We start from the raw sequence: 104,339 nt of genomic DNA on the forward strand, positions 1-104,339 counted from the left end.
GGGAATACGAAATACTGTTGATGACAGTTCTATTGATGACAGGAAAATGCTCGGTGGAAGATTGCCACTCATCAAAGTGATAAGGATGGTATATTTTTCGTGTGAACAATGGCAAAAAGTTGCAGGAGGTATGATTCCGAACAATTCCTCAGAGCACTCCTTGTGATATAACCGATAGAGGATGCACAATGAAGCTACATCTCGGCGTAATTCCAAGGGGTCCAGCCTGTTTGAAACACTATGGCAAATGGCAATCAACAATTCGAGCGGCCCTTCGTTGGATGCGATTCAGAAGGAGATAGTTGATATTTTACCCCCCCCCCCCCCCCCCCCAAAGATGAGAACTGTATTCCATATGAGGCTGAACCTGCGCCTTGTAGAGTTGTAAGCGTTGGTCCCGTCTGAAATGCTGTCTCGCATTTTGGTGTTCTTAACAGATTAAGAACACCAAGCTTTTTCTAGGCTAACTTGGTCTTACCCTCTAGATGAGATCAGAAATGGAATTCGTTCGATATGTTTACGTCAAGTATTTCAATGCTGGGGGAGATTGTTAAAGAGGTGCTCTCAAAACGAGTCTTGGCGGGGTTGAATTGGACTAAGTTACGTCTACCCCATTCAGGGACTTTCTCCAATGAATTCTCTATTTTAAACACAAGTTCGTTTTGACTCTCAATGACATTTACCCGAGAAATATGGGGGGAGCCAGCGTGATAGGGCATCACCTGTACTATCTTCTGCATAGCAATGAATGCCGTTGATCTGTAACATGTCATTGGTATGCAGTATGAATAGGGTAGGCGATAGCACACAGCCCTGAGGGACACCAGCATCAACAGACTGAGTTCCAGAGCAGTCTGTCTGTTTATGCTTCTGTCTGCTAAGAAACTGGTTAGTTGTGAACTTGTGACCCATTTGCATAAATTCACGGTCTCAATTCAAACCCGATCAAACAGCATTAACTAATTGAAATTCAAATTCAAATACTTTATTTGTAAACCAAGTATACAAACAAATTTAATATAAGTACAAACTTGTGCCTTGTGCAGGCGCTTGCTTAAAGAAAATTTTAAATAGTTATATTTATATAATATTGTATAACTTATACATTTTGTAATATATTATATCTTATTTATATATATAACTATATTATTTATAATATACTATATTAATAAAGAAATCGCAGTCAGGAACCTTAGGCTTGGCACGACTTTGTCTAAATTTCATTACTGTTTAGAGATAAACAAGCAGCTCCATCGATACTTGGTTAGGTTTTTTGCAGAATGTTTTTGGTGGGATATTTTCATTGCAAAAGTTGAGCCGCTCGTGGCGCGCCTTGCTTTGCTGTAATAAGAAGATCTCCAGAATCCAGATGCAAACTGGAGTTCTTTTCACGTTGGTCATTAAAGCGCGGCGGCCGGCCAACGCGGGCGCGCGCGTAGTGGGGCTCCGCTTCGACGGGGCGCGCTCGGCGCCCTTAGGACCGCGGCGCCCGTGTGCAACGCACACCCTGCACATAAGGGAAAGACGCCCCTGGGCCAGGCCGCGTCGGCCATCGAAAGTATGGTGTGGCCGCTGGTCGCGTTGCGGCCAGGTGCGCGTCGTCTATAATGGCGGTTTCATACTAAAGTATAGACTATCTCGATGGCCGCCGCGGCCGCTGCTAGTGCGCGCCCGGGCATACTTCTATTTCCTTTGAACAAGGTGCAAAATGCAAGTGCATTATTTTGGGGCTCTTACGTTTCATAGATTCGGGTGTTTTCGTGATTACGACAATTAGCGAAGATTTGCATGCGCATAACATTATTAATTTGGGAGTACTGTAATCAGAATAGAGATTAAGAGGTGATTGCAGATCATCGTCGCTACGGAGCTTGTTGCAGTTCTCAGTGCGGACTGCGTAGTGCCACCTAATTAGGTTTTAACAATATCAGCGCCCTGGGCGAGATTTCTTCGGTAGGGCTAAAAAAAGTCCCTCTTCGGCGCCCCTTTTTATTCGGCGCCCTAGGCGGTCGCCTAGCGTCGCACCCCTTTTTTTTTTATAAATAGGTCGCAACTCGCACCCCTGCCCGCTGCCACTGGCAGTTGCCATGGCAACGATAAACAAAATAAGTTTGATCAATGGAGACAAAATGGAGACTGATGACGAGAAATCTAAACTTGCAAAACTTTTACAAGACCTCGAAGTCCCAGAATTGAAATTACCAGAAAAATGTAACGATGTAATTAGATATATCCGTCAAAAGTTTGAAACAGAAAACGACGAGGAACCATTCGCCATGGAGGAATATGACAACCCTTATGTTGTGGACAAAAATCTGCTTCTAGAAAACGAAAGAAAACTAAAAGAACTAATAGCAGAAAGCAGACGGTAGGCAACTAATCATATAAATATAAACTTAATAATAATTTATATAAGCCGCACGCTAATTTAATAGATCGTAATTTAGATACTGTTCAGACTTCAGCTCTATGATAATATTATACTTATACTTAAAGTATAAAAATTAAACCGACTTCCAAGTTAAAAACAATAAGTATTCTTAAAACTATGATCTAAAAAGTATAAAATACTAGATGTCCCGCGCGGCTTCGCCCGCGTAAATTAGGAATTTTACAGAAACCGTACATTTTCCCATAAAAAATAGCTTATGTCCCTACTCCCTTCACTTGGTCTACTCTATATCTGTGCTTAATATTGCCATAAAAATTGCTCCAGTAGTTCGTAATTTCTAATACTTCCCCCGTTTTTTCCACATTTTCCTGAGTTTCTTCGGTCGTATAAGTCTTAGCGTGATAATATATAGCCTACAGTCTTACGGCCCAATATTTGATTTATCTCTGGTTTTGCCCTACTAGAGATAGGAATAGCTCACAATTGACATAAAATATATGTCTCTAATGTCTAATGTGAGCTATTCCTATCTCTCGTAGGGCAAAACCAGAGATAGATCAAATATTGGGAACGGCCGTTACTCGATAAATGAGCTATCTAGCACCGAAATAAGTTTTTAAATCGGACCTGTAGTTCCTGAGATTAACGCGTTCAAGCAAACATACTCTTCAGGTTTATAATATTAGGTAGGTCTATAGATTTTTTTTTATTATCGCTTGACAAACTCGAGTCTCGATCTAAAAGACTATGAAAAGTAGATACTACATATATCTACTTTATATGATATAACAGGGTCATTATAGGCTCATAAGTTATAACCATGGGACGATGCATGGTATAATATGGTAGTGATAATGATGATGATGATGAATGTAATTTGCATAGTAGCATATGCTTTTCGTTCTTAAAACAACGCCGAAACCCCAAACTTGTATCTATAAAGAATCAGGTATACCAGGTATACCTCGGTGCAAAATCTTACTTGTTGGTAGCATATGCTTAGAATACTTCTCACGAATCCGAAGTCACCACATGTTTCCTTATAAATTTTGAGGAGTTCCCTCGATTACTTATGGATCCTTCATCAGATCACCACTTTTGTGAATATAATACCAAATTGGGATGCTACCTTCTTCCAGATGACGTTAAAAACTCTAACGCTCAAGACTGTAGTTTTTCCCGTTCCACTTGCATGTGAGCGTCAGTGATACAAACCCAAGTGGAACGGTTTAAGCAGAGGTTTAGCCCGGCCGCACATTGTCCGAATTCTGATCAGAAACCGTTGAATTTCTTCTCTACAAATATATACTAGTAATCTGTGCCGCACACTATCCGAAATATCCTTCCGGCGAGTTCGAGCTCGGCTCAGTACAAAATGTAAGAGACAGCGCGGACGTTCAACTGTTTCTGATCAGAAATTTCGGACAATGTGCGGCCGGGCTTAAGGCTAGGTTATTCCAAATTCACGTTTCTAGAATGAGTAATTATTAAAGAAAGGTCATTAAAAAAAACTGAAAAATATATACATGTATAGATACATCTTTTAACTAGTGACTTTTATGGTTAGAAACACAATACAGATAATTTTACTAGATAAAAAAAATTCCGAAACAACCTCGATTTAAAAAACATTTTGAGTTTTATAGGACTTACAGGGAATCAATCAAAAAATGATTTGGATAGTTCGATTACTATTAAAATTTTACAGGGAAATGTATGGATACATGTTTAGTTATACTATTTTTTATCTAAGTAAAAAGGTTTTTTCTCCTATTTCGCCCTATCATGGACGCGGCGAGCGTCGTAACCGCCACTGTACAAGGCGCGCTGATATGAATGTTATTTTAATGTCATTTACGTCGACATTCGCACTGACAGACATCGACCTACTAATTTAGGAATAACCTCCCCTTAAGGATCGTTCTGAGCGTTTTGAGAAAATTTTAAAAAAAGAACTAAGTATATTTTTTTTATACATAGGTACTTACATTGAACCGAACTTGATATTACGATCCTTTTCTTCAAGTCGTAAATAAAATTAATTGTTTATATAGTTTGTGCGTTCTAAGATGATATGGGTGACAGTTTTTATGTTCCTTGCTACAGGTTTTTTTACAAGAAAACAAAAAAAAACAAAATGTAATAAATTATATTCCATCTACAAAAACAAATGTTTCCTATAATTGTAAATGAATAAAAATGAAAAGATGCTAAATGCTAACTTATTAATAAAAATTATAAATATTAACTGTGAAATAGGAGTATAAAATTATTGTTACGAAAACATTTGAAAAAGGTCTCTTGCATGAAACGGAACTTATGTCAATAGAGATTGACTCGGTTGAATCGAAATCAAATCGATAAAAAGGGGCGGCCATCTTAAATCGCCGGCACCACTGAAATGTCAGTACGAAATCGATAATTTCGATTGCAATTCCTTTACGAAGTGATTAGATATTTTTAATCTATCGATTAATTTTTGTTAGGTAACTTCCCTACTATTGTCAATTATAATGTTTCACGCATATCAACATAAAACGCACAAACTATAGTTACATTTATTTTACAAATAAAATACACAATATTACCTACCTATGTTTGTTTCGTTTTTAGTAAGTACTTATTACATTTTTTACTTAAGTAATCATTTTTTAATATAGTTAAACTTTTATTATATTTGAGTTTTCACATTGAATCATATTTTAATAACAAAACCACATACTTACTTTGAATATTGACTATTGTCACATAATATAATAAACGTTATGTAACAATACCGTGTAATGCTAGTCAAGTACGGGTCAGTATAGGAGAGATGAAAATTAACTGTATTAGGTATATTTTATAAGAAATCATTTGACCTTTAATTTAAAACAATTTATTTTCCAAACAAAATATTTAAATGTTATTTAATTTAATAAGTATACTTACATATTTCAATTAAAATATTATTTGTAATGAAATAATATAAAGTTTTTTGTCTCTACTCTCTCCTGAAAACTTTCCAAACATGGCTTTCGCGATATAGTAATAGGTTAAAATTTAAAAAAAAACTAGAACGCCCACTTTGACCCATCTTCGTCAAGGGTCGTTTTGAGCGAAAATAATGACGTCATGAGTGACGTCATAGCCGCGATCAAAACGACCCCGGTCGCCAAAGAGAACGGCAGAAGGGGACGTTTTGAGCGTTTTGGTCAAAATTAACATCATCTGTAACGCAGCCATAATGTTTAAGTTAAGTAGAAACAACTTCTTAACCGTCATTTGATTTTTAATAAATTTCAAGGATTTACCTCGACTACTCATAGATCCCATCATCAGATCACCATTTTCGTAATTGTTATACAAAATTTAGATTAAGTATATCCTATAGGTACAACAAAACAAGAATTTTAAAAATCGGTCCACAAACAGCGAAATAAGTAATCATCAAAAACATCAGCTTCGATGCAAAGTATCACAAAAAGTAGTAATAATTGCGTCATAATGTGATGACCCATGGTATAATGATAGTTGTGGTGATGATGATTAATCAAATTGATATATTATTCGCTAAATCCCCGAACCTGTATCTATAAGGTATCAAAAGTTCTGTTGGGTACCTCGGATCCAGGGCTTAACCTGATGCGAAATCTTACTTTTTGGTATCATTTACCTCAAATGCTTCAGAAAAAATCGAAATCACTATATAATATGTTTCCATACAAATTACAAGGAGTTCCCTCGATTCCTCATGGATCCCATCATCAGATCACCACTTTTGTCAACATGGTACCAAACTCGAGCTAAACTTTATACAACACAAAAAGAATTTGGAAATCGGATTATAAACGGCTTACTATCGTTGAACATACGAAAAAAAAGATTCAGAATATTTATTTTTCTATTAATTTCAGGGAGAAAAGAGATTTAAATATCAGTTTGTCAGAATCAGATATTAAAAGACCATGGAGAATAAATTCACACAAAGAAAAACTCGCTAGAATAGACAGCAAACTAAAAAGACATTCAGAAAAATCCAAAGAAGCTATTAATCCAGTGGAAGAGAATCAAATGAGATTCTTAATTCAGGAATGTGAAAAGGAAGGTCAGGTTTCATGTCCAGTGTCGGCAAACCGCTTACAGGAAATTGTTTTAGAAGCAAAGAAAGATCTTCCCAATTTTCAATATCAAGTTCAAAATACTACAGCTACTAATATACTGCCAGAAGCTCATACCGTTGTTAATAAAAAAAATTAAAAAAGTTTAGCGTCGTGAAAAACAATATTTTCTATTTTTTTTCGAATCTCCCAACTTCCCAAGCAACAACTTTATCTCTCTTATCTCATCTTAAAGCTGGTTTCAGACTACGCTATAATATAATAGCATAATATTATAGTATACAGCTCATACCACAAGAATATTGTGCAGTCTCATGTGCACCATACATGGTTGGGGTTACCAGGCGTCCGGATAAAGCCGGACACAGTCAGTCTTTTTGGTTGCCTGTCCGGCCAAAATTAATTTTTTTTAGAGCTTTGAATCTATAATTTTATATGAGAATCCTACTAATTTTAGACGGTTTTACACCTAACAGATGTTAAATTGTTTAAATAAAACAGAAAATTTGTGCAGGAATTTGAATAATTAGATTGAATAAAAGTTTCCGGCTTTTTTATACGAATGTCCGGCCAAGCTGCCTGTTTTGTCCGGCTTTTCGGTTTAGCGACCTGGCAACCCTATACATGGTTATGGTTATGGACACGTTCACACTAACTACTATAATATATTATTGGCCTGCTATACCTTATGTACCTATGGTGCTCGATATATACTATGAGCTAATAGCTATGTACTTTAACTATGCTATTATATTTTAGCGTAGTCTGAAACCAGCGTAACAAATATTTAGAAAAAGTTCTATGATCAATATTTCATAGGTGCAGACTGCAGGCGCTATATATAATATTTTGAATGCTGCTTGTAAAAAAGCTCGCAAAACTTTCCTTGTCGCCGAGCCTGTGACCAACTTATACAGGGTGTAACAAAAAAAAGTGCCTGACAGACGTACGAACTTAAAGTACCTACGCGGGTTTTGAGTTCGCGAACTTACTCAGCTCGCGTCGCTGATAGACGTACGAATTATAATAGTATTGGATCCGACCGTAAAATCCTGCAGGAATCGTTTTTTTTCGATAACGATATTTTAAAATAATCTTTAGAACGTATAGAGTGGATTAATGTTGGGTTACCTTGTCAAAAGTACCTCTAATTATTAAGTTGCATGTTCATGAGATAAATGCATAATTTGTATGTATATATTTTTTCAGTACCTAAATTTTACATCATTTGAAAGAAAATGACGTGAGAAAATATATTTTTTTTTTATTTATTGGGAGCTGGAAACGAGTCCTTTGCTCCAACGTGAGAAAATAAGTTATAAATGGTTGCCAGCTCTAAGTCGGCCGCAACCTAGGGTTGCCAGCCCGTAAACAGACATAGTTCTTCATCACAATTGAAGCATCGATTTTTTTTAATAATTTTGATACCAAATTAAAGTTTTATGCATCTTGTACATGAATATTCATGGTTGCCAGTTGCACGATAGCCGCAAACTGGGGTTGCCATCACTTTTGTATATGACAAATGTTCAGGTCTACAATTATTATGCCTGGCATTATTTGAGGATGTCGAGAACTCGCAAGATTGCTATTTTTATTTAACAGGTGTTTTTATTTTTATGTGTATTGTCCTGTCATTCCTCAATGTCATTCCTTATTAATTCTATTACTTTTCCATTGAATACACGCAAGTTTGTATTACGGGCTTTCATTTTGCTCAATTAGAGGTACTTGCGGCTACTTTTAACAAGGCAACCCAACATTCATCCATTCTATACGTTCTAAAGATTATTTTAAAATATATTTGATCGAAAAAAACGATTCATGTAGAATTTTACGGTCGGATCTTAGGATACGCGGGTTTTAAGACCGTGAACTTACTCGGCTCATGTCGGTGACACACTAGTACACTGGGTTACCATGTCGTCGACGGAAGGAGCTTTGTGCTATTTAGGAATAAAAAAAAACTAAATCGAAAAGTTTATGTGTATACGTACGTACATATTTTTCACACAGATGAAAACTAATTTCGGTTTCGTTTGACAGCTCGAAATTGTTGCTCTATTCCGCTAGGTAGGTATGTTCATGGGCGTACCCAGGTTCTGGGCAGACGTGTAACTCCCATACAAACGTTATTCCAACATTATACCAACCCACGCCCTAGTTTTACGTCGGTATAACTTGGGTTGACAGTCGTTCACACTCTACATTTTGTAACATAACCTACAATTTACTTCAAAAATAAAACTTTTTAATTTTTATTCATTTGTGGTTCAATAATTTAATAAAATAAGCATTAAATATGCCCTTCAGATCAATACAGGAAGTGCAAATTGTCCCGTGTATGGCCACTTGACACACAGGCGAGTAAGGTCGTCGAGTCCTTATAATATAGAGTTCATTGTGAAAGTAGCAGCGCTGAAAGAGCAAGCAGCTTTTTGTGATTTGTATGGGTAAGTGCCCCAGCGTCATATTTCCATACAAAAGTTTAAAAAAATGCTCTTTCAGTGCTGTTACGGTCACTCAATACAAGGAACATAATATACTGGGTGCAATTAAACCTTTCTGCAAAAATTTTTCCAGGGCGTATCATTAGGATAGTCCATTTAACAAAAAAAAAATTGGGTATTATATTTTTAAAGACATATTTTATCCCATTTAAAATCGTTGCAGTCTGCAGAACTGTCACTCGCGGCGGTGGGTATGAGCGGGGGTGACGCGGGGAGGCGCACGCGCGGGGGACGCGTAGTGTCCATTAATTGTAGGATAACTTTCGGAAGCTATTTCTCAACATTTTAGTACTGAGTGATTAGAAAAGAAAAAATACGTGTATTATAATTAATCTTTACATTATTTTGCCGGTGGGCGTGAATTGAAAAAATGGTTTTTCAGTATGCGGGCCACAGATTAAGTGGCGACGGGATAGCGGTCCTAAAGTATTATCAGTTTTGTTACACCCTGTAAAGGGGCAAGGGCCGTCAGCCGTGTAGATACATTTTATTTAATAAAACTTTCAGAATAGGTATGTTATGACATGTGACACGTTTTGCAGGTAGGTAACTCAAATTCAAAAAATGCCTTATAAGTAAGCTCATTTTGGGTAACTTTGAATTGCGATTTAACTTTGAACAATAGTTAAATCGCAATTCAAAGTTACCCAAAATGACTGTAAATAAAATAAATTATCAGAAAGTCCAAACCACGCAGCCTTTTATTAGCTCCGCGGTCCAAACTCACCACAAGTGGCGATTAGCGTCTGGATTTTGGCGACAAAATAATATTTTGTTGTCACTGTACGTAGCGACTAGCAACATAATTTATTATCTCTTCGTTATTGTATTATCTGTGACACAGACGTCAATAGCAGTGTTCGTTTCATTTGTTCGCAGTTTGGCAGCTGACTGTCAACTTCATAATTAAGTGTCATGTTCAATAACATCCTAACAATTCTGACAGAAATTGTTAATTTTATTGAATATGATACTCAATTATGAAGTTGACAGTCAGCTGCCAAACTGCGAAAAAATGAAACGAACACGGTTAAGAGCCGTGGCATAATAAACTGGGCAGTACATAATATATAAAGTATTATAGTAACCTAGGGGCTAGGTCATATGTTAATATACAGTCTGTCAAAAAAGTCATGAAATTAAAAAGTGGCAACATCGTAGTGTCATCCCTTTCAGAAAAAAGGGATGACACTACGATGTTGCCACTTTTTAATTTCATGACTTTTTTGACAGAGTGTAGGTACCTAGCGGAATAGAGAAACAAAGGCCTGAGCAAGAGAGATGTCACTATCAGTAACACTGCGTGGTAAAAAGAGTCGTGTGATACATGATAGCAGCGTACCCAGGTTTTGGGCCAGGGGGGGGCAAATCAAATTTTTCATGAGCTAGGTGTTTATAAAGAATAAAAAATTAATTATTTTTAGTTGTAAAAATATTGTATTGCAGACAGATCCAGGGGGGGGGGGGGGGGGAGCTGCCTCCTCCTCGGTACGCCCATGTGGCCATGTCAATGCTTATATCGGTGTATAACGGAAGCTTTGAACAACGTTTTTTGGGCTTTTCAATCGGTATTTTTATAAGCTAGAAAGATAATTTATAAGTTTAATAATCCCTTATTCGTGCTATATAAGGCAATAGTGCTAAAAATGTCACATCAATTAATAATTTCAAATTTGGCTACAAGAGTTGCATAGCTTTTTACGAGTGTTTACGGATTCTAATTACTTGAACTATAGTTTATCGATATCATAAACTAAATGACTTTCTTTTCTGTATTATAAATGTGCTTCGAAATGATCGACAAATAGAAATATACAAGAAAATAAACGCACACTACTTGATAAGCACAAAATGGCCACGCGATGACGGGCTAAGATTACATCTATACTATAATACCTTAATCTATGGGGCTAGGTATAGTGCGTTTCATTTCATCAAATAGTTCCTTTGCCGTCATGTTGGCACTAATGCAAATTAGTGTTGCCTCGTTACTTACTGTGCTACCTTAAATTATGGGAATATTTTATTAGGGGAATAAAATAATTCCCTAAAGAAAATTATATTTAAGCATTTACTAGCTACTAGCCGAGCTTTGTGAAGGCTCGCGTCGTCACACCTTGACTGACTGATGATAACATATTTACATGTAAATAAAAATTACTATGTAAGCACAAATCAATAGGCGTGATAGTTTATCCGTAAAGTGTACAAAAATGTACAGGTTGTGGATATACTAGGGCTCGCTTCGCTCGCCCTGATAGTATCCAAAAGGATGCATTGGCAGTTGGCACTGAATTCTAGAGAAAAAGTAATTTTCATTTAATGAAAAGATCATAATATAAAAATTACTTAATAAAATAATAATCCTTTTAATCCATTACAAATAAATACTTTACAATGAATATTGGAGTGGACTCGAGGGACTAGAATCTAGTCCCTCAAGTCTAGTCACTCGATTTTGCTTTTGCATGGTGGACTGTGAAAGTGTAAATACCGAGCAAAAAATGTTTATCAAATCACGTTTGTTGTATACCCCTCTTAAATATTTATTTCGTTTTTAGTATTTGTTGTTATAGCGGCAACAGAAATACATAAGTACTTAATCTGTAAAAATTTCAATTCTCTAGCTATTACCGTTCTTGAGTTACAGCCGAGACAGACAGACATCGAAGTCCCGAAATTATTCCTGGTTTTGTTTAAAGAGCAAAATGATACTCCTGCTCAAAATACCGGTTAGAACCGTTGGCGATTATTCGCCCCGCCCACTCACACTCCACGGTCCACGACCCTCACCCATATGTCCACACATAAACAAGTTATGGCCTATTGGCTATTAGATGGTGCACTAGAAAGGGATAGATATTACTGCACTAGTTACTTTCCGCGAAGAATTAACCAGGTTAATTTCAGAAGCAATACCTCTCGCATCTCGGTTTCGCTCCGAGCGAATACTTATTCAACATACCTGCAGGGCCCCCGTAAGGGCTACTGGCGCCTGTGTGCAGAAAAAGATTTTAGCGCCCCTTTAGGCAAATTTTTAGGGTCCTTGGTTGGTTTTGGCGTCCCTAAAGATGGTGATTTGGCGCCCCTAGAGGATGGCGCCCGTGTGCATTGCACACATTGCACATATGGTAGCGAGGGCCCTGCATACCTGATTAGAGCGTTTTAACCTGGTTAAAAAAATACCGGTTCCGAGCCCTGCACAGAATTGGTAAAAATAAAAGAAATATTTTCATATAAAGTTTATTTACATAACATACATAATAAGTGACAAGATTATCTATCGAAAAACAAAAAAGTAACTCAGTAGCGCAGTTCTCGCGTGGTTGGGCGTCTCGCGCCCCGCGTTTGAGACAGGGTTACAGCTAACTGATACATTACAATAAAATATATTCATAAAACTATAAAAAATAATTAAAAAGATAATGATCTACTACTAGATATGTGCGATATCGAGTCGCTGCATTAATAACAACTGATAATAATAATTAAACAAATTAAATGGAATTCATAATCAAAAGCCGATTCGATATTCTCAGGTTAGCAAACCGATATTGGCGCGATATTGACGGGAAGCGCTGAGTGATATCATGATGGAGACGTGACATTTTGGACGTACATTCTTCAGAAGCTTTCACGAATTAATAAAGTATTTAAATGATACCGTACTTGAATTTTTTTTATTAAGCTAAAATATATATTTTTATTTCGATCACTTAAAATCTCCACAGAGAACGTAGTTTTAACGTTGTATATATTTTTTTTTACATTTTAAGTCCCTTTATTCAGTACAAAAAAAATAGCTGTCTATATCTATAAAAATTAATACAATGTAATATATTATAGTATAGGCGTTATAACAACATCTCTCGTATGGATGCGTACAACAATCGAACGCCTAGCCGCGAATCACTAAGACGGTGTGTACATGCTAAAATATAGTATATTATTTTTGTATACATATTTAAAAAAAATCCCTTCACTCCCCATAGACTTCTACATGTTATGTAAATTACTGAATACATTTCCTAGGGTTCCGATTGTCATAAACTATATAACAAAACCTAATCTAACGCTTTAAACAGCGCCAGTGTGTCGATTAGGCCCGTATTTTCACCGATATATTGCTTTCAACAAAATCGTTCGTTACCTATTGCTATGGATGGGTCGATACAAAAGTATCTTTTCCGAATAATCGCTGTATTAAGAATAAATATGTGAGTTTTGTTTTGAACATCAATGGTGAGGCGCGCGTGGGCGGCGAGGGTGGAACCCGGCGCGTGCTATTTATAACAATTCGATATCTCATCATGAATCCTGTCCAGCATGGCTATATTGTTAAAATATGGCTCGACCATAGAAAAAAACTTTCGTATTTTATTATTTCCACAATAAATTTATCTATATATCAAAATAAATTACAACTTAAATATTTATTACTTCTTAAATATTAGATACCGCCGTACGACGTAAAACCAATGAGCATAAATATACAGCTTCCCACCGGGACGACCCCGCCGTGTAAATATAGCTTATCTACAGTCGCAAGCGTTGACATACGTCACTCATTCTATACAATCCCCTCGACGGCGCTCGAACGGTGAATATCCAATATCTCGATGCAGTAATATAACGATACTGTGAAGCCGAGGCGAGGTTAAGACACTTACGTAACGCCCCTTTACTCTTTTATAAAATATAAAACATTCGCTTCGTAAACGGGACGCTGTCAACTATTGTATATAATGTATATAACAACCAACGTATCTGCGCTGAATCAAGATATTGCAAACGATGTGCCGATCGGTATATCGTTGTAAAAAATGCTATAAAAAACATCAGTTACGTCTACGCTTTACTCTGCATTTTCGAAGCGATCAAAACAATTTTGGGACCTCGTCGAACAGCTATCGGTATAACAAATAATATACAAGTTTTTTTCTAGCTTCCGTTGGTTAAGCGTTGAGATATATAATCTATGGGTTTCGTGTAGGGTGTATCTAATATATAAAAATATAGAAGACGTTGATGTCTGGTGCGGACGCCGGGGGTCAGTCCTCGCCGCACGAGTCCTCGTTGTCGGCCTCCTTGATACTCGTAAAGAACGACGTCAGCGCCTTCAGCATTACCGCTGGAGACAAAAACGTACGTGTAAGAAATACACCCTTAGAGTCTAAACACACTAAGCTGAAAATACGCCGATGTTCGGCATGATTACGCCAGCAATGCGCTACACATACAACACAACCCCCCGGTTTCTGAATGGTCTGTCAAATCACTAATCAACACATCCATGCTAAATTAACAGCAGTGTTAGACTGCTGTTAATTTAGCATGGATGTCAAATCAGTTTGAGTTTCTGATACATTAATCAGCCGAAAATTAACTAATCATTTTTAATTTGACTAGCGATTTGTTTGTTTTCGTTCATTGCTTCACTATTACCTATCAAAAATGCAAATTAAATGTCAAAAGAAGGAATTGCAGACTGTCGTTGCCGTCAAAAACGTTCTGGGAATTTCAAATCTTTACTTTCTGAAACATTGATCAAACGAAAATTAACTAACCTGTGATCAGCTTAATTTGACATGCGATTTGTTTATTTTCGTTCATTTGTCAGAATTCCGAATTTCACTTTTTCAGACGATATCAAATCCTACTCTTCTTCATTATAGAAATGAAATTGATTAAAATATACATTTTTTGCAAATAAAACAGTTTATTTGCATAATCGACGTATTTCTTACGATTTTTTATTAAAACTTCATAATAAATGTGTTTACGAACCTCATAGTAACGTACTTTCAAAGAGAAAATGTAGATTCACATAAAAATCACTTGAATTCATAAGTTAATTCACCCACAAGTACCGATTAGTTGACACAGCTTTTGACAAACTTTAAGCCCCAATTTCACCAACGTCTGTTAGTGTTAACAGCTTGTTAAAATGTCATGTCTTCTCTTTCATTCATAAGAAAAACGAAAGAGGTAACGTGATACTAATTCGAGCGTTAACTTTAACAGTCGTTGGTGAAATTGGGGCTTAAGAGGATACACCAGGGGCGAGAGAAATTGAAAATAGGTATTTGAAAATGTATTGCTGCCTCACCAATCTCAAGTCTCCCACCGCAGAGCGATAAAGACAACACGACAAAAGTTCTAATAAAAGAACAGAAAATCTTCGATTCGTTGTCCGCTGATTCCTTCTCCAAAACTTAACCGATTTAAGTACTTTTTTCATTAAGAATTAAAGCAAGGCTTGAGCTGTGTTCCTATGTTTTATTTTTTTTGTATATGCTAGCCACTTTTGTTTTCTGGGTGTTTGAACACAGAGGAAAATCTGGCAATTTTTTTGGGTTTTTGGACGTTCTTATCTTTTTTGATAATAAAATTATGAAAAAAAAGAAAACATAGGGACATGCTAATAGTGGCCATAGATATTCAGGAAAAAAATCATAACTCTACCGGCATTATCCAGGGAGGAAACAGGGGACAGCGTTTGTAAGGAAAAATGGCGGTGTGGAATCCTCTTAATCTATGATCACGGCTTGACAAGCGTTTCGGAAACCCAAAATGGCGGTTGACGTATCATTCTCGAGTCAAATTGAACAGCTACCGTCAACTGACGTGCTGATCAAATTAAACTAACTAACCGTGCTTCTAGCAACCCATTTGTTACTTGACTAGAGATTTAACAGGCGATTAGTTAATTTTAGTGTTGATCAGCCTTTCAGAAACCGGGTGAACGCGACGTAATTTCGGCATGGTGTGTCGCCAGTCTCACCAGCAATTTAAAATACATTGCAGGCGTAAACGTGCCGAACTTCGGCCGCGTTTTCTCGGCCTAGTGTGTTTAGACACTTACATGAAAAAATATAGGCAATAGAAAAATAGCGTTGCGGATCCGTAAAATTGCTAAATGGGAACCAATTTGGTATTATTTAACTCAAATTTTCCTTGTCTGAAGTGAACTGAAGAGACAGAAAAATTTATTTTAGAAGATATAACCTAAAACAACAATAGTACACACCTTTGCCCTCTGGTTCTTTTTCTGATTCTTCCCACGCAATAAAACCTTCTACCGATATTATATATTGTTCATGTAAAAATTGGAATATTTCTAATGTTAATCCTGAAAAGAAATAAAAATTATTGTAAATTGTAATATTTACCAGAATTAAACAAAGCATCGACGCAATTTACTCAGTATCCTGATTCTAGTATTTTAATGCAACAATAACGCAGCTTTGTTTCTCATTCGATCCAGCCTGTTTCTGATCAAAATAAGATGGTGTTCTCGTGAAACATCAAGCCAACATGACAATATATAGATAGGAAACGGATTGGATCAAAAATAGAACGGAGCTGCATTAAATACAAGAATTAGGCTGCGTTACCACCAAAGCAGAGCTAAGCTGCGTTGCGAGGAATGTGTTTTTAAGAACCAATAGAAACGCTTCATTTGCCTGACCACGTTCAACCCAATGATTCTATTGGTTCTTGTAAATCTTTGCAACACTGCTTAGCCTAGCTGCGGTGGGAACGCAGCCTTAGGGCGAAGCCAAACGAGCGTAATTTGTGAGTTGTGAGTCGCAGAATTTCGGTTCGGCAGAATTCTGCTGCAATCAGTTTCATACCAAAAGTCCTGTTTGATTCACACAAGCGTAATTTTGTGAGTTATGATTTGTATGAAAAGATATTTACGCGGCAGAAATTCTGCGACTCACAACTCACAAATTACGCTCGTTTGGCTTCACCCTTAGGGTACAGTTCGCCACAGTTTTACATCTTACCTTGAGGATGTTCCAACCTATGTATTAATTGTTGAATTCCAAAGAGACAACTAGTTTCGCGCTCAACTTTGGATTCGCTAAGCTCGTTTATAATCAGTGGAGAATATTTGTTCATTCTCTCGAGACTAAAGTGCGGCACGTCTCTATTGTCTGAGCCGTAGAGTGCATATTCGCATATCGTTTGACTCAGGGCTCTTAGGAACCAGTCCTCACTAGATGCTGCACCTAGATTATCCTGTCAACATAAATTAATTCTTTAATAATATCTTGGAGTTCCGATAAACTTCATTGAGATTAGTTTAATAATTTTAAGATCGGTTACATATAAGATATTTTAAGTAGAACAAAAAATATACATTTTTCCTCATGGAGACAAGAATACGACAATACGAATACGACGTTCAGGAGTGTACAATGATGCTCACCACCGGTTCGGGAACTAACCCAGGGAGACGAATCGGCGCAAGTAGCTCGCAAACACTTATTCTATTGGGTATATATAAATCTAGAGCTTTACCTTAATCCACCCTTGTATTGTTTCACAGGACTCTTCGGAATTCATAAGCTGTAACAGCTTAGTTTGTGTCATTGTGGGGGAGAGGATCTTTGACGTGTCATCAGTGGTAGCACCACCTTCCAAAAACTCGAACTTATTTTCTTCAATCCATTTTGGCACCTACGAGAACATTTTTAGTTTTATAATACTAAACTGACAAAGTTTTTACTGACAGAGGAAAAAACTTAATCAATAATGTGTTTTCCGATTGCATAGCATAATACGAGTCAGTGGCGCGCAATGCCGAATATGGTAATATCTAATAAAAAAGTGAATAAGTTTGTTTGAGAGTCCTTGCTTGTGCAAAGCGTTGCTGTAGTTGAAAGATTGCTGACTAAAAATGTTCAGCATTGTACCGCATAGTGTGCTGTAGACTGTAGTGCTGCAATTGAAAAACAGAGAATGTAATTTATATAGACACAATGTATTTTATATACACACCTGTTCATCACTCATCCATTGACTTAGTTTGAGACCAGACTCACTCCATTTTGTTTTAACGAAGGTTGGTCCCATGCTATCTTTTAGTTCTCTTATTATAACCCTCAGTATTAGATGGCCGTGCTCGGCTTGAATTACTTTTTCACAAATGCTAAGCGCCTGCTCGAACGTTATATGCTGAAATAATTTATGTGTTAGCATCATTTTTACAACATAAAACATAATATATATTGGAAACATTAGAATCAGGAATTACCTTCTTCTCTATTTGCGGCGCAATTAATTTTCCTAAATATTCGTACAACATTGGAATATCTATGTAGAGGTCGGGCGCAACGGATACTATTTCTTTCACACCCGTTAGGAAGTTCTCTATTGATATAACGTTTTTGGATACTATGTCTGTGAGTAATTTTATAATTATTTCCGCCTCCTTCGATGACCTGAAAAATGTATACGAAATATATAAATATATCGCATCAAATAAATTGCAAATAAACACGTGTCATTGCCGTAACTCACTTCTCGATGGCCACATTCAATATTTCAGTGACAATACTAGCGTGGTACTGTGGTGGCAGCTCCTGTATGTCCTGTATCGCTTCATCGTTTTGACTGGGATTGTCGAGGTGTTCCATGACAGTCATGTTGATGGATTTGATCTTGTTCTCGGGCAGAGGTTCCTGAGGGACGTTGGTGGGTGGTGCCTCCGCGGCCGGTGGGGTGGCAGCGCTCAGGCTCCTGCTGCCCGAGTTGGATCTCGTAGCGGCGGTCGAGCTCGGCCGACTTCCACTGCCGTTATCTACAATTGATATTTACTTTTATCCAAGTGTTCGAAGATCAACACACTAGAGTGATGTAAAACATGAGTAATGTGTGCTTTATGTATAAATACTGCGTGAAAATTTAATGGTTGTGTTCCCGCAGGAAAATGATTTTATCTTAGTAGTACAATAGATTTGTGAGGTTTTTTTTATTCAAATCGCAAATAAAATTCGGCCGGGTCATAGCAGTTTTTTATTAAAAAAAAAATAACATGCATGATTCGATAGTACTCTGAAGGTAAATCGTTCTGCTGCGGGATAACAACCACTAAGATGTCACATTGTATAATGAAAATATCAAATTTACATGATTTTTAAAAATAATTAGTTTAAATAAGCCCCAACAACTGTTTTTATGCAATTAAACTACTTTAACTTTGATATATAATGAGATTTACATCAGTTCATCTCTATTCTCTTATTTACATGATAAATCAGCACTTGTTAAAATATATTTTACCTCTAAAATTTTGAAAAATGCAATGTGCAAGTTACAGCCAAATAATACTCACTAAAATCACCCCTCGAGTTAAAGGTTGATCTTTCTATCGATTTTGAATGATGATAACTTGGTGGCAAATCCTTGGTCGCTAAAAAGTAATTTTATATTTACAATGTGGTTATGATATCTTAGACACAATCCTTTCGCTACAAAAAAAAAATGTACATTCACACAGAATATTCAAGTATAAAGATGTGTAGTTGTGTATGGGCAAAGTGTACTCCTAAACTGTGTGTATCCTATAGTAGAACCTATGTTTGAACAAAACCTTGTTACATAGACACAATGAGATGAAAACAAGATTTACTAACGCAAGTTACGAAACCTTGTTTTTAAATGAACGGTGAGCAAGACCATGGTCCTATTTCAGCCGCTACCTGTAAATGCCATGCATTGCATGCATGCAATCGCGCGACAGAACATATAACATGTATTCATAGTTTGGTATTTCCGACAATTAAACCTCCTAAAGTCCTAAGGTACCCGAGAGTTCTGTTGAGTTGATGTGTAATATGTATGATTACATACACATCGAACTAGGAAAGGCCAAATAGGATAGTCGTGCAGAGACCTAGAAATCTTTTGAAAGCGGACACATAAAAATTACTGGAGGGATTACCACGTCACTGATGTTGATGGGGCAGGAACTTGTATCCTATGTACAAGTGTACAAAAAACACAATGTTAGATATATGCCGCATAACCGAGCCCATCGATCCTTACCACGGAGCTAATACTAAGAGGAGGTGTCGTAATCAAGTTTCCTTATGAAACTTACTTAATGTGAGGGGGTGTCAAGCTCCGCCCACTTCTCAATATTAAAGTAATGTTACTACTTAGTTCAACTATCTTACACTAGATGTCATTTTGTCTTGAATATTATGGGACGTACTCAGAACTTTAAAAAATGAAAGTACATTAATTATAATAATGTCAATCAATAAAATTAGGGTTAGCATTTTGACTGATTTTTTAATGTAAAATAAGGAGACAGACGAGTAAACGGGTCACATGGTGGAAAGCAACTTTCGTCGCCCATGGACACTCGCAAGTCGCAACATCAGAAGAGCTGCAGGTGCGTTGCCGGCCTTTTATGAGGTAATAGGGTAGGGGAGGGCAGGGAACGGAATAGAGCCGCTATCCCCAACCCGCGCCCCGCCGGGACTTTATTTGTGGCCTGCGTTATGTTAAACCATTTTGAAATTCACGTCCACCGGCAAAATAATGTAAAGTCGTCGTGATAGTCGTGAAATTTTTTCTACTTTTAAATAGTTAATTTTGAAGAATGTTATTTTTTAGCCCTAAATAACGATTTTAGCTATTAAATGTGTTTCTAAGTGTACAACGGTATGCAGTATTTAAGTATGATTATAGCAATAAACTTACGCAAAATTATACGCATTTACGTCTGTATTATCTTTCAAAGGTTTGGCCATCTAGTGTCAAGTAGCATAATTAACGCTGAAAGCTGAAATGTTCTAGAACTTTTATATTTAAATTACATTGAAAATTATTTACGGATGAAATATGATGTTATTCATTTTATCAGAACGTCTGTCTGAGTAACTTTGACATTGTAAAACACAATACTTCATCCTTTCCTTGTTAAAAACGCGGAAATCACCAATTCATTGGGAGTATCGTTATGTGTGCACCTGACAAACGCTGAAAGTGTACTGACTTAAGCCCAGCCCACAATGATGACGTCAGGACCTAGTTGAGTGCAGTTGCTTAGGCCAGCTCCTCTTTGTATTAGCTCCGTGATCCTTACACTTAACGGTTAAACATTACTTCATTGCATCCCCAAAAATCGAAAATGGTAGAATTAGAAATGGTAGGTCATTATTAAAAGTTGTTGCCAGTAGGTGACGTTAGCATTTGAGTCGGTGGTAGTCTAACGGTCATACTAAGATTTTTTCTATTCATATCAACCAAAACATTTATCTAACAGAAAACACTATCCAAGTAAAGAAATAACGGAGCAAAGTTAGATAATTTACACATGTAATTGCACATAGTATATGCACATGGCATGTGTACCTAAATTATACTGTTGCACTTTATAATATACACAATTGTAACTTTAGATTATTAATTGATCAATAACAAAGTCACAATCAAGTTTTCAAACATGGATAGTTATTTAAAGAAAGAACAACGAACCTTATTGGCATACCTAAACTTACAAGTATTGCAGTCCATTGAAACGTTACAATTTAAGGTTCGCGCTCACTTTGTCGGCGCGTGCCGGGGCTTGCCGGGGCGGATTGGGGCTCAGCGCAGTGCAAAATGCGCTATAGCACACTTTGCCGGGCCGGGCCGCATCGCATGGACGGATTTTGAGTACTTTGGATAGCTCCAGTGTGACCACCCTTAAATCACTCGTGACTCGATATATCAAAAACATTGCTATATTCTACTAAAATCTACTAGAACATGTTTTAGATTCTACCGAAAATCTACCTTTATTAATCAATGTATTCTACGTGGTTGAAAATAAAATAAAACTAAAATGTTTATATGGACTGTCTTCATTATGCATTTTAATTTTTTATATTATTTGTTACTTGACACCCTGTATAATATCGATCTTCTATTAAAATTTACAAAAATGGAAATCTATGTGAAGTGTGGTCACACTGTTGCCGGGGCGCAGCGCGTTTGTCGGGCCTTGCCGGGCCTTATCGCATTGACGGAAATCCGCTGCGCCCCGACACAGTGTGCGATACGCGCATCCGCTTCCATACAAATTGTATGGAGGCGGATTTTTGCGATGAGCCCCGGCACGCTGAGCCCCGGCACGGCCTATCTCAATGGGCTCACTCCTTTAAGGACCGAATATTGCATTGCCTACATGTCCCACGTGCAGAAAAGCAGGCCTGAAATGCTCTAGTCTACAGTCCGCCTCCATTGTTCTGGCGAAACATACAGTAACATAAAAAGTTTCTCATTTTTTTGCTTATAACTTTTTTATTTTTAATTTAGGGTAAAAACTAAAAAGTTAAATAAACACATTTAGTGGCAAAATAATTCGCAACAAATTATGATTTTACAAATTTTTTGTAAGACGTACAGTTTCCGAGGTATCGCGAAAATAGTGTTGTCACCACTTTTTCCAAGATGGAGGCCGGGGGACAAGTGTGGCGACCCCACAAACTTGAGGTTAAGCTTCTATTTACCCCCCTACATGTCCCAAAAATAAAATTGCGTCCTCTAATAAATGCAAAGCTAATGTTACAATATTTCAATGGACTACATAATGTATAATAAATAAAATGTATTTAGATGTACACCTATGAATCATACGTCAATCGATAGAGAAGATGTTTACAAACTTGAGTACTAACTGAAATATTTTTAGTAATCTGTGCTTAAATATAATGTAAGAGTGTACAGGTGTACATATTGTATGTACATACCTACATGTGCAATGTGCATGTGTACAAGTGGAAATACAATTAATAATAATATGTCTGTGTAACCTTGTTTCTTAAAAAATAAAAGTAATTGTTAACTTAAAATGTTATGTAATGTAAGAGTAGTCACAAAATAATATTAAATACAAAAGTAGTTTAAGAATAGTATGTAAACAGAACGTCTCTCCCAAACCGTTAAACTTTTTAGGTTTTTGTATGCGAAACTATGTCATGTTTTTCTTGTAAATTGTAATGCATTGAATAAAAAAAATAACAATAAATATTCTTACACGAAAATAACTTTAGGTATGCCACACTCTATACAAAAAGGTTCGAACTCTTATTTAAAATTATGTTGAGTGCAATTACTTGGGTATTGTTGATTTTGGGTTGGGATGATTGGGAGTTACTTCAAAATTAAATTTGATGTTAATAGTGCAGATAACGTAAAACATGTACAAGATATAATTTTATTATTTGTTAAGATGATCTAGTTTTGTTGAATTAATTATAAAATGAAATTAAATAAAGCAAAATTTAAAAAATTGAATATTTGATAACTGCAATTTTAGCCAATAATATTTACATTATAGCCAAAAATTATAAAATGTAGCAAGATTCCAAGATTTGCCAAAGATTATGGTAACGGGCAAAAATAATATTAGTAATGATCCAGCCGAAATAACTAAGACATTTCATAATAAGAATTCTGTTTCATACAGATGTTGAACTGGATGAAATGTTTGCCCACATTACTTATATTAGTACAGACTTCGTAAACTAATAAATGCACCTCACCATTAGTAAATTTAAATTTCTAATTAACATTATCTGATGATGTTTAATACGGGCTACCAAAATGTACTTACTTCGTAGCGTCGACGGGTCAGTCTGAGAGTGTTCCAACATACTGTACATGTTGTTCTTAGTAAGACTAATCATGGACGCGCTGCTGGCCTGCGGGGTGTTCTTTGTGCCAGATCCCTGGATCCAGGAGTTGTGAGGTGCCAGTTTGATGGTGTTCATATTACTCTGAAAGTGCACAACCACTCAGTACATGCGTCATACAACCTTAATAAAATTTGTAAGTATGGAGCAAGTAAGCAACCTTCAAGGATTTTGTGGCACTTGGATGACATATTGTCATTAAAGTTACGCGTCCACTGAATCCGAATCGGAGTGTACGGAGCGTCGCGTTACATACTTTGCACTTTAGCACCTTGTTTATTTGTGTGTAAAACAACGCAACGCTGACGCGACACGCCGTGTCGACTGGCTCTTAGGCTTCAGCCTCGAAATCAGCGGGCGGCGCTTTCGGCGCTTTTCGACGGCTTTCCGCGCCACCGCCAAAGCTCCTGCTCCGCTGCCCGCTGATTTCGAAGCCTTAGGCTTGTTAAACAGCTGTGTTTTAAGTGCCTCTACAAAATGACGGTTTAAATCCTGATTTTGGGTATGCGCCAAAAGAGCATTGCAGGATTACTACAGAAACATACACCGCCACAGGCGTCGACACTAGATTAAAAACATTGTAAAAACTTTAAAAAGTCAATAATATAAACAACTACAAATATATCTCGTTTTCGTTGTTTTTGTCAACTTCTTTTTTTTTCTCAACAACCATAGCTGGAGTAGTTGAGATACTTTGCGATCTTGCAACACCTACACACTATAACTATAGGTGTAGACTGTTACTACACCGTATATACCATACCTTCTGGGTGACAGCCTTCAGCTTATTGGTGTCGACGGTGTAGCTGGTGCGAGTTGGCTTCCACGCGTCGTTGAACGGCTGCCTGCGCCCCTCACCCCTCTTGTTGCGACCGCCCTCTTCGCGACGGAATCCCATTGGTGACGAGTTCATCAGCTACACAAAACCAACCAATACTTCAATAATGACATAAAATTGTATGATTATAGTCTTATTTTAAACTAAATCTAAACAAAATAGCAAATTAGCAATACCAAAGCCAAATATTGTTGGTACAATAAATCTTGTACCAACAAGATTTAGCAAGAAGCCAATTTTATATTGCGTCAGCTTCATCTCTCTTTAGAAAATAAGAGCTATATATCATTGCCCAAGCCTAGTTACCTCAATGGTTCGCTGCTGCTGCTCGGCTTCCTTTTGGATCTGGTCCATCATCTTGGGCTGCGAGTCCACCACATTCTTGGTAACCCACTTCCTTCTCTTCAGCTCGATGACGTCTTGGAGCATGAAGCGCACTCTGCTGCTGATCCTGTCCGACTTTCGTTCGACGATCTCCTGCATCTTTTTGAACACGGCTTCCAGTGGCTCCTTCACCTCGCTTTCCACTTGTTGACCGATGGTTGTCAGCAGCTTGCAGAGACACTCCAGTTTCTCCTCCTCAAGCTTGTCGATCAGATGATTCATACAGAACACCATGATCTTAGCGGTCAACATCTTCAGCTTGTAAAGTTCACCTAAAACAATGCATGGCCATTATCCGTTTGCCGATATTTCACTGCATGAAGTACCAATATAAAATTACATTTATACAATGAATAAATATGACTGTATTCAAATACGCGAGCAGCCTTGCTTCGATGGTAATAATCATAGGAATAACATGTTTTTTATTTGAATTACAAATCTCAAAAACGTTTCAACATATCATACATTTACAGATAGTTTTATAGCATAAGCTGTATTTTATCAATCGCAAAGTAAAAAGAAACATATTTTTCAAAGAAATCCAATTCAAAGAAAACAGAAAATGCTTAGCATTAAAATTATATATAATTATTAAGACTGAATTAAATTATTAACAATTTTATTGGTACTGATAGTAGTTTATAAACTAATATTATAATTCTATAAACAAAACTTGCAATGCAAAATGAAAATAAGCTAACAGATTCAATGCTACACTCGCTCAGCTACGATTTTTTGTAAAATAAAGTCATTTTTGTTACTCCAAGCATCAGGTAGACACAAGAGAAAGGTATAAGGACTATGATCACAAAGATAATGATTACTAAAAAGGTATCAACCTTTTTAGTAATCATCATCATCACAGCTATCAAAACTCATCAGAGTTTTGATAGCTGTGACGATGATGATTGGGACTTGGTTAAGTACACTACGCTAGCAAGATAAAATCGGTTGCAAAACCAAAATTACAACCAATTTTAAATAAAAATTTGCTTGTATTACAAATAAAAATTGTTTTGAAAGTTTCAAAATATTAGATCAATTTCTCACGCTCCAAATTACGTCTTTTACACGCAACAGCTGTCAATGGAGTTATCGTTCCTTGCGCAGTCTAATTTAATAATTTTATACAACGAATTCGTACACGCATATGCATTGCGTTGAACGCTCGAAACGAATAAATCATGAAAGTTGCTTCATAAAAAGCAGCTTTATGTTTAAAAGCAAACAACTTATATAACAAGGTCTTGCGACATTTAATCGTAACGAGGTCAAATTGACACAAATTATATTCAATTCTATGTGTATCGACGTTAGACTACATATATCAGTTATGTTTCGCTCAAATATTTGATACAAGCATGTCGTATTAGATTATAGAACACAAGGAAAAAGCTTTGTTAATACACTGTGCCAATTTTACATTATTTTTTTTGCTTTAGCCAATTGCAAATGCTAAATCCAATTAGAAAATGTTCGCTAAAGCGCATTCCGAGAATTAAATGAAGAAAAGGAATAATAAATTCTATTAAAATGTATTTTTTTAATATACTGGGAATATAAAAATAGTATACTAACCAATAAATCGCACGTTTCCGACGGACCTCATTCTGATGCGCCTGTTTTCTTCATCGAGTTGCAATTGCAATTCCTTCTTCTTTGCCTGGAAGAAGAGTTAATCATTTATTGCACATATTAACTTTTTTCTGTTATTCCTAGAGCATAACAACCTGCATAAATTAATTTAACCTCTGCTTTTCTTAAAAAATGGTGCCAAGTTAGCTTATGTCAAAAATTTTTTGCATCATAGAAAATTTAAACATAAATAAAATTCAAAATCCACAACTATGCGAGGCCTCTTAAAATTTTTTGATTTCTGAACTCATTTTGCCGTTTGTTTCAGCCCTTATGAGCTCATGTCAATCAAACACAGAGACCAAACATGACATTGTAACATGAAAACTTGGATATTTCCATACAATCCACATTATGGACAGTCTAAATATAGACTTACTGGGTCAGTGCACTCTGCAACTTCCTTCTCGAGTCTCTGTACATTCTCGTCTACTTTTACGTTTTGGAATTGGTTTTGGCACCTATTGATGATGAGTATACGGAAGTTCACAAACTGATCAGGTGAAGTGCTGTTATTTGCCGGCACCTGAAAGAGAATGTTCAAAGTTTATCATATTTAACCAGTGAGTTTTGGTTATAACGACGGCGGAGGGACCACTTTTGTGTTGTCGCTATATCCGAATGTCCTTGTATCCGAAATAATAATAAATCATGTATATTATACGTTGTAAGGTGTTTGCCATTTTCATAATTTCTTCTACATCAAAATTATTTCGGCCTTTACCAAATAAACAGTAGTTCCAGAAACACTGTTTACTCATTGGAATTTTGCTTTCTAACTAATTAAAAAATGTGACCTCGTACACGTGCTAAGCAGTCCTGCAAACAAGCTAGGCATTTATTGACCATCTGTGAATGTAAACAATTCATAAGAAAGAGTATAAATGAGTTGAGTGAGACTCAGTCGCATTACCCGCAAGGGAATTTTAGGAACCTGTCAATGATGGTTCATAAAAACAAGTTGCTATACCCGAAATTGAAGCCGCTATTACCTAAAGAATTTCATACGAAATATGCTTTAAATTCAAGGGACATATATTTGACGTCGCTTTTACGAAAAAGTCGTTACAACCGAGGTCGTTATTAACAAATCCACGCTGTTTTAACTGGTCATTACGACTTCCGACGCGCTACTAGAAATTCCGCCCGAACCATACATATCCCACAACAAAGTGCCATATACCTGTCTCCATGGTCTACTCAATCTATCTATGTACCGAGTTTTTTGAAAACCAGTCATTTACTTTTGATGTCATTTAAGATGTAATAAATGTGTATGGTGACAATTTGATGAAGAAATACTAGATGACTAATGTTAAAGAAGGTATAATTCTTGACAATTCTTACCTTTATTGTAGACAATTTGTTGCACATAGCAGCATAGGCCTCAGAGAAGTTGGGCTCATCGATGGCCTTCTCAAATATCAAATCAATAACACCCTCGAGACGACTCTTGGTGTTGATCTCCAAAGCCTTAACCTTCTCCAGTAGGGTGTCGAATTTCTGGGGAGTGAGCTTGTTCAGAATACCTCTGAACTTCTTGTAGACCTCCTAGAAGAGAATTAGTTTGTTACTGCATGTATATTTTGTACAATGACAAAATTTCATAATATTAAATTTCCTCAAAAACCGTTAAGTAATAAATATATATACACAGAAAACTAAATTGAGGACACTATTGAGGCCAGTATTCCAAAAACAGGAAAACTTGAGATATTTGTAATGACGTCATCAAAAAACTATGCAGTGTGCACAAGTGCACGTAAAAAAACTCATATCTATTTACAATAACAATTGTTGTATAAATCATTAGTAAAGTAGATACTGTACCTGGGTCTTGGCCTCTTCCTCTGTCAGACTCTCTTTCTTAAACCGAGCAGGCCGCCAGGCATCTTTGGTCTGGTTGAGCTTAACCTCTTCCCTTAGTGATAACGACACATGGATCACTGGCTTATGACCGCCACCACCTGAGGGAGTAAGCTTAGCACTGCCCTTACCTTTTAAAAATTATAAAAATTAATAAACAAACAAAAAAAAAAAAAACAAAAACAACACAAAATAAAACAAATCATAAGCAAATTGGAGCAACAACTTAAAAAGCAAAGGTTATTTTGATACCATTTCTTGTAACGGTTTAACAAAAATAATAAGATTTGTAGACATTGGAGATTTTAGTATTAAATAAAAAATAGAGTTGCATTTAGGATTTAAATGATTAAGAAAGTGCACATAACAATTCTATAAAAATTAAGCAACACATGAATTTGACAATGAAATATCATACATACCACCTTGAGCCATACTCCTTCCATCCTTCTTGGGCTCTTTCATGACATTATTCCTTGGTGCTAAACCAGAAACCTTCAAGAAGTTAGGGTAGAAGGCATCATTCAAAGGCCTAGTAATAGGACTAAATATCATATTATTTTCTTGTATGGGTGTTGTCTGGAAGAGGAGTAAGAAGTGTAAAGATGGGGAATCGCTACAGCATATTTTATAACTTTAATATAATATCTACTTACTCTCATAACATTACATGCTTCGAGCAATGGTACATTCGGTTTATTTTTACATAGTGGATCATCCTTAATTTGCATTAGTAAATTAATATCATAGTGTTTCTTTCCAGCCTTATTGAGTGGGGACCATTGGTCTGAAAGAAATGGTATTATTTAGCGAGAAAAATCAAAATTTAATAAACTAAACCATAAAATGCAGCCTGTATTACACTTGACATTATTAAGAAACTACTAATTTTTTTTATAATTTAATCGGATCAATAGTTCAGACGCTGAAACATGTAATACTGCCACTTTAAAAAAAGTAAATAAAAGCATTCCAAATTACCCTCTGAATAATTGTATTTAGGTACAAAAGCAGCAGGCTTTTCGCTTGCTGCTGGTTTCTCAGTAGGTTCCTCAGAGGATTCTTCCTTCGGGGGAACATTCTCTTGTTCTGGTTTACTTATTTTATCAGTCTCATCTTTTCCATTTTCATATGATTCGGCTTTAGCTTCCTTTACTTCATTGTTAGCCATTTTGTTAGACTTCTTATTGTGATTCTTGGCGTTTTTCACAGCTTTCTCATTTTTGTTAGCTTCTTCCTTCACAGTCTCAACAGTTGTGTTTCCATTTGCTGTATCAGAATCTACATAACATAAGAATATGTTATTCGGTTGAAATAATAATAGTCTAGTCATTTTGAAAGACTTACAATGTGACATGTCTTTGTTGTTATTGGCTAGAACTGTGGTTCTTAACTTGTGGCCTACATTGTTACACACTTAAGTGGAATTTTTGTTAAAGTGGAGGTTAAGGACCAATGGGATAGAAAAGTACACCTACCTGCAGGCTTATTGTTTAGATTAATATCTTTCATCTTAGGCTCTGAATGGTTACGAGTCACGTTGGCTATGCTGTGAGCAAGTTTAGCTTGAGCTTGTATCGCAGTGGACTCCTCCTTCTTAACATTAATTTCTGGCGGGGCGGGTTGCTCCTTCGCAACCTTTTCGATACTAGCTGACAACAGTTCAGTGGCAGTGGGCAGTTGCTTAGTGGGGAATGTGGGCTCTTTAATCACAACCTCAGGCTTTTTATCAAGATTAGGCTTCTCAGTCTCGGTTACTTGTGGTTTCACCACTTTAGTACTTTCTAATGTTTGATTGACTGGACTAGTTGGCGTATTGATAGTCTCCGTTATACTATCAACTGAACTAATCTCTGAAAAATGTAAAATTATTTTAGTTTTTTGTTCAGTAAACAAACTCTAACATTAAACTGTGTTACAAATAGACAATGAAAGCATATTCATAAAATATACACATCTAACATTGAGTAACATAAAGTTTGGCATAAGTCAGCTGAGATATAACTATTTTTATAATAAAATATGCTTTAAAAATATTTAAGGATTGAAAGGATTCAAAACTATTTGTATCCTGTATGTAGTTTAATATGCTGAGTGATGACAAATACAGGTCATAAAAGATGGAATAGATTCAGTTTTTTATGTTTTATATATTATACACTCATGGACTTATTACTGAAATATACTTATTCTATATGGTGTACTGTGTACTATTTTATTTAGGCCCGTATTTTTGGTCAGTACTTAGGATGCGACCCGGTCTCAAGACGCAGTTCGGCTATGTGATTGGTCCAAATTTTGACAGCCAACTAATCACAGAGCCTGAACCGTGTCTTGAGACCGAGATGCATCTTGAGTACTGACAAAAAATATGGGCCAATAACCTCAAATTATTGACTGATAATAACTTTATAGTTTTTATATTCTCTCTGCCCTTAATTATTACAGGAGACAAAAATAAAGATCTTGAAACCAAAACTATAAACTGACACATCTATCCATCCCTTAAATACCACAAGGTATTTCAACATGCAACACAATAGATACACTTCAACTAATATTAATTAGATAATAATGATTAAACAAATTAACATTAAATTTGTTACTGATGTGAATGTATAATAAAGATATGCTAGATAATGATTGGAATGTCAAAAACATTAGGTAATTATAACATTTAAATAAACCTTGAAACTGATGTGGCAAACATTTGCCATTCTTTTCTAACATTATGTTTTTATTATTTTTCTTTTTTTAGTTTTATTCATAAAGTTAATATATAACTTTATGGTTTTATTGAATGCGGAAATCGCAACGACTGAAATAAGGCGGTAGGTAAAAGTAGTAATTATATACCTACAGTAATTTCACACCAAGGATTTTGCCTATCTCTATGAGGATTTGCATTGACCGAAATTACAAGTTACATCGATTTGTAAGATAAGTCGGCAGATAATAAGACGTAATACAGAGATATAGCGAGATTCGATTACAGCAAAATGGCAGAGAACAAACTTGAAATGTCGAATGCGAGATCGAGACAATGATGTCCGACTTTTACAATTAACTAGTCCTTCTGACTCATTTCTAACACACATTCAGCATTTTAGCTTCGTTTTAGATCACGCCTATCACTTTTTGAGAACCAAGTTCGTAATCTATAAATAGAAACGTGAGGTATTTCCACGTGGGAGTTCTATATCGCACTATACCTGAATGTCTAACTAAAAATTATATGCACCACACATATATAAATTGTAACACACTTTTGAGACCGATTTAATTTGAAAAAACTTCAACACGTCTGGATATATTCCAATAACGTTGCAATATGGTAAAAGAAAGTCCATTCAAAAGGTCACTCAAGGATCTAGCGATTTTTGCACACGTATCACTTTTAACACTTTACTGATTTTGGAACTTACTTTAATTTTTTATAGCGAATGTTTTATATCATTCGTTATAGTGATAAAGCTTCAAAATAATAAAATTTAAACTATTTCAAAAGCAGCCATGTAAGTGACTGTGAAGTAAAAGCCGCCATGTTGAATCGTTCCATGCGGACAGGCGACCAAAGAGACTAGTGTTGTGCGCAAGTTCGGAATCGATCGACCCGTCCGTGCAATACGTAACCGATTATTTTTAGCGTAAAGGATCGAATAAAATAAGTTGTCAAATATGGGTCACCTATATTATTTTTAATTACGTAATGCACTTAAAAATAATAATATTTATAATAAACCTACAATAATATTAATTTATGTTGTTTTTTTTGTATTTTAGATAATAAAATAAATTATAATCTATAATGGATTATTTTTATATCGCGTCGGACTTAATTAACTGTTAGCCTAGTAAACGAATAATTCTTCTTGGAAAAGTCGAAAGCAGAAATTTTGACTTTGGTACCTTGTTTAGACTAGTTAGGAGATAAACATACTAAAAGTCCTGACCCCTCCGAGGTGAGCCCGATGGAGGGGGGGGGGGGGGGGGGAAAAAAGGTCCCGTTTTTTGGTTTTTTGCTTACTCATCATAAACGATGCTTCGTACGAAATTCTCTTGTACTACATAATAAAAGCTAATTAGCTTCTCCACAACTTTGTGCTTTACACTTTATATCTATCTCCAATCATTGCCTCGCTATGAGCTTCTAAAATTGGCCGAGTGTGTTTTTTAGGGTTTCGTACACAAAGGGTAAAAACGGGACCCTATACTGAGATTTTAATGTCTGTCCGTCTTCCTGACCGTCTGTCTGTCCATCTGTCTGTCCGTCTGTTTGTCCGTCTGTCTGTCCGTCTGTCTGTCCTTCTGTCTGTCCGTCTGTCTGTCTCCGGCTATAACTCAAGAAAAATAATAGCTAGAAAGTTGAAATTTTCAGAGATTATGTATTTCTGTTGCCGCTATAGCAATAAATACTAAACACAAAAGAAATTAAATATTTTAGGGGGGCTGCCATACAAAAAACACAATTTTAAAAGCTTTTATTTATCTTGCTTTGTATGTATTGTTTATTGTATGTATTTGTATGTATGTATGTTCGGGTGAAATCTTGCAACTCAATTTTTAAGTAGATATATTTAACCGATTGAGCTGAAACTTTGCATACACGTTTAGTTTGGATGACATTGCACGATAACTTATCGTGCAATGTCATTGCGATGCGAGCGATGCACAGTGTACGGAGGAGACAAAAAAACGGAAATTTTCTATTTTCTTCAATTTTGAATAGGCATTAATATTATGAATGCAGGAGTAGAACATCCGGGTGTCAATTCGCAATAGTTTTGATGCTACGAGCTACCAAAATTTAGCATTTTTTTGCGGCCCGGAAGGGAAAAATCCATATTTCTCCAAAACTTTTACGTAATAAATAAAATTTTGTATACCACCTGAAAGCCTAATAAAAAAGGCATATTTCAAGCTTTTTTCTTGATTCGCCGTATCAATATTTTACAAACAATAAAATAATTTTCATTTTTAGCTTTTTATTTTTTTTATCCAAAACTAAACAAAAGATGCAATCGAAAATATCGACAAATTAAAGGTATACAAGCATTCTATACGCACAAAAAAAATCACTCTCGCATTCATAATACTAATGCCCATTGAAAAAGAAAATTACCGATTTTTCGTCTCCTCCGTACACTGTACGATGTCACATACCCGTCGATAAGGTATGTGACATCGCTCTAAATCCAATATGGCCGACCATCCAAGATGGTGAAATAGTTATTTTCTATGCAGTCCTACAATATGGATATTAAATTAAAGGGATTTTTGACAGTAACTCGAAAGCAAATGTAAGGTCTATGTAAGGTACTACATCCAATATGGCGGCTCATCTAAGATAGGGGAATGTTTATTTTTAATGTACTTCTGCAATATGGGTATCAAATGAAAGGGCTCATTGAGAGTAACTCGAAAACAATATAATGTCATTCTACATCCAATATCGCGGCTCATCCAAGATACGGGAATAGTTATTTTTAATGCACTTCTGCAATATGGTTATCAGATGAAAGAGCTCATTGAGAGTAACTCGGAAACGAATGTAATGTCATTCTACATCCAATATGGTGGCTCATCCAAGATAAGGGAATAGTTATTTTTAAAGCACTTCTGCAATATGGGTATCAAATTATGGGTATCAAATGAGAGTCAAATGAAAATTAATACTCAAGTCGTGTCGTGTCGTGTCACTTTTATTAAATTTGACTTTTTACTCACGCAGTAATAAACGGGAACCACGACAAACATACTAAGAAATTTAGGCAGAGATAACTATAAAACTAAAAATAAATTATAATCAAAAAACTTTTTGAAAAAAGCTTTTATTTATATAAGTAAGTACTTACTCTGAAAAGGAAAAAAAAATCTTCTTAAAATTTTTAAATATTAAGTTATAACCTAAATATAGGTAATATTATACAATTTGCATGATCATAAAAGCTTGTCGCGAGACTTAACAATCTGTCGGTATTTAATAAATTTATTAAAAGTACCTGGATGACCGAGCTTTGCTCGGTATAACAAACATTCATTGATTCGTGTTACTTAATAACGCCATCTGCTGGTCGTTAAAACAATTAGTTGCTCACAAAATAGTATAATTATTCGCCAATAGATGTCAGGAAGAGTAATATTTTTTTATTATTATTTATATACATACAAGAATTGCTCGTTTAAAGATATAACATAAAAGATATAATATTAATTTACTCGGTAGTTGGTACTAGTTTATTTACAAATCGCGCGACAAGCTTTTACTATCGTGCAAATTGAGGTTATAAATTAATAGTTTGAATTTTGAAGGAGAAATTATTTTTTTTCTTTTCAGAGTATAATTAAAAATAAAAGCTTTTTTCAAAAAGTTTTTTTTGGCCTAATTTTGCTCTATAATGGTACGGAACACTACGTGCGCGAGTCCGACTCGCACTTTGCCAATAATTGTCTCTTTGTATTTCCACAGAGATATAGCTTATATACACTTTAATTAATATTATCACCTTATACATATTTTTACATTCATATAATATGGTTTTCATATTTTTATCTGATTTCAAAATTGTGTACAACGTCTACTCTTTTTTAGGGTTCCGTACCCAAAGGGTAAAAACGGGACTATTACTGAGACTTTGATGTCTGTCCGTCTATCTCCAGGCTGTAACTCACGTAACACTGTAACAGCTGTGAACGGTAATAGCTAGAGAGTTGAAATGTTTACAGATTATGTATTTCTGTTGCCGCTATAACAATAAATACTAAAAACAAAATAAATTAAATATTTAAGGAGGGCTCCGATACCACAAACGCGATTTTTCAAACATTTTTTGCTCGGTATCAATGATGACAACAGGTAGGCACTTGAAATGTAAACAAAATACTCAGCTGTATTTATACTTTAATAATAAATAATAAAAAAATAAAAAAAATAATTAACGGGGGCTCTCATACAAAAAAAACTCAATTTTTTACTATTTTTGCTCTATAATGATACGGAACCCTTCGTGCACGAGTCCAACTCGCACTTAGCCGATTTTTTTTGACAAGCTATAGACTGTTACTTTAATACATTAATACACTGTCGTTCATATCATATCATAAACAAATGCCTGTTATCTTTGGCGTTAACTATTATGTTATATTGAAACAGAATAGAAAGTCAAAGTATCTTGTTAAAATACAGATTTAATAATGTAACATTTCAAAGAATTTTCTTAAAATAAAAGTTACCACGTGGAATCTAAAGAATGTTCGGACTCCTCAACTTTTTCATTCAATGAATTTACTTAACGAATGTAATCAAACAAAAGTTTTATGAAAACTTTTAACAAAACAATTAGACGTGAAAGCCCACATCCGATTGTTTGGTTAGGTCAGTTCTACCTGCATTATAACAATGTAAAGTTTCTAAGAATCTATATTTTAAAGTTTCTTTGGTCCAAAATAAAGTCATAAAGGTTAAAATAAATGTATCTAGTTTATTCTGAATACGTTGCTTAAAATAATTCCTGGCCATTCGATTTTTTTAATCGACTTCAAAAAAGGAGGTTATGAATTCGACCTGTATGTATAAGAAATATTTCCAGAACTGCCTAGTTTTCGTATACGTCTATATCAATTAATACGTGGGAGAGCCATGCTTCGGCACGAATGGGCCGGCTCGACCGGATAAATACCACGTTCTCACAGAAAACCGGCTTGAAACAGCGCTTGCGCTGTGTTTCGCCGAGTGAGTGAGTTTACCGGAAGCCCAATCCCCTAACCCCTATCCTATTCCCTTCCCAACCCTCAACTATTCCCTTCCCTTCCCTTCCCTACCCTCCCCTATTACCCTATTCCCTCTTAAAAGGCCGGCAACGCTGATGCTGCGAGTGTCCATGGGCGACGGAAGTTGCTTTCCATCAGGTGACCCGTTTGCTCGTTTGCCCCCTTATTTCATAAAAAAAAATGTCTTAACAAATATGTCAAATTTAAAAAATATATGTAGTACCTGTATCTTTCTATGATTGTGTTCGCATATCTCCTGAATGTCCGGTTTGAGTAATTATATTTTTTGTTGTACAAGGTATTGTTCAACTTAGGGAATACTGCGAGTTTAATAAAAATTGGGCAATAGGGAATTTTGATTATCAATTACGTATAATTTCGAAGTCGGTTTCATCTTTTTAAAAAATACATACTATTATTTTAGTTGAAATACTGTAGCGGCAACTAAATCTATATATTAATACGTGAGAGAAAAACTTTTTAACCCTTTTTACGAAAAATGGGGAAACGTAGACGTGCATGAAATTTCGCACAGTTATAGTTTATATGATGAAGGAATGCATCGAGCTAATATTATTTTAAAATTATGCTTTTATCATATACATTTTTACCAAATAAAACGTTACACACACTACGACATAGTGACGTAACGACGAAAAATGACAGATTATTGAGTGACAAGTCTATACATACGAATTATACTCTTTTATTTATGGTTAAAGTCTGTTGACAACAAGTTGACAAATTGAAAATGGATTATTGTTTTTTTTTATTTAATTTTAGATACTGTTAGACACATAAACTTATAATAATTATAAGTTTATGATTAGACAATGCTTAAACGGCCAGTCTGAGATCAGCTGAGTCCCAGAGACAAGAATTGAAAAAACCTATGATGAAATCAATATTTTTTACAAAATATAGGTAGTAATCCTAATGTCGTTGCAAATAAGGTCGAATTTCGACCATTGGGCGATCTCTAGTAATTATTATTATATCTATGAAAATATCATAAACATTATTTGACAGATAAATAATGTTTCCTTTCCGATTTTTTAGATTCTGTATCCTGACAGTTTGTGAGATTTTAGCTTAACGTACGAATACGAGGTCTACTACTAGCAAGGTTTATAATTACTTATATACTTTGACTTTGTTTCTGACTATGTCTAGACTGAATAATGTTATGTCTTCATGTTCATGACGTGACATTAAGGGCCTGTTTCACCGCTTCCTGATAAGGCTATCCACCACTTAATTTGACAGATGAAGTATGGAAAATCTGTCAAATAAGTAATAACCCTATCGGGCACCTTATCAGGAAGCGGCGAAACAGGCCATTAGTCTTCGATTGTACTATCAAAGAAGTTGATTCCTAGTCAAACCCATTCGACAGATTACAATTAACATTGAATTGACATTACCCGACCAAATGACGTCTGTCAACTACCTAGGAATCGATTTTCTCGATGGTACATAAGACATTATGTCTATCTTGGTAAATCCAATGATGGTATGTACGTTGATATTTATCTGTCCATATACCATATTATCTCATTCTAATATCTCGAAAATTGCAATATATTATGACGTACAAAAATTTGGTACTTCAAATAAGAAATTATTACACGTTAGAGAATTACATTCCTAGAGAAGATAATATTTAAAGATCATTTTTCTGGAACAAAACTGGAACACTTGCTCTAAGTGGCTGATTTTATAAAGGGCATTGGGTAACTTTGTATGGACCTGTGGCGTCATTTTTTTTCCAGCGGCCAGGGATAAAACCATTAACTATTTTGTAGCACTACATTAGAGAAACATATATTAGTAATAAAAATTATTCTAAGTAATATCGGAGCTGAGCTACGATTATTTTGCTGCTTTTGAGAAATTTTTCGCTGACATTCCAGTTTCAATTACAAGTAACCTAAAGGACTCTCCTGATGATGCTATATTGTTACTTAAAGAAAATGTAAATGAATGTGATATCGACTTTAGATTTAAAGAAGTAGGTCCTGAAGACATTTTAAAAACTTTCAATTTACTAAATATTAAGAACACTACTGATTTGTGGGGCCTATCAATGAAAGTTATTAAATCTATAATCGATGTTATCGCGCCCTACTTAGCGACTATATTTAATGATTGTATAAAAAGTGGCGTATTTCCTGATTTAATGAAACACAGTAAAGTTTTACCTCTTTTTAAATCTGGTAGTAAGTTGGACCCGTCTAATTTCCGACCTATATCTATTTTACCGACATTGAGTAAAATTTATGAAAAGATAATACTGAATCAATTACTAACGCACTTTAATATAAATAATATTTTACATAATAAACAATTTGGATTTACAAAGGGACGATCTACTACAGACGCAGGCGTTGAATTGATCAGTAGTATTTTTAATGCCTGGGAGACGTCGCAGGATGCTCTAGGAGTTTTTTGCGATCTCTCAAAGGCCTTTGATTGCGTGCAACACAAAACATTGGTCAGGAAACTCTGTCACTATGGCATAAAAGGCACAGCACTCGCCCTCCTAAAATCGTACTTGTCAAATAGAACTCAGAGGGTTCAGATAAATGGTAAAAAATCTGCTGGTGCAAAAATTGAAATGGGGGTCCCACAGGGGTCTATATTAGGACCCTTCCTGTTTCTTATTTATATAAATGACCTGCCATTCTTAATTAAAGATAAACATGGGATAGTATTATTTGCTGATGATACATCTCTTACATTCAATATCAAACGGCTTAATGCGTGTTATGACGAAGTAAATAATGCTCTCTCAAAGATTGTACATTGGTTTAGTGTTAATAATCTTTTACTTAATAGTAAAAAAACAAAATGTATTAAATTCAAATTGCCCAATGTAAGGCAAACGGAAACCAATGTGCTTTTAAATGGTGATGTTATGGAGCTAGTGGATACAGCTGTATTTTTAGGTATTACACTAGACTCCAAGCTTCAGTGGGGCCCTCATATTGCTGGGTTGGCCGACAGACTCAGTTCAGCAGCATATGCAGTAAGTAAGATTAGACAATTTTCAGATGAAACAACAGCACGTCTAGTGTATTTTAGTTACTTTCATAGTATTATGTCCTACGGCATTTTGCTGTGGGGCAATGCTGCAGATATAAATACAATTTTTGTGCTGCAGAAGCGAGCTGTGCGGGCAATCTACAAGTTGGCCCGTAATACTTCACTTAGAGAAAAATTTAAGGAAACTGGAATCTTAACTGTTGCTTCTCAATATGTCCTATCAAATGTATTATATGTTAAAAAGAATATATATCAATTCACGAAAAAATGTGATACCCATGGGAGAAATACTCGTAATAAACATAAGCTTGAAATTCCGGTGACTAGACTTACTAAAGTCAAAAATTCTTTTAAAGGTCAATGTATACGCCTTTATAATAAGATCCCAGAAAGCGTTCAAAATCTCTCAATTAATAGATTTAAAAAAGTTGTTAAAGAACGTTTGTGTACCAAAGCGTACTATAAAGTTACTGATTTCATGAATGATAGTACACCATGGGAATAAGGTCGCCCCCTGCAGAGCTGTTTCATTATAATATGTATAATAATTGTACATTCGTTGTATTTTATTTAGTCATAATGACACTGTTATTTTATAATAATATATTTTTTGTAATTTTCCATCTTTTTAGAAAAAGATGGCCCCGTGCGAGTTTCTTACGCCGGTTCTTCTCGCCGGGTTAGTTCCCGAACCGGTGGTAGGCATCTGTGTAGCCCCGACGTTCAGAGAATATTTGAAAAAATTTATTCTGAATAAAAATTTTTGAGTTTGAGTTTGAGTTTTTAGTATATTTATTTTTGCACCTTATGTTCACAAAATCAACAGTAATTAACGTTACTCTGTGGATTTATCCTTAACAAACAGGTGTAGAAAGGGTATATTAATATGTTGGATATATATTTCTCACTAGCTATTGCCCACGACTTCGTCCGCGTCAAATAGGTATGAATAATTTTTCATACATATTTTCACATTGGGTTTAACTCTTATCCGACTAAAATATAGCCAGAATTGAGACTTCTTTCTCATGTCTTTCATTAGACAGTGGTTTTCAAAGGGCCGGATGCAATATTAGGCAATTGTAATTATTGTTCTTGTGTATTAATGTGTTGTGGGTAAAATGACTCTATGGTGTTGTTCCCATAATATAATGTCGATTATTTCCACTATTTAGCGAATTTTGGCCATAGTTTGGTAGTATAATATAATATATTCTATGCCATAGTGCACTACGAGTCATACCTGCCGAAAGGTGGCCACCTTTCGGCAGAATTTTCAGTCTAGCTCTTAATCTACTTTCAGGCTCATTATAGAAGTACGGTTGCTGCAGGAATGTTGTATAGAATATTAACTATTTACTTACACAAAATATATATTTAAAAAAAAAACGGCCCTCTTCAAGAAATTCGCGAAAAATAAATAGATAAAACTCATTAAATGACGGCGCGTAGTTGTACAGTTCGACAAGGCTTTCAAATATGAATATGACAATGATGTCAATGGGCGCTGCTGGTAAAGGAGAACTGTCAAAAATGACTTTTTTGTATGATAGAAGCGTTAGTTCCATTTCTCGCCACGTTCATATACAGCCTTGTCGAACTGTATGTTGAATGGTTAAGTCATTTTTCTAAAATGTACGAATAACTAAAATTAAAAATAAATAATGTAATGAAAAATTATTATGCTTGTATCTATATCTACAGGTTATAACAAAAGTGATAATTCTTTATTTGATATAAATAAGGGGGCAAACGAGCAAACGGGTCACCTGATGGAAAGCAACTACCGTCGCCCATGGACACTCGCAACATTAGAAGAGCTGCAGGTGCGTTGCCGGCCTTTTAAGAGGAATACGCTCTCTTCTTGAAGTTTTGCAGGTCGTATAGGTCCGGAAATACTGCTGGTGACAGTTCGTTCCAGAGTTATATAGTGCGCGACAGAAAGTTACGCGAAAAACGCACGGTGGAAGACTGCCACTTATCAAGGTGATGAGGATGGAATATTATCGCGTGGGACGATGGCGAAAAGTTGCAGGTGGTATGATTCCGAACAATTCCTCAGAGCACTCCCCGTGATACAACCGATAGAGGATGCAGAGTGAAGCTACATCTCGGCATAATTCCAAGGGATCCAAGCTGTTTAAAACACTATGGCAGTCAACAATTCGAGCGGCCCTTCGTTGGATACGATCCAGAGGGAGCAGTTGGTATTTTGGCGCCCCTGCCCAGAGATGAAAACAATATTCCATATGTTGCCGAACCTGCTTCTTTTTTTTAAACGGGCTTTGGCCCCATAATAAAGTTTACTCCCCTTGATATGTTCTTTCATAATATGCCGGTTTGGTGAGTGGCCGCGAGATTTGAAAATGACGCCAATATTACCCAAACCCCTTCCTCGATCGCATAATTTTTATAAACAAATCGCGATAGTTATTAAATTAAAGATTATATTATTGACATACATATCTGATTTTTTTAAATATTTTTTTAAGGTAAATTATTTATTTTGGCAAACTAAAAACATCGATTTTTAATCAGACGTACGTATCAAGGGTACATCTCTAGTATTAAAAAAAATGAAAAGGGCCGGTGAAAAAAAGTCACAAGAGTCTATACTCTATGGCAGCTATCCTCTACCAGGCCTGTCTCACTCACGCGTGTAGGTATCGAACTGTAAGTACCAAGAGGGGCAAATCACTAGGGAGTAGGGACTCACAAGTGAGCGGTGACGCACGCGCAAGTTTTTTTTTTCGCATACATCTACGTAGGTACCGATTTAGGGCGAAGCCAAACGAGCGTAAATTTGTGAGTCGTGAGCCGCAAAATTTCTACCGGGCAGAATTTTTTTCATACAAATGACAACTCATTTTGAATCGCCGAATCAAACGTGACTTTTGTATGAAACTGAATGCAGCAAAATTCTGCCCGGCAGAAATTCGGCGACTCACAACTTACGCTCGTTTGGCTTCGCAATTAGCCGCTGTGAATTGTGACAGAATCGTTATTAATCTGATAAATATGAACAATTAAAAAAAGGTCAAAGAAATATTTCAATAAGGTAATTTAAGACTTTAAAAATACAAAAAAAGATAAAAAATACACAAACATTGCAAATAAACCAATTTCACACAAACAAACACACACACTACACAGAAATAAACACAAGTTACTATGTTTAAGTTGTAAAAATTCCTGACCAGCTCCTGCACTATAATCGGATATAAAACTACTATAAAATATAGGTAGGGTTACTAAAATTTGATATTGCTATAAAAAGGTTTGCTACTCGTACCAATTAATTAAAAAATATTATTTTATTTTCTAAAAGGTGACAACCTTGATTTTGTCAGAAAAGGTACGAGTTACGACTTACGAGATAGAAAGAGAGCACACTTGTAGGTGATCGGAATTTGATCTTTAAAGTATCGTCGCATGAGTCGTTATTTCTTTAAACGGGTTTTTGGAGTGTTTGGTATATTAATAATTAATATTAGTTACGGTATATGTACTGTATTACAATATATTATTTTATTAAAGTCAAATAAAAACAAAATACTAATGAGGTACCAATTTGGTGAATTAAAAATGTTTTGGTTCAATTAGTAGCAGAAATAAGAATTAACGCCGCCATATTGTAAAATTTCACCCTACAGACAGCTGTTGTCTGTTTCTCCCTCAACTGTCAATGTCATCCAAGTTTTATTGTGCATGTCATTTGCATCAAGATTTGATTTGTAATATTATTGGTACCGTAAAAGCACTAGTCATTGGACCGCTAAGGTTTTTTACAGAAATAGCTTTAAAAAATTAAATACTTCGCATGTAATAGATATTATATTTATGTTCATAAATTATCTAACTTAAGATATGCAAACATAAAAATGCGATGGCTTTTCAGTTTATATAGATTTTTTGGTAAGAACTGAATGGTAGGTAAATCACTGTGTTTTACCTACCAGTCAGTTGGTGACATGGGACAGAATTTCAGTAGTTGGACACCCAAAACATCATATTGGACAAGCAAAGTTTGATTGAAATTTGGTTAAAATAGGTATTGTAAATAGGAAACCTTATAAATCATTGTTTTTTTCACATAATATATACTTTTATTATATAAGGTAACAAGTGATATTTTAGTCCATATTAATTATTGTTGTCACAGTGTGTCAGGGGACCGCCAACAGCGACTTTTACATTTTGTATCGCCACGTCACTGATTGTCTCGATTCGGTTCGTTGTGACTGACCCTTAAACTATAATGTTATGTGAAATCAAACATCTACATTAGCGGTCCCCCGACACACCTTGACAACAATAATTATTATGGACTAAAATATCACCTTACACGTAGGAATTATTTAAAGTTAAAGTCAGTAAATTATTATTTTATTACTTTAGTTGTTTGGCGGGGGTTTTTAGAGTTCCGTAGCCAAATGGAAAAAAACGGAACCCTTATAGATTCGTCATGTCTGTCTGTCTGTCTGTCCGTCCGTATGTCACAGCCAGTTTTCTCCGAAACTATAAGAGCTGTACTATTGAAACTTGGTAAGTAGATGTAGTCTGTGAACCGCATTAAGATTTTGATACAAAAATGGAAATTTTAGGGGTTCCCATAACCTAACCTATGCGTGTGGGGTATCTATGGATAGGTCTTCAAAAATCATATTGGGGTTTCTAATATAATTTTTTTCTAACCTGAATAGTTTGCGAAAGAGACTCTTCCAAAGTGGTAAAATGTGTGCCCCCCCCCCCCCTCTAACTACTAAAGTAGGGGCATGATATTTCTAAAAAAATATATGATGTAAGTACAGGCGATAATTATAAAAGTTTATTGTGACGGAACCGTACATTTTCCGGGACAAAATTAGTATTCCTTGTCCTTTCCCGAGACTCAAAGTATCTCCATACCAAATTCCATCAAAATAGATTGAATAGTTTACGCGCAAATCATAAAAGTATATTGTGCAGTAACCGTACATTTTTCCGGGACAAAATGTATCGTATGTTTATTTCGGGACTCAAAGTATCTTTATACCAAAATTGAGCAAAATGGGTCCAGCCGTTGTTGTCGTGACCACGCGCAGCTTTGCCCGCGTAAATTAAATATTTCACAGACAAATTAGTCCACAAAAAAGTAGCCTATGATCCTTCACGTGGTCTACTTCTTATTTATAAGCAAAACAAGTGGTAACTGTACGACGCGGGCGCCCGGTTACGGTGTGCCGTGTGACGTCATATCACAATTGCACCGCGCGGGCCCCATACAATAAACGTGATTTTTTTGCTTTCTTTGATCTTTATCAATAACGGCAACAGGCAGGCACTTGGAATTTTCACCAAGGCCTTAATTATATGTGTACTTTAATAATTAATGATAATATTAAAATACCATACAAAAATCACGGCCTATTTTTGCTATGTAGCGATGCGGAACTCTTCGTGCGCGAGTCCGACTCGCACTTGGCCGATTATTTATTTGTATTTTTTTAACCGACTTCCATAAAGGAGAAGTTATATTATGTTCGTCTGTTTATGTATTTTTTTTTGTATGTTCAACGATCACTTCGCCGATTGTGGACCGATTTTCAGGATTTTTTCGCTATTGTACCGGGTTTAATACCATGTTAATAAAAAAGGTGACTTCATGATGGCATCCATAAGTAATTGAGGGAATTCCTCGCTATTTATACTAAAACCGCATGTTTATCTAGATGATATTGTGATTTCGATTCATAATCAAATGGAAACTTATAGTGATTTTGGATAAATAATGAAGTATTCCAAGTAAATCTTACCAAAAAGTAAGATTTTGCACCACGATATCATACCATGGTTCGAAGGCGGTGAACAGAAATTTTAAAATACGCGACATGGTTCTAAGAGCTTTATGTCCCGAGAAAAAATCTTTGCTTTCGAACCGAATTTTTTCGAATTCTTTCCCTTACTGCTTTAACCACTTTCTGCGTACGAACACTGCGTGGACGGCCAGAACTTTTTCTGTCACAAGTAGAAGGGGTCTCATTGTACCTATGAATGGCCCGGTACACAAACATTTTACTAATACCAAGCGTATGGAGAGTTTTAAAATTGGCATTGGGCTCTTTACCTACTTTGTGTGATGCGATCACAGCGATTCGGTTATTTTGATCACCCCACTCCATTTCAATATCGAAAAATAAGTAAAAGTGCCGCTAGCTTTGTGTCGCTGGCTGCGGAGAATATTTCATAGAAATACATAGAAACCAAAATTTCATAGAAATACAAAGCGGCAACAGACGACGTGTCGCGACGACACGTCGTCTGTTGCCGCTTCATGTCGCCGGCTTCCAACTTGCACCTTAAGTCTTAACCGAACAAGAGCATATCTGCGCATGTTGATACTTATGTGACGGAACTGTGCAGTTCAGTCGTTACGTATAAACCATGAAATGTACTCACCAACCGACGTGGGGCCGTTGGGCTTGTCCTCGGCCTCCTTGAGCCCACTCTTGTCGTCGTGCGTCTTGTCGCGACTGACGCGCCGCTCGGTTCGAACTCTCTGCGGCTGGGGAGCGCAGTTCAGGAGAAGAGACGAGGACGACTGGGCGCTCTCGAACGACGGCGCGACTTGGGCGTGCGGGACGAACGGCTCGCTGGCGGCCACGAGCGGCTGTTGAGGCTCCTCCTGAGGCACAAACGGCTTCTTCTTCTGTTTCCCAGCGCTCTTACTCTCTACCACCGGCTCTATCTTCTGGTGTTTAACGTTAGACATCTTAGGCACTACGACGGGACTATCGGATATAGCTGATACTATTGGCGTTTCGATTGTTTCGTTAGTTTCAGGTCCCATTTTTGTTTCGTTAGCGTTAACTAAATCAGACTTCACTATGTTACTCATTGTAATTGCGTTTTGAGGTTGGGTCGGGGCGGGCGTTGGGGCAGGCACTTCGTTACTTTTAGTATAGTTCCATTTATTAGCACTGTCACAAGTACTGGGCTGGTTGGCGACTTCGTTCACCATTCTCGTGAACTCCTCGGCGACGCTAGGCTTGTTGTGGTCCTACGAACATATCGAATTAAAATTCTGAAGCTCTTACTTTATTTCACTAACAAATAATGGTTACACGATGTAATTATACGTTATATACTGCTAATGATCGTCTTTTCCAATGTAACACGAGACATTATAATATACCTTATGCATTGTGCACTGTTTGGATATTTAGTGGATAGGAGGGAATACCTATAAGTTATAACATTTAAAATTATACATTACATGTAAGATTTTGTGTGGTTTACTTAAGGTAGAGTAAAGTTTTTAATAACAAAACATAGCATTAAACTAAAATAAAGAACTTCGTACTTACTGGCTGAGGAGTTTGCCTTTCACTTTTTTCTCCATCATTCCTTTGGCTTTGGCTTTCGCTTAGCGACAGCTCTACAAGAATATCTTGATCTAAAAAAAAGTTTTTTTAATGAACCAGACGAATCGCCGAGAAATCAGAAAAGTCACAAGACTATGCACGTCTTGTGACTTTTCTGATTTCTCGGCTCGGGAAAACTTTAATCTCATTCCTAACTTTTTGGCAAGTGGTAACCTCAGTCACTTGACAAGTGAAAACACAATAGAATATAATATAAATAGAAATAGCAAAACAAAGTCTTTTTCAACGTAAAATAACGTTTCTATCAATATTCTGATATGACGTTTGCAACATGTCGGATTTAGTGTACCTTTGGGTAATATTCCCTATTAAGGCGGATTTTCTGCGACAGTAAACACGGTCGATGCATGGCAGTCCATTAGTAGATCATCAATGATTTGTTTTAGGATTGTTTCAAAATATATTGTGAAGTTTCATCTAGATTTGTGTATTTGCTTTGTATTTTGAATTTTTAAATAAAGCAAGCAGTGACCTTTTTTAAGATCCCTTTGAAGATTCATTGATATTAGAACTCGAACATTTTTACCGGGATTAACAGTAACCTAATATGTATGTCCTTTCCCGGGACTTCCACAAACATAAAACTTAGTTCAGCGGTTCAGTGGTAAAATTTGACACACATTCGTTTGGACAATATAAATAGTACTCACTTGTATCAGGATCTATTATGGCCAATCTCTTGGATGGTCTAGTAGCCGGCGCTTGACGGTGGCCTGTAAAAATTATATACATAATTACAACACGTTATCCAAGGCCCGATATATTAGCTACCGCCCGAACGCGCACTTTCGCTGCTAATTCGCGAGATCATTGGGGGCTACCGCGTATGAATTTTCCGCTAGAGGCGCTAGTTTCGCGCGAGGTCCAAAAACGTCTATTTTGTACTAGAGGCTAGCTAATTTTAGCGGTATTCGTGACATAAATTATTATTTATGCAATTTACCTGTTGAAAAGCGATCTCCTTCGTTATCCCAAAAAGTATTATTTAGCGATCAATGTAAATGCTTTGAGAGCGAAATTAAGAAAAGAAATAATAATCGTACTAAAAATATTCGGTTATTAAGAAAATAGCTAAGGTAAAGGAGATATTATTTAAATTTAATAAAAGAAATAAATGGAATTCTAGATTATTATAAAGTCGTCTTTATAATAGCTATATTTCGGACCTCAGTCGACAGTTGCGCCATCTAGTGAGCAAAAAAACGGTAGCCCCCAATATGACAGTGCGATCGCCCCCTTATTTAAATAAATCGTTACATACTATTGCTCGTAAATGGGGATTGTCCATTTTTTTGAGCGTTTCTCAAAAAATTTGTACCATTTTTTAGAAAATATGATAAAATAAAAATGTTTAAATATTACCGATTTTTTTATTTTAAGGTATGGGTAAATGTCTACAAAATTTGGAATACGGGTTGTTTTCAGATATAAAATGTTAGCAAATAGCAAAATCTATTAAAACAAACCCGAGGTGCAGAAAATTTCCTTTTTTGTTACCTTTACTAGATTACGTAAATTCAATGTTGAATTGTGTTATTAGAAATTTTATTTGATTAAATGGGTGAATAAAACAAAATTTAATTTGTTTTTTAAAATTTCTGTCCTTTTTTAACACCTTAAAATATAGACGGTAATGTTTCCTTTACGTTACTATTCGGCCCTAACTCTTTCTCATCTTTACAATATTGAGTCTATTTTATCTTGTATAATTTTTTTATACATATATAATGCAGAAACGAAGTATTTATTTTTGTTTTCATCACAAAAACATAATAATATCCTAATAAAATATTTAAAAAATCAAAGAAATATGCGCCCGCTTTTCTGGGACAGTAACCAAAATATAATTCTGGTAACAAAATAGGATTTCTTAAGCCTAGTCTACACAATCGTACAAATAAAAAAATCTGTTTTATTTAAGAGTATCATTTCTCTGTTTCTTTACGATCCTTTGGTTATAAAATCCGTATCTGAAACAAAATATTGTTTGTCTAATCTTATTACATAATAATAAAAATTATCAATGTTACCTAAAATGATATGCCAAAACAAGATGAGCAAATAATAGAATCTTTAAAAGCTTGGCTACGACTCATGTAATTTTCATAATTATCATAATATTAATAAGTGAACGAAAACTTTGTACCTAACCCTTTTTACGCAAAATGGGGAAACGTAGGTGCATGAAATTTTGCACAGTATATACCTAGCTACGAATAATAAAAACTAAGGAATCGTAACTCCCATACTATTACCGTTTCAAATTTGGTTCCTTTTGGGCGATTCCGCTAGAGACGACCCTCGACACAAATTTTTAAATTACAGCATTTGTTACATTTTTTTATTGAATTATATATAGAAAGATGTATATTTACTAGCAAAAGAACTTTTATCAGTAAAAATTTAAATCTGAAAGATTTATAACATTCTGAAATGATATCATCTAACGGCGCGAGAAAAATTGCTTATGCCACACATGATTATTTTTACGACAAATCACTAGCTCGAAGTTGAATTTCACAACATAATATTGACTGTATAACATAAGTTTATATTTCTGCGCAAAAAAATCAAAAATTTTAAATTAGTTTTCAAACATTATTAAAACAAAAGTTGCAATTGTTGCACCCGTGATAAAAAGGTACAAAAGTTTAGTTTTCTCGCTAAAATGAATTGTTAATAATTTGAAACTTTGTAAAAGTAAGAAGAATTGAGAGGGAAATAGGAATGAATCATTGGAATAAACTATTTTATGGTTTTTAATGAAAAAACAGTACCTTAAAAGTGGTTGCACCCGCGATCGAAGCAGTACAATTGCAAAAGCAACAATTTATTTTTGAACTATTCTAGTAATTTTCGACATATTTTATATTATTAAGGTAAACAATAACGTTAAATTATATTTCTTATCAATAGTTTTCATGTAATTACAAGATTTATAAAAATTTCAATAGAGTCACATCGTGTTTTATATTTTTAGATATATTTCATGTATTACTTAAGAGATGTTTCAAAATGATGTTTAATCTTCTTTTATTTTTTAACATTTTATAAGACATGCTACAAATGACATAAAAATCATATGTATTTAATATTTTTCTTTGAAAAAAAAAATATGTTTACTTATAATTCTACCATATTCTTTTAAATTATAGATATAAATTTTGAATTCAATGTTTGCTGCAGTTCGGTTTTATAGCAATACATCGAAAAACGTTTGCCTAAGTTACATTATTAAATTGTTTTTAGTGACTTAGACAATTTATTTTCTCAGATCGATAAATGACTGATAATTAAAAAGTAACAAAATTTTAAGCAGTATTATTACAACTTACTAATAATATTATGTATTGCATATCAAAAATGTAGAAATTAGTCGCAGACTCATGAGTAAATTAAATTTCTTTAGACTTGTTGCACACGCGATATTCTGATGTTGCACCCGCGATCGTGGAAATTGTTAATAATTCCTAGTACTAATAACTTAAATTAATTGTATCTAGTTAAACCATTTCTTTGTCTTATACACTTTTGAAATATGGGTTAATAAATAACTAAAAGTTTCACAATTAACAGTATTCTCAAATGAACTCGTCCGAGTTCTTAATGGAGGGCCGATTTGGTTGCACCTGCGATACTACTTAAAACATATTTTGTGGCTTTTCTTAGATTTAATTATAGTTTTCATTTACATATCATGATTAAACTAGTTAAAATGTATCCCTTCAAAAGATAATTTATTAATAGATATGTTTTATTTTGTCAGTAGGACGCTTTAAGTGCGTCAAAAGGTTGCACCCGCGATAATGGAATCGTCCTTTTGATCTGACATGTAACGTCAGCCTAGTACCGCTCAAGGTCACCTAAATATTGCAAATGCATTGAAATGTGTACCTAAGGTACACTTTTTTGACAAGAATAATGGAACATGTTTTTTGACGGAGTTACTTTTCCTTAGTTTTTATTATTCGTAGGTATATAGTTTATATGGTGAAGGAGTGCATCGAACTAAAATTATTTTGAAATTATGCCTTTATCATACATTTTTTTTAACAAATAAAACATTAGACACACTACAACACACACATATGAGAAATGACAGATTTTTGAGTGACAAGCCTATACATACGAATTATACTTATTTATTTATGGTTGAAGTCTGTTGACAACAAGTTGACAAATTGAAAATGGATTATAGTTTTTTTTATTGAATCTAAGATACTATTAGACAATGCTTACACGGCCAGTCTGAGATCAGCTAAGTCCCAGAGATAAGAGTTGAAAAAAAAATTATAAAGTCAATATTTTTTACAAAATATACGTAGTAGTCCTAATGTCGTTGAAACTAAGGTCGAATTTCGACCATTGGGCGATCTCTGGTTATAATAAAAATCACATAGTCAACACTCTGTCTTACAATTTCCTATTTTGTTACCTTCTTTTCATTATATATACGTTACCATTCAAAAGTAACAAAAAAGGAAGTAACGAATAAAGTTAAATAAACTTTTCAACTTGTATACGCGTACAACTAAAACTATTACTCGTTTATGATTTGACTTTCGAAATCAAAATTGGGAGCTTTAATGGATCTTAAGCCGAAATAATAATAATATTAGAGCTTACCTGCGTTTTTTTGGGTAACAAAGACTGGAAATTTTTTGGACCACTACGGTAATAGACAACCTTCTGTTCGCGCACGTGGAACGTAAAAGAAATATCAAAACGAAAATAAGATGGATATCGAGCTTAACAATTTTGCCACTATATTAAAACATATTTATACCAAAATAGACTCCAAAATTTAAAAAAATATGGTCACAAAAAAGGAATTTCAAAGAGGAACTTTTTCCGCGATACGATAAATTATTTATTAAATAAATTTGGTTTAATACGACAGAATATTCTTTTTAAATGATTTACGGTCTTGCAGCCCTAAATAAATACATAAGTTGTTTCAAAAATTTCCGCAAGGCCTTACAAAAAAAGGTATGAAATTGGGACACTTCACTTTTCATACGACTAGATTAGACCGATTTTCAAAATATTTTTATAGTTAATAATTTATTAATATAATTCTAATTTGTAAATGTTTTTACTGAATTTATTTAACTTACTACGTATACAATTTAATAGAAACGGGTAATGGTCTATTTTATTTATAGAAAAACATATTTTAATTTGTAAATGTTTTTACTGAATTTATTTAACTTACTACGTATACAATTTAATAGAAACGGGTAATGGTCTATTTTATTTATAGAAAAACATATTTTAAAATGTGGGACAAAGATTTAGATAGAAAGTACACTTTTTTGAGAAATGCTCTTTTTTAATTTTTCTCATTACAAAAACATTTCGAGGAATAAGGTCAGTGATCGTTTTTCTGTATATAAACGAAAAAAATACCCATTAGTTACTTATATTTTTGAACGAATATGCTTAACCTTTGTTTGACCTTCAATGGCGTTAAAGTAGCAATAAATTCGACCAACATTACGTTTCAAACTTTTGGTAAGCTTCTCGTATCAGCTTTCACATAATGAGAACTTGCATTTGACGAACCAGCCATTATAAATAAGATTGAAAGGAAATTTAAAACATACTGCGGAGGTCAATTGGCGGCCGATATTGACGTCAGAGCGAAACTTTAAAAATTTATTGAGAAAAAACTAGCCAATGAATTTCAAAATTATTTAATTTATATTCTTAAACTACCCTATTTTAACGAAAAAAAATATAAAAAGTACATGTGGTTTTTTTTGGACAATGCCCATTGTGTTCTCTCGGTATAGCGGCCAAAACGCGCGTTCACGCGGATACAATATTATAAATCCAGCCTAAGGGCGCTTTTCCTGTCCTGCGTGTTGTCACCCGCGCGCGGATCTGGTCCGCATGCGGGTGACAACATGACAGGAATAACATCGATAGGCCATGCGGGCAACTTGCTGACCAGGTCAATATAGGAAAAGTCTAATCACCTCAACAACTAATGCAACATTTGAAGAAACAAGAATAAAGTTTATGCAAGATATAATATTAGAACGTAATATTAAACATAATATTATATTTTACTAGCTGTCCCGGCAAACGTTTCTTTGCCATATAAAGTATTTCACCCGTATTATTTTATTGAAGTGACTAAATAAGTATGTCACCATGGCAACGTCCATCGCTATCCCGTCGCAAAAACAATGGTCGCCGTCAGTCTCGAATTGTAATAGTTTACTATTATTTATTCAACAAATGCACTTATCAATATAAAAAGTAGCCAGTAGCCGATTCTCAGACCTACTGAATATGCATATAAAATTTGATTAAAATCAGTAAAGCCGTTTCGGAGTAGTACGGTGCAGGGACTGAAAGCGGTACCGTTATAAAGGGTATATACCGGTATAAAATTACGGTATTGCTTTGATTTAAAGGTTGAGTCAAAACGGTTGAACTTCACCATTGCGGTACCGCAAAATAATGAAATATAACTTTATTTTTACGGTACCGATATATCTCTTTATTTTATTGCTACCCTAACCGAAATTATTTCGGTACCGAAATAATGCTAGGTGACGACGTACCTACGCACCGGTACGGCGTTGCCAATTCGCAACTATCATATCAAAATATTGTACAATCGAGGGTACAATTAATATTCATTTCAAACTCTTCCTGCACTTGAATGGAGTGCCGCAACACTATATTATTAGGTATTGTTTTAAAATTAACGTCCTGCTTGACTGTAACCTTTAAGAAAGTATAAATGCAACTCAAAAAATTTGAGTAAGGTACGCGTACGTGCGTGTGCCACGTGGTGTGTGTTGAACTGTAAATGGACTGAATATTACAATAATTATTATTGCGAGCCCTGACGTGATATTTCGGCGGGAGGCGTAGCCGGGTGGAAAGAAAACCTTTATTTTACAGATTTAGATATCTAAAAAAATAACGATACCGTAATTTTGCAATACCGATATATATATCAGTACCGTTATTTAAAGGTTACCGTAATTTAAAGGTATGACGTCATACCGCTAAATTTCTCTACCTATATTTTCCGGTTATTCAGTCCCTGGTACGGTGACTAACATTGTGACACGAGAATTTTATATATAAGATGTACTATATGAAAAAAAAATTTGCAAGGAATATTATGTACTTAAGTATAAAAAATATTCTTGTTTCAAGCAAATTGCTCGACACTTAAGATCCTTATGAACTTCATGGCTGTTTTGGAGCAAGATGGTCTATCATCTATGCCATCTATCGGATAAAAAGAAATAGTAAGATCAGCGGGGCTAAAATGGTTTATTTGATGAATCATGATATGAATCATAATATGATTCATTTTTCTAAAATCTTAAAATGCAACTCTGCTTGCAATTCATTTCTGTATTTTTGTACTGATTTGACATTTGTCAGTTTGACAGTTTTGACAATTCATTTGATGAATTGATTGAGAGGAATTGCTAAATGTGACCATTTTAGCCCCGCAGCTAGCCCCAACAAAGTCCTAAAATAAACATAAGTGTTTTTATTTTTAACCTTCTCTTGTAGAACTATATTTGAACATTACATAGTTAAGATAGATAACATTCAGAAAACTAAACAGACAACATGTATAATTACAACATTTAAAGCGGGTATGGGAAAAAATTATACCATATGGACTGAGGACCAATAATGATAGAATATAATATTATTATGTTGCATAATGGTTTATCAAGACGAAGAAATTTTATTTACCAATTAGGACACAAAAATTGCAAAGAATATTCGGTTGTGCAAATATTTCAGTCTTAAGAGAAATTAAAAGAATAATCGTGCACATTTTTGCAATCGTGCAGAGCCAAACATTTACCACTTATTAATAAAACGATTTACACAGCAAATATAAGGTGTACTTGTCTTTATCTGGCACATAGAAAAAGTCCCGTAATAGATAAAGACAGCGAACCTTGAATAGTTATGCGCTGCGTAAACGTCTTTATTAGTAAAAGATGTTTTATCTAGAAATCCGTATTTACAACCAACAAAGAATAGACGGAAAAGGTTTGAAAACTCTGGTGTAATATCTTTAGCTACGAACGCCAACGTTGGGCGTTTTCACACTGCGACGATAACGACACGACACGATAGACGATACCACAGAACAGATAAGGGCCACCGCATATTTTATACAATTTCAAGTTGTGCAAGAGCAAGCGAGATGTCACTATCAGTAACACTGCGTGGTAAAAAGAGACGTATGATACATGACAGCAGAACTCTTTTTTTGACATCCAGTCGGCACTTATCGGCACGTTGACAATTTATCTTATAAAATTTATGTTCAATCATGCTTGAGTAAGTGTGTACGTACACATATTTTTACACAGAGAGCCCATAGACGGCCCCGAATAACGTAAGTAATTTAAAAAATACTAGTATGGATAATGGATATGGATTTTTATCACCTTTTAATCTGGACTTTTTCATTAAAATTTATCTGGCTAATATCGAAGTTTAAAATGCAAGGTATGATCAATGATGTTTTCCTAATTCTAATCTGTCACTTAGTATTGCTTTTTACGCATTTTAACACGCACGTCGCTACTACCAACTAAATCTAAAAGTCTGCGGCTGGCAGCGTACACGATGAATTTGTCCAATTAAATTGTGACACTACGCAATTTAGTTTGTACGATAGTCGGCCAACTTGAAATTGTATAATATATGCGGTGGCCCTTAGGTATCTATTCTGTGGTATCGTCTATCGTGTCGTGTCGTTATCGTCGCAGTGTGAAAACGTCCGTTCCTTCAAAATTAATCTTTTAACAGGTTTAAAAATCATTTTTAACAAATATCTGTAAATACGGATGAATTTTAAGCATGAAAACTAAAATTTAGAGACTTAGGCTTTCATAATCATCACAAAAAGATTGACACAATAAAAATACAAATATAATCTCTTAGTCCAAGCATATCGGGTATGCATCCAGATTCTTTTTTTATAGACTAGATGACCCGGTGAACTTTGTATTACTTATTTTACACGAACTTTTTTCATATTTTCTCACCGTACAAACTTTTCCTGGACTTTCACGAATAGCCAGCACGTTTTATTTATCGCTTCTTTATGCAGGGTGTAAAAACTAAATGATAATACTTTAAGGTGTGTATGGGTCCCTTGTGGAAAGTTCACTGTGAAAGTAGCAGCGCTGAAAGACCATTTTTTTTTACTTTTGTATGGGCAAACGCCCCAGCGTTACGAGATTCCCCATACACAAGTAAAAAATTGGTCTTTCAGCGCTGCTACTTTCACAGTGAACTCTCTACAAGGAACACATACACACCATTAAGTATTACCCAATTTATCACTTAGTTATTCCAAAAATTTTTTGGTTTCATACATTGTTCGGCGATTCTATAAAGAAGTGATACAGAAAACGTGTCGGCTTGGGGTCAGGATGCAGTTCCTAGTTCCTACATAGGTTTCCGTGACTATTAACATCGTGTGCACTCTATGCTACTGCCCTAAAAGCCTTACTAAAAGCAAAGCACTGTCTTTGGAAAATCTTTGTCGTTGTCGGATTTTATTTGCTCAAACCAATATGGATATATCGGTTACTATAATGCGATATCAGAATATTGCAAAATACACCAAATTACAGAGAAAGTCGGCGATTGTTCAGTTGTCTCTTTTACTCACGCACGGACATATTGCTATCTCGTTCCCGCAAGTTATTCATGAAATTTAGTATATAGGGGGTTTCGGGGGCGATAAATCGATCTAGCTAGGAATCATTTTTAGAAAATGTCATTTTATTCGTGTTTTATTGAATAAAAAAACAGTCAAACAGCTAGTATTACATTATAAGCGAACTAGCGGCCCGCCCCGGCTTCGCACGGGTGGACAATGATTTTTAAATAAATTTTTTTCAATCTTTTTTCTCTCATTAAATAATTATAGGTTATTTAATGAGAGAAAAAAGATATATTATATAGTTCCCTTTTTTCTCTCATTAAATAATTATAGGCTATAGCCTATGTTCAGCAGAAATAGTGTAGATTTAAAAATATGCATTAATTATACTTCCATCGGCATCGTGGGTATCGCAGACACAATAGATCTTCAATAATTGTTATGCTGGCAGCCGGCTGCCGCTATTCTCCAATAGCGGCAGCCGGCTGCCAGCATAACAATTTATAGTTATAGAAATTAATTATAATAGCAATCAAAAATAATAGTCATTCAAAACGTAATGAATTAATGAAGCACTATAATATTATCCCATCAATGAAGCGGCACCCGGCTGTCGCATAACTATTATATTATAAATCTATTGTGTCTGCTATTCCCATGATCGAGGTAATAATAATTAATATTTACGTGGACTCTCCGGGCGAGCACACCCGCGCGGCGAGCCTTGACGACGCCTAATTCGCAACGTGCAGCAGAAATCGTAATATTTTAATTTCGCCATAACATTAAAACCAAACGTCCAATTTTAATCATTCAAAGACCAAATATTATCTACATTAACTGTACTTAGTAATGAAATAATTTATGTTGATAAGAATTAATGCCATGAGTAAAATAAAGGCATTTAAATGTAGTCCAAAAACATTTCAAGACTTTTTAATAAAAAAATGGTTATGTGCCTCACTCAACATAGATTAGTATAGTGTGTCGCGGACTTTTTTGTAGATATTTAAAAGATCTACAATTACTTAGAACATTTTATGGTTCTATCTTTTATAGTTTGGGCAGCGTACGCGAAAAAAGTAACATTTCTGGTTGATTTTTTACACCTTGCGTCCGAAAATCCCAAATATCTTACGGAACACCAATATTTATTGCAGATCATAAAATGCACGAGTCAGACTTGGTCGAGTTCTTGGATATTTTAAGCTATTTATGACTCTTCCTAAATTTTGAATTCTAATTCTATTGGCGTAAAAAAATCTGACTATACCTAATTAATTTCAGGTTACCCTATATCTTTGAACTAGCCCTTGGAAAATCGTAGGACACTTGGAAAATCGTAGCTTAAACGCGTTCAGAAAACGTCACACGAATTAGACGTGATTAGAGAACGTCACACGTAATAGACGTGTTCAGAAAACGTCATGCGCATTTTCAGAAAATGTCACACGCGTTCAGAAATCGTCAATATCTCCCACATCGGCGGCGCAGCGCACAATATACATACCGGATATGTTTGGATGTATGTGTGGTTGGGTTGGGTGTGATATTGGTGTGGCGGGAGTTGCGGGCGCGGTCACTTGTTGCGGTACCATCCCGCCTGGGTTTGACCTACCGGGATTGTTGCCAACCGTCCCGCCGGGCAATTGCTGCCCGTTCGCGTAATAGTCTGCCGAAACAAAAGTATCATTAGTACACATTGTAAAAACATAAAAAAAAAACAAAATCGGCACACGAAATAAAAAGTTTAGCTTTATATTTAAAAATCTATATGCGCTGACTTTTTCACGTTTTTTCAGACCTATTTATTGTACCAAATGGTAAATGGTGAAATGGCATAATTTAGTTTTTGAGGGTTCCTTACCCAAAGGGAAAAAAAGGGACCCTATTACTAAGACTTTGTTGTCTGTATGTCTCCAGGCTGTAATTCAAGAACGGTATAATAGCTAGAGAGTAGAAATTTTCACAGATTGTGTACATCTGTTGCCGCTATAACAACAAATACTAAAAACAAAATAAAATTAATATTTAAGGGGGGGCTCCCATACAACAAAAGTGATTTTTTGGTTTTTTTTTTTGCTCTATATCAATAATGGCAACAGGTATCTTTAGTTAAATAATGTGTACTTTAATATTTAATAATAATATTAAAATAAAATTAAAAATTAAGGCCCCCCCTTAATACGAAAAACACAATTTTTAGCCTAATTTTGCTCTGTAGTGGTACGGAACCCTTCGTGCGCGAATCCGACTCGCACTTGGCCGTTTTTTTATTTTATTCAAGTTCAAAATATAATATGATAAGCCGTTCTGGGCTGCCCAAGGTCCAAGTGAAAAACTTACTTAAAAATTTGTTTGCCCACTAGCTATATGCATAATATGTATAATTTCCGCCTTTCTTCCCTATTGATAAGTTACAATTTAGCTAACTATAGTGACATAAAAAGTATTTTGTATTAATTATTTTATGTTCAGTCTAAAATATTTAACGCATATTATATGAGCTTAACTTAGCTTAGGTATCCTTGGAATATTTTCTTTGGTCCACAAACTGTGTTATTTTGTACATTAAGCGAAACCATACAATACACCGACCACACAAGAGAAGTAATAGCAACTCAAACAATGTATAAGTGAGCAAAATCATAATTATGCCACTTCAAATTATTGCGGGGAGATAAACTTATTTTCCTTTCATATAAAGGTCAAAAAATATATAAATTAAAATTATTAAACACTCAACATTTATATGTCACATTGGAGATAGAACGTTGAACATGAATTTTGAAAGATAAACAAGGCTGCATTGATAGAAAATTCTGTCGCATAACACACAAAATTGAAACAAGCGACGAGATAAGCAAACATATAAAGAAGAGAAGAGCATTTAGTAAAAGAAAACAAAATGAGCACGTTATTTAGGTCAAGATGAGACTCTTCTCGACTAGTTCTCATTTCTCAAGTGACCACTTCTCTGAAATGCAGATTCAATTTAGCAAATACAAGCACAAATTACAACATAATATAATATTTATGTTAGTATAACTTGTATTATCAGACTTAAACGCTATTACAAGTTCTGAGTTTCTCGAAATTTCTGTAACTGTTCTTGTTAAATTTGAACAGTACTTAAATAATTATCTCTAATAAGTAAGTATTCATTCAAATCTGTTAAAATACATGGTATGTATTGTTTGTATTAAAAATTGGTTCCTAATATTCATAATGAGTTGGTTGGTTCAACTATTTGACTATAATTTGTACCTGCGGTTCTCAAAGTTTTTTGGTAGCAGAACCCTTTTAACGGATGGACCCCAAAAATTGTCTTCCTGCTGGTGTCTAATGAAATTTCTGATAACACAGACAATGCCTTTGGGGAGCCCCGGACATTTTGAGAACAGCTGGTCTATACCATCTTTGTTCTTTAGTATGTTTAGTAATTACTTATTAGTAAATGTACAAGCTATTATACATTTTGATGATACTATTATGATATTATTATGAAAAAAAAACTTACACGGTGGCCCCGGACTTTGTGCCGAAGGATAAATATATTGTGATGGATGTATGTACGGGAAGTACCTGTGAAACAACATACAATATAACAACAGCCTTTACTTAGCTTTATCTCTTTCGCAATTAGCATTATTAACGTTATAATTATTTTGATTTCAAAAATGCAATAAAATTTCTTTCTGATAGAAATCCAAGTAAAATTTTCTTTTTTGTGGTGTTAAATTCACATAAATGTAACTGAATTTCTTTAAATTTAAGTTGTAATTCTTGTCAATTTAGCAGGAATTATTGAAAAATTTGCACATTAAAAAATATAGCCAAATTTATAATTGTCGTATGATATAATTTTTAATTTGATGGTAAGATATGATTGGAATATTATTAAGAAGCTGAGAAAAGAGTAGTGCTTCTTTTTTAAACTTTTTATAGAACAACAAAAAAAAAGTTAACCAATACCTTTTATTCACTAAGATTTTATCAGCCTCTCAATATTTCATTTTATGTACATGGGAGACATAAAACTACCAACATTTATCATGCTTCTATTGAAACTACATCTAAACTTGTGAAGAAGACACAAAAAGCTGAAGTAGAAAGTTATAGCAAATTATATTATAAGAGTAGTCAAAAAGTATTTTATTATTGTTGAATGTTAACATATTATTATGAAATTCTTCTTGTGAGACTTTCAATGTTATTTTAATATGAATTTTTGTCGTTTAATTTATTAACTGTGAAAAATTTACATAATCAATAATTCGCTTTTAGCAGGTATTTTGAATTATTACTTTACTTGTAGTTGTATATTATTATTATAATAATCTATTTTGATTATATTTTCGCTTTTACTATATTTGTTGTAAAAAGCAATAAAACGTTAGTATTTAGTTTTATTTAAATTTTTACCTACGGTTCTAGCATCTCACTGTCGCGTTGGTTTTACAAGTTATAATGTGGTTTTCATAGTTACTCTAGCAATATTGCGGTCTGCTACATACAGCAACGATATAACTGCACAGCTTAGTCGCAGATGATATAAAGCAAGGAAAAATCAATAACAGATATTTTGAGCATACGATTTTCTGATTTTATAAAGGTATTTGGATGCAGAAATAAATATTACTCAAAATAACTTATTCGGGTGACTTAACGCAAACTAGGAGAGTATTTACAAGCATTAGATTGTATAGACTTTCACTTAAAAATCCTTTATTGATTCTTTTACACCAATTCATATTAGACCGCTGGAATCGGCGCTCTAGTATGTATTTAACCTGCGGCTGAGCTGAGCCTGTAGACAAGTGGCAAAGCAATAACGCTAACGCTAACGTTAGCGCTACAAAATGTATGCGATTTGACATAAGTCATCGCTTCGCTAGCGAATACTAATGTCAAATCCATACATTTTGTAGCGCTAGCGTTAGCCTTAGCGTTAGCGTTTTGCCACTTGTCTACGGGGGCTGTACCGTTCTATCGTTACGTTTGTAGCAGTTTGGATGGGCGGCATAGTGATGTGCCTATATTTACCCGGGTGTCGTAGAGCGCTGCGGCTGGTAGGTCTGTTGCAACCCCATGTGAGGGGGTTGGAAGACCAGTGCCGGATGGTGGAACATCACCGGCCCTGCGGCGGACGCGCCCGCACCGCTCAAATATGGCTGCTGTTGTCTGTGCAAATAAAAATATTGTTTGTTAACGATAAAAATATAGCTTAATTTTGTGAGTTTACGGTAAAAACATTGTTTAATTTTGTGAGTTAAGTTAACGATGAAAACATTGATTATTTTCGTGAGGTCCACTTGATGATGGTTAGTTGTCCCCAACGTGTTATTGATCCGCTGTAGAACATTATTGTTTTTATTGAAATTCAATTAATAAGAATTTAGATGATAGTAATTATTTTCGTAGGGTTCCATGGTAAAAGCAATCCTTATACTTAATTTTGTTCCGTCTTTACATCCATCTTCTTTTTTTCTTCCACCCCATGGTTTCAGTAGGATTTTATACCATAGTTGGTATTTTTGAGTAGGATTTTTTTTAAATACAGGTAAGGTTTCATATTATATTATTATGACTGTTATTATAATTTTTAATTTTGAAAAGCCTACTTTATATCAGTTTCATTTTAGTCTGTTTCCTGAGATTTCTTCATTGTTTCCGTCTCAAATTGATGCGTATTTCTTAAAACTAGAGTATTATAAAATTCCCCTATGGTCGAAATTCGACCTTAGTTTCAACAACATTTATTAGGACCTACCTATATTTTGTAACAAAATATTGACTTTATCATATTTTTTTTCAACTCTTGTCTTTGGGACTTAGCTGATCCCATACTGGCCGTGTAAGCATTGTCTTACGGCCGTTCCCAATATTTGATCTATCTCTGGTTTTGCCCTACTAGAGATATGAATAGTTCACATTAGACATATTTTATGTCAATTGTGAGCTATTCCTATCTCTAGTAGGGCAAAACCAGAGATAGATCAAATATTGGGAACGGCCGTTATAGTATCTAAGATTCAATAAATAAAACTATAATCCATTTTCAATTTGTCACCTTGTTGTCAAATGTCAATAGACTTCAACCATAAATAAAATACTTAGTATAATTCGTATGTATAGGCTTGTCACTCAAAAATCTGTCATTTTTCCTAGTGTGTGTGTTGTAGTGTGTGTAATGTTTTATATGTTAAAAAAAATGTATGATAAAGCACCATTTCAAAATAATATTAGCTCGACTCCTTCACCATATAAACTTTAACTGTGCAAAATTTCATTCACCTACGTTTCCTCATTTTTCGTCAAAAGGGATACAAAGTTTTTGGCTCACGTATTAATATATAGATAAATATATGTCATATTTTTTTCTGTATCAACTTTTTTGGCGTAACATCTAACTGTCTGTCATTTTTCATTACTTTAACTTAGATTTTCGTTTTTATCGGGCGCTCAAGACGAGTAGTCCGCTGCCTTATCACGTAAAAATAGCGATCAACAATCCACTAGCAATAATCGCGTGAGCGATTGCTGGGTGTCATGAATGTCACAAACAATGGTGTCATGCATAGTGATCGATTGCAATCGTATTGTTTTGGCTGATAAGTGATACGTGATCACAGAATACATATTAGTTTAACAACAGAAATCTCACTCCCGAAACCCGTTTAAAAAAATAACTATAAAGTTCAAATCCCGACCGCGCTATGCTAAGTGCCTACAATTATATTCACCTACAAGTGCGCTCTCTTTCTATAGCATAGCGCGTATCTTTTCTTACGAAATCAAGGTTTTCCCTTTTTAGAAAACAAAATAATATTTTTTAATTACTATTGGTACGAGTAGCAAACCTTTTTATAGTAATATCAAATTTTAGTAACGCAACTTAATTTTATAGTAGCTTTATTTTCGATTATAATAGTGCTTTGTGTAATAACTTTGACAATTTAAACATAGTAACTTGTGTTTATTTCTGTTTAGTTTGTGTATTTTTTGTATGAAATTTGTTTATTTGCTATGTTTGTATAGTTTTTATCTACTTTTTGTATTTAAAATACCTTATTTAAGTACATATTTCATTGGCCTTTTTTAATTGTTCATTTTTATAACATTTATAACTATTTTGTCACAGCGGTTAAATCAGTATCATGAATTAAATTCCTCTATGATCAGTATCAATAGATACGCGACGAAAAATCTTGCGCGTGCGTCACCGCTCGCTTGCGAGTCCCTTATGATGTGCCACCCGCGGGTGGTACTTACAGTTCGATGCCTAAACGTGCGAGTGGGACAGGTCACAGGCCTGACGTGATAGGAAATTGCGATTTTGGAGCAATTATCGCGGAATAATCGCTATCGCATTGCTCTCGCAAGAAACTTGATACGGAGGCCGATTTAGACGCAAAAATGTCGTAAGCCTAGGAATAATTTGCATAGAGCTGAAAATAGGGGAGTTGACAACTTTTTAAAAATAGTTTTAAGCGCTTCAGTTGTTTACAATAATACCTGTAAATTAATATTTTATTCATTATTATGCCCTACAATGAGTTAAAAATTATTTTAAATACTGAATTCAAAATATGTCACAAAAACGCGGCATTATGGTCACGTGATTACGTGTGACGTCATCGTTCATGAAACAAAACAACCGCGCCGTAGACAGAGCAAAAGTGAGTAAGTGTTCTAACAACTGTCAATTTTGTTTGACACTGAACGACGACGTCACTGCTTCAGATTGGCGTTTCCAATCACGTGACTTTTTCCACATTCTCGTATTAGTCTTAGCGTGATGAAATATAGCATAGGCTATATTTCATCACGCTAAGACTAATACTCAATTTATTGAGGAAGGCTATAGAGCCTTCCTCAATAAATGGGCTATCTAACACTAAAAGAATTTTTCAAATCGGACCAGTAGTTCCTGAGATTAGCGCGTTCAAGTTAGCCCTTTCAAATGATTTTCCCCGTTTTTTCTACATTTTCCTCTATTTCTTCGCTCCTATTAGTCTTAGCGCGATAAAATATAGCCTATAGCCTTCCTCGATAAATGGGCTATCTAACACTGAAAGAATAATCAAAATCCGTTGCTTAGTTTTAAAGATTAAAGGGAACAAAGGGACATGAGGGAAAAAAAGCGACTTTGTTTTATAGTATGTATAGATAGGCCATATCCGGTATCACTGATTTGATCTTCATTACCAGCCGATTCTTGTTCGGAATTCATTAGCTCAGCGTCACAATCATCATCTTCTTCAGTCAGTGCTCGTAAATTTTTTTTTTCGATAACCGACATTTTTAGCAAAACTTATACCAGAAAATAATATTTCATCAAGTTAAACACCAAATTAAACATATAAATAAATAAAAACAAAAGAAGTTACACTTACTTTCTTAGCTACGTGCTGTACTAGGTGGGGTATGTGATACCCAGATGCACTTTAAGCACATGTAACAGAATTGGTGATAGACATAGGACTGATTATTTGGTAGGAATTAAAGCAGCAACGTCTTATTTGCAGCTATTGAGGAAACCAACTCGCATACTTTTTTCTTTTAAAAATGCTATCAATTTTGTAGCGCTGGGGTATGTCATACCCCACCTCGTACGCGGAGGGTTTAGAGTAATTTCCTAGGAAAAAAGAAATCTGTTAATGATGTAGAACTTGTTCATTGCATCAATCAAATCATAGTAGGTTGGTGAAAAAGTCTTTTCGCGTTATAGTATGTATAAACTTGTCATAAAATCTCTTGGGCTATACCAATTGTATCTGGCTGATTTTGGTATCATTAAAAAGTTTTAATTTTACAGAAGACAACTCAAAATTCAAATTAGGTAAATGTGAGATTTTCATTTGTTTTTATTAGTGTTGAAATGAGTGATTCTAATAAAAAAATTCATTGCATTTAAAAATTTTATTGCAAAAAACTAAAAAGATAAAAATGCAACACAAGCCGCGAAAAAAAAATATGTTTATGGACCTAATGCAGTATCTGTGAGAGTAGCGCGGTTTGAGTGTAAGTATATTTTTTTAAATCGCTTGGCAAACTCAAGTCTTGATCTAAAAGAATATCAAAACTACCAATAATAATAATAGGGTCATAATAGGCTCATAATTATAGGACGATGCATGGTATAATATGGTAGTGACGATGATGATGAATGTAATTTGCATAGTATCATATGCTTTCCGTTCTTAAAACAACGCCGAAACTCCCAAACTTGTATCTATAAAGTATCAGGAGTTCTCTCAGCACCTTCCGAACCACGGTATATCAGGTATACCTCGGTGCAAAATCTTACTTGTTGGCAGCATATTATGCTTAGAATACTTCTCATGTAACCGAAGTCACCACATGTTTCCATGAAAATTTTGGGGAGTTCCCTCGATTACTTATGTTATGGATCCCTTCATCAGCAGCCTTATTCCCGAAACTGATATCAGATTTTTGACACTTTAGACATCTAAAATAGCGCTCGATCGTGGTGCGGATCGATTTGGAACTAATTCGATCTCAACAATTTTGCTACTCCTGACAGCTATAAATACTAGCGCACGATCGTGCTGCGACTCAATTTGGAACTAATTAGCATCGAAACATTCGATATCATCGAATTTAGGTACTCCCGACAAAATCAAATCATCTGAGAATCAAATGCGGATCGTCTACAAACGTCAAATTACACGATAGCTCATGAGGTATAGACTATTGGATTGATGTCGATCGGTGTGATATCGTTTTATTTTTTGTTAATCATTATTATTTTAACATAATAATATGGCTCGTCTGCAAGCATTTAAATGTGATTGATGGCACCTCCAACGGAGTTAAGCTCTACAGCTATACGGTCCCATTTAAGTTTGGTATCGTGCTTAGCTTGGCTCGCTCGCATATACCCTCTTGCGATTCCAGAGGCCGTAGCCAAAGTCCCTTTCGTTAAAAACGATGACGAAATTCGTTATCAAAATGTATGCGGTTTGACATAAGTCATCGCTAAATGACATTTCACTTGCGAAGACTAATGTCAAATCCCATACATTTTGATAACGAATTTGGTCATCGTTTTTAACGAAAGGGACTTTGGCTACGGCCTCTGGAATCGCAAGAGGGTATATGCGAGCGAGCCAAGCTAAGCACGATACCAAACTTAAATGGGACCGTATAGCTGTAGAAAGATAAGTTGTCTACGGGGTCTGGATTTTCTTCCAGGAATCTCAACAACATCTCTATTTGTACTTAGGTGCGTCGGACGGACCATTATTTTCCAAATAAAAACTAACTTTTCATGTCGACATGCAGGGATACAAATTTTACAAATACTAGCATATGTATATCGACGGTGGAAAGGCAAAAGTTACCAAACGCCATATAGCTATTTTTACAGGAGAGCCGTTTAAAGTCTTTTTTCTTAATCGTAGAAAATTAGCTATTAGAGATATTTTTAAAAATCCAACGGATTTTTAAAAATAAAATTCTGTTAATGTAAGTAATTTTTTGCCTGCCGCCAAATAAATTTGAGCTAGAACTCAAGAGTTTTTACTTTTTAGACTCAGTGAGGAAATTTGCTCAGTATAGTTATGCTGCAATCGAAAATAACTGAAGTTAAATTGTTGAAGAAAAACCTAGTATACAATATTTGAAAATATGCATTTGAATAAATTATTTTCAAACAAATTTCTCTAAATTGAAGCCAAGTTCCTCGGTAAAAACAATATTCAGTATTCCAATGAACCGTACTACGTAGTACGTACCGTACACGTACTTACTTACCGACTTCTAAAATGTATGAAGATTGAGTACAGATAATATAGTTTAGCCTTAGGCCAATCTTTGTTAAAAAAAAAGTGTTATTTTAGTTTTTACGGTTCCGTACCCAAAGGTTCACCCTTTGGGAACGGAACCCTAAAAACTAAAATAACAACTAGGGATTGCAAAAAACGGATTTTTAAAAAAGTCCGGTTTATGGGATTTTTTTTTCATCTTCAAATCCGGATTATCCGGATAATCCGGATTTTTTGTAATTTTTTAAATATTTTTGATAAACAGCTTGAAATGTGAGTTTAATTTTCTTATTATCTCTTTATTTAACATTCATTTTAAAAGTGCTTTTATTTTGCTCTTTTAAAATGAATGTTAAATCTTATATCTTTAAACGAGCAATTCTTGTTTATTAGCTAGTAGAGAAATAATAAGAAAATTAAACTCACAATTCAAGCTGTTTATCGTCGTTCCGCTCCGCATCCACATACATCTAGGCTGGATATCAACTAAGTGGGTACCTAGGCCTAAGAAAAGATAGCGCCGCGCTATGCTCTGAAGGATTTTTTTTCCTCCGAAGGCAGATCACTGTAATCCTGACGTTACGACGGCCCTTGAGGATCTATTGTGACTCCTTCGGTATTTTTTTTATAACAGTAACAATTTAAATTATCTGCGGAAGATTCCTACAAGAAGGGTTCTCAATAGTACTCCTGACTCACTCTTGGTTGTTTATTGTATTATTATAGTTACTATATTAAAATAATGGAACAGACATACTAACTAAAGAGTCTGTTAAAGGAGTGAGCACATTGAGACGGGCCGGGCCGGGGCTCAGCGTGCCAGGGCGCATCGCAAAAATCCGCCTCCATACAATTTGTATGGAAGCAGATGCGCGTGTCGCTCACTGTGTCGGGGCGCAGTGGATTTCCGTCAATGCGACAAGGCCTGAAAAACCCGCTGCACCCCGGCAACAGTGTGACCACACTTCACACAGATTTCCACTTTTTGGTAGATTTGAGGTCAAATGAATGACGATTTAGTAGTCTAAAACTTTTGTAAATTTTAATAGAAGATCGATATTATATAATAAATTATATAAAAATTTAAAACGGGTAATGAAGACAGTCCATATAAACATTTTAGTTTTATTTTAGTTTAAGCCACGCAGAATACATTGATTAATAAAGGTAGATTTTCGGTAGAAGCTAAAACACGGTCCAGTAGATTTTAGTAGATTAAAGCAACGTTTTTGATATAACGAGTCACGAGTGATTTAAGAGTGGCCACACTGGAGCTATCCAAAGTACTCAAAATCCGTCAATGCGATGCGACCCGACAATAGTGTGCTGTAGCGCATTTTGCACTGCGCTGAGCCCCGATCCGCCCCGACACGCCCCGGCACGCGCCGACAAAGTGTGCGCGTACCTTAAATGGTTAATTTCACAATGTTTATCATTCTGTGTAAAAACGTAAACATTAAAAGATGTGGTATCGGAAAACAAATTAAACTTCCTAATAATATATTGTCCACCTACTGTGTTACTTATAAACCTAGTATAAAAGTTATACTCAGAACTTTACTAGAGTTTTGAAAAACTTAAACATTTATTTTGTTCTGTTTTTAATGTGTTTTGTTATATAGCGGCAGCACAATTTTATTTTTCAACTGTTTATAATAGTAACTGTTATCAATTATGATAGTTAAAGTCTTTCTTTTTTGTGATTTTAAGTTATGATTAAAGAGATTATTTTTTACTGTTTCTTTAGAGTAGTTTTATAGTAGTAAAGTTTATTATCATGGCAGTGAATATATTTTATATTATAACAGCTTCTGCTTTGAAGTTTTTCCTGGATGAAATAAAATTAAGTTAAAAATTCATTTTAACAACAATAATAAACTCTTTTTGCACAACAGCAATATAAATATGAAAGAAACACATCTAGAAATAGGCGGACTAAGTCACACGTTTCTCTACAAGACATCCAGCTCAGAGGAAAACAAAACAAAAGTTAGGGGAAAATCGATGCAACATCACTACACACATACTAATCGTAAAAGTCTAACCAACCAACATAATATGCTGAAAATTATCTTACATAAGGTCGATCATTTGCTGTTCAGACCTAGGGGTAGATACAAAGCACAAATAATAAAACCTGCAGGTTTCGAATGCTATCTATGTCGAGCTCTCAAAACAGTTCGCTTGGTTGTTCATAGATGGCGCTGAAACGCTTACACGGTTTTGCGTTCGTAGATACCCCGGCCATAATATGGTGTTAGAATTTTGATAAAATTCAAATACGGCCGATAACATCAATCAGTGCCAATTTATTCAGAGAGATGTTCAATCATTTGTAGAAATTTTGAGTATCCAATTCTATATTGGGGACTAAATGTTTTTTTATCGCTGAACTTTGCACTCGTATTTACATTAGCCTAAAAACTACAAAACATATTCAAATAAGCCAATTTAATAATACTGTCTATACATTTCGCAGAGCTTGTATATTTTATGCGTTAAACACTTATAAGTTATAACATTTTGGGGTGTTTTTCTTATTATGATATTAGGAATAATGCACTGAAAAAGTACTTCCAGTAATATTTTGAACATAATTTCAACTTAAAATTCGATAACCTTAACCCATTACGGTTAAACTTAAAAAAAATCCTCTAGTCAACATTCTTATTCCCATTGAAATTTAACAATAACACTTAAATAAGCTATTTGTCTATTAGGCGCATTGCGTAGATAATATATTAAGTTATACCTGTGGTCTTATTTCGTAATTTATATAAAATTGAAGTTTGAACTCTTTATGCATTGATTACTATTACTATCAATATGTGAATTAATGTATAAAATACATGTACTAAAATTGTGTTTTTATTAACATAATAATGCTTAGGCCCTATATCAACAAAGGTTTTTATAATCAATCTACTTTAAACTTTACCTGTGCCTATTTTCACATTCATTAATTACCCAAGTTTTTGCTTAGCATACTTTAAGCTTCATACGAATATTATACTGCATGAATCACGATATACTTACTAACATCATATTACATTGGTTTTTCAACTTCAAATAAGTATTTGTGACTGACAGACTTTTACTTAATATAACTATATTATTTATTTTGGCCTGTAACAGTAAATTTTTTCTATGTTTAATGTTACTGACTGGACGTTCTTAGTTAAAATACTGGCCACTTGTCTTAAAAAAAAAAAACTGCTTACCTACTTGGAGCACTCAAAATTTGTACAAACGTTTCAAATCTCGTATTTTTTTTAAATTTTGCGTGGCCGTGATAGTTACCTCGGATGGGAGGCGGGCCTGTTTCCGTGTTGTGGGGCCCGGTACTGGTAGTTGACCAGTTGCGGCCGACCAGGCTGCTGGTTCTGTGGCGAAATGAATGTTGGTCCAGCCTGGAAAATAAAAGTTAGATTTGAATTTAGAAGTTGTGGCCATTGAGATCTATATTATACACTAGGATAAATCCTTATATCGGTGTATAAGCGTGAAAAGCGTGTCAAGTTAGGTCCGAGTTACTCGGTCATAATAAAGGAGTCGGTCTGCATAATATTTCGTGTAATAAAAGTGTTAATAAAGGTTTTTACTACGAATAATAAAAACTAGTTTTTAGTGAACATTTTAATGCTAGATATTGTTGAGTTTTGTGGTTCCGCTAAATAATAAACCATAAGAACGGCCAAAGAATGCCTCAAACATTAAATACGTAAGTTTTGACAACGTTTTTTGGCCTTATTAATCGGTATTTTTGTAAGCTAAAAAGATAATTTACAAGTGCAATAATCCGTTATTCGTGCTATATAAGGCATTTGTGCTAAAAATGTCACATCAAGTAATAATTTGGCTACAAGAATTGCATAGCTTTTTACGTGTGTTTAGGGATGCACATTACTTAAACTATAGTTTATCGATATCATGAACTAAATGACTTTCTTTTCAGTATTAAAATATGCTTCGAAATGATCGACAAATCTGGGGGCACGGCAGTGCCCCAGCCAAGCTTTTTAGCAAAGGCACGGCCGTACCATACTTTTCTCGAAGCGGTTCGCGGCTTTTTCACACCCCCTTTATCTTCGATGTTAACAAAGCTATGGATTTAGAATTTCGGTGACTAGGAGCAAGTATTAAAACTATCTCAACCTCCAAATTACATTGACATTTCGATAAATAGTTTAATAGTTACGGATGAGCAAAATTACTACATTTGTCACTCACTGACTGACAGATCATCAAAATTCTAAGGTACTTCTAGCAGAATTAGAACCTTAAAATTTGGCAACAAGCTAAGTCGTTATCCACTATGAAAGTAAAAATTATGAAATTGGTCAACTGCGAGTCGGGCGTACATAGGGTTCCGTGTAGTAAATTTGTATGGGAGCCCCCCTTAAATCACAAGTTTATGTACTTTTTATTAATCTATACATGTATGTACATCTATACATATAAATAAAATTATTAATCTATACATGTATACATCTATACATATAAATAAAATTGGAGTGTCTGTTTGTAAACCGGTTTTTAGGGTTCCGTAGCCAAATGGCAAAAAACGGAACCCTTATAGATTCGTCATGTCTGTCTGTCTGTCTGTCCGTCCGTATGTCACAGCCACTTTCCTCCGAAACTATAAGAGTCATACTATTGAAAATTGGTAAGTAGATGTAGTCTGTAAACCGCATTAAGATTTTGATACAAAAATGGAAAAATTATTAAAAATGTTAGGGGTGCCCATAGGTACAACTGAAACAAAAAAAAAAAAAAATCATCTAACCTATTATACGTGTGGGGTATCTATGGATAGGTCTTCAAAAATCATATTGAGGTTTCTCGTGTCATTTTTTTCTAACCTGAATAGTTTGCGAGTGAGACTCTTCCAAAGTGGTAAAATGTGTGTACCCCCCTCTAACTTCTAAAGTAGGGGCACGATAAGTCTAAAAATAATATATGATGTACATTACTATAAAAGCTACCAACGAAAATTGGTTTGAACGATATCTAGCAAGTAGTTTTTTTATACTTCATAAATGGTAAACCTTAAACCAATAAAACATTTTTTTTTCATCTAACCTATGCGTGTGGGGTATCTATGGATAGGTCCTTAAAAATCATATTGAACTTTCTTCTATAATGTTTTTGTAACCTGAATAGTTTGCGAGAGAGACTCTTCCAAAGTGGAAAAATTTGTGTCGCCCCCCCTCTAAATTCTAAAGTAGAATGATTAGTCTAAAAATAATATATGATGTACATTACTATAAAAACTACCATTTGGTTTGAACGAGATCTAGCAAGTAGTTTTTTTTATTAGTCATAAATGGTAAACCTTAAATTAATTGTCATTAAATCAACTGAAATATAAAAATAAATCAAAAACCTTTTAATTTCATTAAAATAGACCTTATTACTGCTGCGGAACCCTTCATGGGCGAGTCCAACTCGCACTTGGCCGCTTTTTACTAGATGCATATATGAATGTATATAGGGTACAGACAACAAAACAACATTATTTACAATTTTTGTCTGTATGTCTGTCTGTCTGTTTGTTTGTTCCGGCTAATCTCTGAAATGGCTGGAGCGATTTTGACGAGACTTCTTTAGGCACATAGCTGGTGTAGTAAGGAATAACTTAGGCTACCTTTTAACCGACTTGCGAAAAGGAGGAGGATATATTTCACTTATGTTAACGCGGACGAAGTCGCGGGTAACAGCTAGTCTATAGACTAGTAGTTACCCGCGACTTCGTCCGCGTTAACATAAGTGAAATATAAAAAACGGTTCTTTCAATATTACAGACATACACTCCAATTTTATTTATATGTATACATATAAATAAAATTGGAGTGTATGTTTGTAATATTGAAAGAACCGTTTTTTACTACATGCATATGAATGTATATACGCTACATGTATGTACACCAAAACAACATTTTTTCCAATTTTTGTCTGTATGTCTGTCTGTCTGTCTGTTTGTTCCGGCTAATCTCCGAAATAGCTGAAGCGATTTTGACGGGATTTTTTTTGCCAGATAGCTGATGTAGTAAGGAATAACTTAGGCTACTTTTTAACCGACTTCCGAAAAGGAGGATGATCCCCCCTTAAATTTTTATTTTATTTTAATATTATAATTAAATATTAAAATACACATATAATAAAGGACTTTGTGAAAAATTCAAGTACCTACTACCTGTTGCCATCTATACTAATATGATAAAGAGGTAAACTTTGTTTGTTTGTTTAATTGTAATGAATAGGCTCAAAAACTACTGGACCGATTTTAGAAATTCTTTCACCATTCCAAAGCTACATTATTTACGAGTAACATAGGCTACTTTTTATTTTGGAAAATATAGGGTTCCGTGAGATATTTCAGTTTTTGGGAAACAACCAGAAAATTTTCTTATTTTGCGAACGCTGCCTAAACTATAATACTCGATTAAAACTCGCGCGCGAGCCACGAGACGAGCCGCGAGACGCGCCGCGAGCCCTGAGTGTAAACTCGAGCTCGCGGCTCGTCTCGCGGCTCCGCTCGCGGCTCGCAGGGCTCGCGTCTCCAAAGGAGCTCGAGGAGGACGCGAGCTTGGTGTTTACACTCGCACTTCGACGCGAGCCGCGAAACGCGCCGCGAGCCGAGCCACGAGCGAGTATAAATCTAGCATAAAAGATAGAACTATACAATGTTCTAAGTGAATGTAGATCTTATAAATATCTACAAAAATGTCCGCGACACACTATACCTATCTTTGTCAAGTGAGGCACAAGAACCAATTATTTTATTTAAAAATCTTGATTTTTTTGGACTACATTTAATTTGGATTTATTTTACTCATGCTAATAAGCCTTATCAAAATAAATTATTTCATCACTAAGTATAGTTTATGTAGAATATACTAGCTGTCCCGGCAAACATTGTTTTGACCATATAAATAATTTTTTGTATGAAAAATAGATGTTGGCCGATTCTCAGACCTTGGGTAGGTCTGAGAATATCCTACTAATATGCTCAAAAAATTTCATCAAAATCAGTCAAGCCGTTTCGGAGGAGTATGGCAACGAAAACTGTGACACGTGAATTTTATATATTAGATTTGGTATTTGAATGATCAAAATTTGACGTTTGGTTTAGAAGTTATGGCGAAATTAAAATATTGCGATTTACGCCCGTTTCGAAGTGGGCGCTACCAATGCGGGGATGCGCTCGCGGGAAGGGTATACATAATCTATACGTCTTCTATACTAATATTATAAATGCGAAAGTATCTCTGTCTGTCTCGCTTTCACGCCATAACTACCGAACCAATTGTAATGAAATTTTGTATACAGATAGTCTTAAGCCTGAGAAAGGACATAGGCTACTTTTTTACTGGCAGAAAGGGTTGTAAGGGGGTGAAAATGAGTAAATTTGGTCAAATTAAGTTGGTTCCAAAAATTCATAGTAGATGGCGCTGTGCGTCTCCTACATCGCGCTGACGCTTGCTCATTCGTCTTTCTATAAGAGGGGGTATTATTTTACATTCGAGTTTCGATCTTTTTCGATTGTGATTTCTTTTTTTAGTTATTAAATAACTCAGTACTTTATTTATGCACTGACGTAACCTTAAACCTATCAATGATATAGTTTATGGGTAAAGTTGTGTAATTGCGGGGCTAAATAAGCTTCAAAATTTGGCATAAAATATAAAGTTTACTTTAAAAAAATGAAATACTTATTATGTGCACTGTGCACACTGCACAGCTGTTTTGATTTAAGGGGTACCAGGGTTTTTTATAAAAGCTTTTGAGTTTAGACACCAATTTTGTTGACATCGCGCGCTATAAACTGAAGTCCACGCGAACGAAGTCGTGGGCAACAGCTAGTTATTGATATAGAGCAAAAAAGGTTGAAAAAAATCACGTTTGCTGTATGGGAGCCCCCCTTAAATATTTATTTTATTTTTAGTATTTGTTGTTATAGCGGCAACCGAAATACAAAATCTGTCCAAATTTCAGAAGTCTAGCTATAGCGGTTCTTGAGTTACAGCCTGGAGACAGACAGACGGACGGACGGACGGACGGACGGACGGACGGACGGACGGACGGACGGACGGACAGACAGACGGACCGACATCGAAGTCTTAGTAATAGGGTCCCGTTTTCACCCTTTCGGTACGGAACCCTTAAAAACGCGCGAGGCTATAGCGTATAGGCTGAAACGTAGTTCGAGTCTGTATACATTTAGGGTGATTCTACAAAAATTGCGTAACTCAATGTCATCAGTCGATAAATATTAATTCTTATATATAAAATTCTCGTGTCACAATGTTAGTCACCGTACTCCTCCGAAACGGCTTTACTGATTTTAACCAAATTTTATATGCATATTCAGTGGGTCTGATATCGGTTACTGGGTACTTTTTATATTGATAAGTGCATTTGTTGAAAAATTAATAGTAAATTATTACAACGCGAGACTGACGGCGACCATTGTTTGTGCGATGGGGTAGCGACGGACGTTGACATGGTGACATACTTATTTAGTCACTTCAATAAAATAATACGGGCGAAATACTATAAATGGCAAAGAAACGTTTGCCGGGACAGCTAGTAATATTATATTTTAAAGATTTCTCATGTATAAAAAATATGTAATCTCTGATTAGTCACTAAATTTCAGATATTTATTTTAAATAGTATAAGATTATTACACCTTAAAATAATATAATATCTTATATTATTTTAAGGGAAATAATAAAACGAGCTAAAAAAAAATTACTTTGCGACTGATGATGAACATACTGTTTTAACAACATGAGCGGTATTAATTTGACTAAGCGAAAAATAAACTAAACTAACGACTAATATTGATTTATAATAAAATCCAGAACGAGCTTACAAAATGTGGAATGCGATTAATCTATTTCAGATATTAAAATTCTATCCGAGCGACTGTATTACTAAGTGAGCGACTGGAAATACATAGCGGGCAACTTCAATATTAAATATAGATTCAATTTGTCTAAGTGAGGTTATTTATTAGGAGCTACTTAAAAGCTCACTTTGAGCAAACTTTTGTGAGCTGCTTTATTAATGATAATTGGTTACTAATATTCTATTTGAGACTTTATATTCAATATTTTGATACGTGTTTTAATGAAAACTACATATTGTTAAATGCGTGCGAATTCGAATGGGGCGGGGCGACAAATCGTTGCAGTCAGGTGAGGCCCGTAAGTTGGGCTGTGGACCAATACGACTTTTTTGGGTTAGGTTAGATGGCTAAGGCGGCCGGGAGCGTAGCGCAGTGAAGCGTGGTTATTTTTTTGTGAACCACCCAGAAGTAGGAGCCCCGCGTAGCGGAGCTCCGTCGACTCATAATTGAAGCCAGTTGTTTTTTTTTTGTATAGGTCGCCATTAAAATTTTTACCCATTTCTTTGACGTTCCGTTAAGGATTATAATTTGTGTAATTTATTAATGATTTTATACAGTGTGTAACAAAAATAAGTGATAATACTTTAGGGCGTGTACGTGTTCCTTGTAGAGAGTTCACTGTGAAAGTAGCAGCGCTGAAAGACCAAATTTTTTTTTTCACTTTTGTATGGGCAAGGGCCCGAGCGTCACACGAGTTTCCCCATACAAAAGTGAAAAAAAAATTTGGTCTTTCAGCGCTGCTACTTTCACAGTGAACTCTCTACAAGGAATACGTACACAAGTATTATCACTTATTTTTGTTACACCCTGTATATAAACGGGGTTTACCCCGTAAAGGGTAAAGGGCAAAGGGGGGGGGGGGGGGGGCTTTAATGAAGAATAAAAAACACAGACCGAGTTTCATAAAGATGGCGAGGATGATTCTTGAGCAAGTGACAAAAAGTTGCGAAACCAGAACACTCACTACATCGACACTCAGCGGGGAGGAAAAAAAAAGATGCAAGTCTTTTCCTATGATATAATACATAAGGTAATAAGCACCGACAGTCAGTAGTAAAAAAAAACATCTAAAATAGCGCTATTTTAGATGTCTAAAGTGTCAAAAACCGTTGAAATAGAAAATCGAAATCGATATCAGTTTCGGGAGTAAGGCACCTGGTTAGAAAAAAATGATACTAGAAACCTCAATATGAAGACTTATCCAATATCAATATTATGTTATCCACGCATAGGTTACATGAATTTTTTTTTCAGTTGTATCTAAGTGACCCCCTAAATTTTTTTTTTATTTTTTATTTTTGTATCAAAATCTTAAAGCGGTTCACAGACTACATCTACTTACCAAGTTTTAATAGCTCTTATAGTTTCAGAGAAAAGTGGTTGTGACATACGGACGGACAGACAGACAGACAGACAGACAGACAGACAGACAGACAGACAGACAGATAGACAGACAGACAGACAGACAGACAGACATGACGATTCTATAAGGGTTCCGATTTTGCCATTTGGCTACGGAACACTAAAAAGCCTGGAGATGGACAGACAGACAGGTGTCAGTCTTTGAAATAAATTCCTAAAAATAGGAATTTATTTCAAAGACTATTTGGGTAAGGAACCCTAAAAAGGGGAAATTTTCTCTTTTTTTCACTATCTTTGTCACGTTTTGTGGACGCGGACGAAGTCGCGGGCAACAACAGCTGGTAAAATAATGTTTTTCAATACAACCCTTAATCGTTTTATATTATAAACAAAACAAAGAACCCTTACAAGTAACTTTACACTTATAAGAAAAGTTATTCCAGTTGATTTTCTCACATCAGGCTCTATTTTTGAAATGTTTGAAACATCAAACACTGAACATCAGACTTTTGTTACAAAAGTTAGCCATTGTATAAAGTCACTCAGTAATATTTCTTTTGCGAAGCCTTTGTAAGAAAACGACAGTTTTAATAATGGGTGATTTTTAAGAGGTATAGGATTTGCTTTTAAAAAACAAAATATCAATATAATTTAACGTTTAAAGATGATTTCACGCAAATGTTGGCAGCGGCTCCGCTTTAGATGGTCCATGCGCAAGGTCCAATTTTGGCACTCTCTCTCCAACATATCGATCGGTATTTCACGAATAATTGCTTCAATATTGGCTGCCAGTGCGTCAATCGTTGCTGGTTTATCCCTGTAGACATGAGCCTTAACATGGCCCCACAAGAAATAGTCCAAAGGCGTTAAATCACACGATCTTGACGGCCAATTGACGACCGTGAAAACGTGAGATAAACTGTTCATAAAATCATAACCCTCCTTTATGCTTCGCCGTAGTCGGGTAAAAAAACAAATAGCTTCTATTTATTAAAATATTGCTTTTATTGCCCAAACACGAAACCTCTGCTCTAAGTTGATGAGGAGTTGGGTATCCTATTGATTACCAGGTGATGCTGCAGCACCAGGTCAACTTTCCATTAATGTGTATAATATTCATAATAGTACAGGGGCCCTAGAACATTTTTTTAATACTATAAAGCTATTTTTTTTTTGTTTATATTAACTACATTTTGATAAGATGAACAACATATTTTTTATCTGCGAAAAATCTTGAAAGTGGTAGCTAATAGAAATAGAAAGGATTTCATACTTTGACTTGATGGTCCTATTACTTTTAAACAAAAAATAAAACAAACTTCCAAGGTAAAAACAATAGGAATATTAACTAAAAAGTATTAAATAATTGTTTCTCTAATAGTGCCTTTTCCAGAATTCGTCAAAATCCCAACTATTTCTGTAGATATTATAGTCTTCACTACTTTTTTGATTTTTTATGATTAAGAATTAAGAAATTTAAAAAAAAAACCCGCCAAACCACATTAAACAAAACCGGCCAAGTGCGTGTCGTGTCCACGCGCAATATAGGGTTCCGTAGTAGCTCTAGTTTTTGATAATTTTTGTATGGTTGCAATGAATGTACATTTATAACGTGTTTTAAACTACTAACAACATCATCTCAGTTACATTCAAAGGAATTTGATCGAAAGATTATTTTATACTTTGCAGAACACATTTTTTTAAGTTGATTGACTATAATTCAAAAACTTATAAAGTTTTCTTAGCCGTGATAGCTTTGCTTTTAAATTCAGCATCGAGAATTTTCTCACATTTCCAGAAGCAACCGTTTAGTTTTTTCCATTTTAAAACTTAATATTTCACAAACTGATCCCTAAATCGGAAAATGATCTATGAATACTCATAAGTCATAATATTTTTAAAAACCTATCCAACGACACCCCACACGATGGGGTAGACGCGAAAAAAAATATTCATTCCCGCTTGATGTGTAGAGAATGTAACATAAAAAAAATAATTTTTAAGATCCTTTTTGTCGGCATCATTAATATGTGATTGTATATAATATGAATTCATGCCAAATTACAGCTTTGTAGGTCCTATAGTCTCTGAGCAAAACCGCGTACAGACAGACGGACAGACGGACGGACGGACAGACGGAAAGACGGACAGACGGACAGACAGACGGACAGACGGACAGACGAACAGACGGACAGACCGAAACTATAAGGCTTCCTTGTTGACTACGGAACCCTAAAAGTAAAGAAATAATATTTACGGACTAAGTTTAAATAATGGAGAATGTTACCTTATTTTGATTATTAGCAGTCCACATTCTCTGTCAAAAATAAAGAATATTAGTGAAAGAATTACTTGGATACGTTAATTAGTTTCCGATTTATAAGCAAAACAAGTTGTAACTGTGCGACGCGGGCGCCCGGTAACGGTGTGACGTCATAGCACAATACCGCCGCGCGGGCCCCATACAATAAACGTGATTTTTTGCTCTATCTCAATAACGGCAACAGGTAGGCATTTAACATTTTCACCAAGGCCTTAATTATATGTGTACTTTAATAATTAATAATAATAATATAATAAAATAAAAAATTAAGGGGGGCTCCCATACAAAAATCACAATTTTTGGCCTATTTTGCTCTCGGTATGTGTATTCATAAGCGAGTCCGATTAGTAAAAAAATACACATAAATAATCGGCCAAGTGCGAGTCGGATTCGCGCACGAAGAGTTCCGTACCACCACAGTGATTTTTGTATGGGAAGCCCCCTTAAATTTTTATTTATTTAACAATTTATGTACACAAAAATGTTTACAGTGAAAGTCTTTATTTTATTTTAATATTATTATTAAATATTAAAGTACACATAATATAATTAAGGCCTTGGTGAAAATTCCAAGTGTTTCCGTTATTGATAAAAAACAAAAAAAGGTAAAAAATCGCGTTTTATTTATTTAAAGAATGTTACCTAATTTTGATTATTAGGATTCCATATTCTCTGTCAAAAATAAAAAATACTAGTGAAAGAATTACTTCGATACTAGAGATCGCCCAATGGTCGAAATTCGACCTTAGTTTCAACGACATTACGACTGATAATATAGGTTAGATTAGGTATTAGTTAGGTAGTCCTAACTAATACCTAATCTAACCTATATATATATATATAGTTTATAGAGCAAAATAGGCCAACAATTGTGATTTTTGTATGGGAGCCCCCCTAAATTTTTTATTTTATTATAATCTTATATCTTTAAACGAGCGATTCTTGTATATATTTGCTCGTTTAAAGATATAAGATCGTGGGATATATTGCTCACAAAGTAGTATTATTATTCGCCAATAGATGTCAGGAAGAGTCATATTTTTCAGTTTATCGATTATCGATAAAACACTAATATATATATATATATACAGGGTGTAACAAAAACAAGTGATAATACTTTAGGGTGTGTACGTGTTCCTTGTAGAGATTTCACTGTGAAAGTAGCAGGGCTGAAAGACCAAAATTTTTTTTCACTTTTGTATGGGGAAACTCGTGACGCTCGGGCCCTTGCCCATACAAAAGTGAAAAAAAAAGTTCGTCTTTCAGAGCTGCTACTTTCACAGTGAACTCTCTACAAGGAACATGTACACACCCTAAAGTATTATCACTAGTTTTTGTTACACACTGTATATATATATATATATATATATATATATATATATATATATATATATATATATATATATATATATATATATATATATATATATATATATATATATATATATATATATATATATATATATATATAATTGGAATCTCGGAATCGGCTACAACGATGTTCATGAAATTTAGTATATAGGGGGTTTCGGGGGCGATAAATCGATCTAGCTAGGAATCATTTTCAGAAAATGTCTTTTTATTAGTGTTTTATCGATAATATCGATAAACTGAAAAATATGACTCTTCCTGACATCTATTGGCGAATAATAATACTACTTTGTGAGCAACTAATTGTTTTAACGACCAGCAGATGGCGTTATTAAGTAACACGAAGTCAATGAGTGTTTTTGCTATACCGAGCAAAGCTCGGACATCCAGGTACTAGGTAGCAAAAAATCACGTTTATTGTATGGGGCTCGGGCGGCGGAATTGTGCTATGACGTCACAAGCGGTCGCGAGGCTGTTAGCGGGAATCAATATTTTTCGAAACTTTGAATGCCTATAAAATCAAAACTACTAGGTATTTTTGACTGCAACAAAAACTAGTGTATTTGTATACATACAGGCTTTACTGTGACAAAATTTCAAGCAATTTGGCATACCTAGTAACATTATCCATTCCTAAGTGTAAAGTATTTTAAATCCATAATTTTCCGCTAATATGTAGATTTTTGATTTCACATAACATATTTTCACAGCGAACCGAAGCGACACAATCAGCTTGGCGATACAAAAATTAAAGTCGCTGTTGCCGTAGTTTACTTGGCGGTCCCCCGACAGACCGTGACAACAATAATACCTAATTAGGGAGTAAAATATTACTTTAATGTTAGGAATTATTTAAACTTAATGTCAGTACCTAAATATTTTTTCATTACTTTTTAAAGTGGTTTGGCGGTTTTTTTTAAAATTTCTTAATTTAATTTTATTTCATGCTTTTTAATTTATTTAAGCTTTTAACAAGGCAATCGAACAGTTTTTATGAAGATTCGTTGACATGTCCTGGATTCCGAGATTCTTATGCCTTACGGCGCTCCACTAATTAGTATTGCTGATAACTGATAAAAAACAAATTGGAAAAGTATACAAAGTCAAAGTTACTGAATACCTAATGGCACAAAATTTAAACTAACAAGTTTGATTCATTAATTAGAATCAAAACAGAATCGTAGGTGACGTCTTTTTTTAAGAAAACAACACGAAAAACAAACATGATAATAACAGAAATTGTTTCTTTTTCTAAAGAAAATACTTATTGCTAATTGACACCCTTAAACATCCTATTATACTTTGTTTTTTGTTTACACTTTTGTTTTATTTTTATCCATTTTCTCCTTGTAATCTTAATTATCGAGATGTTTACCTTTAAATTTTCGTTCGGCGGGTTAGATTTGATCTGTGGAAACTGGAAACTTATTTTGTTTACTTTCCGAAAATAGCTTTAAATTATTCGGTTCATTCGTGAAATTAGGTGTTTATTTTTTATTAAAAAAGAAATAGAAATATTACTTATACACAGTATTATACAAATAAATTTTGTATTTAAAATAAGGGACAGACGCGGAAAAGGCTCCGAACGCACTTTAGGAGTGTAGGTATTTTATTATCGTTCGCGCTGTACTCAGAGCCAAGCTGCCAATGTTGCTGATATAAGTGTAAATAACTGGCGACAACTAAGTTTAATTTTTTTGCAAGCTAGACGTCTTAGCTATGGCTAATATCTAGGCTGGCTTTTTCTTAAGAGAAATCATTTTTAAAGAAGGAGAAGAAAATGACTAACGTCAAAATGTCCGCCATTTCAAGAAATACGCGATTTCAAGCTCATCAATAATTTTAATAAGTAGAAAACTTTATACTCACTAATTTACTTACCCTAAAATTAAATACAATTCTACAATGCTCACCGGATTAATCCAGTGCTGTCTAAATGCTTGATTTGGCTACAGCAAACTATCTATATAACAGGCGGAATTGAACTGTACCATAGCCAGGAATCGATATAAATGCAATAAAAAGCAAAAAACGTGTCACAATATAAACGCATGATTGCATGGTACGTTACGTATACGATAAGACGTCGAAAACATTGATTTGTGCAGGTAATAGTAGCAAACATTCAATTATTATATTCCCAACTTCACGCAAAATCTCAAAAATGTGATACCCGGTCTAAATTTTGTTCAAATAAGTACTAGAAAAGCTAGTCTGGGTATCATTTTCATATTTTGTAATGTTATCATGAGGTGCTACTTAGATATGAGACACCCTAACCTTAACCCTAAACCCCTTAACCGAATCTAGTCGGGCCGTTTAGGCAATTGTTAAAGTGTGCCGAAGACAGATGCAATTATGTAAGGGAGCATACCCATACTACGTGACCTACTTTTTAAGATTTTTTTATTTAAATTTTATCGCATTTTATATAAAAATTCAAAAGGTTTTTTTATAAAGTTTTTTTTTACAATTGACTAAAGTATATCGGTGCCATTTTGTTCGACAACTTTTTGCCATCTTGTTGGTAGGGAGTAGGGACATGATCCCATTACTTTTAAAAGTTTTGGGGCTTCTGATGAAAAAACTGCGACAAGTGGTTTTGGCAGTCATCTTGTGATGTCAACCTGACACTACCTAAGGAATTCTGCAGCGACCGAAACAGGTGGAAATCAAAAGGTGCAAGGTCAGAACTATACGGCGGATGCACTAACACCTCCCAGCCAAATTTTTGTAATTTTTGCTGAGTGGCTAAAGATGTGTGAGGTCTAGCGTTATCATGGTGAAAAACCCCACCGCTTCTGTTCATTAATTTCGGCCGCTTTCTCTCAAGTTCTTGCTTTAATCTCATTAGTTGTTCGCAGTACAGTTCAGAATCGATGGTCCTGCCTGGCGATAACAGCGGGGCTAAAATGGTCGCTTTGGAGAATCATGATATGAATCATAATATGATTAATTTTTCTAAAATCGCATAATGCAACTCTTATTGCAATTCATTTCTGTATTTTTGTAATGATTTGACATTTGTCGATTTGACAGTTTTGACAATTCATTTGCTGAATTGATTGAGAGGAATTCGACGCCCCCACCGAATAATCAGACAATGTGCTATTGTGGGGTTTTTGCTGTTATGCGATTTTTGGCATCTAGAAGTCAAAATACATCTTGTGAATTTTTTTCAGAATTTTTCTATAGATATTTACAAAGATATAAAAAATTATGTGTTTATTCCATAACAATACTTAAAATTGTATTTTATACCAAAAACTGGGCAATAGGCTATTGCGAAAAAATATGTCAAAACGAATTGACGATAAACGACTATTGCATGACTATTCAGGTAAATAAATTGCTGCCTATTGCACACTTCCACTCCTGCGCATCTCACTTTTACACTCCTTCCACTCAGTTAGCCGCTGATCCGCCCGCCGCACCCGCCTTAGGTTCTCCAGACACCTAACTTCAGCTAACCGAACCTTTACAGCTGGCCACCAAGCATTGTCGAAGGCTCCCTCTGTGTCCAGCGATACCACAACAGAAATTTTCTCCTCTCTCTTCTTTCTGATGTGGTTCAATAACCTATAGAGGGCGTCTTCGGTGCACCTTTGGGGCATAAAGGCATATTGGTTGGGTTTTATTTTGGACAACTTGTAAATCTGAGTAGGACGACCATCATATCGCGGTGATCATCTCAGTCCACTCACCTCCAGCCTCCAGTCTCAGACAAGCATCAGATCAGTCATCGCAGAAGACAGGACCGAAGAGTCAGGAATTGTCAGACTTTCTTCATTAAAAAATACGAAAATAAGAATGTCTGACTGTCCCTGCCTAGCTTTTTTGGATGTCTTAAGTCGTCATAGACGTAAGAACGTCGTCGTTTTTGAAGACATCAAGTGGTAAAGTCCTTCCTAATATTCGTTAAATTTGGTACATTGCTCATATTTTTATTTTATATTTTACGGCTATTAAAGGAATCCGCTTTCTTCAGTTTCAGGAGATATAATCATAATCTGTTTCGATTTTTGTAATCCACATGCGGGTTTTCTTACAAACAAGGATGTATGGGCAATACTTGCTACAATATAAACTAATCGTGGCCGATAAGCAGCGAGATCTGTTACAAATTAACGAGAACGTATTTAGATATCTTCTTCTCTCACAAAGACTCCTAAGGAGTGCTTAAAACTGTCACGACAGCACTTGTTACAGTTTTACGCCTGCAAACAGCTGTCAGGCAGTCAAACATTATTCGTGGAAGTTGTCCTGCAGATCCTAATGGGACCCAATTCAGTATTTAATTAGGAATGCGATTGCTAGCTACTATAAGATGTGCTGTTATAGTGTGTTGCGTGAATATTGTATCGTATTGCAACTTGAAATGTTTTTAACATAGTTTTGATCCTGATTACATTGAACTGTATTACGATGTAGACAGAAGTCGACGATTAAAGCACCGTCATATAAGAAAGGCCTATGATGCTCTCTGAAGACAGTCTAAAGCAATTTCCTTCCATTATCATTCATTTTATTAGAACATAATATGATCTTGATTATTGTGACACCAATTCTGATACTCCGGTGGCGATGAGGGTTATGATTGACATTTTAATTAACTGCAATGATTATAAACTTACTACTAAAATGATAGAGCCAGTCTCCTGAGTGTTTTTTTTTAACGAAGAGCTGTTTCGATTGCAAGAATGTCATTTATGTCATCAAATAATGAATGTATTAAAATAAAAATACATATTATTTTTATTTTACCTATAGTAGAAAATTATTGGAATAAACGACAATGACTATAATTATAAAGTGTACAACATTTTTTAATCACCGAATTGTAAAGTAATAGGTGTTTACCAATATTCTTATCCCAAACAATTTCCCCGAAGAATATTGCAATGAGATGTTATATGTGCATTTTATTGAAGTCGAAACGCAAAATTACCCGAATAATCATGCAATAGACAATAATGTTCAGAGCTTGACCTACTCCAGAACGATAAGTTGCGTTTTGCTTTATTAAATAAAAACCTTCGGTGGTAATTAAATATTGTTAGGATAGCAAGATAGGCAAAAAAATTAGCTTTCATTTGAGATAAATCAGTTTTTCGGCTCTCCTGAACATTTTCATTTTTACGATTGTCCGATTATTCGGTGGGGGCGTCGAATTGCTAAATGTAACCATTTTAGCCCCGCTGCTCAAAATGAATAATGCCCTTCCAATCCCACCACACACATACAGCATCACCTTGCTGCGTTAACCCTTATTTCGCCAGTCTGTGAAGCCTGATCGGCCTTTGACCACGATCTTTTTCGCAAGTTCTTGTCGTACATGATCCGCTTTTCATCACCAGTTAGCAGCTTATTCAAAAATGGTTCGGTTTCATTACGTCGTAATAAACAATCACAAATGAGTACACAGTTCATTAGGTTTCTTTCAGTGAGCTCATGAGGCACCCAAATATCGAGCTTTTTTGTGTACCCAGCTTTTTTCAAATGCGCCAAAACCGTTTTGTGGTCAATCCCCAGTTCTTCAGCTACATCGTAAGTCGTAACTACTAATATGCCGATCTTGCTCCACTTTTTCAAAAATGGCATCAGTCATCCGTAACATGGCGACCAGAGCGACGTGCATCTTTGATATCAATTTTTTTCCCTAACCTAATATTAGAAAAAAATATATAAAACTCATAGCCATATTAGTGACGACTGACGCTAGTGACGATTTTATTGCAGCCAACTGTTTTGATGTTGAAAAGGTAAAACAAACTGAATTAGTCCATTGATCTTCTTTTGTGAGCACTGTCATCTCATCATCTTACATGGGTGTATCCCATGTAAGATGATGAGATGACAGTGCTCACATGTACACGTAAAAGTGAACAGTTGCCAAGTAATGTACATATTTTGGCACGTGAATAGTACCTATGCATACGTCCTAACTCCTAACATAACATAAGTAACAGTATACAATACATTTTAAATAAAATACACAATTTTTTGTTGTGGATATTTTTAAACTTTTGACCACAATTCAAAAGAAGATTTAACTTTAAAGTAACGAAACCAAAATTGATTTAAAATTCTTGTTTTATTAAAACCTCAAGTCAAACGTACAACCGAACCAAATGAGCATATTTTGGTTAATACAGTAACGGCGCAAGACCTAAATTTTATGTGGGCAAAATAATATATTTTGCGTGGCCCCCTGATGGATGATGCAAGAAGACGGATTTTGTTGGAAGATTCTTGTAACCGACTCCAAAAAAAGGAGGTTATCAATTCGACGCGTATGTATGTATTTTCAGAACTGCCCAATTACGAAAATTGGGCAGTTCTATTTTTAATTCTCAATTACGTACAATTTTGAAGTCGGTTTTATCTTTTTGAAATACAGTTATTTAAATTTGTAATTCCTAAAAAAATGCGATGTCCAAGGGGCGCGAGGCCCCTAGGACCGCGAGGCCATGGGTGGTCGCCCACACCGCCCACGCCATACGCCACCACTGGGTAAATATACTTTTCTGTCCATCCAGTTACAGGTATCTGTAATCTGCAGAAATGTGTTTGGAAACAATAAAAATAATCGGCCAAGTGCGAGTCGCACTCGTGCACGCAGGGTTCCGTACCGTTATAGAGCAAAAATAGGCCAAAAATTGTGTTTTTGTATGGGAGCCCCCTTAAATTTTTATTTTATTTTAGTGTTCTTATTAATTATTAAAGTACGCATATAATTAAGGCATTTTTGAAAATTTAAAATGCCTACCTATTACATATACAATGTGTGCCGACACCGGTGTCCGATCCTTTAATGTCATAATCTATGGCGTATTTTATCGACAAATTGGCTCTCGAATTTTTTCTCTCTCTCACGGTTGTAAAATGGCAGCCATTTTACTTTTTCTCGGGCTTTCACACTAATATGGCCAGTACTTCTCATGTAAATATCCTATGAAGATAAAAAAGGTCTCATTTGATAGCTAAACTTGTGGACTACGCTTACACAGGCAATATGTTATAAATTTCGTGGAATCAAAATTAGAAAAACCAAAGTTTAAGAAAAAAAAATTGTAAAACATTCTACAACAGCACCGCAGCAGATCAAATGGCTTTGCTCTAAAGTCTAAAGGGCAGGGTTGCATTATGTGAAACCTGGTGAAACGTCGGCTCCACGTCGCTACGCACAGCGACAGATCAATGTGACCTCACTCTAGAGTCTTGTGGGACGGATGGAGTGGATTTCTCTTTTTAGGGTTCCGTACCCAAAGGGTAAAAACGGAACCCTATTACTGAGACTTCTATGTCTGTCCGTCTGTATGTCTGTCTCCAGGCTGTAACTCCAGAACCGCTATAGCTAGACTTCTGAAATTTTCACATATTATTATGTATTACCGGTGCCCCTATATCAACAAAATACATATACTAAAAACAAAATAAAGTTAGTATTTAAGTAATCCATAATGGCAACATGTAGACACTTGAAATTTTCACAAAATCCTCAATTATGTGTGTACTTTAATATTTAATAATCAATTTAAATAAATAATTATTAAATCTCATACAAAAACAAATTTTTTCCCTATTTTCGATCAATAACGGTACGCACTTGGCCAATTTTTTTGCGTTTTTGGAACTTACCATGGTGGTCTTAGACATGTCCGGTTGTGGGGCTGGCGGGGCAGAGGGTTGCGGCGCCGCCTGTCCCCGCAGACCTTGGGCAGTGTTCTGAGCCCCCGTCGCATTTGGTATATAGTTGCCGCTGGATCCCGACGGATGATAGCATTCCGGTCCTGAAAAACGTGGAATGAAGCCCTTAGCATTTGTGTTTTGAGAACTATGACAAGGACTTTGGGCCTGATTCACAATGTGCAGTTCGATTCAGTAGGCCTACTACGAAACCGTTTTGAGACTCGAACAATCGGCTGGGAATGCCGCATCCCGCTCTAACAACGTAATTTCTCGTTTGCTAGAGTAGGACGCGGCATTCTCGTATGATTGTTTGAGTCTCAAAACGGTTTAGTAGTACGGCCACTGATTCGGAAACATCATCGCGCGACATCTAGTCAACGCTCGCCGCGCTAGACATTGACCGATGGTCGCACGGAAAAGTTTCTGAATCCGAGTCGGACGGAAATCGTGATTCTCCCTGCTATTGGCGAATCGGAAGGTTTTATTCGTTAAAATCTTCGGGTAATAACGTTTATTGGACATTCGATTTTACCCATAAGATTAATTTTTGAACTTTAATTTTAAAATTACCTCGCGAGCACTCGCGCTATGAGCATATTGCTCACGGTAAATTTGAAACACGTGCCATTTTGTCAAAATTATGTTTACTAGAGATCGCCCAATGGTCGAAATTCGACCTCAGTTTTAACGACATTAGGACTACTACCTATATTTTGTAAAAAATAATATTGACTTTATCATATTTTTTTCAACTCTTGTCTCTGGGACTCAGCTGCTGATCTCAGACTGGCCGTGTAAGCATTGTCTAATAGTATCGATTCAATAAAAAAAACTATAATCCATTTTCAATTTGTCACCTAGTTGTCAACAGACTTCAATCATAAATAAAAGAGTATAATTCGTATGTATAGAATTGTCACTCAAAAATCTGTCATTTTTTCTAGTGTGTGTGTTGTAGTGTGTGTGATGTTTTATTTGTTAAAAATATGTATGTTAAAAGCATAATTTCAAAATAATATTAGCTCGATGCACTCCTTCATAATATCAACTGTAACTGTGCAAAATTTCATTTACCTACGTTTTCCCATCTTTCGTCAAAAGGGATACAAAGTTTTTGGCTCACATATTAATATTTAAATGGCCATCGTTTCTTCAGTAGCTGAGTTTTGTTTCATCCCCCACCCCTGGATACAGATAACTTCTCGCCAAGGTGCACTATTCGCTCGTACGAGGAGGTTTGTTGCGCTGTATACCATCATGCGGCATTTTGCTTATCGCGCGGGTATCGGCGGGTATCGGGTATTTATGGTTTTAAATGTCTGTTACGGAAAATTATTATTTATTTCTATTATAGATGGATCGGGATCGAAAAGATGAATGCATTTTGGTGTGGTCATATCCAAAGTAGAATTTCTTGCAAACCTTGTATATTCTCTACAGAAACATCGTATTTTAACGTTATTAAATGTTTATTACTAGAATCTGAGTCACCAGGACAAGAAAAACCAAATAGAATCTGAATGGTTTGCCCAAAACGCAAAAACCGGAAGACCAACAAAGGCCTGCATTTACTGCCAAAATTTTTTATGTACCGAGCCAATTCATACATCTTGTGGTATGTGTAAATCTCGGAAATATAATGAAGATTAATATACTCCCAACACATCTAAGTTTTCTTTTTGAAAACATTTTTATTTGTGAATTTTTTTCCTTTCATACCGCCTTTGGCGACTGAAAAATTTCTTGTCATGAATGGTAATGAAAATTAAAAAGATAAATATTGATAAAGTTTTAAATATATACTTTTTGTAATAAACAAAGTGTACTTAATTTAATAATAGAATAATAAAAAGTAAAAATATTACTTTGCAGAACCTATATTTAATGACATTTAAATTTATAAACGTGAGCAAAATGCTCTACGCGCGAGTGCTCGTGTATTTTTTAAGGGCGCGGGTGCTGGCGGGTTAAAAAAAATTGAATGGTCATAAAACTATTGATAGGTACTACTCAATAATGAAAACAAAACTATTAATCAGTCTTGTTTTCTAGACATCACTAAATTAATTAGTCAAGTAATTACTGAAGAGCATGTTCTAAGAACAATGTAGAATTGTGTTTTTCAACTAATAAAGTAACTTTGTTAACTTACTGTGTGGTGTCGACGCCCGTGGATAACTGATAAGTTAATGCTAAGGAAATTTTTCACACATTGGCGCGTGCAAAATATAATATTAAATCATCAACATAAAAAGTCAAATAGCGCTTCGAACTATAAAATAATCGACAGCATCACAGGTACATACATACACACACAAATGTTAAGAAAGAAACACATGACTTACTGGTTTGCGTTAAAAGTCGATAGTGATGCGAAGGCTGCATACAATTGGAACTCGAATATCTAGAGTTTTGCTCATGTTTTAGGGCAGCCGGATTCTGCGGGGGCACGAATTGCACCGAAATACTATTGAGAGTCTGTACGTTCGGCTGCCCGTGGTTATGGCTGGAGTGGTGGCCCAAGCTCTGGTGCCCGTTGCCATGCTGCATCCCCAAGGGTGCCTGAATATTATGCCCATCTACACCCTGACCACCGTGAACACAATTGTGGTTCACGTTGTTCAAACCGTTACCGCCGCGTAGAGCTACCATCTTGATCTCATGATATAAATCTTTTAAAAATTGTACCAGCCAAATGTTGAACCATTCCCAGAAGAGAGGCGACACAATCACGGGCATATGGCGTTTTTACGATACTACCTCATAATAAACTATTTTGTATTATTTATTATTGCTTTTCGTTACCATAATAATTCATGTTCTGTATCCACTTCGGAGGTATAAAAATGTAAACTGATCTATGACTAAGCCACGTGTGATCTTTAAGGCATTTTGCTAAAATATTTGCAGTCCGCATTCACAATTTTAATACATAGTAATTTAATGCAGCATCGGGAAAATCGATAAGGTAACGGCGCGCTACATGCTTCCCCTCGCCGCCTCGACTACCACGACCGCAACACTTTCTCGCGATCGATTATAATACGACACCGACGACGTGTATTCCCGTTAATTTTTATTTAGCAATAATCTTATTAATTGTATTAAATCCTAGCGAACGCGAAATCGCCCGATCGTCGTTTACCGCACTGAGTGTGGTGTTTCGCTTGCGACGGGATCGGGTGGGTGGGAGCGAGACGATAGTATCGTCCGCGCTCGTCGTTTCAGTGGGGCGGCTACGATAAAGCGGCAAACCACCCCTGACTCTCGTCGGTGCAAAAAGCACGACTGGCTGACAATAATTACGACTTCAAACAGGAGAACGCGGCGCGTGCCGTTGTTTTTATCCACGCTGATCGCGATACCGTATATTATAATTTATAGAGAGGACTTTATGCAAATTCGTATTTGTATACGTATTATATCTATCAAATATTATTATTTCCGCACGGTAATTTTAACGCTCATAATATATTTCTAATAAAATTCCTATATTATTAAGTTTGAGCAATAATATATTATTATGTAGTATTATACATGTCATAATAGCATTATTCGTAAATAGCAAAAAAATCCGGAAAACAACAGTGAAAATATTAAAGCAATTCATATTATATTGTGAATTGCAAAATTCATAAAGCAACCCTCCTCTTGTTTAGTTGTAGTCGCTTCAAACATACAGCACCATCTTTTATCAACATTGTGGTAACACGGATTACGCCGAACCACGAACAGCGCATGCGCGGACAGAATATGATCTCTTTGTCTATAGACCTTAGTATCAAAACGCTTTCGCCGGTCGTATAGAACATATTTTATAGTTACTTTCAACTTCAAGATAAAATTTTGCTATATCAGCATTTCATGCAACTAAATCTGTCGACACCATAGGACAAGAGATTTTCTGCAAACTATTATGTACTTACATGATTACATGAACAATTTTTTGCAGATTTACAAAATTTTATAATTTCACTTTTGTTTTTAGGGTTTCGTACCCAAACTGTAAAAACAGAACCCATACAAAAAAAAAACGCAATTTTTGCCGTATTTTTGTGAAAACTTCGTGAGCGAGTCCGACTCGTACTTTGCCGATTATTATATTTTGTTTTATATGAAAAACGTAGGCCGCTAACATTTTAGTTCAAAATATGAAAAAAATTTACGAGGGCGTCAAATAAAACAGTTAACGTAAAAAGTAAAAACCCTACAATTATTACGATGAAATTATTAAACCTTTTTAATATTATTATATTTTACTTAATTAATACATCGATTTTCAATTATTGTTATGCGACAGCCGGGTGCGGCTTGGGGATTGATGGGTTAATTTAGAGCGCTTACGTCGAACGGCACGTGTCGGCGGCAGTCGACGGCAGCCGTCGACAGTTTAACACGCTTGCAGTTGTGACGTACCGCGTAAAGGTAAGCGTCCGCAGGTCGTCTCGCATCAAACGGAGATTTTTTTACGGTACGTCCACTATATCGGCAGCGTACGGATTACCGACTAGCCAGTATGTTTATCTTCAAAGTCCAAACAAAGCTCCTAAGTCAAAATTTCTGCTTTCGACTTTTCCATCCACACCCCCCTTTTGAGCATTAATTTACTAGGCTAGTCGGTAATCCGTACGCTGCCGATTCAGCGCACGTACTGTGAATTCAAATATCATCCGTTTGATGCGAGACGTCCGTGGCGTATGATAACGATCTGTATCATACGCACCTTTAGCTGCGTACCTTTAGGCGGTAAGTCACAACTGGGAGCCTACTACCACCTCTACTAAGCGACACTGTTTAATAGATAAGCCATATATTACTTTAAGGTCAAGCTAGCGATCTTAAAAAGTTGATATTTCACAGCGGACTTAACAATGTTTTGCATTTTTTTTAAATATGTACTGTTTTCAAAAATATCTTATATCTTTAAACAAGTAATTCTAATATAATTGGAATCTCGGAATCGGCTCCAACGATTTTCATGAAATTTATTATATATAGGGGGTTTCGGGGGCGATAAATCGATCTAGCTAGGGGTCATTTTTAGAAAATGTGACTTTTATCTAACTACTATATAACTAGCTATTTGACCGAGCAAATCTCGGTCAAATAGCTTGTACGTACTAAAAAAGTGAGTACAGTAATGTTATTGTAATCTTACAACAAAGTGTTCTGGAAACATGATAGTTTTAGGAAAGGTCGTGGTAGGCCCCCTGCAAGCGTCATAAACTGTCAACGGCTGCCGTCGACTGCCGCGCGAACGACACGTGTCGGCAGCACGCGTCGACGGCAGTCGGTGGCACGTGTCGGCGGCAGTCGACGGCTGCCGTCGACAGTTCATCGCGCTTGCAGTTGTGACGTACCTCTTAAAGGTAAGCGTCCACAGGTCGGTATCGTACGCAACGGACATCTCGCATCAAAAGGATATTTTTTTTTACAGTACGTCCACAGTCGGCACACGTCCACATCGGCAGCGTACGGATTACCGACTGGTTGTATTAAATTGTGAATAATCAAATCAACACCTGCTTCTGTTGTTGAGGGATGGTTAGTTATATTAAATAATTATTGTTTTGTGAAGATTTTTAAAATTTCAGTGTGCTAGCAAATGCTAGCACACTGAAATTTTATACTGAATATTCAAATGAATATAACTTTTAAAATAGATAAAAAAATTAACATTCTGCATAAAACAATACATACACAGTTATTATTACATTATGTTTCACTCCTAACAAATGTGTAATGTTTTTTTTTTACTTTTTCATTAGTCATGTATGTGTTACATCATATTATACTAAAAATCTTAAATTGCACGGTGCCAGACTGACGTGGTGTGAAGCGTCCATAGATATTATATTTGATCTCAAATAAAAGACACTGCAAATAAACAGAGAAATTCGCATATGCCTCATGCTTATTTCAAAGACATAAACTATCTACAGCAAGATTGAAGTGATTCCTCAACAAAATATCAATTATGAGCAATGAGTAATGACACATGCATACTGATTAAATAACATCAATATTAGCAATATTAGTACATAGTTCATCAAACTTAATGTAACATATTATATATAAAGATAACTCTTCAGATAAGTTCCAAGGAATAGAAGATGGATGAGCCGGAAGTGTAAGCCCCACATTAGAAGACAAATTGCCAATATTCCCTCTTTATTAGTTTGAGCTTGAACTGAGTATACATGTTGCTAACAACCTGACAACTTGTTTCCTTCGTAACAATGCTAATGAGGGATAAGTATAACATGTCAACATGTTTCAATGGTAACAAACATGTCATTCTTATAAACTAGGCATAATGAGGAAAAAATATTTTATCATTTTACTATTAAAAACTACTGTCACACTTAAAAAAAGAACAATTATAAGTTATTTAACACTTGAAAAAGGTTCTCAAGTTGGTGAAGACAAGTTCCAGTAATTGGTATTACAATTTTCAATCAATACCACAATCGTGGGAATCGCAGACACAATAGATTTTCAATTGATATGCGACAGCCGGGTGCCGATTGGGAATTGATGGGTTAACTTAGATCTAAATATAAAAATCTATATGTACCTGTAATGCTACTAATTTCAACATCACATTTAACCTGCACAGTAAAGAAATATAATATGGCACATATTTTTTTTTGAGTTCCAATTTTTGTTTACATTAATCTAATAGTACCTGCATGACCGAGCTTTGCTCGGTATAGCAAACACTCATTGACTTCGTGTTACTTAACAACGCCATCTGCTGGAATAGCTTTAGATGTTGTTGTGTCGTTAAAACAATTAGTTGTCTGTTGCTCACAAAATAGTACTATTATTCGCAAATAGATGTCAGGAAGAGTCATATTTTTCAGTTTATCGATTATCGATAAAACACGAATAAAAAGACATTTTCTCAAAATGATTCCTAGCTAGATCGATTTATCGCCCCCGAAACCCCCTATTATATACTAAATTTCATGAAAATCGTTGGAGCCGATTCCGAGATTCCAATTATATATATACAAGAATTGCTCGTTTAAAGATATAAGATATAAAATTCTTGTCACAGGTGCATGGTTGAACTCCTCTGAAACCGTTCAACCATTTTTCGTGAATCTTAGCAAGCATATCGGCTAGGGTTGAAAATCGAACAACATCTACTTTTTATACAATATATTGATAAGTGCATTTGTTGAACAAATAATAGTAAATTATTACAACTCGTGACTAACAGCGACCATTGTTTGTATGATGGGATAGCGATGGACATTGCCATAGTGACATACTTATTTAGATACTTCCGGGACAGCTAGTTAATATATTCTATTGAAAGAAAGAGAAAGGGTTAGGGGAGACCAAGAGGGGATTTTGCGACATGCTCAAGCGTGTTAGATTAAGCTTATATGCATAGTCTTCCCACATGTCTCTGGTTATCATGGTATAAAAATCAGATCTCTTTGTTGGTGTGTTAAAAAAAAATTATTTTCAAGTATTGAAAGGTCATCAGATCTGTCATATTAGAGTGATTCTTCAAAAATGATTCTCCGCGTCACTTTCGTGGGAATTTTTTATTTTCAAGTTATCTTTAAATAATTGCAAATACCTTTAAGGTGCTCTAAAGATAATAAATACGATCTTTAAGGCATGTAAATTGGTCCATTAACTACTGAGATAATCAAATTTGAAATTTCGGTCCCCACGAAAGTTGCGACAAACTCCACGAAAGTTACGATTGAATTTTCTAGGAACAAAATATGGATTGAAATTCTTTTTTCCTTAAAAAAAAAAAAAATTATTATTTATTTAATCAGTTTTTATTAACATCAACAATAATAAAGAGCATGGAGCTTTAATTTGTTGCTTAACCGATTCAATGCGGCGCACCTTTTTGAAGACTTTCAGTCGTGGCGGCATACAATTTTCCCGTGACACGTATGCTGTGTCATACGCCATAGGAGTAGATGACACGGCTACCGTGTCATCCGCCACGTTCAAAAAGCTTTACGGTTTTTTTGGTTTTTACGCTTGTATTAACTTAACTTATTGAATTGAACCCAAACTATTGTTTTTGACGGAAGGCTACGTTGTTTTAAGTTGATTTCGAGTAGTTTTACTAAGTGTAAACCTGAAAATGGCAGGTAAGCGATTTTTTTATTCAAATGTTGCTTTGTATCAGATGATGACCTTTTGTAGGTTTCAAAGTAAGAAAAATGAGTACCTACTGGAAAGTAGGTACTCATGACTAAAGACACTGAGCATTGGTGCAGGTAAAACGTGTAACCACAGGTCGTCGCGTTTGGAAGATAGGTGCAGTTTTATTACCCGCTCGTGAAACTAGCAAAATCGTGTGACACAGACGTTATGCCTATTAACTTTTTTAACTTAAGGTATAACATTATTTTATTTTAGGAATTAGGTAGCCCAGTTAATCTAGATTATTTTGATGTATCATTATGCTAATGAATAGAATACAAAAGTTATTAAAGCTTTCCGTAAGCGCGAACAGAGTGTGACACGCGGAGAACACCGATTTTGCCCCCGATTTCGACATTGAATTAACCATTAAACAAAAACTATAAATAATTATAGATGTTTTTTATTGAAATCAGATACTTAAATAAATGAGGAATAACATGTGTTTGGTCCTAATGCTGTATGTTTATTAGGGTAGTAGTAAAGAGCGTGTGACCACATATTGAGGGGCCTCGGAGAATTACTCATTAAGTACACCCCAAAGAAGCTTACACATAAAGCATGATGATTTAAAGGATAGTAAGTCTGTAGTCCAACATTTTAAATTTTCAAAAAATAAAACTTTACATTTTCATATCTAATCTTCCTAGATATTTTATGCCACACTGAACTAAATGTTTTAGTCCTTGCTGTCTAAAATCTTATAATAAATTACCAATGTAAGAAATTTTTTATGTATTTTCTTTTTCATACCTTTGAAATGGCTGTTGCCCCTTAACACACAGCTAAAATAAAAAATAAAAAACATACAATTTTTTCTCCATTTTACCTAATCTATAAAACCTACTAGGTATCCACGGCGCTCAAGTTATTACCAAAAATGCCCACTGGCCTCACCTACTAAAAGTAAACATAATATTTGTAATCTAACAAATATCAAAATATGTTTATGAGATTATGATTATTTTGATGCAATTTATTTTAAAAAATGTTACAAAAATAGAGCTTTCAACCATAAATTATTCCATTGGTCCATGATCTACAAAATATTTAGTTTATAATGGAAGAGATTATTATTTTTATTTTGCATTAAACCTTACACAATTGCTTGGCAAAGACAAGAGAAAGTTATTTAACTTCAAAATATTAATTGTATAATTAAAAATAATAATAATTAACCATTTCATTGTGCTATAATTATTCAATGTAATTACATTAATTAAAGGAAAACTGTGAATCAACTTGGTAGACATTCGCTCAAAGCTTAATTTTATTCGCACACTCTGAAACAATTTGCACAAAAATCAGTACTTCCTTTTTGGAAGCTGGTTTTAGTAATGAAAATTATGAAGGACAAACAAATGAATTTGAGAAAGTTGCAAAGATAAGAAATGTTATGTGATACAAAACTATTTCCAGTAACTTGTTATGATTTTCCAATCCATGTAAATACTGACATCAAACATCAGAATGTAGTTGTACAGAATACAGGAAATAATTTAAAAACATGGATTATTGACAACACCTTTTGCATGTTCATGTTTAGAATTCTTGTTATAACATTTACTTATAACAAATCTTGAAGTTTCAACGAGTCCTACAGAAATATTACAACAAGAAGTTTACGAAATTCCTTATCACTTTATTTTGATAACTTGCTGAAAGGTAATTGGCATTGATGCAATACAATCGACACATGGCACTATACTCTTTTGAGTTTGGTCTATTGTCGAGTGAAATATAAAATATACAATACACGGGGTTTCTTTCGCAAATGCGCTTTTGTACACCAAAGTTGATAATATTACGTAAATATAAGTAAAATTAATATTATAATTATTATGAAAATAAAAAGGATACGGTCCGGGCCCTCGTTGACTCGGTGCCAGGGGCACCTGATTGCCGTTGCCACTCATATTCTCGGCAGCATAGGTCTCGCAACACGTACACCCCTCGAGGTGGCACGTTAGATAGCCCTAACCGATTGTAGGACACATCCGGCAATGCGTACAGTTAAACTGATGTCAGGTTGACAAGTAGCACAAAATTAATCTGAACCCGAAAACAACGTTTCTAATAAAAACATTGTTCACCACATACGAAGTCACAATATATAATTGCCGTAGAAATGTAGATCATCACTAGACAGGCCACTAAAGAGTCACTAAACAAACGACAGTACAAAATGGCGGATGTTAACCAATAAACAAACGGAACTGTCAACGTTGCTCTCGTTTTACTTATCCACAGCACTCAATTTTGTTTGTGTTTATTGAGAACTACTTAAAATGAACAAGAATAAATTCGTAATATACAATTTTTATAAATCTAATTTTAATAACAGAATCAAATTTTGTAATATTGATAAATGTCATTCGATGATTGAACTTCTACAATCCCGTCACGCAAGCAGCTTTGCAAACGGCAAATCGCATGCAAGTTTTGACTTTTGATTTTTGACACTCCAAATTGTCAAATTATGTTTTTTTTTATTATGGCACTTCGTAAGTAAATGGCGGGTAACAATGTTCTAGTATTATATTGTATACTTACCATAAAGTACCAGTCATTGGACAGCTAAGGATTTTTTTTAACAGAAATAGCAGTAAAACATTAAATACTTCATATAAAATAGGAGAATATATTATATCAAGTTCATAAATTATCTAGCTTAAGATACTGTTACGACTTACGGTACACGGTATACAGACACGTAGTGGCATCTAGCGACATATCAGCGAAACTTACCGAGGGAACACAGACAACATAAATCGCCTACTCGATATTAAATGGCGTTAGGTTAGGTTAGGAGGTGGGGTGAGGACCTGGCGCAGGCCCAGTACGGTCAACGTACTGCTGAGGCTCTGCGTCCAGTGAGGGGCTTTCTCTTGCGGCGCATCCACGCCGCAAGAGAAAGCCCCTCACCTTCCGCCTTACACAGGTAGTCACCGGACACGGTTGTTTCGGTGCGTACTTGTGTAACGTCGCCAGGAGAGAGCCAACGCCAGTCTGCCACGACTGTGGCGCTGCGGAGGACACGGCCCAGCACACCCTCGAGGTGTGCGATCGTTGGGCCGTGCAGCGCCACGACCTCGTGGCGGTGCTAGGTGGAGACCTCTCACTCCCGAGCATGGTGCGCTGCATGCTCGAGAGTAATGAGGCTTGACAGGCGGCGGTCTCTTTCTGTGAAACCGTCCTTTCACAGAAAGAGGCCGCGGAGCGGAACAGAGAGGATGACCCTTCCTCCGTTCCGCTCCGTCGGCGTAGGACGGGAGTGCGGAGGCGTCGCTATGCGAACCTCCAATAACTTCCGTCCCACGGGGCTCCGGGTCAGGATGGGTACCTACCCGGCTTAGCTAGTCCCGGCGTCGAGGGGAACGCTTTAGTTTGCCTAAGCGTTCATTCAGTGTGTCAGAAGTGGGATTTGGAGATGCCATTGACTCCTAGAGAGGACTTCAAAGGGAGTGTCAGGACTAGGGCGCAGCGAGCTGCTGCCATTGAGCGACGAGCTGAGGAAGCCACACCCACTAGGGACCAAGCTCCGCCCACTGAGGGACAGGCCCCACCTACTGGCCCCGCCCACTATGCTCCGCCCACTGACCACGGCCACCGGTTACGCCACCCACTTTGGATGAAGCCCCGCCCACTGGCTCCGCCTACCAGGGCCCGCCCACTGATCACGCCCCTAGGCTCTGCCCACTGGCTCCGCCCACCAGGCCACGCCCTCTCAGGCCACGCCCACCGAGGCCCGCCTGCTCAAGCCCCGGCCACTGGCTCTACCCACCATGACTCTGCAGCCACTCAAGTGGCTCTTCAATTAGAAAGTGTAATTAAGTTAATTCAGGCTTTGCAGGAGTCACAAGACCGCAAGCTCGGCGCTTTGCAAGATCACAAGACCGCAAGCTCGGCGCTTTGCAAGAGGCACAAGTCCGCAAGCTCAGCGCGTTGCAAGAGTCACAAGAGTCACATGATCGCAAGCTCGGGGCTTTACAAGAGTTGCAAGAACGCAAGCTCTACGCTTTGCAGGAGTCACAAGAAAAGCAAAAGGGAAGCGCTTTTGGCTATATAGGATGTTGGTGACACGGTGACTAAGCTTCGAAAAGATGTCGACGTAGGTAATGAAAGAACGAGTTACTGGGTTAGAGTCGGTTGTGGAAAATTTGAAAACCGGATTCACTGAACTAAAGAAGAGAGTAGTGCGCCTTGAAACTACGGGAGTTGGGGTACGGTACATGTATTATTGTCATAGATTTAGATACCAACTACCATGACAGTAGATACAATACATATAATGACCTTGTTATTGGTACTTTTCATAGTCTTTTAGATCGAGACTCGAGTTTGTCAAGCGATACCTAATTTAAAAAAACCTACCTAATATTATAAACCTGAAGAGTAGATTTGCTTGAACGCGTTAATCTCAGGAACTACAGGTCCGATTTAAAAACTCATTTCAGTGTTAGATAGCTCATTTATCGAGTAAGAATTATCACGCTAAAACTAATACCCAACCAGCAAAGTAATCCTGGGATGCGATTTTAGAATGCTATACGGACTTATATAGCTCCGATGATGGTTTTGGTATTTGCTACTGGGCTTTTATCAGCATAAATGTGTGCCGTTTTTACTTCAATACGTTTAATCCTATAATTTGAGCTTATACATATCGGTATATAGGATCATATTTCATGGCCACTACTGGATTAAGACTCCTGTAATAGCTAGGAACAAAACTAAATACACTCAGGAGTAATTATTAATCTAGTAACTCATACTTATATCCGCCTATAGGATAATATCTTAGGAACATTTAAATCCTAATACTCCTCGAGGAGCATCTACCAGGAATATATACACTGAGGCGCAATCACTCTTGTTATTTAAACTCATAACCTCATTTATACTATTATTTTATGGCCATTATAAGTAAATTCAAGTTAAAGTAAGTACTAAAAAACATTTATATTTCTTGTCTCATTTTACATTACTGACTAGAAGTGATTTTATATAATTTTATTATAATCCATACTAATATTATAAATGCGAAAGTATCTCTGTCTGTCTGTCTCGCTTTCACGCCAAAACTACTGAACCGATTGCAATGAAATTTTGTACACAGTTATTCTAGAGTCTGAGAAAGGACATAGGCTACATTTTGATGTGGGAAAATATCTTAATTCCATGAAAATATCGATGAAAATGAATTCGCATTGCGCGTGGCCAGCGCTCATCCCGGGGGTCCTGGGTTCGAGTCCCGCAGGCGGAACAAAAAGTTTTCAATGTTCCTGGGTCTTGGATGTGTATTAAAATAAAATTTCAAAAATCTTAAATATATTTTATGTATAATATTATAAAAAATCCAGAAATATATCGATGCAATGAACATTTTAGTTCTAATACGATTCAACAGATGGCGTTTTATTTTTTACTTCATTGTAACATAGAACTAATCATACTTATTAGTTATTATGTTTTTGTTTATAGTTTTTAATACGTTAGAATATTATGTTTAATAATATTATCACTTGGTATAATAATAATCAATCTATCTTATCTTATAGAACTCCTACTGCATTTCTAATATATGTGACAAGTTGACAACAGAAGGCGCTCTAAAATAAAGGAGTTCAAGTGTACCGTGTTGGCCTATATTCCATCCAGAAAATATATCAATGCAATTAACATTTTAATTCTAATATATGAAAATAGATGGCGTTTTATTTTTTTACTTAAATATATTTTATGTATAATATTATAAAAAATCCAGAAATATATTGATGCAATGAACATTTTAGTTCTAATACGATTCAACAGATGGCGTTTTATTTTTTACTTCATTGTAACATAGAACTAATCATACTTATTAGTTACTAGCTGTGGCCCGCGACTTTGTCCGCGTGGACTTCAGTTTATAGTCAAAGCTTTTATAAAAAAACCCTGGTTAAATCTTAAAATTTAACCAGAGTTTCAATTCAAATCAATAAATCTTAAATCAATACAGCTGTGCAGTGTGCAGACAATAAATATTTCATTTTTTTATATTAAACTTTATATTTTATGCTAAATTTTAAAGCTTATTTACCCCCCCCCAATTACACAACTTTACCCATAAACAATTTATCATTGATAGGTTTAAGGTTACGTCACTGCACAGATAAAGTACTGAGTTATTTAATACCGTAGAATAGATATAACAATCGAAAAAAATCGAAACCTAAATGTAAGATGATACCACCTTTTATAGAAAGACTTTTGAGCAAGCGTCAGCGCGATGTAGAAGACGCACGGCGCCATCTATTATGAATTTTTATAACTAACTTAATTTGAACAAATTTACGCATTTTCACCCCCTGACAACCCTTTTTTCCAGTAAAAAAGTAGCCTATGTCCTTTCTCAGGCTTTAGACTATCTGTACCTATACAAAATTTCATTACAATCGGTTCGGTAGTTTTGGCGTTTGGCGTGAAAGCGAGACTGACAGACAGATAGACAGACAGTCAGAGATACTTTCGCATTTATAATATTAGTATAGATTATGTGCACACTGCACAGCTGTTTTTGGGTATTTTGATTAATTAAGGGCCGCGCTACACCGGAATGGCAGCGGCGAGGCGAGCACTTTCAGTGCTGCCATTCCGTTGTAGCGCGGCCCTAAGAGGGGTACCACTTACCAGGGTTTTAAAAAGTTTTTAAATTTGACACAAATTTTGTTGACACCGCGCGCTATAAACTAAAGTCCACGCGGACGAAGTCGCGGGCAACAGCTAGTATTATATATTTACTTAATTATAATAAAATCACTTAGATTATAACAGCTCGCAGTAGGATAAAATGTTCTCTATACAGATTTATCGAATGCCTTTATAAGCTAAGATACACTTATAATGGCATTCCATAGTAGTGTTATAGACTAACGGTCGTTCCCAATATTTGATCTATCTCTGGTTTTGCCCTACTAGAGATAGGAATAGCTCACAATTGACATAAAATATATGTCTCTTAAATGTCTAATGTGAGCTATTCCTATCTCTAGTAAGGCAAAACCAGAGATAGATCAAATATTGGGAACGGCCGTAAGTAATCTCAAAAGATCCTGGTCAAAACTTTTATAGGCGAAAACACGCTTTATATGGTTTTGTAAATTCTATTAAGTATAGGAATTATTATAGCTTTATTATATTTTTTACCTAGGACGCATAACAAAATCTTATAATATTCCTTTAACTTGCAAATATATAAATATCAACAGGGTTTGTTTTTATCTGGGCAATGTGGAACCCTAATTGGTAACAATATGGCGAATCATCCGTTTTAACACTTGCCAATATAGAACCAATATTACTTATAATGGCCCTAAGTCGCACTTGGCAATGTTCACCGAGAAAATGGCGACTGTCCATGATATTTTCATATTAAAATATTAAATATTAAAATGTAAATAAGTAAATTACACGAGGCGCTTTAAAATTTTAATTAAGACCATGATATAATTTTCAGTAAATTCACATTCGCCTTTGAAAATACAACATAATTATTAACAACAAAAAGCTATTGATAGTGGCGC

General features: G+C 35.3%; 2 protein-coding genes across 3 annotated transcripts; one reads left to right on the plus strand and one right to left on the minus strand.

The window, feature by feature from the left end:
• Nucleotides 1-2,121: 2,121 nt before the first annotated feature.
• Nucleotides 2,122-6,647, plus strand: LOC121739371. Its single transcript, XM_042131813.1, has 2 exons — nt 2,122-2,368; nt 6,289-6,647. The coding sequence occupies exons 1-2, from the start codon at nt 2,130-2,132 to the stop codon at nt 6,629-6,631; spliced, it is 582 nt and encodes a 193-aa protein (XP_041987747.1). The 5' UTR covers nt 2,122-2,129; the 3' UTR covers nt 6,632-6,647.
• Nucleotides 6,648-12,231: 5,584 nt separating this feature from the next.
• On the minus strand, nt 12,232-99,172 carry LOC121739357 (eukaryotic translation initiation factor 4 gamma 3-like). 2 transcript variants are annotated; one of them, XM_042131767.1, is made up of 29 exons: nt 98,635-99,172; nt 90,740-90,765; nt 88,537-88,688; nt 70,220-70,329; nt 61,173-61,310; nt 59,647-59,711; nt 57,637-57,798; nt 47,098-47,160; nt 46,370-46,458; nt 45,462-46,062; nt 29,687-30,061; nt 29,190-29,489; nt 28,865-28,995; nt 28,631-28,787; nt 28,173-28,339; nt 27,690-27,893; nt 26,722-26,868; nt 26,286-26,370; nt 24,627-24,976; nt 24,246-24,398; nt 23,404-23,566; nt 19,129-19,206; nt 18,315-18,594; nt 18,049-18,235; nt 17,793-17,969; nt 17,313-17,471; nt 16,796-17,030; nt 16,033-16,134; nt 12,232-14,133 (listed from the first exon to the last, which is right to left on the minus strand). In XM_042131767.1, the coding sequence occupies exons 1-29, from the start codon at nt 98,688-98,690 to the stop codon at nt 14,054-14,056; spliced, it is 4,992 nt and encodes a 1,663-aa protein (XP_041987701.1). In that variant the 5' UTR covers nt 98,691-99,172; the 3' UTR covers nt 12,232-14,053. The 2 variants fall into 2 exon arrangements, with proteins under 2 accessions (XP_041987701.1, XP_041987702.1); XM_042131768.1 differs by lacking the exons at nt 47,098-47,160; nt 57,637-57,798; nt 59,647-59,711; ... (3 more) ...; nt 90,740-90,765; nt 98,635-99,172 and having other exon boundaries at nt 45,462-46,065; nt 46,370-46,447.
• Between the last annotated feature and the right edge of the window lie 5,167 nt (nt 99,173-104,339).

This window comes from Aricia agestis, chromosome Z (genome assembly GCF_905147365.1).
Source record: "Aricia agestis chromosome Z, ilAriAges1.1, whole genome shotgun sequence".
Taxonomy (NCBI): Eukaryota; Metazoa; Arthropoda; class Insecta; order Lepidoptera; family Lycaenidae; genus Aricia; species Aricia agestis.

What these genes read in the sequence shown, in the direction of transcription:
- LOC121739357 (XM_042131767.1), bottom strand. Translation starts at nt 98,690, where the DNA reads ATGAGTGGCAACGGCAATCAGGTGCCCCTGGCACCGAGTCAACGAGGG. An exon ending in TAGGTTGGAACATCCTCAAG is followed by an intron (nt 16,135 to 16,795) that starts GTAAGATGTAAA and finishes ATTTCTTTTCAG; the next exon opens with GATTAACATTAGAAATATTC. An exon ending in AAAAGAACCAGAGGGCAAAG is followed by an intron (nt 14,134 to 16,032) that starts GTGTGTACTATT and finishes TTTTGTCTCCAG; the next exon opens with CGGTAATGCTGAAGGCGCTG.
- LOC121739371 (XM_042131813.1), top strand. Translation starts at nt 2,130, where the DNA reads ATGGAGACTGATGACGAGAAATCTAAACTTGCAAAACTTTTACAAGAC. An exon ending in CTAATAGCAGAAAGCAGACG is followed by an intron (nt 2,369 to 6,288) that starts GTAGGCAACTAA and finishes TATTAATTTCAG; the next exon opens with GGAGAAAAGAGATTTAAATA.